Raw genomic sequence first — 144,179 nt, forward strand, 5'->3', positions numbered from 1 at the left:
GGGTGCCTTGGTCAAGATGATGGATCCTCTGAGGAGGCAGAGAAGCGAGCAGTTCATTTCCTCCGATGAGTATAAAACAGGTCTTCAGAGAAAGATCTGGACCATGAATTATCTGCCCCTCCCCCCATAGCTCAGCTCCGTTTCATCGTTAAAACATAATCAGAGTTTTAATGGGCAATTTCTTATAAATAATAGGAAAAGACATTGCTGGGATGCAGGCAGCACTTGCCGAAGGATTGTGTGAGGTGGCCGCCGATGAACATTAAATGCATGTCTTCGGTTCCTTCTCTCTCTCTGCACAGCCTCCTTCATGGCATTAATGACTGCGAACGCTACATAAATGGTGTGGATCCTCCCAAAGCTGGTCGAGTAGAGAAAGGAGGTCGGCGATGGCAAGGAAACGGACACAGGAACCGAGACAAAGAGACCCCCACAGGGTCAAGGGGCATCATCCTCGCAGCTGTGCCGGGCCCCTCTGCCCTGCACCCACTCCGCTGGACCCGCCTTACATCACAGCCTGGAGACGAAGCAGCGCCCCCCACGGGACAGCTGCGCACCTGCTCGCACCTGGCTCGGGAGATGGGGATGGCTTCTGTCGCTAGGAGGCGGCTGGGGGAGGAAGGGGTGACCGGCTGGTGGGAGAAGAAGAAAACAAAGAACACTTTGCCATGAAATAAGGATCCCTGTGGACCAGGGGAGCTGTTTTCTTTGCGTATCTTTATTTTATTTATTTATTTATTTATTTTGTAGCTTGGTTGAGGGATCAGTGAATAAAGTATTTCAAAGGCTTGGCTAAAAACGCTACATGACTCAATTTCTAAATGGCAGCTAGTGTTCAAAGGTACCCACGCTTAGAGATATACACATTTAGACACTCGTACACCCCAGACGAATATTTACACAAGTGACACTTGCATGTCTTGTCCGTTTTCTAAAGCACTTAACCCGCATAACACTAACTTCGCAACACGGCGTGAAACAAAGACCCTGCTAGCAAAACCTGCATGTAATTATGTCAGGAAAATTGCACCGAACAATCAACAAGACAATTTCCCCTCCGAAAATACACAGTATCTGCCAGCCTACTCCTCGTGGGGGGAGTACCACAGCTTTAATTTAGGGTTCAAAAGTGTTTCTGAAAAGTTCTCTTGTGAATTTAAATCATTCTGTGGACTTTTAAAACACATTCCCTGTATTTGTGAGGCGTTTATTGTGACTTAAGAAAATAGGTACAAAAATTACGTGCCAGTGAATAAAAGCCTAACATTAAGACAAAATTAAAGCAGTACAAAAAAAAATAAAGCATCTGTGTAAGTGAGCAGGAAGAGGGGAGAGAGAGAGAGAGAGAGAGAGAGAGAGAGAGAGAGAGAGAGGAATCCTGGCCCTTCACTCCTCACCAACCTTCACAATGTCACAGGGCCATGCTCTCCGCAGCAGGAACGGCCTCCTGTCCTTCCAGGCCCCTGCACGTATCCCCACTCACTCCCACATGTCACGGCACCTCACACACCAAGTAGGAGAGTAGACGAGGGAGATGAACAGGACAAGAAGTAGAGAGAGTGAACAAAATAAAGGCAACAGAGCCCGTCCTCACCTGGGCCTGGCCCCTTGGCTCTTACCGCCAAGGAAGTGCAGGGGTAAGATAAATTTGGTTTAGCAATTAGGTCCAAAGCAGTGAGTGAGCTAACAGGACTTAGAGATTAAAAATGGTCAAGAAAGATGTCAAAGTTGCCCACAGAAACAAGTTTGATAGCATAGGAATTGCTGATTCCAACAGGAGGCCATTGATGTCTACAGATTCAATGTCTGTGTTTTTTTAAAATATATTTTTATTGCCTTCAGAGAGGAAGGGAGAGGGAGAGAGAGAGAAACATCAATGACGCCAGAGAATCATTGATCACTGCCTCCTGTACGCCTCACACTGGGGTTCGAGCCTGCAACCCTGGACATCCTGGCGCCCTGACCTGATATCAAACTGTGGCCTCCTGGTTCATAGGTGGACACTCAACCACTGAGCCATACTGTCCAGGCTAAATGCCTGTTATTATTGTGCTGCTGAAGTTTAAAAATCCATTGAAAATGGCCAATCTCTCAGATACTTGCTGTGCATGCTGTTGAACATTCCAGAATGATAAAGCCAAGTCAGAATCTATCAAATATTCTTCCCTTTAGGTTAGCCAAGGCTTCATCGGCTCTACAAACGCTGAGAGACCCGCCAAGGAAGTGCAGGGGGGAGATAAATTGGGTTTATCAATTTCTCCATCATTTATTGAGGTGATCATGGAGAAGCACAGAGCACGGAGTCTGTTCACCAGGGACAAAGAGGAACGAGGGGTCTCCACGGTCATGTTCTTGTCACCAGGAGAGAGGGGCGAGTCCCACTTTCTCACCAGAGTGACAGGATCTACCAGAAAAGGACCTGAAAGTGGACTTCACATCAAATGGGACTTCCAGCCACCACTGAGTGCCTCACACGTGCTTCTGATTTCCCAGGCATTTGTTCTAATACAAGAAACTGTGGATAAGGGATTCTTGTCCTAGTTTCATGCACAACGCGCTTTGTCTCAGGTATGTGAGGGTGACCATGAGTGACCGCATTGGTCACGAGGAAAATGTGAGATTTCAACCCAAGTCTTGAGATCCCAGTTTTTGCATCATCATTGCTGGTGGACATGGGTTCTTTGTGAGGTTGCAATAAAGAAATGTCCAAGGGCACACGCGTGGGAGACGTTTAAGCGTAGCGTCAAGGTGTACTGGGGTGAAGAGAGATGATACGCCCTCGGGGATGTTGAGGGCAGCTGGCTCTAGCAGAAACTGCTCCGAGATCTGGGATAACCCTCCATATATCTTCTTGGTTTGGGGGAAGGAACCGGTTGTCATTCAAACCATCCAACCTACTTCCTGGGTTTTTCCCAAGCTTGTGCTGGGCGCTCCCCTCAACCAGTCCCTTTCCTGGACATCCTGGGATTCCATGCCCACATCCAATCTGATTCTTTTTTCCAGATTTTCTCAGGCTACACTCCGCCCCTTTATCGCTCCTTTTTGGCTCCTACTGAGCATGAGCCTAGCAAGGGAATTCCCTCACCCCCATCATGCTTGAACCAGGCCCTTGTTCCCCAGGGAGACTGTTCCTGGGACTGTCTGGGAATTAAGTCCTGAGGGTGAGGACAGGGCTGTCTCCTGGGGGCCGTGAATGCTGCAATTTCCCAGTGAGGCAGGCTTTGTGTCCCATTCAGCTCCCTCACAGATTAGGCCTCATATCTGATTCCACTTCCTAGTTTATTAGGCTCAATGTCTGATTCCCTTTGCTTTCTTCCTTTAGTAATACTAACTAGCTACCTGGCTAACCATATTAGTGTTTCTTCACCGTTCCAGAGAGGTAACTCCAGGCAGATGAAACAACCCAAGCATTTTCTATGTGGTCAAAAGTGGCCCACTCTGGTTTTAGTATTTATTTGAATTCTAGAGGCCAGTGCATGAAATTCGTGCACTGGAGGGAGTTTTCCTCAGCCTGGCCTGCACCCTCTCACAGTCCAGGACCCCTCAGGGGATGTCCACCTGCCGGCTTAGGTCCATGACAGTTGGAAATCCTTCTCGCAGTCCAGGACCCCTCACTCCTTACTGCCTGCCTGCTCGCTGCTCCTTACCACTCAGCTCACTGCTCCTTAGCACTGCCATGGAGGCAGGAGAGGCTCCTGCCACCACCACTGTGCTCACCAGCCATGAGCCCTATCTTTCTGTGTAGTTGTCTGTGGGCCCACTGCTCTCTTCCTTCTCAGTTAGGGTGAGTGAGCAGCATGTGAGGGCAGAGTGCACTGTCATGGAACACAGAGGGCTGCCCGGAGCTGAGGGGAGTGGCCGGGCCCTCGGGGTGAGAGGTGGACACAGAGGACGCTATCTCACCCAATTGTGGGGCGGGCTGGCCGGCCTTCATCTGCCTGACCCCACCCAGGGAGAGACCAAGCAGGGTGTCCGCCTCTCCATTCTCCATCCTTCCATCTGTGACACCTGACACCCTGGTCAGGCCTCCCCCAAAGTGCGTTCAGCTCAATTCCTGAATGTAAAAGGGCACGGGGCGGGGGTGGGGGGGGCACTCCAGTGCCCCTGATTTCCAGTGACAGGACCTGGTTGACAGGACTTGATCTCAGGACAGTGGCCACAGCTGCAGAACATAGATCTGTTTTAAGAAAAGTTGGGAATGCAGACTTCCATATGAGCCCCTGTTCCAAAAGGTGGCAGTTTATCCACATTGTGGCAAAGACACCTTCAAGAGTAACATAAGTGGGTAAAGTCAGGGCCAAGCTGGGCCATTTTCTCATCCAAGCTCTCTGAGGTGTGGACAGAACCCAGTCTCAGTTCTTCGCAGGACACTTCCGGGGTTTTTTAAGCCTAAAGGACAGTGGTCCGTCTCCATTCCTGTTCCTTTGGATTTTTTCATCGTCGGATGAAAGGTACGTACATTGGGGCAATCCTCTTGAGATACAATATTCCAGTTGCACCCATGTGACTATGACAGCACCTCTCAGAGGGAGGGAACCGACAGGGAGCAGGGAATTCTGAAAACCAAAGCGATGACAGAGATGCTAAGCCTTTCCTTCATGCATCTGACATCCCTCCTCAGGCGGCCTGCAGGCCAGGCGTCTGCTGGACCTTTACCACTTGATGTCTTGGCAGGCTGTCCTGGCCCTGCTAGGCGGTGTGCAGGGCTGCCGGGGCCCAGGGGGAGTCGCGCCCCCCCCCCCCCCCAGCCACTCCTGGTACAGCTCCTGCACATGGGCGCTGGTCTCCGGGGGCCACACCGGGATGGCGGCTTAGATGCCTTCCATCTGCCACAGCAGTGCCCTGTCTGCACGCCTGTCCTCGCCTGGGCCTGGCCCCTGCCGCTTAGGCATCCCTGGTGCAGGCCAGAACTTTAACGAAGTGGCAGGGAACTTGCCCTCTACAGCTGCAGGACCACGTCTGGATGTTCTGAAAGCCGTGAGCAGCCTCAAAGCGTAGCAGAACCTCTCTGTCCCTTTCAAGGGTGACCTCCTGGAAGTCTTTGTTCCTCAGGGTGCGGCAGGTGAGCACCCCACGTCCTCGATGAACAGCTCCTTGGCCATGTGCCTGAAGATGTGCGCCAGGTACCCGTCGGAGCTGGCACCCCCGTGGAGCCTCACCTCCTCTTCCTTCACGTCTCCAAACAGAGTGTCCACGGCGGTGTCCTTCGAGGCGAGGTCACTTTGCTCCATTATCTGGACAATTTCACCTGAGGGTAACACGCAGTCAGCACCCCGGGAACTAGGCAAAGCTGTGGGAACATCTTCTCAAAGGGCCTCCAGTTTCTTGTCACAACACGGGGCCACGATGACGTGGAAGATCTTGTCTGGGATGAAGGTTCTGCCGTCTGGGGAAGTAATCCTTCAGCAGAAAGCCCATGACCTGCTGGGGAGACGTGGCCGTGCAGAGGTGGGGGTGATGGGGTGACCCAGCACACGCTCTGCATATCGGTCCCAGCCGGGGCAGGCAGAGGTCGGCATGGGTAGCCGGGGCTCTTCCTTTCAGTGCTGGCAGTACTGATGCACAGATTCCTTCTGACTCTCCAGGATGCTGACGTCCGCAGCTATCTTCATGTCAAAGACAGTGCGCCCCAGGGCTTTTGAGGAAGCCGCGGAGCCTTCTGGATGCATCAGTGACACTGAGGCTGAATTTAGCAGAAAAATAAGGCAGAGACTGAGGACACACGGACACTGCCAGCACCTTGTGCTGTGAGGTATCCCATTTCTTATTAAGGTTCACAACACGGAAGAAGTCCTTGGTGTTCTGTTGAGAAACTTGGACTCCTTCCTCTGGGGTCACACAACTGTCACACGCCAGGCAGTCACTCAGAAATACCTAGGCATCGGCCAACTTACGGAATTCTCCCTCCCTCCATTCTCCTGAGCCGGACTCCGGACGTTGACTGCGGCATTCTCTTGTCATCGGTTTTTTTTTTTTTTTTTTACAACATTCCTTCCGTGTGCAGTGCTCACACTTCACCTGGAGCAGGGTGGGCGGGGGCCGGCTCGAGTGACCTGGAGGAAGCATGGGGAGAGCAGTCACTGCTCGTCGCCCCTGGCACTGCTGGCGGTATCCTTCCTTCCTTCTGGAGTGTCAGGGAGGGGAAGTGGCCGCAGTGCCCAAGGCCGAGTTCCAGGAGGCCGGCAGCGCTGTTGGGATCGTGCCGGTGGCACTGGTCCATTGGTGCCTGGCCTGTCCTCTGGAGATTGTACCTGCAGGACGACTAAGGGAGCCAGTCCCCAGTTCCGCCCCACCTCCGCCACTGATTGATTGGAGTCTGAGGGTCGGGAGGAGGGACCAAGCAGTCTGTCTTCCGCCCGCCTGCCCGCTTACCAGTCGCTGCTGCCATGGATTCATCGGAGCCTGAGGGACCAGTCGCTGCTGCCATGGATTCATTGGAGCCCGAGGGACCCCGGTTTCCCCGTTAGCCATCCCCTGATCAATGGAGCCTGTTGTTTAGTCGTCCATCTGGTTGTTTAGGCCGTGACGGCCCCTGGGTTTTTATATATTAGGATAAAAAATACTTATCTTCCAGCCAAACAACTTTTAAATGGGCATTGTACTGCATTACAAAGCTCTTTGACTTTTAATATAGAATGATAATATATCTTTTCCCAATTTTCACAGTAAAATAGATAATCCAAGAAGAAACACAGCATATACTCCTGTTCAAAGACTAAATCAAGTCATTTACTGTGGTGGATGGGGAGGCACACCCCAATGAAGATACTACACATGGTAACCATGTATCTTTGGTTTTAAATTTAAGAACCTAAGGTTTTGGTGAAATGAATCTCATCTAATATTATATATACTAGAGGCCCAGTGCACAAATTCGTGCACCTTGAAAGGAACTGTGGGCTGCGAGGCTGCGGTGGGCACAGGGGTGGGTCTTGGCCCATCCTCCACGCCCCTGCCTGGCCCCTCCCGCTGTGGCCCCCCGGTCCCCTGTCTGCCGGAAGCCCCACTCCCTCCACTGCTGCTGCTCGCACCTGCTGATGGCACGGAGCAATGGGGGCCGGCACCAGCAGCAGGTGCGAGCAGTGACTGCTGCCCCGCTCACCCCTCAGGAGCAGGGGGAGGTGGAGAAGCCCTTAGGGGCAATCGGTGCCGGGCAGGACCCTGGTGTGTGGGAGCAAAGATTTTTCAGTAACCACCAGAGGCTCGCCCCAATGACAGTGGTCTGGCAACCCCGCTCACCTGCTCCACCATCCTGCTGTGGCTGATGCCCACCATGTTCCATGTGCGCCCCCATCAGAGCGACTGGTTGTTCATTTGTTCCACCGTTCAATCTGTTTGCATATTAGGTTTTTATATATATATAGATTTTAATAATTGTATTTTTTACCATGAAGCAAGGTAAAAAGTTAAAAAAACAAAAAACTTTTCATGCATATTTTGAAGCCAATTCAGGAGAAAATAATAAAACTGATCCTTTGCAAGCATCTGTATCTTTCAGATCAGTGTCCGCAATGATATTGATAATTAAAGAAAACAACTTCAAATTCAGACCTCATAAAGCCCTCATGCAATCAAATTGAAGATGTTTGCCTCACCTATACACCATCCATCCATTTATTCAGTAAACATTTCTTTAACACTAATGATGTGCTAGTTATAACATTAAACACATCAACTACAAAGATAAACAAGGGTCTCAACTTTCAAGACGTTCACAGTAGAATAGCTGACACACGTTCAAGCTCCTGATTGGTGGAAAGAGCTATGCTCACTACGAAAACAGCCGCAGAAAGGCACCGCCCAGCAAACTCAATATGCCAGCTCGGACACGTGTGTGCCTGAATTTATCGCTGGTTTTCCTTATCCTGCATGTTATGCCCAAGTCACTTCCCGAGACCCAGCAGCATGAAGATGCTAATATGCAGTAACTCGGTAGCATTATATAATGGTTACAGGCTAATGAACAATATTAAAAATTCAGGCCATTTGTTCTAAGAAAGAGCTAAAAATTAATCTCTGCGTGCAGGTCTCCAGAATCACATTAATTCTCTTCCCGGTGAATGTGTTCATGGGAATGTACTTTGTAAAGGCTGCCTCTTCCACTCCCCTCCTGCCTGCGTGCCTTCTCCACACTATAGCGCGCTGCAGGGAGGGAATGGAAGTGATAAAAATCATCGCCGCCATGCCACGTTTTTTGGGGGGAAAATAGGTCCTCAGCTGGTGAGTAAATAAAATCCCGGGCCACCCCGTAGCTTTTTCAGCTGATACCCACTAGAAGTGACCTTGGGGTGCCATTTAATCTTCTTCCAGTAAATATAATACAGCCCAAATAGTCCCCTGTTGCTAATCCGTCCAGTTGGTAAAAGAGATATCCAAATGTAGGTTCTGTATCTCATTTAACGTTAGGTAAACCCGGGGCCCGTCACGGCGAGGGAAGCTGAGCTCCCGCAGTGAGCGGACCCTGCGGTGCGTCAAGAGCAAAGCGTGCCCGTGCCGCTATCTAGAACTCCGCCAGAGAGGAGTGCTCCCTATCTTCCCAGCTGTGGCTTCCAGAAAAATCCCATGATCTGCTTATGCCACTGAGCAAGGCTGAACTGTGAGATTAGCATCAGATCCGCGCCAGGAAACTGAGCTGCTCCCGAGCTCAGCCAGGAAACCACAGAGCGTCTTTCTCTCACCCCCGTTTCATCAGAAAGTCCCGCCTGTCCTTCATCTGCAGAGGGAGAGAGAGGCTGTGCTGCTTATGCGACTGGGACAAACCACTGAAATAACCTTTGCAAAGGGGATGGCATGTGCCTTTAAAAGCCACCGAGACAGTCCCTGAAAATGGTTTACCAAGCCGCAGTCACACCGTGGGGGAATTGCTCTCTAATGCACCCGGGAGTCTATTCCTGTGGCACTGAAACTAGCCCGAGCCATAAACATAAAATGGTAATTTCCCTCCCGAGCGGCTCTGGCCGCTCCCACAGGCCGTCCTCCCCCAGGAGGGACCCCGCCGCGCCTTCTGCTGCCCGTGACCGTGCTCAGGAGGAGTTACAATTGCCATTAAGCCGGGCACTGCCTCCTTCCAGCCGCTGAGCAGCAATGGGGTGTTTCCAGAGCAGGGACGTCAGGCTGCAGCAATGGGCCGGCTGCACCCCTTTCCACAGCCCCCCTGCCCGCCTCCCCAGCTCAGTCGACGGGGGAGGGGGGTACTGACCACAGGACCTCGGCGTCCCTCCTGCACATTTAAATAACAACAAAATCGCCATTAAAGGGAAACACGCTTTGCAACACGGAGTCATACATCGGAAGAGCTTAGCCAGGGTGACAGATGAATTCCCAGGAAGACACAGTGAAGGAGGTTGAAACATGAAGACGGACGGCAGGAGAGCATGGGCGCCCGGCCTCTGGCTGACGGGCCCTCTCAGAGCCCCGGCGCCCCCCCCCCCCCCCCCCCATCACCGAGCCGCCTGCTCCGGCTGCTTTCCTCTCCGAGAAGCGGGAGGAGAAGGCGTCGGGTTTTGCGTTTTCCCAGCCGCTCTGAGGTGTCTCACAGCCCAGGGCCTGCACGTGGGGTCGGTGGGACGCCGGGACGCTGGGGTTATGTTAAAGGTGAAAACATCCCCCACCGTCTGTCTGTGTGCTGAGGGGTGATTCCCGTGCACAATAAAGCTCTTCTTTTGTTCCCCGGTTTTTGTGCGGGGCGCCTCCAAACCAGTGATTCTGCTCCCAGGAGGGTTAATAAAGCTGAAGAAAGTGCCCACTTCTCCACCAAAAAGCAAACCCAGCTTACCGTTCCTGAACCCCAGGAGAGCTGAGCGAGCAGAGCTGCCAGGGAATCCGGGGGGCAGGTCTCCAAGGAGACGGAGGGAACCTTCGTTGGCCCCCGGCCAGGCACGGGGAACTGAGCAGGTGCCTGCGAGTGGGTAACGAGAATCAGCTGAAAGCTCTGAATGCCGAGAGGGGTGTTAGGCAGGTGGGCTGCTGTACGAAGCCGCATGGACTCCATGACTTCCAAGCTACAGAGCTTAGTTTTTCACATGCCTCCTGGTTGGGGTGCCCAGACGGGGCGTCAGCAGCGTGGAGTTCTGCTGAGAGCCGCCGGGTGGGGTTGCAGGCGGCTGTCCCCTCATTGCAGCCTCGCAGGGGAAGGGGCGGCCCCGGGCTCCCTTTCGAAGGGCACTGATGCCCCTCACCGGGCTCCACCCACTTGGCCTACCTCCCTCCCCACGGCCCCTCCTGATGCCATTACACGGGTGGGGAAGGTCGCGGTGCTGAAGGGGGGTGCAGGGCACACGTGGCCAGTCCATTGGCCGTGGCAGTGAAGGGGGGGGGGCTGCAGACACCTGGGAGTGTCAGACATGGGGGGGGGTGCTCTGGACGTCTCCCTGGATCTCAGCCAGGTGTTCCCAGGAGGTTCCCCAGGAGGTTTGGGAGCTGGAGGAAGACCAGGCAGGAAGTCAGGTCAGGAGGAGAGGAGGCTGGGCCTCGCCTGGCCTCGCTGGTCGCCTCTGGCTCCGAGCTGCCATTTCCGGAGCAAACGCCGCGGGCTTCCTGCGCTCGGGCAGGGTCTGTTCTGTGTCGGAGCCGCCGGGAACCGCCACTTCCCTTCAGTCCCCTCTACGTGAGCACAGGCAAGCGGCTCCCCTATGCGCGGACCGCGGATCTGACATCGAACCCCAGTGGCCTCCCCTGTGTGTGCGTGGATCTGACATCGAACCCCAGCAGCCTCCCCTGTGCTCGAACCGCGGATCTGATATCAAACCCCAGCAGCCTCCCCTGTGCTCGGACCGCGGATCTGACATCAAACCCCAGCAGCCTCCCCTGCGATCCCAGGCCACACGCCGCCTGCGCCGGCCGCTTCCATCAGCGGCACCTGGAAGCGAAGTACCGGCTGCTGAAGAGGATGAGTATGATCACCACCACCTTTCAGCAAGGGCCTCCTGCCCGTCCACACAGCACCGTCCACGCCGGTGACAGGATGTCTGTAACTGGCTGATGAAAGTGAGTGCTCGGAGCCCGCAGGGAGCACGCCCCGGGGAAGAGCCCCTGGCAATGCAGTGATGGGCAAGGCCGCTCACGGATGGGGGGAGAGGGGGGGTAGTTAGCGGCCATTGATGCAAGCCTCCGTGCAGTATTTGCTTACAGATACAATGTACACATGATACAATTTTTACAAAAATGAGCCATGCGTCTTTAGAGAAAACAGAAAAACAGTTGGGGGCCGTGGCGTGAAGAATCAATATTCTATCCGGCGCCCTCCGTGGCTGCCCTCAGCGGAGCCGCTTTCTGCAGCTTCCGTCCGTCCTCACGCATTGCTACTTACAGACTTCATTAATTGGGACCGAGTGTCACCCAAACGAGCCGTACTTTATTCCCTCCACCGTGTTTACTCATTTACGCCGGTCAGCTTTTACTGAGAGCATCTAGCAGTAGAGAGGTAGGATCACAGGGCATTACGTACAGCACACTTCAGCAGGATGACTGTTCCCATCGCTGCCCATGTCCAGCAGGATGAGGATGCTCAGGATGACTGACTGTGATGGGGTCAGTCACGGCCTCTCCCTCCCGCCTCCTGGGCACCGGCTCGCCGTCCTGCCTGGGTGGGTAAGTGGGGGGGGCTGCATTGCTAAGGGAAACGCCCGGTCACTTCGAGGCTCTGGCACGTGATTGCCAGTTTCCTTCCCGCAAGAGTTGCCTTTTTTTTTTTTTTCCTGACATGGAGGCGGCACCATTGCAGGTGAGGGTTTCGGAGAGAGGACCCATGGCACAGTTCCCGTCCCCCCACAATGCTCCTGCAGCGCACGCAAAGCGAAGCGAAGAGACTTGGTCGTTTTTAAGACACCAAAGCGTTTGCTGTCTGTGATGCAGGGCCGTCTGTTGAACTGATCTTTTCCAGCTGCTACAAACATCACCTTTACCTGTGCTCACGGCCCTAACACCTCCTGAGAACAAGTACTCGAGGATGAACACGAAACCAGAGGATGCGTTTATTTAAGTGTCGCTGCATGTCGGCAAGTTAGCGCTTTAAAGGTGTGCACGATGACAGGTCACGTTCAGTTACGGGTATGAGAAGGTCCCATAGAAAAGGTTAAAAACTAAACGCACCGCTCCCACAAGTTCTACTTAAAACGAAGGGAACCTCTGGCCGCGCCGTGTGGCGTGGTGTCACCTAACAAGCCGGCGGCTCTGGCTGTAATTTCGTGGAGCGGACAGGCTCCTGGTCCCAATGGCCGGGCAGGAGCGTCTCCCTCCAGGGCTGGCTCAATTGGGAACATCTCATGAATTACCTTGAACAAGAACCACTTCCTATTGACGGAAGGTGCCCGGGGTATTAGTCTAAACAAAAGGTGAGCAAATGGCATCTGAACAGCCCACAGATGACACCCGATTCTTTTTCCAAAAGCCCCATCACACCCACTTCCTTCTTGGTCTGCAGATGCTGCTAAGGGAGAGCGTGAGGGAGATGATTTCTGCCGGGCCACCACCTGAGGACCACTGAGGAGCTTCTTGTGAATAAAAAATGCCGCAGTTATTATGATCTATAAGTTTTTAAATGATTTTAAGTAAATGCATACATTTTGTTTCTAAGATTGGAAAGAAAATATTAAGGACATGTATTCATTATATTCACATCATTAAACATGTAATATTTACTTTTTTCTCATTGATGGGTGTGTATATATCATATATGTTACTGTTGCAGAAGTTAATCCATTCTTTAAACAATATAATTGTAATTGAAAAATGTTTTCTAAAACATAAATGCTTATAAATGTTCTTATTTCTTTCTTACCTAAAGTTTTATATTATTTTATACCATAGGTGTGACAACATTGTTTTCCATCATTATTTTCCGTGTTTTATATGCCTACCTTCCAGGAACAGCGCCAACCAGGCCCGGATTTTGCCTAGACGCTGCTGAGGCACACGCCGCCCTGTCCCTCGTACTCCCATCCACCCACAGGGGTCGCTGCGTCTGCCTCCGGGGCTCCGGCTCCGGGATACAGGCTGGACATCCCACATCCCTGACTGTGGGCCCTGCGAAGCCAGGACACCACCACGTGGCCCATTTCTGACCATTCAGACCTTCGGAGAGGATCGGGGCCTCTAGCAAACGCTTCCCCTGATGAAACATATTGCTTGCTGCACATTTGTCCGAAGTGCTGCCTGAACTCAAGGCACAAGCATGAATCTAGTACGCTAAGGGCCACGTCGCTGGGATACAGAGAGAGCCTGAGTCCTCGGCCTTGCAATGGGGCCTTTGCAACCGCTCCGAACCTGCTCAGCTGAAGGTTGCACAGGGTCTGAAACAGCAAATACCTTCGTTTATAAGCAGTAACAGCCCAGCACCTGTCAGATGCCCAGAGAAGAGGCAAATGATCAAGTAGCTCCCTCTGGGACACTGCTTGTTTTGTGACGGACAAAATAAGAACTCCAGCATGCACTTTACAGAAACAGGAAGTAGATCCGAATTAAAGAGTTAACTGTAACAGGTGAAAATACAGAACGGTGAAAGTGCATTTTGTAACATAAACACATTGAGAAACTGATAAAAGAAAAGCTTGAAAAACGAAACTACATGAAAATTAAAGTTCTATACAATTTTTAAAAACGCATCTTTATTGTTGGAAGTATCATAGATGTCCCCATTTTCCCCCCACTGACCTCCTCCCCCTGCTCCCGCCCGCCCTGCCCCAGGCCTTCACCACACTAAAACAATAGTCAAAAATGAATATAAATTGTCAAAAATTATAATAACATATGTCTATTTATGTAAATATAATTTTAATAGGAAGAGATCAAGGCACAAACCTATAATACAAAAGAAATATTACAGTTACTGAAAATATTTAACCCTATCAATAATTTTAAAAAGCAGAGAATAAAATTGTGTTATCATTGACCAAAATGTTAATGATAATCTCAAGCATACGGAAGGCATGTAAAAAAGACAGGTTTTTACAGTTTCATGAGCAGATGGTGGATGGTATGACTTGGTATAGTTCCTCTGAGGCGATTAATAATATTTACCAAAGCTTTAACATTACTGATAAAAGATTATCTTAACATTTATCCTGAGAAAACATTAAGGACCTGTGCAAATATTTTGCTGCACATAAATGCATCATAATTTTATTAAGCATTTTTATAAAATGAAAAAATAAAACATTCCAATGATGTGGGATTGTTCAAATAGTTTTAAACAGTGGATATCTATATATATAAAAGGCTAATATGCTAAGTGTCCCTCCCACCATCTGATGAGTCGCTATGATGCACACTGACCACCAGGGGCGGATGCTTAACACTGGAGCTGCCAAGCTGCAGTGACTTGGCAGTGGCAGTTCTTGGGTGATGCACCCCGAAACCAGAGAGGAGGGAGCCTGATTCATCTTGGGGTCACTCATTTCTATCTTCAGCCATGGGTTATGTTGTTGCTGGGGCACTGTTGGCCCCGAATCTGGTTTACTGCACACTTGCATTTTTGTTCCACACCCTGTAGGACAGCAACTTTGCAGAGTGCCCTCTCACACACTCCAGGACCCTCGGGGGATGTTGGAGAGCCAGTTTCAGCCCGATCCCCGCAGGCCAGGCCGAGGGACCCCACCTGCCAGAGGGACCCCGCTTACTCCGTAGACACCCTTTGAGCCACGGCACCACCCCAGGTGCAGCCGGCCAGGGAGGGACTGCGGGAGGTTGGCTCCAGGGCATGTCCAGCCCGTCTTGCCCAGTCCTGCCCCAGCAGCCACCTTCTAATTAATTTCCTTTCAATGTGCACGAATCCGTGCACCGGGCCTCTAGTATAAATATATTTGAGAGATAGATAACAAGATTGGGAAAGTTTTCATAGGTTGTAAGTTTTTTCAGAGAGAGGAGAATCCTGTTTCTTAAAAAATAACGAATGTATTATTTTGTACAAGTAGAGCACCTTTCAAACGCTAAGATGAGATAAATCCCAAACGAACATGGGCAGGAGGAGAGGGAGGGTGTCCACGTGTAACTAAGCCACAGTTTGTAAGTTTCTGCCTAATGCCATGCTACCCGCACTTTCACAATAATGTCATTTTTTGGTTGGCTTTGAACTTGACTGGTGATGGCAACGGGAAGTTTTTCTTTTATTAGATGCCTATTCTGAGAAGTAGATTAAGTTTTCCTAATGCAAAGTGCCAAAAATGTTCGAATTTGCCCAAATGTTTGCAAATCTCCAAACTAATTCCTGTGCTCACCTTCCAGCTCACCTCCTCTACTGCTCTGGGCAAGATTACATGCAGAGCGTTTATTGGACTCTCGACCTCAGATTTTTATGTAGTGACTCTACACTGTAAATAAAATGTAGGATCCCTGTGCTAACAGATCTTCCTAACCGATATACTAGAACATACAGGGTGTCCCACACTTTAACAGCTCAGTTTTGAAAATGAAATGCATTTCAATAGACGTCCTTCATAATTCATCAATGTGTGCATACATTTTGGGGAGACGCCGTATTTGTATTGTTCATGGTGAAACGAGAAGGTCTCAGAGCACTTTTCCCCCAACAGGCCAGTGCGTTTGGGCCAGACCTTCACTCTGGAAGCGCCGAGGAGACGAGGGTTGGCTCGGGTCCTGGGGACGCACCGGCGCTCTGTGTGACAGCGTGGTCCTGCTGGCTTCTGCTCTGCTCTGTGACCTTGGGCACGTTTCTAAGCCAACCCTTTCAGGCCCTGGCCCTGCGCAGTGCGTTATCTGGGTGGATGCCTATTTATTTCACAGACACGAATACATCCTCATTGTGTGGAGGCCTGTTTGGGACGCCCTGCAAATAGTATCTCCAGGAGCGCTCACAACAACGCGGCGATGCAATCGCGTTCGTCATGCCGTCTTACAGAGGACAGGAAGGTGAGTGATGGGCCCTCAGGCACACACCTGGGGAGGGTCCTTGTGGCTGTGACATAGGGGCTGGAGTGACCCAGGCCATGGGAGAGGGGGTTTAGGGAGGGCTCCCTGAGGAGCTATCCTCTACCCCACATGTAGCTCCCCGGGGGAGGGGCCTGGAGGAGCGGCAGGCACACAGCAGGGCATCACTAGGAAAGGAAGTCTCTTTGGAGACACCTGCGTTCTTTGTTCTATATTTTTTATGACTATCTTTTAATCAATTCTCTCTCTCTCTCTCTCTCTCTCTCTCTCTCTCTCTCCTCTCTCCATATCTATCTATTTCTCATCTCTCTCTCTCCATATGTATACATTCAACTTCCTTCCAATCATATCCATTTTCATGTCCGGAGGCACTTTAAACTCAGGATGGTGAACTGCAATCATTCCCAGGACCAGGGACCCGCCTCCGAACCCTCCCCTCCTCTCAGTCTCACTCTCCGTGCGCAGCGCCACCATCTACTGGGCTCCCAGGGCAGAAAGCGAGGGGGACTCCCTTCACTCTCGCCCACCCCTCCCCTCTCCATCCAGTCACCCGCAGGCCCTCCTGATTCCGCTCCTGAATGCCCCTCAGGCCACCGCTTTGACCCAGCTGGAGAGCGGCGGCCTAGCTGCTGCAGCCGGTGATGGGCGAGGGGCAGGCCGGGCTGATTGGCCCGACGCCCCGCCGTGAGCAGCGGTGGCCGCCTCGGGGGCTCGCTCTCCGCACTGCTCCCCAGCACAGATGCGCAATCCAGGCCAGCGGGACTGTCTGTCCACCCAGCAGTGTCCATCACTTCAAGTGTTGGTCTTCACTGAGGGACGTGTGAGGCTCACGCCACAGGTGACCCAGTTGCAATCATTTCTGTGTGACGTGGTCTCGGGCTGTTTCTTCAGCGGGGCCTCTCTGGGTGGATGGAGTGTTTCTTGGAAGGATGTTGTGTTTATAACCAATTATCTCCGGGCGGCTCGGGCCCAGCCCTCTGGCTCTTGCTCACCTTCGTTGCTCCGGGGGTGGAGAGAAACGTGCCTTCCTCTCTGTCTGGGTCTTTGCTCAGCAGGCGCTGGCCTGGAGGTGACTTGGAGGGCACCGTGTTGGGGCTCCCGCCGCTGAGTCCAGGAGGGCAGCGAATCAATTCTCCGAGGCGCCTGCTGGTTCATTTGCTGGATGTATGTGCGATGCTGCTTGCATTTCTGAATCTTACCCTACAGGTCCCGCCGCCGGTGATCCCACAGGGGGGTGTCTGGGGGGATGTGAGCCAGGCTGCCCGGCCTCTGCAGAAGGCACTGCCTTGGTGGCCCCGCTCTGCTTTCCGCAGCCTCCAGGGAGCCCCCCAGGGAGACACGATCAGACTCTTAGCGCTGAGTCCCTGTCCCCTGCCCCGAGCTGACACCTGCCGTGTAGTGATGACAAGAAGCCCGGGCTTAATGGCACGCATTCCCAGAAAACAACACCTCCCTCCTCTCCCCACAGTCAGTCTGCATTGCATCATCCCGTCCTCTGTCAGGGTCCTTCCAGATCCTGGGGTAACACAACGGGGCCTCCTACAGATTCTGCCAGCGCCCTCATCCCAGCGCTCCCTGCCCATGGCCGCACCTGGCCTTCCTTTGCCTCCAAAATGTACCCCCTCCCTTCCTCCAGTCCGTCCTGCTTCTCTTTAGGACGTGGCTGTGGAAAATTGAAATTGACAGACGTGTTGTATCTTAAATTCATATCCGAGCAAGCGCCTAGGAGGGCGCTTCCTGCAAGCCCTGCTACCCCCCCGCCCCCCAGCAGCTTTCCCGGGCGCCTCTGTTCAGGCACTCTCCTCTGCGCCCCGATTTCATGACAAGACGCCTGGTTCCGGGGCGCCCTGAAAGTCCAGCGTCAGTGCCATTGCCCAGGAGAGCGTCTTCCTTAGCTGCGTCAGTCCTGTGGGGAGACCCGGTGGCCAGGGCCGAGGATGCATGACTGATGGCCCTCCAGCCGCCCCCCCCCCCCCCCGCCTCCCCAGCTCAGGTTCCCACAGTGACACCAGGAGGTGAGTGTGGAGTCCGGGCCTCGCCTGGCTGAGGCCTGACCACCTTCCTCCCCAGCGGCTTTGGGAGGGGTGCCAGGTGCTGATGGGTGTGAGGGGCGCTGGGCGAAAGGGGGCACTCAGGCCCTCAACGAAGAGTTCTCTGTCCCCTCCCAGGGTCCTTCCCATGGCATCACTTCATAGTCACTGTTTTATTCACAGACAACGAGAAAGAACACATGAAATCACATTAAAGACGTCCCCTCCCCTCTGCGGGGAGCAGGCAGGGCAAATAGCTGGGCACATGAGCTTCTCCACGCGTTTCCCATCCGGACCTGCCTTGTTTACTCATGTTCTCAGCGACCTCTCTCCCCTCTGCCCACACGCGTCTGCGTTAGTTCCGTGTATGAGTCGCTGCAGGTTTAGGAGGCACATGGCCTGTGGACTATCAATGAAGAGGCTCACGCATGTGTGGGGTCCTGCCTGCAGCCTGCTCTTCCTGGCAGGCGGCGAGCAGGGAGGGTGTCCCGCAGCTCAGAAGCACCGCGCTGTCAATCAGGGACGTTCGTCGGAAGCCCGTTGAATCTCCATGGAAACAGCAGCGTGTGTAGTATTCTGTCAGGGGCGACATGGAGTCATCGGTGTGGCCCCCCGATAACGCGGCAGCTTGATTCTGACAGCAGCTCGTTCTGTAAGGACCACCGGTTTCCCACAGGCTCTGGCCCAGGGGACCAGGCAGCCGCTGGAATTCAAAGTGGAATTTATCCAGATGTGGAGCTGCTGGGCCCCATGGACCAACTCCAACCTAAAGGAGTAGAAGCATGTTTAAACATTGGGTATAATTTTCTTTTCTCTTGTTTTAGGCAAAAGTTTGCTGCTGTTTTCTGTGACTTTACCTTTGGTCTGCTTCCCACTTCTATCCGGTTTGCCTTAAAACCCAAGTCAGACGCTTGGGCTCTTGAAAACGGTGGTATTTGGAGCAACGACACAAGGAATCCTAGGCTCAGGCGTGGAGGGAGGAGTCCCTGTTGTTGAAGTGGTTGCTTGGAATTGACTGAGTGACAGAAGCATCTACTCCACGTCTCCTTCTCTACGTGGGACTGATCGGTGCGGCTCGGTGGCTCCTCAGTCCGTGTGCTCTCCGGTTCTCCCAGGCCAATATTCCAGACCTTCTCTTCAGACTTCAACACCCTCACACTATCCTCATTCTCCGCTAATGACCTTACTAGTGCTTCCTCATTCACTGAGAAGAAAAGGTGGGGAAATGAGAAGATGAATTCCACAATTTTCCAATACATCCACCCGTCTTTGCCTATCTGTCCTGCCTCCCCTTGCTTTGCTGTGATGGAACTGTCTGTGTCCCAGCTACAGCCCAATTCTCCAGTTGCGCTTTAGGTCCCACCCCTCTCACTCAAGGTCAGCACTTTATCGAATACTGTCCTCCTCTTCTGCACGGTCAGTTTTCCTATGTTCACGGGATGTTTCCTATCAGCGTTCAAATTATTTTTCTCAAATTACAAGGGGAAAAAAAAGCAAATTCTTACTTGAGCCCATTACCTCAATAACTATTGAATTTCTTTCTCTTTATAGTTAAAATCCCCGAAAGGGGTGTGTATATGTGCTACTTCTGCTTCTATATCTCCCAAAGTCCTTGAACCCGCTTCAATCCAGCTGTTGCTTGGTAAAACAATCTCTCCTCTACCATATATCTGAATAGCACCCAAATTTCTGTTTACAACCTGAATTTTTCTACAGAACTCCAGGCTTGTAGATCCATCTGCCTTTTCAACATTTCCATTTAAAATATGAATGCTATTTTCAAATTTAGCATATGCCAAAATTTATGATATACCCTTTATCACATTTGCTGTATGAATGATGACGATGGAAGGAGAAGGAAATTGTGGGCGATTAGTTCACCAGGTGGAAAGACAATGCTTTGCCTTCCTCCATGCCGCGCCCTCACTTTGTCACCACCAGGGCCTTTCTGGACTGCGCAATCTCTGTCTGGACCTCTATAATGGCACTTGGCACGTCATTATATGTTTAGTTACTTGTATTCTGTCTTTACATGAATTCTGGAAGAGCAGGGCCAGGCTCATCTTGGAAGTGCACATCCAAGCACATGCCAGGCACATAGTAGCATCTCCAAGTGTGGCCAACGGGTGCAAAAGTCAACATCGTTAGCATTCACACACACACACACACACACACACACACACACACACACACACACAAGGCAAGGTGGCCTCCTGGAAACATGCCTTCAACCAGGCGATCACGTGACGGTTCTTCTACCAAGTCCTTGCCATAACAGCTTAGACAGCTTGCTCAATCCTCCAGGACTGCCTTCCATCAGCAATAACATGAGCCCTACCTACATCACAGGATTCCACTGAGTTAGTATGGATGCCATTTCTCCGTGAATGATAACACAGTTTAAAATTTCATGCTGATAATCTAATATCCCAGAACAAGTGGGAATCAATTTAGTGTCTGGTGATGGATGCCTCCTTTTCTATAGAAGCATCCCTAGCCTCTTAATCAATCACACTCACTACCATCCAACCATAAGTTGATGACAATCAAATCTAGATCTCCCTTCCCGAGTTTTCTCTTAAGTTCAGAAGTAGACATGGACTTCCATCACTACCTCGAGCTGAGAAAGTCAGCATGGCTGAAATGCAGCCCATTACATCTGTCATTTCAATGCCCTACTGATCAAATGCTTACGGTGCGACCACAGTGACCCAGGCAACCTGCTCTGGGCAGCAAAGGTCCTAGCAGGGGAGTGTCACCCATTTGTGCTTCGGAAGGATCACCACATTGATTTGTGGAGGTTGGATTTAAGGGCCAAGTTAAAGGCATGAAGATCAATTCATTGTCTCCTCTCCTAATCAAAGGAAGGGATGACAATCCACGTAGGTAAGGAATTCCCAATATGGACTTAGTGTAGTTAAATGCACCTGGGAAACTGAGGAAATGAAATATACAGATTTACTATTGCCCAGTTATGTAGGTGAGAAAAAGGGGGGAATTGAAAATCACTTCCAAGATTCTAGCTTGGGTTTCTGAGGACCAGTGATCCCAGCGTTGCCAGAAAACGCAGGAGAAGGCACTGGTGTGGAGGGAAGATCCTTAATGTAACATATGACAAAGCACTTCTGGCGGGATGACTCGAGGCACGTCCGGAGCATGTGCAAGAATCCCCTGATGTTAGGACTGTGGATACATGATAGGGCTGTTGCTGGACAGCATGAATCAGCAAGTCCTTCGTGTTGGTGAGTGCGGTGGGTATTTCCCTCTAAGTCGTCACATGGAAACACCCCGGGTGAGAGGATAACATTGGAGAAGTGACCTTAGCCTCTTGAGTGATGTGTCAAAATATGCTCAGTGCCCAGTGGCCGATTTTCCTCTTCCTGGTTAATGAAGAAGCTTTCGCATTAACACTCTCAGAGGGCCTTCTCGACAACTCTGGGGAGCACTAAAATAACTGTCCTCCACGAATCACTGCAAGGAGAACCATCCCAGCACATCAGCATGGGAAGTGTGTCATCTGTTGATTTCTGAGCTACTACCGGCTCTTCATTAACACCCATTGTAGATCCTTAGACTTCCTGCCATTTTCCCAGGAAACGTACTTCAGAGAGGAGGTGTGGCACATGTGATGTGACAAGCACTGTTTTGCAATTACTGTGTTTCTCTGACACTAACATCCCCTAATTCATGCTCACGACATTCTCGTGCATGAAGGACTATTGGGGATTATATTTCAGATGGGAACACTAGACGAATGAGTGAGTGACAATCTAAGTAAGAGTACTGGCTGTGCCGCCAACACGCTTCAGCCCAAAGCTAGGCTCTAGCAAGTTACCTCATATCTTTCAGCCGCAATTTAATAACGAATAAAGTAAGACTATCAATAGAACAGACCTATTTGAAAAATTAAATAACTGTTACTGTTAATTAGTACTTAGTAAATGGTATCTAACAAATTCTGGTCACCTTCCCTTCACACTGCTTCTAGTACATTTCCTTATTTCACTTCAAAATGACTAAAAAGCAAAAATAGATAAAATAGGAAACTTCTTCTGACAATAACAGAGCAAAGTAAATAAATACAACTATCCTGAATAATAAAAGCCCAGTGACCATAACAGCATAATGACTAGAACAACCGCTCGACCAATCGCTATGAGATGCATTGACCACCTCTTGGTCCCTCCCCCTGGCCTGCAGGGTCTGATTGCTGGATGGCGAATGGGGAACCACAGGGAACCAGGGTACGTGGTGGTGGGGGGGGGGGCAGGACTGGGGAGTGGCAAGGGGAACCTGGTGGGTGGGTGGCGACGGGGTGGGACTGGGGACTGGCGAGCGGGTGGAAGATGGCCCTGATTGCAGGCTAGGCCTAGGAACCCTACCCGTGCACAATTTCATGCTCTGGGCCTCTAGTTAATAATAAAAAAGTGTGGAACACACATTTACTGTATATATACATTTTGTTCTCATTATTTATTCTAGTTAGGTTCTAGAAAGTTGCCATGGACACTTAACTAGTTAATACTGAACTGCCCCTCTGAAGGTAAGCACAGCGTTAGTTTCCTTCAAAACTCTGGCAATAATATTTTTGTAAAAGAACAATACATAATCTTGTTTTATGTATATGTCTGTGTAGATACAACTTATTGAATATATATTGTTGATTCGTTAGCACTGAACTCATGTGCCTTCCCTCTCCTTCCCCCTTCCACGTCATTTATCTTTATTAGAGTTGCCCATGCATGCACTCTGTGTAGTCCGGGAGTCTCTTCAATGGCCTGACTCCGTAATTGAGTTCTGGCTGTCAAGACTGTGTGGCATAGGCCAAAGGACAGACAAGCTCATAAGTGAAGCATAATTAAGAGTCCAGAAACAGATCCGCATATTAGGTACTTGACTTATAACAACTATAATGCCATGGGGAAAGGGTGTCCTTTTAAATAAATGATGCAGGGCCAATTGGCTACTCACATGGAAAAAGAAAAATTGATACATTCCTCACACTAGATGCAAACACCAAGTCCTAGATGGATTGTTAACCCATGGTGGAACGTTAACCAACCAAAAGGCTTTGAGTAGTAACTCAGGATCCTATCTTTGTGTTCTTGGGTCATCATATGTCTCAGGGAGAAAATCTATCTCTGAGAAAAGAGTTGCTAAATTAGGCTAAATTTAAATTAAGAATTTCTGTTCATCAGATGGCATCTACTACTGTCACAATGAGCATGCTACGTACAAACTGGAAGGCATCGGTAACACCCAAAAGGAACGCCCTCTTCCAGAACACAGAGGAGTTCCTACAAATCAACAGAAAGGACAGCGAACACAATAGAAAAATGAATTCAGATAATTAAACCCTTTTCAAAACACAATATGCAAATGACCAATGCACAGGAGAAAAAATGCTCAACCTCACCAGTGATCAGAGCAAAACAAATACATAATTGCCACACGTTATTAAAATTTTAAAAAGACTGCCAGCAATACTAATGTTGGGAAGGATGTGGAGCGTGGAGAATAATGTTCTCCTGTTGGTAGGAATCGCCCTGGAAAGCCATTGTTCAGAATCTAAGCTGAATATTTTAGTATCAAATAACTTCAGCGTTTATACGTTTAGGTATATACTAAGGAGAAATAACTATATATGTGCGGCAATGAAAAAACGAGCACAGTGACACTAGTCATAACATGACCAGCTAGGAAGGCCCCAATGCCCATCAACTAGAATAGTGAGCAATAAATGATGGACTGTCCATGCAGTATCACAGCATACCACACAACAGTACCAATGAGCACAGTATCGCGATACACAGCCATAGACAGCACCTGTAATGCTGAACACAGCACCCAGCACCTGCAATGCTCAGGGCTCAGTCCACTCGCAGACCCTCGCCCCCCTTAGGCATGGACAGAACCCCCGGGCGGGTCCCATGGGTACGAGGGCGGGGCCAGGAAATCGGACCTTGGAGTAGGCTTGACTAGGAAGCAAAAGGAAATTGTAGAAAACTGTCTAGAATCTTAACAAATAAGACAGATTCTCGTTGAAAGTATTGCTGCAGACAATCCTGTGGCTGTCTGTAACATGTTTTTATTAACTCACCTCGATTTGAAATAGACATTTGCATGATGGTGAGAAATTCTCTCCTGAATCTGGGCTTGCAGGCGGCTGTCCCGCAGGGCTGGCCACGTCCTTGCATCCGCTGGGGTGTCGGTAAGGACCACACAAGCTCGAAAGCTCGACTTGCCGTCAGCACTCACACTTATTTCTCTCGGATCCGTTTCACGGCATTTCCTTTCAAAAAGTAAAAATGCCTTCAATGCTCTTATTCAGCCGTCTTCCTATTGTACTTGCAATATTCACTGCTTTAGATGGCTATGGAAAGTTTGAATTTAAAAAGAAAATTAAAAGCATTAATTTTTCAAGCATGAAACTGCACAAGAATGGAAATCAACAAAATTCAAGTCACAAATTTCTGCAGGGTTTCCCCCGCCTCCCCCACCCCTGGTAGACACGGGCCCCCTTCTGGGCCGGTGACTCTCGCTTTCCTGGAGAAATAATTCCTGCAGAAGTGGACCCCTCGCCACCAGGTCCTGCTCTGTAATGAATACAATTACAATTAAAAGGGAGTCTAGGTCTTCCTTGTGTGAAGAATCAGGGAGGCCCGGGTGTTGACATTGACACACAGAGCAGGCCAGGGAGGCAGCTCCATGCCCTGCGGGGAGGCCCGGCTGCTGGAGGAGGCTCAGCACCTGCGAGGGGCAGTGACTGCGCCGCCGTCGCTGCGAAGCTTCTCCATGCCCCCTGCTCCCTTCCCTCTGGCGGAGCTGGGAATGCTGAAGGGGAAGCGTCCCTGCAGTTCAAGGGTCAGACCGTATGGAGTGTCAGCACTGAGACAATGTCCTCCTGGGGACAGGAAGTAAGAAGTGACCGTGCACGTCGCCTGCCCTGACGCAGGCCTCGGGGGAGGGGGCCGCCCGCCCTCCCAGCGCCCAGCCCGCTCAGCCCGGGGCCTGTTCTCCACCCCCAGCATGTCAGAGTCCCGTTACGTTTCATTGTTTAGAGAACACATGGCGACACAAGTGTGATCCGTGAGATCAGTCGGGCTCCCAGCCCGCAATGCGGTCATGCCAGGGATTCTGCTAATTTGAATCATTTGGTTAAAATGCTGCTCAAGTTCAATGGCAATACATAGTCCTGCTTATCGCTTTTTAAAAATGTCTCTCTGAGGAGGTGTTTGAAAGTCCTGAGCTTAAAAGTAAAAGACAGAGGACGTTTCCTCGGGTTTGGGGAGCCGATTACACTGTGGTCACCGAGACCACCAGGCGTGGCATCAGGAAGGGGGGGCAGGAGCCCTGGCCGGTGCTGCTCAGTGGGCTGGCGCTCCGTCCTGTGCCCTGAAACGCTGCCGGCCGGATTCCCCATCAGGGCACACGCCAGGGGTTGCAGGCTCCACCCCGGGTAGAGGGCGCACAGGAGGCAGCCGGTGGATGTTTCACTCTCCCATCAATGTTTCTCTCGCTCTCCCTTCCTTTCTCTTAAAAAAAATCAATTTAAAAAATCTTAAAAAATAAAAGGCCAGGTGGGCAGAAAACGTCATGGCTACCTGGAATCCGGGGTGGGGGTTGGCACCCCAGCTTCCCCTGGTCCTGAGACTGGGCGGCCCCCTAGGCAGGGCCTCTGTCCACGGGTCTGCCTCGAAGCCCTCGGGTGGTTCCCAGCAGGAGCTTGGGCCGATGCTAACCTGAAGGCCCCGGGCCAAAGCAAGTGTCACCCGAAGCGGACGTCGAAGAAATGCTCCGTGTTGTCTTTACAGACCCAGCTGCCTAACTGGCAGCCCACTGGTGCCCATGCCTCCTGCGGGAGCCCCTGCTGTGGGCACGGACCGCACGTGCCCGGGCCGCCCCCAGCCGGCTCCTCCCGGGCCTGAGGGGTGGGGAAGGCCCTGGAGACCAGCCTGGGGGGAGTCCAGGGTGAGGGTGCTGAGCGAGGAGAGAAGCGTGCACCCACCAGTGCCAGGGCGCCAGGTCTCGGTTCTCACGGGGCAGAGGGGACAGCAGCTCCCTGGCGCCGGGCAGGGGCGCGGGGCTGTCCTGCCAAGGACAGCAAGTGCGGGGATGTGGGTCTGTCTTTTCTGAAGCGAGAAACGCCCTGTGAGGTTCCCTGGCCTCTTCCCCTTGGCACGGCACCCGGGATGCTGTGGGTGGTGGGGTTCCCATCACGCGGGACCCCCATGAACACCCCAGGAAAGCTCTCATTGACACCACCCACCTCCCTTACCCCCCCTCCCCCCACTGCAGGAGGTCACGGTTCCATTCCTGGTCAGGGCGCATGCCCCGGTTGCGGACTCAGTCCCCAGTAGGAGACATGCAGGAGGCAGCCGACCAATGATTCTCTCTCATCACTGATGTTTCTCTCTCTCTCTCCCTCTCCCTTCCTCTCTGAAATCAATAAAAATATATTTTAAAAAACACAACTGAGCCGTGGGCTGTTACCCCCATTGCATAAGCACAGCCTGTCCCGGGGACTCGGTGATAATAACAAATCTGCCCCCCCCCCCCCCGGCTGCCCCCCTGTGTTGGGATCTGGGTCCAGGGGCGCCCACACTCTCAGGCAGTTATGCGTGTGGATGCTGGGGACCCTGGCTTGGGGCGCTGGCTGACAGTTCCCATCAATCAAGCATAATTACTTACAACCGTCACTCGTTCCTGTGCAACAGCAAACGCGTCCCATGAGAGGGGGTGAAGTTTCCGTGTAACAGGGAGGCTGGAGCGCGTGCGTGCTGCCTGCACCCTGTGCTGGGGCCATGGAGGCAGGCTCCCCGCTTCCTGCTGCGGGCTGGTGGGCTGGGACCCACGCCGCCGAGATCGGGCTCCAGTGCCGGGCAGCGCGTCCGGGGCGGCTGGGGCTGTGCCCGGGGGTGGGGGGGGTGGGGGAAGAGGAGGGCCCAGGACCTGCAGGGACCAACACAATCCAAAGCAGAGGGGGCAGCTGCTCCCGGGCGGAGGTGCCAGGTGGCTGCCGGGAGAACATGGGCGGAGGTCAGGGGGGACAGTGCCTCTGGGGACGAACCCCCACACCCGCACCTTCCCTGACTGCGTGTGACGGGCCTCCTGGCTGAGCCGTTTGCAGAGCATGAGGCTCCTCTGGACACGGGCAGCGCAGTCTGTGGACACGTTAATAAAGAGCGTGCTTTTATGGAGACTTGGCATCCACCGGGATTCCAGCCTGCAGGAGCCGGTGCCTCCATCTGCACAAAGCAGCCCTAACGTCACCCCCCAGCCCAGCTCAGCGCAGTCTCAGACACGGCAGGGTGCATGCCACCGCCCCCCCAGCTTAACCATGGAGCCGCGGAGACCCTGGGTGTGAAGCGGCTTGAAATTCACGCACTGAGCTGGGACTGAGTTGAGCTCTTAAAATGTCAAGGTCTGTCTCGTCATTGAATATTTTATACCAACTTCCTAATTAGAGATATGCTTTAAATTATGTAAAAAAAAAAATCGCTTGCCTAGAAATGATCAAAATAATTAGAAACAAAACCCTGCTAATTTGTATTTACTGCCACATACATATAATATTTAAGGTGAAAATAGGAAATTGTTTCCCTTGGAATCAGTTCATGTTGTCTGGATGCCCGTGAAGAATTTAAAAGCATTTTATGGATGTTAATGGAACTTGGTAAAAACTGTTGATGAAAGTCAAGCATGGGAAATTATTTATGTATTACATATCTCCATAACATATGATGGAACGCATTTTGTATTAATTTATTATGGAAAAGGTAGTCAAAATTAATCAAACATTATAAAGTGAGTTTCCCTAATCTATGCAGTGGTGCGATTTTGTTTTATGTGGCATTTTTCATGCAAATGGAATAAATAGCCTCAGAGCGTTAAACAAAGCCATGGACCAGAATGACAAAGCATCGAGGGCGACAGATGAAGGAGTGGGAGAGAGAGAGGAAAGATCCATTATCAAATGAGCGAGGGACAGGCCAAGAGCGTTATTTAAAGCCTCACAGGAAGGAATCGGCTGTTTCGGGAAGACATTTACATCGGCTCCGAGGACATTTCCCGGGCAGCACAGCCCAGCATACATCACCGGCTAAGAATAACGGAGAGGCCCCACCGTGCAGCGGTCACGGTCACGCTGGAGAGAAGGCCGGCTCCCGGAAGAAAGGAACCACCAGGTGGTTTTCCTGGAAACAAATCCCAGGACCTGAGGTCTCAGCTCAGAGTAACGCGCTCAAGGGCAGCCTTCAGCATGTCAGGAGTCTGGGAATGGATTTCCTAAACCCGGAGGGCAGTTAGTCATTTTCTTGGAAGGCTTTGTTCAAAAAGGCCGAGCCTACGGACGAAATGCCACAACACAGCGCTTCCCCAAAAGGCAGACAACAGAAACCTGGAAAGGCTGGACCTTAAAAAATGAGAGAGATGTTCCTGCAAAGTGACATTGAAAATGGCTTCCCCCAAAGGCGTCAGCATCAGCACAAGTGTGAGCACTTTTATATCCACGAACATTTCTACAAATTAAAGAAAAATTCTACCGAATGAATTTCTGTTTGTCTTTAAACTCAAGCTGGAAGTTGTCTGAATTGACCCTGCACCGTCTCTGAGCCTCTGGGTCCAGGACAGAGCCATCGCCCCTGCTCTTCCCTCCGGCGCAGGCTGTTTCCGTTCTTTCAGCCAAACTGTCTTCCTGAAACTCGGGGGGCGGGGGGGGGAGGCGGTGAGAGGGGGGAGATGGGATACGCGTGCCTCGTTGTGTTCACAGTGTGTTTCCCCAGCTCCCCAATAAAAGTTGCTGTCAACCCCAAAGTCCTTGAATTTTCACGTGAAATAAAATTATCACACAAAACCAAGAATGGAAATTTATTTTGTGCCTTTGAGGACAAAAAACAAATAGGCAGCTATGAGTTTGTATAAATGGCACAAAAATGTGTTTGTGAGGCCGGCTACGCCCGCGCTGTGCCTGCTGTGATTACAGAGGTGAGTCGATGAGAGAGATCTGGTCCCCCGGGTGTGGGGTTCATGGAAGGCCCAGATTCGCGACGTCCCTCCATAGAGGTTGCCCTTTCCCGCTCCCAGCCAAACTGGAGATGCCAACTGGTGGCTCTGTAACCACCAGGGTGCCCACATCAGAGGCCAGGAAACGGGCCGGGCATGTCTTCCCCAGGGAGCACCTCCCGCCTCCGGTGATCTTACCACACAGCGAGTGCTCAGCGTGCTTGTGAGGGAGATGCATACGTCATCGCCCTCCTCATCGGCTAAAGCTACCTCAGACCTGGTCCTGGCCTCCCAGCCCAGCTCCCACTACAAATTAAAGAAAAATTCTACCGAATTAGAATAGATGACAGAACAGATGGATGGGGTCCCGTGGATGGATAGGCAACAGGCAGAGTCCCGAGGATGGATAGGCAACAGGCGGAGTCCCGTGGATGGATAGGCAATAGGCAGAGTCCCATGGATGGATAGGCAACAGGCGGAGTCCGTGGATGGATAGGCAACAGGTGGAGTCCCGTGGATGGATATGAAACAGGCGGAGTCCTGTGGATGGATAGGCAACAGGCGGAGTCCCGTGGATGGATAGTCAATAGGTGGAGTCCCGTGGATGGATAGTCAACAGGCGGAGTCCCGTGGATGGATAGGCAACAGGTGGAGTCCTGTGGATGGATAGGCAACAGGCGGAGTCCCGTGGATGGATAGTCAACAGGTGGAGTCCTGTGGATGGATAGGCAACAGGCGGAGTCCAGTGGATGGATAGTCAACAGGCGGAGTCCAGTGGATGGATAGTCAACAGGTGGAGTCCTGTGGATGGATAGGCAATAGGTGGAGTCCAGTGGATGGATAGGCAATAGGCAGAGTCCCATGGATGAATAGGCAACAGGCGGAGTCCCGTGGATGGATAGGCAATAGGCAGAGTCCCGTGGATGAATAGGCAACAGGCGGAGTCCCGTGGATGGATAGGCAATAGGCGGAGTCCCGTGGATGGATAGGCAATAGGCAGAGTCCCATGGATGGATAGGCAACAGGCGGAGTCCCGTGGATGGATAGGCAACAGGTGGAGTCCTGTGGATGGATAGGCAACAGGCGGAGTCCCATGGATGGATAGGCAACAGGTGGAGTCCCGTGGATGGATATGAAACAGGCGGAGTCCTGTGGATGGATAGGCAACAGGCGGAGTCCCGTGGATGGATATGAAACAGGCAGAGTCCCGTGGATGGATAGGCAACAGGCGGAGTCCCGTGGATGGATAGGCAACAGGCAGAGTCCCGTGGATGGATAGGCAACAGGCGGAGTCCTGTGGATGGATAGGAAACAGGCGGACAGAAGTCAGTCTCATGGGAGGAGCACCAACTTGCGTAAAGACCTAAGCTCCTGTGTTTGGGAACGGCCTCTCTCGAATGACCTGCTGCCCCGTGTCTCTGGCAGAAACACAGCCTCCAGCGTGCCCGCGTGTCTCTCCGTCACTGAGTGTTGGTAAATAATGTAGTTGATTTTTTAAAACAGTGTGTTAACACATGCAATTAAAACCAAGTTTACAGCCGAAACCGGTGTGGCTCAGTGGATAGAGCATCGGTCTGAGGACTGAAGGGTCCCAGGTTTGATTCCGGTCAAGGGCATGTACCTTGGTTGTGGGCACATCCCCGGTGGGGGTGTGTGCAGGAGGCAGCTGGTCGATGTTTCTCTCATCGATGTTTCTAGCTCTCTATCCCTTCTTCCTTCCTCTCTGTTAAAAATCAATAAAATATATTAAAAAAAACACAAGTTTACAGTCACGCTCTCCAAGGGCACACAAAGATTACGACTGGGCTTTCCAAACGGCAGCCAACAGAAATCTAAACTAATTGCCCACCGTCCTCTCCGTGTTCACTCGTGGGGTGTATTGTTTTTCTGGAGAGATTTCACTCTTCTGAGCCTGAGCGGGTGGAGGCCCTCGGTGCCCTGAGGGGGAATGTGTGGCCCGGCTTCCTTTCCCAGGCTGGTCAGTTTCCAACGCGATTCTACCAGCATGAGTCTGTCATTTAACAAGCCCCCTAGTGAGTTAATAACGAGCAAACGTTTGATTCCATGGTAGGATGCTAGTCCCTACAGCAAACAGGCCTGGGCGTCACCGGAGACCCCACTACAAGGACCAGGCGTTCAACCCCAGCACATGCTGGGAGGACATGGTGGTCCCCTCTCTGGTCTCCAGGAAGTTCAAGGTGGCACAGAGGTCAAGGGCATTGACTCCTCTGTGGGTGTGATGAGCACGAAGCGGGGACCGGGTGACGTCAGACACGTTGCGAAGTTCCTCGAAGCTTCCCTGTGTCACCTGCATGATGGGACGCGGGATGGCTCCCGTCCCTGCGCAGGGCACACAGGACACAGCGCACAGCATGGGGGGGCGGCCTCTGAGGAGCAGGATCCCCATCGCTGCCCATGCCGCCAGGAGCAGGTGACTCCATCCACTGCGCTCTGCTTTCCTGTCGATGGAAGGGAGTGATTGTACATATTTCATGGACCTGTTTTGTTTTTTTTAAATATATTTTATTGATTTTTTTACAGAGAGGAAGGGAGAGAGATAGAGAGTTAGAAACGTTGATGAGAGAGAAACATCGATCAGCTGCCTCCTGCACACCCCCTACCGGGGATATGCCCACAACCAAGGTACAGGCCCTTGAGCGAAATCGAACCAGGGACCTTGAGTCCGCAGGCCGACGCTCTATCCACTGAGCCAAACTGATTAGGGCACATGGACCTGGGTTTTGAGGCTACTTTAAGCAATGCTTACAAAATCACCCACACACACTTCATGTTCAGTGAATGAAAGCTGCTATTTTGTGTGCTTTTAGCTCTTTGTGATCTTTTTTGTATATGCACCCTATGTCCATCGCTCCTGCCTGCTTGTCATTATCATATATTACCTTTTCCTACACTAAGTGCTTTGAAACATCGGGACTTTACTAAGTGGAAACCTAATGGATCTACAGTTTCCGTGAAGCAACCTCTGGCTAGATTTCTGGGTGAAGGAAGCAGCGTGGGAACAAGGGCGTTACGTTTTACCAGCCTGGCCGCGCTCCAGGGCCTCGCCTTCTTACAGAAATGGATGTTCTCCCGACCTGTAATCTCTGGCGCTAAGATGAGCTGAGAGCCCCCCTTGGAGGCCTCGCTCCGGCCTGGCCTCCCCCTTCCCGGAACGAGTGGCCGGCCATGCAGCTGGGAGAGAAAGGGCCAGACTCCCACCCACCACGGCACGCGGGCACGAGAGCGGAAGGAGCACACTTGCCTAACAGCATCCTCTCGTCTGCTGCGTGTGCGCACTGTGTAACTGCTGCTTCTCTTACAATCTGTAAATGGAGATTTCTGTCTTTTTAAGAATTGTACACCAGCTACACAGAATTTGTTGATTCCTGATTCATCGTATATTGTTATAATCCACGTGTGTATTAATTACATTTTAAATTTAGTTTTCAAGTATACTCAACACTGAAGAAACCACCGCTTCAAACAGCTATGGCAATAGTTACTCACAGTCGATGGTACCATCAAGTGTGAAGGACACTTTAAAAACAGGCAGTCAGGGTGTTTTCAAGAAAATGTCTTCAGGAAGGATCCTGATCCCACGGAGACTGTCCCGTGGTTCAAAAAGCTTCTGTCTCCCACACTGAAGCACCCATGTATTGAAATGTGCAGACACGTTCCTAAAACATATGTTTGTTTTCTGAGAAAGATTGATGGCAAAGTTGAAAAGAAAAACTTTTAGTAAATGTAAATGAATGTTTCTGAAAACCTGTTGTCCGACCCCATTAGCAAGACCGGCAGAACGTGTGTAAGAGGTGCCCTGGCCCACCTGTTAACTGTAAAATCCGAATCGGTGGGCCCAGAGCCAGTCCAATGGCCTTGGGACTGTCTGCCTCTTTGTCTTCTTCTGTTTGGTTCTCACTACGCCCCAGGTGAGCTGGGGGGATTTTCGTCACGGCCAGTGATGAGATGGGATACTGAGCCGTGGCGAGCACCTGCGTCCACTTCGGGTACGGTGTGACCACGCCACGGCCTGCAGTTCAGTGTAGTTTAAGCAACGTGAAGGTCAGCCAGTGGTGGCCTTTGAAACGCTCTTGAAAAACCCAGAGTAAATGTAACACAAACAGTGGAAGATCACCACCCAATACCTAAGAAACAGGACCAAGGTAGTTTCAAGTGTTGAAATGGATTACGTATTCGCAAAATGGACTAACAAGCAAAATAGAGACACACTCATAGAAAGAGAGCAGGCAGACCGCTCTGGTGACGGTGGTGATTGGGGGTGCGGGGTGCGGGGGTGAGGGATTGAGCACAAAAGAAAAAAGAGAGAGCGAGAACTCATGGACACGGACAGCCGTGTGGCGACTTTAAGGTAGTGAGGAGGTGGGTGGAGGTGGAAGAGGGAAATGGGGGGTAAAAGGTGATTGAAAAAATAATCAAATAACATAAAGGAGGGCGAATAAATGCTCATCCGAGATAGGATAATGTTGTTTTCAAATGACATTTCATCTTAGAGTTTGGAGAAATGTATGACTTCTAAAAGAGCATACAGTAAAGGAACTTCTGAAATTGGTTCATCTAGGAAGTAATCTTTACATAATTTATCCAAATGTTTGCAATTTATCATAAAAGGACACTTTCTTGGACTTTCAGAAGGGGATAAGTAATTTCTGGTACTTTTTGAGATGCATTCATTATAAAAGTAAATTTAATTTAAGGTCTACCAATATGCCTTTCTTGCTTGATTTATTCGTGTTACATAGGAGCTATTTTTAAACCACAAACATACCACAAACACCCAGAGAATTGAGCACGGAGTTATTTCACATTGCGATTCTGTGAGCAGACTCCCCAGGGGACGGCATCGTGCCTTCCTGTTCTTTCAAAATGGTACCTCTGATCATTGACAAGGTACGTGAGGACGTCTCTTCATTGCATGCACTTATGAAAGTCTTTGTTTAGATGTGATAAAATGTATGATTTTTACATTTTTGACTATACTTATGTCTTACTTTTATTTCATGATTATCCAAAAGTTTGCTTTAATTTAAAGAAGTGTACACAGCCTCAAACTCCTGATAGAAGGAGCCGTATTTTAAAACAAGCACATAAAAGGGTCCGTGCCTTTATGCTGACATGATTTTTAAAAGCTTAACTTAGAAATTCTTTACTTAGCACAGTGTCCTCGAGCTTCCTCCATGTTGTCACAAATGGCACGGTTTCTCTCTTTTTCATGTCTGAATAATAGTCCATTGCATGTACATACCACGTCTTCTTTACCCTAACTCAAAGAAACAAAAAGTGAAGGGGTGGTTGCAAAATGAATGAAGAGCGAGAAAGTAGATCGATAGATGGATGGATGGATAAATAGATAGATAGATGATAGATAGATTGACAAACAGACACACAGAGAGATAAAGATAGGTATGTTCTAATTACTTTACATAGTTAAATCATATAATCCTCAAGTAACATTGTGAGGTGGGCAATGTAATGTCCTCTTTTGCAGAAGATGAGAAAGAAGCAACTTCCTTGGTTAATATATACTAGAGGCCCAGCGCGCGGTTGAAATCGCGCAAGGAGGTGCCCCGCCTCCCGCTGTGCGAGGAGGCACCCCTGGGGGGCCGGGACCCGCGCCTGTGGGGGCAGGCGCTCTTGTGTGTCGTGTCACTGCTCTGGCCTGCCCCCCACCCCAGCCTCTCCATATTGTTGTGTGTCCACTGTGTCCTGTCCCCAGCCCCAGCCTCCCCATGGCCCCTGGGGCTGGGGGCGGCACGCAGTCCCCTCCCGCCCATCTGCGCGCGCGAGCGGTTGTGATGCAGCCTCCTCCTGAGCGGTGGTGATGCCTGGCTAATTAGCATATTCCCTGTTTATATATATAGATTATTATCAGTTTGTGTTATGGCTGCCTTTCCCCTGGGATCCAACATTGCCAAATAATACTTTGAACAAATAAAAAAGCATGAGTAGATGCATTCAGAGAGAATTTGCAGAAATGGGCTGCAAGGAGAAGTGGAAATAAGAAATATTTCAGGCAACAAGTGAGATGTGAAGAGAGATTTGAAGGAGAGGATGGGAAAGGATAGAGAGAATTACTTTGAGTGGGAAGAGAAGGTTGATCTGTCTAGCGAATTTGTTTAGCAGAAACAGAGACCAATGGCTGGAACGAGGGAAGAGGAGAGACCCGTGGTATAAAGGAAAGTACGAAATCGTTGTGGATCTGAATGTAAGAGGCTTCAGCTTAATGTAAGTAGCTGTTGTGAGCCTTTGAGGGCTCTCGGAGAGACAGTGAGGATTAATACTGGGCAGAAGTTAACTCCACATATTAGTGTGGAATCAACCAAAGCGGGGAGGCCTGGGGACAGAGGCCAGTCAGCGACACTGGGCAGCGAGGGGGAGCCCTGCCTATGCCGAGGCCAGGAGACGGGAGACATGGAGGCCCTGCAGGAGAGTGACTGGGACTGCAGGAGAGTGAGTGGAGAGATGTTTAATTAAGAAGAAACAAGCTCGCCCTAACCGGCTTGGCTCAGTGGATAGAGCGTCGGCCTGCGGACTAAAGGGTCCCAGATTCGATTCCGGTCAAGGGCATGTACCTTGGTTTCAGGCACATCCTCAGTAGGAGGTGTGCAGGAGGCAGCTGAGCGATGTTTCTCTCATTGATGTTTCTAACTCTCTATCCCTCTCCCTTCCTCTCTCTAAAAATCAACTATATATATATATATATATATATATATATATATATATACACACACACACACATATATATATATATACATACATATATATATATTCTGTCTAATAAAAAGGGAATATGCTAATTGACCATCACGCCCTCACAAAGATGGCAGCGCCCAGAGCCAATAAGGAGGGAATATGCTAATTGACTGCCTTCAAAGATGGCGGTGCCCACAGCCACAAGATGGCGGCGCCCAGACCCCTCAGCCCCGCTGGGGTGTCAGCCATGCGGCATGGCCGGCCCTCCCCCAAGCGGGTCCGGCTGCTCCGTGTGCCTGCCTCCGGAGTTCCCCAGTCCCCTCAGTCCCCCAGCCGCCCAGGGCCAGCCCGAGGCACAGGTAACTAGGGCCGGCCGAGGCTTGCGATGCCGGCAATGGCAGCAGCAGAGGTGTGATGGGAGCATCGCCTTCCCCTGATTGCCAGGTCGCCTCCTACCCCTGAGGGCTCCTGGACTGTGAGAGGGGGCAGGCAGGGCTGAGGGACCCCCCTCCAATGCATGAATTTTCATGCACTGGGCCTCTAGTGTGTGTGTGTGTGTGTGTGTGTATATATATATATATATATATATATATATATATATATATGAAGAAACAAGCTTGAAATGCCCTCCCCAATGAGGACAGTGGTCAGACCCTCAGTTCTACCCGACAGCTCAGACCAGTGATGGCTGAGGGTGCAAAAGGAGAGCATGTAATTATCTCAGGAGATTCAGGACAAAACGCATTACATAATGTGCTATATGGTTTTTTAAAAAATACAGCGTATTAGAAATAAAACAGAACTTTCCTAACCTGATAAGAGTTGCATGTCAAAAATCTACAGTAAATATTGTAATTAATGGAGAAATTGTAGGCTCATTTTCTTTAAGAGGAGAACAAGACAAGCATGTAGAATTTCACTTTTCCTGTTCAAGGGATAATAGAGTTCCTAGCCAATGTTGTAAGGGAAAAAGGCAACGTGATGATTTTCAGAGACGAAAAAAAACAAACATCATTATTTGCAAATGATAGCTCATCTACATATACAGCCCCCATAATCACCACACAAACTGTAATGATTAATGAGGTTCAAACAATGTGTTGAGTAAATGACAAGATTTTTTGTCTATAGTGAAACAAAAAAAATATTCATAATAAATATACAATAAAATCTCTAGTAATGAACAAATGTACACCAAGGCACAAAAGGAGATCTGAGTAAAGATCAGGAGAGGCCTAAATAAATCAATGAGATGACATATTAAAATATTGATATTTTTTCTAAATTAATGTAGGAATTTAATGCGGTCTTAATTAAAATTTCAGCTGGAAGTTTTGAGGAACTCAAGAACCTTATTTTGAGAACTATGTGGAAAAACAAAGATGGAAAGACAGCTAAGAATGGGAAAATGGTTACAATATCAGTAATAACGCTCATCATAAAAATGCCAGCATCATGAGGACAGGAATTTTTGTCCGGCTTGTTCCCTGCTAGACATGTATTTCCTAGACCCCCGCCTGACACACGAGAGACCCTCAGCTCACATTTGCCGAATGAAGGGGCGACGCAAAGGGCGTGTTCCGGGCGCCACAAGAGAAAAGGGGCCGGCGATGGCACGAAGTCCTGGGAGCACAGCGGTGACAAAAAGTGGCCCCCAGCTCCATGGAGATGACAGACCAGAAAGACAGAAAACCCCACAGAAGCAAGTGGCCAAGTGAGACTGATGAGTTCTGTCCACAGGGATGTCCAGGGGGTCCCCCTAGATTACAGTGATGGGCAACCTTTTGAGAGTGGTGTGTCAAACTTCGCCAAAAAACTGAGCATAACTCGGGTAGTGTGTCACTTTGAGGAAAAAACACTATTTCGCAAATGTTTCATCCTCAGGAGCAGCAAATGTTTCATCCTCGGCATGTGGCCACATGTCATCAGAAATGGCTACGCGTGTCAGTGCTGACACGCGTGTCATAGGTTCGCCATCACTGCCCTAGAAGGAGGAATCACACCCCTGTCCGGAGCCTGCTGCTTGTGCCCGGGGCCAGGGCGTGGCAAAGGCGCCTTCCTCGCCGTGCGGCCTGGCACCGCCCTGGGCGGGCACCTGCGCATGGAGCTCAGAGCGTCAGGAGAGGCATGTGCGGCCCCAGGTCAGGCTGCCTCCTCGAGGCCGATGGTTCACACGCTCAACGTGGTTCTAACGGAAACCCACGGACATCGGAGGTGCCCGGGTGCCGCCGCAGAGCAGAAAGGAACGGGATGAGGAGTGGTGACTGAGCAGCTTTCCTGACACCACCGAAGGCGTCTGGAGCTCTGCAGGCAGCTTCCATCAGCCCTGCTACTTGCACCGCAATAATCAGCGACAGACTTTCAAACACCGCTAGGGGACACCTAAGGGGTGTCATTCAAATTAGCATTTCAAAACTGTTGATTCAAATGTAAAAAAGGCTTCAGGAAGAACTCCAGGTAATACAAAGCTGCATTGACATTTAAGGGGGGGAAAGAGCAAAAAGCAAAGACTTTTTAAAATGAAAACGTAGCCTTTATCTTTAGTAAAGGCATCTGGGGTGAGATACAACAGGAACCCATGTGTTTGGCCACAGTTTTCCCTAGACAGGGAAGTGTCGCCCTGATGGATGCTCTGGTCGGAGTGGGGACGGGACTAGTCGCCAGGTTCCCAGGCACCTGGCTAATTATCTCTAGAATCCCAGGGGAGGCGCCGGCCTGGCACCTGCGTTTGGGCAGCTTTGAGTGTGCCAGGGGCAGGAGGACTGTAGCCGTCTTCTTCTCTCTGAGATCTTTTAGGGGGACCTGCCCACTGAGAGCGCCCTCGGCATGAAAAGAGAAAGGACAGTCCAAAATGCCAACTCGGCATTTCACGCGTGTTTCCTGAGCTGCCACGTGTGCCGGGCCCGGCTCTGGAATCGGGCACATTTCAGATGCGGGAAGTGGACAGAGACACAACCCACACACCCCAGAGCTCTTTGGTCCTCAGTGTTACTCACGGGTAGAAGGAACTGAGACTAAGGAGTCTGGAGATGCCGGCACATTCCACTCGCAGTGATGAGGCAGAAAAGGCCGGGTGAAGACAGCAATGGGAAAAGTCAACAGTGCTGCTCAATAGAACTCAACAAACACGTTTTTAACATCGTGCTCCCAACCGACCCAAGCAGCCCACGTTGTTTGCTTGCCATTAAAATTCATCACCCGCCAACAGAAACCCGTCTTCCTCTCCGAAGCACAATTGTCGGGGCCGAATACATGGCGGGTTCCCGGCAAAACAGAGCCAGCTCTGCTTCCTGCAAGCGCGGCACAGGCTGGGTTCCAGGCACAAAACGAGGAGCGAGACAAAACCCCGCCCCTGGAGCGCGTGGTCTGGCCCTTCCGATGCCGATGCTGGGAGCAGCACCTCGGAGGCCTGTGACTGTGAGCCGCGGTGACAGGCCCAGGGTGCACCTGGGCCACAGCGATCTGAGCGCTGACCCGCAGGAAGCAGGTCAGATGGAGTTCGGAGAGCACGCTTTCCTGCAGGCTGGGTCTGGGGAGAGGGGCTGGGGCAGCGGACGAGAGAAGGCAGCAGCAGGATCCGTGTGCCAAAGACCTGTGAACCCAGGGACGCGCTTGGACTTCGCCCCCAGGTGTGGGAAGGCTGGGGCGTCTCAAGTACACTGTCCTGTGCCGTGTCAGGTGACTGCGAGGACAGGGATATGCCATCAGGGGAAGAGGCAGCCTCAGGGGCGTCGGAAGGACGAGGAGCGGATCTCATCCGTGGTTGTGTGTGCATCAGCTGTACCACAGTGTGGAGGGGGCTTGACTTGGGGCGGTGAACACACAGCACAATAGACGCCTGATGAACTGTAGAACTGTACACCTGAAACCTGCATGGTTTTATTCACCAACATCACCCCGATGAATGAAATTAAAAAGATGAAACAATAACACAGAATCTGCTCATCGTGTTGGTGCTCGTGTTTGTCTAAAGGGAGAGCAGATGTTTGCAGATTTCTGCTATATCTTGGAAGCCCGTTTTATTTTCTAGGTAAACATGTCCTTTTCAACAGAGAACAATAAAATTAATTCTGACCCTGCCCAGCTTGGACCTCACCATGCAGAGGGTCCTGTTGAGCTGCCGCTGCGGTCTTTCCATGAGCATCACAGTCCGGTCTTCCGCTCTACCAGACGTATCAGTGAGTCTGTAGAAACTTGTAATAAATGGATGCTTTTATCAGGCGTCTGGGTTTCATTATAGTTTAGAGACCAGTTATGCATTAGGGTAGCATCCCTGTGCAGGAGGGCGCGTGCTGGGCCAGGACTCCCTTGTGGAGCCTGTCTGGCAGCGAGGGCCAGCCTGTGTGCTGGCGCCGGAGGTCTCATTACCAAAGCTATGGGAAAGGGGCTCCTGGAGGCGCTGGGAAGGCCATCCTAGCTCTCTCTCCCTGCAAGGTCAGCCGCAGCCCGTCGGCTGCTCTGTCCTAAGGAATCACTGGGCTCTCGTGCGCCTGGGATTCCAAGTCCAGAGGCCCTGGAGGCGGCCCCGGCAGGCGTGCTTCCAGTCCGAGCAAGGCCGGCCCGCCGTCTGTGCGGGTCCGTGTGAAGATGGCCTTTGGTGGAAATACCAGTTACCACAGGGCTTTGCGTAGGGAGGTGATGTTCCGGATTTAAGTGTCTTTGGTCGTTCTGAAGGACAAATACCATCCGCTAAATTTAGCGGTGAATTAATTCACACATGCCATGCGTACACTCTTTCACCAAATACTTATCCAGATTTGTGGGGTGAGAGGAAGGATTGTAGGGCAGGGAGTTGGGTGATCAGGAAAAAAAGGTAAGACTGCTGCTCTTATGCATTAAGGCAGTGGTCGGCAAACTGCGGCTCGTGAGCCACATGCGGCTCTTTGGCCCCTTGAGTGTGGCTCTTCCACAAAATACCACGGCCTGGGCGAGTCTATGTTGAAGAAGTGGCGTTGGAAGAAGTTTAAGTTTAAAAAATGTGGCTCTCAAAAGAAATTTCAATCGTTGTCCTGTTGGTATTTGGCTCTGTTGCCTAATGAGTTTGCCGACCACTGGCCTAAGAGACTGACTTAAGTGAACTGTTTAATCACGCGCGTGACTGCGCCCCACAGCCTGTGAAGGGTGCCCCGGGAAGGGCAACGGAGGAGCGGGTCCTGCAGCTCCAGGAGGGGTGTGAGCTGCAGCATCTGGAATGGGGAGGTCCTGCAGACTCAGTGGGTCAGCGCGCCCCCCACCAGGCCGGTTCCAGAGAGCCCCTGCCTCCGGCCCCCCTCACTGTGCTGGGTTCATGTCTCCTTGCTTTCCCAGACGCGGTGCTGTTTGAAGATATTTATGAATATGTACCCTTCGGGCTGTCAGGGGAGGGTTGTCCAGATATGAAGCGGGGCGCGTCAGCAGAACAGGGGGTGATGTTCACAAACAGCTGGTCAGCGGGGCCAGACAGCCCACCAGCGGAGCGGGGCCTGAGGCTAAGGGGTGCCTCGCCCCCGGGCCTGGGGGGCAGTGCAGGAGACGCGCTCATGAATGGCAGGGTCAGAGCTGATGTGGGAAGGAGCGTCAGAGTGGGGTGTGGGGAACACACGGGGGGAGGGGGGATAATGCCCACAGGTGAGAGTGACGCTGCTTTGACTGAAACGGTGCAAGTGGGAGGGAGGGAGGAAGAAGATTCCGGAATGGTTCGGAGATGGAGCCGTGGTAGGCGTCCTGGGCTCTCTCGCTGCTCATGTTCACACAATACCCTAAAGCTCAGCAACAGCATGGCCACTGCAGGACCTGGTGTGGTTATTTTTTTGGAGGTGAGACTTTTCTCTTCTTTAAAAACCCCTTTTCCAGAGTGACTGGCCTTTGTAAATGTTAACTTCAGGGGTGCGATTCTGTCAGAGTCCAGTGAGAGTCAGACTCCTGAAGGCAGAAATAACAGCCAAAATGCGGCATGAAATTTCTTTCCAACTTAAAGAAACTGACGCCCGAGCCTCGCTGCGGGAGCCGTCCCCGCCGCAGCCAAGCACCCCAAGGGGGGCGGCGTTGTGCACATGAAAGGGATTGTCTGCTTTCTCCCACTCGCTGTGTCTGTGCGTGTTATTTTAATAATTTAAACTGCCCCCGACTCTCATCAAACATGCAGACCATTACACCCGACTAGCGTCTCAGAGAGCAAGGAAAACAGAATGAAACGATTAAATACTTTAAATGACCTTTTGTGGACAGTTTGCTTTATCAAGATAGTGTGTTTCAATATCCGTCTACACCTACCTTTCTATCCCAAATCCCTTGAAGTAACTGGGAAAATATGGAAAAGCTGGAGGGGAAAAAGAGAGTAGAAATAGCTAACTAGAAATTCTGAATAATGTCTCAAAGATGGGGAGCAGCAGGCCCAGGCTGGAGGAGAAATAGAAATGAGCAGCTACAGCTCGGAGAATTCCCAGGGAAACAGGGCAGTGAAGGCCAGAGGACCTACGTGAAGGAAGCATCAATGAGGGAGCCGGGGTGGGGTGGTGGGGGAAGGCGGCAGCGGGCCGGGGGGGCGAGGGGGGGCGGCGGATTGGAGACTCCTCACGGGAGCTCACTTACTTTAACACCGAGGCTACTGCAGCAGACAGCGAGCTGTGCCCCCAACTTGTAATGCGCAGCAGTTAGCAGAGCCACTTCCCAGGATCAGACCCCCACATGGCTATACCAACCGAACTGGGGGCTCGGGTTGGAGAGAGATTGTAGCTTAGAAAAGCAAGTAACAGAACGAGGCCCTAAATAGTTCTAGGCTGCAAAAGGAGAGGGCTGAGAGAGAAGAAAGAGATGGGAGTAGATAGCTGTATTTAAATAATCAATTATTCATCCTTACAGGCAATAGCAAACTCCTCCTTAACTTAATAATAAATGGGGCAAAAATTAGTAAGAATGTGGGTTATTGATATAGTATAGTAAATACCCTTGAATTGATACACATACACCCCCCACATAATACATATATGCAATAGAAAGAGAATAAAATATTTTATAAAATCATGGAAATTATAGAAAATTAATTCTATATTCGGGTGCAAAGAGTCTTAGTAAGTTAAAAAAATCAGAGGAGCATATTTTCTAGTCACAATGTCATAGTGTAATAAACATTAGAAAATTAAAAATATGTAGCTTGAAATGCACTTATAACAAAACAAATAGGTTGAAATAACTGAACTATATTTTCAAATCATGAAGATAAAAATCTAACAAATATAATAAATCTAACGGTAGAAGGAAAAAATTAATAAAACTCAAAGAAGAATTACTTAAACCAAAACATAATAGACCTGATTGATAAATCTAAAAATTTATTCTTTGAAAATAATAAATAAAAGAGCATAAAACTTAGATAAATGTGATAATACACATTGCATGAAAAATGAGAGAAAAACAGACATGCAGATGATTGAAAATCATGAGAGTAGATCTTCAAAGTCATCATCACAGAAAAAAGTGTAACTATGTATGGTGATGGATCTTAGCTAGACTTATTGTAGTGATCATATCTCAACATATACAGATATTGAATCATGTCCTATACCTGGAATGAATACAATGTTATAAGTCAATTATACCTCAATAAAAATAATTATCTAATACATGTAGTATATTCTGCTTAAATAAATACCTTTAAATTATTCTTTGATAATATTTCTTTAACATTTTTACCACCTCTGTGCTGCATGTCTTGAAATTGCATTATATTTAGTGTTTATTATTTTTAAAAAGTTTTCTTAGGTAATTCTAAACCTTACCCTTGTAGTAGAGTTTGGCTTAGTTCTGGAATGGTTCAGATGGTGGCTGCTTGAACTGTGCATCTTCTAATTGGCTTCTCGAGTTTGGATACAGGCATGACAGTTACATGCAGAATTGGGAACCAGGGCCCATTCATGATTGGGCCCATTCTGCACACGAAAGCTACCATTGCGCTTTGAACTCCGTACAAAAGGATGACTAATAATCGCAACTTATTACACATAAGCATTAGGCACTTACAAATCTCTCTCTCGGCTACGTGGCCTCTAATATGCCCCACAACCTTTTCAGGTGGATGACCCAATTTTTTTGTCTCTGCAGTGGTTTTGAATACTTTAGAGAAAGTAATCCAACGTTATTAACAGCAATTGCATCGCAACCCAAGAGGGAGATGTCTATTAATTGAAAAAGTATCTCCATTGCATTGTACTCAGGTGGACAGCCCTAGTGGGCTGACACATATTTCAAGACTGCACACAGACGTGGAGACAGTGTAAGTGTCGCTCTCTCAGGCCATCTCCTGAGGAGTGCTGTGACCTGAGACCACGCCCGTCCAGGTGAAATGTAGGGGTGTCCTCCTCATGACACCCCTCTTCAGGGTCAATGGGACTCGCCTTCAAAGTCCCACTTGCCACAATATATTGTGTTAATTAATACAACTGAATAGCTCTACCCGGTTTGGCTCAGTGGATAGAGCGTCGGCCTGCGGACTGAAGGGTGCCAGGTTTGATTCTGGGCAAGAGCACATGCTCGGGTAGCGAGCTTGATCCCCAGTGAGGGACGTGCAGGAGGCAACCGATCAATGATTCTGTCTCATCACTGATGCTTCTATCTCTCTCTCCCTTCCTCTTTGAAATCAATAAAACTATTTTTTAAAAGGTATTTCATTAAAAAATATAACTGAACAGATTAATACAAATGAATAGGTTGACCACATCATGAGCTACTTTGCCTACATATCTCAAGGCTAGCACAAGATGAGGAGAGAGAGTCATGAGTAAGCCTCTTACCCGTCAGCCATTACTGTTACAGCAGTTGGTCATGGATGCACATTGGGTCTGTACTGAAGCAGTTACTGGCGGCAAGGACTGGGAGCTGTGGGGTGTTTTAACACTGTGGGGACTTGCCCGGCTCACACCCTTAGCACTCATCCCTAATAATTATGATGCACACACTGAAATGGTGGGGAGCTAACTGTCTGATACAGTTAATGAAGACACGTAACCAGTACCCACGCCTGCTCACACCGGAGGCGGGGCCAGGGGAACTCCCAGGCCCGCGCCCGCAGTGCGCCCCAGACAGGCCCGTTTCCACCTCACTAGAGCACTCGCTCCTGTTGCCTTCCTCAGTGTGTCACATTCAATTTTCCCTCCTGTCACTCCACTTCCCAGGCAGAAAATAGATGGTCAGAATTCATTTTTTATTTGACACAAGACATTATATTTCTTGAAGTCGGGTCCCCGTAATTGAAAAATGAGAACGCCAACATGTCAGGCTGCATATTACATTTCTCTCTTTCAGGAAAAAAAAAATTCTAAAAATTTTTTCATAAAAATCGCAGATGCTGTCTCACTGTGAAACTTGTGATGAAGTGTTCTCTGCTCACAGCCGGCAGCCTGTGCTGGAGCCCCCCGCCCCCGCCTGAACCAGCCCGGCACCCCCGCCCCCCGCCCCGGGTGCCTCATGGCATAAAGGGGGGTTGCTATGGCTCTGTGGACCCCCTGGGGACTGGAGGATGACTGACAGGTCTTTAATTAGGTTCTCAGCCTCACAGGAGAGAATATCTTGATGAAAATTAGTAAATCAAATATGTACAAAGATTTTTTGGACATGTATGGGGAACAACCAACAAAACATATGGGCATTGGCTCCTACCTACCAGGGATTGGAAATTCCACAAGAAGGTGAGTGCAGTGACTACATCTGTAGCAAATGAGTACAATTCACTTGGTCGAACAGATCATAACACATGAATAACAGTCAAGCTGCTAATGGCATAGCTATTCCTGTCCCCACCTCCCACCGCAGAGGCTCAAAGACATTTGCTTACCAACCTTTATAAAGGGAAACACAGCCCTTGCCAATTTGACTCAGTGGCTAGAGAATCAGCCTGCGGACCACAGGGTCCGGGGTTCAATTCCGGTCAAGGGCACGTACCTCGGTTGCCCGGGGCCCTGGTCAGGGTGCATGCAGGAGGCAACCCATTGATGTGTTTCGGTCATCGATATTTCTCTGTCTTTCCCTCTCTCTTCCACTCTCCCTGAAAATAAGTGGAAAAATATCCTCAGGTGAGGATTAAAAAAAAATAAAGGGAAACACATTCTGGGAATTCAGAAAACACTCAGTTTTCTAGTAAAAGTGTGTGAATTTGTCTCCTCTTCTTGATTTGAAGCCAGGAGCAATGTTTGGAGCTGAGACAGCCATTCTGTGCCCATGACCTGGGGGAGGGGGCGTGCGGCGAAAATGACAAAACGTGGACCCAGACTCCTGACCAGGAACGACACCAGAAAGCGAGATGACAGAAACTGTAGTCCCTGTTTGTAGATGTCCATCACATGTAGGTGCATGAACCCTCCCTGTGCATACACCCATCACATGACAAGCGCCTGCTTTTTGCAGACTCTGCAAATGGTCACTGTGTTAATAATAATACATGTGGAGTGCCCTGGATGCACACCATCAAACCAAAGCCCAGCGCGTACAAGACATTCTCCCGCTACTTCTCTTGCCTTGTTTTATTTACTGGGGTATAATCTACCTGAGATGAAATGAGGGGGTCCTGTGTTCCGCTCAATGACATTTGAGATATGTGTGCCTCCATATATTTCAGGCCACATCACGACTCAAAACCCTATGGCTGCAGAAAGTCCCTCATGGCGCCTCGTAATAGATACCCCTCACCCTCAGAAGCCATCACTTACCCGACTCCCATCACTGTCTTATTATTTTACTAGAGGCCCAGTGCACAAAATTCGTGCATGAGTAGGGTCCCTAGACCTGGCTGGCAATCAGGGCCGATCTGCGGGGCGACCGGCGGGGCGATTGGGGGTCCTCCTCTGGCACCCGCCTTGGCTGGCCTGGGGCCTGGGGCCTGGGGGCAGCTCCTGCGTTGAGCGTCTGCCCCCTGGTGGTCAGTGCGCATCATAGCGACCAGTCAGGTCGTTCTGCCGTTTGGTTGCTTTGCATATTAGGCTTTTATTATGTAGGATTCGTTTTAGAATCGCTATACCAGCCTTGGTATCGCACACACAGGAGAGATCACACAACAGAAGTGCATCGGAAGCAGAAAACTTCTCCCCAGCGCGTTCCTTCTTTCTACGGGTTCTTTTTGGATTTTTCTGGTTGTTTCTTTTATCATTATCATAAACAGCTTGCCTTACATCCTTTATTAAATTCATAGTTATTTTTTATCATATAAAAGGTAGGAGATTAGCTAACGACAATACTTCCTTACTCTTTATTTTACCAGTGTGATTTATATTAGTATAGTTCTTCTATTCTTTCCTTCAATATTTTAAATACTCTTTAAAAACTTCATTTTCCTAATATTGGTGTGGAGGAGATATAGAAACCCTTAACATTCTGTTGACCTTTCCTCCTCCCTTCATTATGGAGAGTCTACTGCCTCCTCGGACAAGAAAGACGCAGACGGCGACATGGGAATGCAATGCTGTCAGTTTCATCAGATCCAAACAAGCTGTTTGGTCCTAGACTAAGATTAGGGTTCTTGTTCTTCCTCAGAGGACGCTCCGTCTTTCACGGGAGAATGTTGGCAAGACTGAATTCCGCCACCATTGCATTCCAGCCAGCGCATTCCTCATTTCGTTTTTATTTTAGCGACATCAGCCTTTGCATAGAAGAACAGATCCGCACAGGGATGTGACGGAAGCCCCTGTCTCTCTGACCGTGACTCAAGCTGATACTTAAAAATATGAGTTTGTCATTGGCTCTCTGTGGTTGTCCAGTGCACTCAGAAATAATCCATTCCAGGGGGAGGGCTGGACAGAGGTGAAGAGGGTCTGGGGGGGGATGCATGTTGCCGGGAAAAGTGAAACAAAAGGAAAGTAAGAATAACCCATGCCACACGTTCTAGAGTCATCACTAGCGCAGTCAACAGTCAGGTGCACCAGCCGGCTGGGGTCCCATGGGATGGGCTGCAGCTGTCACTTTGTCACCATCAACCTAGGTGACACCTTGGTTAATTACGATGCCAATGTATGGCAGGGACGATGAGCATTGATTAGCGGGTGGCTGGCTAAGGCAGGCCTGAGCGCTGGCATAGACACAGCCCTTCTTCTACAGGAATCTCAACGCAGGTTCTAGCCACTAACTTAAAATGAACCTCGCTCCGTTGCCCTCCTTTCGTGGATCCAGGGGCAGACTTCCCGTACAGCGTTTACGTGGGACGCAGACGCCGTCTAACCTGGGACAGCACCTGGGAGATTAGACACAGTCCAGTTTCATTGCTATTAAGTAGTCTGAGTTTATGGCCCAATTTAAATAAGGAAATTGCTTTGGAAGGAATTCTCCCCTAAATCATTCATCTATTCTAACACAAAGAACACAAGGATGCAGGATGGAGGTTTTTTCCTGATCAATTTGTAGTTAAATTACAGATAAACTGAGCATCACATGGCGATGAAGTAGTGAATAGCTGTAATTGCCAATATGTAATCAGTGGGCTTCTTTCTAAATGGAAAGGCTTTTTCCTGCATGCATCACGGAATATAAACTCAGGAAACAGAGTGGTCGCGTGGCTGTCTGTAGGATTGAGGGGGGGGTGGGGGGGCGGCGGGTGTTGCACACAGATTCCTGGGAAGGACTTAGCATTCCGAGGTGCTTGCTTCAATCCCAGGACAACCAGGTCTCCAGTCGAGCAGGTGAGAAAGGACACCCCACCCCAGTCCAGCTGGTACCTGGGAGAGGCGCCTGCTACCTTCCCGCCGCCAGTGCTTCTTTCCCAGCATCGAGTGAGATCAGCTGACCCAGTCCAAGCATCACTCACTCCAGAAAGTGTTAGAAATTCCCAGCCTCAGAGTCCATGGATGGAAGCATCTGACAAGCATGCATTCTTTTTAAATGTCCTATCTAATAAAGAGGGAATATGCTAATTGACCCTCATGCATCGCAAAGATGGTGGCACCCACAGCCAATAAGGAGGAAATATGCTAATTGACTGCCACACCCTCAAAGATGGCGGCACCCACAGCCACAAGATGGCGGTGCCCAGTCCTCTCAGCCCCCCCTCCAGTGCATGAATTTTCATGCACCGGGCCTCTAGTATATATATATATTTTTATTGATTTCAGAGGAAGGGAGAGGGAGAGAGAGATAGAAACAATAGATACAAATACTAGTGATGAGAGAGAATCATTGATTGGCTATCTCCTGCACGCCCCCTACTGGGGATCGAGCCTGCAACCCAGGCATGTGCCCTGACCGGAATTGAACCTGGGACCCTTTCGATTGCAGGCCGACACTCTATCCACTGAGCCACACTGGCTAGGGTCATGCGTTCTTTAGAAGCCCAATTAAGAAAAGTGGTCGGAGGCTTCTGAAGTGTCATAGTTTTGAGGTAAAAGACAAAAAGGTTTGGGGGTAAAACTTTGGTTCCTGTTGGCTTCCCATGAGCACACACCGAGACGCTGGGGTGCCTCAGTGCCCAGCTCTGCTCCACTGGGTCCGCTCAGCTCGCAACTCCTCCCAAGGGGGAGTCCTGGGGCCCAAGGTCGCAATGTGACCAGCATAGTTGACCATCACACGTTGTATTTATAGCAACATTGTATTGAAGTCATGATTGAATATTGTCAAACACATCATTAAAAAGCACATCGACATAATAATCCCTTGAAGCACTGACGGTGACGTATAGATTTTCGTGTCTATTCTGTGGAAAGCCTATATTAAATGACCCTAAGCTCTGCGGCAACGGCAGCCTCGCCTTTTCTGAGTTTTATCAGGCTGCTACGCAACAGGAAACTCATTTGTTACTTGTGTTATCGTCATATCGTGTGTCTACTTCAAATTGACCTCCTGTTAATCTACTAACCTACACTTCTTATCATAGATGCTCAAATTGGCCATACATTTTTTTTGAAACTGTAAAATCATTTTTCACGATGTGATAAAAGAAGCACCTACAGCATCCTGGAAAGATATTTTGAAGTTGTTTCTGCCTTAAAATGTGTGGCTTTCTATACAGCACTGCCTCCCACTGGGAGGAGGGGAGGAGCCACACGAGGGCACGAGCTGTCGGGTGCATCCGACAATTTAGGAACATATGCATTGAAATAGAACACAACTCCAATGAAATCATGGGTAAATCTCCTTATAATAGATACAAGTACCTCACAAAGAATCATGCTTATTCAGTGCTTCTATGAGCCAGGATGTGTGCAAAACCTCTTATGTACACTATGTAGCTCATTTGCCCTTGAGAGTAGATGTAACGTCCATGTTACAGATGGTGATCTGAGATACGGGGTAAGGTTGATATATTCACCCAAAGTCACACCAGCAATAATAAGTCATAAGGTTGAGATTCAAATTCTTGCTCTTAATCACTACTTTCTATTGCTTTTTATATAGAAACTAATACCTCGAGTCTTATAAATGGATAATAAATACTATCATTTGCACCCCGAATTTCAGTTATTTATCACCCCTGAACCTAGGATGGGGGTGACTAGGGCATGCAGCAGTGTCAGAGGTTTGTCAGTGAGACACCAATAAGAGAATGAGCTGATGAAGGAGGATGGCACGCATGAAGGCCCTTCAAATTACATTTGTCTTGGTCACTTTTAGTTAAGAAAATAGCCCTAGCTGGTTTGGCTCAGTAGATAGAGCCTCGGCCTTTGGACTGAAGGGTCCTGGGTTCAATTCTGGTCAAGGGCATATGCTTGGGTTGTGGGCTCAATCCCCAGTAGAGGGTGTGCAGGAGGCAGCCCATCAATGATTTTCTCTCATCATTGATCTTTCTATCTCTCCCTCTCTCTTCCTCTCTGAAATCAATAAAAAATACTAAAAAAGAAAATAAATAAAAAAGAAAATGCCAGCCTGTCTTGTAAAACCGTGATAGTTATATCTCTACATGAATTATGCAATTATGCTTCCTATTAATATTTTGAAAATGTGGTCTTCGTTTTATAATCCCATTCTTCATCTCAGATTCTGATGATATATGTTATATGATTTAAATTTTATATGTACACACACGTTTACATCTCTAGCTTCACTGTTTATTAGACTGTGGGTAATCTTTGTGCTGTAGTGTGAGTGAATTCTATTCTATGTATGTTCGTGGTTTCCACTACCGCATGATTGAGAAGATCCATGTGAAGTGAATGAGCCCAATGCAGAGTTGGTGTAAGACCCGTGACAGGCTTGTGAACTAAGCCCAGGGTACAAACTCCCTGCACTAGGCGACCTCATCCTCTGACAGGCGGCATTCTCCCTCTGAACTGGAACCCCCCTATGACTAATATGCATGCACAGGTCAGGGGGATGTTCCTGTGTGCGCAAGGCTTGCTGGGAAGATGTGCAGGGGATCACGGTCATGTCTCAGTCTCAGGTGGGCAAGGTGAGGGTCTAAGCAAAGGCTATGCCCCAGAAGGCACTGTGACAGTGATGGGGGAGGGGATATGGAAGGAGGTGAGTGCTGGAAAGTCATAGCCTTACCATGTATTTATCACCATGTTTCATGCAGAGAATTTTTAAACATGAAAATGTTTTCAATAAATTTTGTAAGTGTTGTGGATCCTGGAGCGCTTCAAGTTGGTGTGTAACCTTTTAGTAACTGGAAAGTCCCTTTGGCTGTGGAAAGGTGGCTACAATCAGTGCGGATGTCACTGTGACCACATTGACACAGCAGAAAGCATCGTCATCCTCAAATATCTAATGCAGAAGTGGACAGAGAAGGGAGACGGTTTGGCAGAAGATTGTATTTCAAGCACACCTAGGGTATGCAAAGGAATTTTAAAACTGCAAAACGGGTAATCTGAAGGTCACATACGAATAAGTGGCAGTATTCTTCCTGGTTGCAGTGATCTATTGATAAAATGGTTTCACTGTAAAACCAAATTGTGATCTAATGAAATGGGGCCTTTTGCTAAACAAGTGCTAGTGAGTGCATTCAGTTCAAAAGACAGAAGCAAACAAAGAAGAGCAGAACCGCGGGCCTTGAAAAGCTGGCTGATGTTCCACTCGGTGGAGATTGGAGGGAGGATGCCGAGTTGAAACCGGTCTCAAAGCCCAACCCGGAGTCCATGAGCGGTCTTTGTGTGTCCAGCCTGCTCGTGACCTCTGCCCTGGAACCGGAGTCACCAGCGCCTCTGGCCGCTGTCCACGCAGCTTCCCAGCACCCGCTGAGATGGCTAACGCAGAATGCACTGCTTTGGTGACACAGTGATGGAAAACATTCGGCACCAAGGAAATGAACCCACGCATTAGTTTTGGAGGGAAAGAGTAGTAGAACAGTACATAGGATGTGGGATAAACTGGACCTCCCTTTTTATCCTGACTTCCAAATTTCTGAAGAAGTAAAGTATTAATATACAGCAACCATCTTGTAGAGTTGGCTTTCTTTTTTTTAAAAAAAAAAAAGATCATTTATTGATTTCAGAGAGGAAGAGAGAAGGAGAGAGACAGAAACATCAATGATGAGAGAGAATCATTGATCAGCTGCCTCCTGCACACTCCCCACTGGGGATCGAGCCACAACCCAGGCATGTGCCCTTGGCCAGAATCGAACCTGGGACCCCTCAGTCCGCAAGCTGATGCTCTATCCACTGATCCAAGCTGGCTAGGGCAAGGGTTGCCTTTCTTAAAGTCCCACTAAAACTGTTGAACAATTTTAAGCATTATATACCAAATAATTTGCTCTCAAGTAGCTCTTGAAACATTGTTCAGCAAATAGGAAAAAAGGAGGATCACACTCATTTGGTAATTATTATTTTAAATTCTTTATATTTTTTAACAAGAAAAAAGTATTTTGATTAATAATTTTATGTGTTACAAAATTTTAGTCATATTAGAAAAAATATTTGGGCTTCTTTTGTGTGAGTTAGGACTGAATTATTGTTTTTCTCATTTAAATGACCTATTATAGCCTTACTAGAGGCCCAGTGCATGAAAATTTGTGCACTTGGGGGCATCCCTCAGCCCAGCCTGCGCCCTCTCACAGTCCGGGACCCCTCGGGGAATGTCCACCTGCCGGCTTAGGCCTGCTCCCTGGGGGATTGGGCCTGAGCTGGAAGTCAGGCATCCCTCTGGAAGCCCGGGAGCCCTCAGGGGATGTCCAACTGACGGCTTAGGCCCGCTCCTTACAGACATCCTTAGCGCTGCAGAGGAGGTGGAAGAGGCTCCCACCACCAAGGCTGTGCTCGCAGTCATCAGCCCGGCTTGTGGCTGAGCAGAGCTCCCCCTGTGTGAGCGCATTGACAACCAGGGGGCAGCTCATGTGTTGAGCGTCTGCCCCTGGTGGTCAGTGCGCATCATAGCGACCAGTCATTCCCAGTCGTTCTCAGTCATTCCACTGTTAGGGTCAATTTGTATATTACCCTTCTATTATATAGGATGCTATCTCCAAATTCACTGTACAAGAGATATTTGGGAAAAGGTTAGATTCAGATAAGTGACTTTGTTAGATTCTATTTCCATTCAGCCCAATTTCTCAAAAATGATACTTGCATGTATAGAATTCACTCATGGTTGTGTGGGAATTAGAAGTTGAAAGCTAAAGGTATTTAATTTCATGGGCTCTCCAGGAGCAATTACTAAGGCAAAAAAAAAGTGTCTGATCCAAGTCCATACATTTAACAAGGACCAGAATAGTGATGGAATTTAGATTAGTTGGGTCCTAATTCAGGGCTCTTAATAATCTGTGCCTGGGGACTTCTTACCTAATTAAAGAGCAAGTGCTAGTATATTAGGACTAATAACAGTTACTGCTGCTCTGAATAGCCATAGAGTGGTACTGTCGGAGTCAGGGCCACTGAGCGTCATCGAGATCCTTGGTATAGCTGTTATAGTTCAAGGACACCGAGATGAGAAGACGGAGTGGCCGCCTGAGACATAGGGAGCCATGAGGCGATGAGTTTGCCATCAGCAGATAAGAGAAGGGCGCTCGCATCTCAATGCTTTCATGGTCTACATGCGAGTGAGACGATGCCTCCTCAGCTGTTTTGCTACAGGTATGTGGCTGAATTTGCTGTCGCCAGGACAAATGTTTAATGAACATTTCACAGACACGTGAAAACTTGTAGCTCTTGGTTTCATATTACATATTTTAAAGATATTTGTTAGTAACTCAGGATAACCATTTTAATCATCTTTCATCACTTTAATAGCCATTCAGCCCAATTTCTCAAAAACTGTTCTTGCCTGTATACAGTTTACGAATGGTTGTGTGGGAACAGAAGTAGAGAGATAGTTATTTAATCTCATGGGCTCCCAAAGAGCAATTACTAAGGCAAAAAAAAGTGTCTGATCCAAGTCCATGCATTTAACAAGGACCGGACAGAAATGGAATTGACTTCTTTAGATTATGTATTTCACTTGCAGCATTTTGGAATAGAACATGATTTAAAAAGTGATGTGTGGGCATTATTAGTATTAAAAACACAGAAATGTGAAGTAAAAGAAAAACACAGACAAGAAAGTGCCTCCTCCACCTCACCAGCCTGCTGCGCAGTGGCAATTACAGATGACACATGTGTGTGTGTGTGTGTGTGTGTGTGTGTGTGTGTGTGTGTCAGGACTTGATGACATGCCATCCACCCAGCTTTGGTGCATGGATGAGCCCCGGGCTGTACTGCAGCCTGTGTGGCTTTGTGGTTTGGAGCGGGAGGTTGGTATGTGTGTGGTTTTGGTTTTTATTTCACTTCACAGACCTGTTTGGGGCACGTCTTCATGTATGTTCACAAAGATCTATTTACATGTTTTTAGAGATTATTGCAACTCCTCCTGCCTTGCATGTCCTTTGTGTGCACGTCCTTCATGACCCGCGTTTGGCCATTGGTTACTTTTCTATTGTCCTTTGGTCGTATCAGCATAGAAAGTCTTTAAATTCAATCCGAGTAGCTTTCAACCTACAGTCACATCAGCACGTGAAGTCGCACAGCCACAGACACGGTGGCTCCTGGTTTCAGCGCCATCACCACTGGAGGGGCCCATGAACAGCGGTCTACAATGGCTTTCCAAGATGAATCGAAAGAAAAGACCTCAGATCTGAAATCTGGAGGACCAAGTTCGTGGTCCTGCTATTACGTTCTCCCTGGGAGCTTAGGTCTGGATTATCTCGTGTAAATTAAGGATGCTGGACCAGATGATCCTTCAAATTATATTATTCTACTAGAGGCCCGGTGCACGAAATTCATGCACGGAGGGGGGTTGTCCCTCAGCCCAGCCTGTACCCTCTCCAATCTGGGACCCCTCAAGGGATGTCCGACTGCCCGTTTAGGCCCGATCCCTGGGATCGGGCCTAAACGGGCAGTCGGACATCCCTCTCACAATCCAGGACTGCTGGCTCCCAACTGCTTGCCTGCCTGCCTTCCTGATTGCCCCTAACCGCTTCTGCCTGCCAGCCTGATCACCCCCTAACCACTCTGCTGCCAGCCTGTTTGCCCCCAACTTCCCTCCTCTGCCGGCCTGGTTACCCCTAACTGTCCTCTCCTGCAGGGTTGATCACCTCCAACTGCCCTCCCTTGCAGGCCTGGTCCTTCTCAACTGCCCTCCCTTGCAGGCCGGGTGCCTCCCAACTGCCCTCTCCTGCTGGCCATCTTGTGGTGGCCATCTTGTGTCCACATGGGGGCAGGATCTTTGACCACATGGGGGCAGCTATATTGTGTGTTGCAGTGATGATCAATCTGTATATTACTCTTTTATTAGATAGGATGTCCACATGGGGGCAGGATCTTTGACCACATGGGGGCAGCTATATTGTGTGTTGCAGTGATGATCAATCTGTATATTACTCTTTTATTAGATAGGATAGAGGCCTGGTACAGGGGTAGGGGCCAGCTGGTTTGCCCTGAAGGGTGTCCCTGATCAGGGTGGGGTTCCCTTGGGGCGTGGGGCGGCCTGAGCGAGGGGCCTGTGGTGGTTTGCAGGCCGGCCACGCCCCCTGGCTACCCTAAGCGGAGGCCCTGGTATCTGGAATTTATTTTCCTTTTACAATTGAAACTTTGTAGCCTGGAGCAGAGCCAAGCCTGGGGCTCCCTCCGAGGCCCGCAGCCATTTGTGTTGGGGTTATAATTGAAACTTTGTTGCCTTAAGCGGGTGGACCCAGCCAGGGTGTGTGGAAAGCTTTGCTTCCCCTGTTGCCGGCGGCAACCCTGGCCTGCTCTCTCAAGCTCCATTCTGCCGCCATTTGTTTGAATTTGTTTACCTTCTATAATTGAAACTTTGTAGCTTGAGTGGAGGCTTAGGCCTGGCAATAGCAGGCGGAAAGCTTGGCTTCCTCTGTTACCTAGGAAACCTTGCTCTCTGTGGTTGTAGCCATCTTGGTTTGGGTTAATTTGCATACTCGCTCTGATTGGATGGTGGGTGTGGCTTGTGGGCGTGGCTTGTGGGTGTGTCATAGGTATGGTCAATTTGCATATTTGTCTATTATTAGATAGGATGATCAAAAGAGCTTTTGTTATGGTGCCTTTGAAACCCAGAACCGATTAACTTTCACATGAGATTACTGTCATACTTGGTCGAGGTATTTTACTTCACATTCTAACATCTGTAATAGCGATCCTGCCAATAATCTGTTGATTCTGTATTGTGTTCCAAGTTTGACAAAAATGTAAAGCAAAGATTAAGACAGAGCCCCTTACTTCTCCTGGATATTTCCTTCTAAGAACAAATGATCCATCGGTCTACTCTCATTGGATATCGCTGTTCAATCAGTTGTGTTAGTAAAGTGTGTATGTTCACTCTGGTGCAGTGGTTCTCAACCTTTCTAATGCCGCGACCCTTTAATACAGTTCCTCATGTTGTGGTGACTCCCAACCATAAAATTATTTTTGTTGCTACTTCATAACTGTTATTTTGCTACTGTTATGAATCGTAATGTAAATATCTGTGTTTTCTGATGGTCTTAGGCTCTACAGCAATGGTTCTCAACCTGTGGGTCGTGACAGTGTAGAGCCTAAGACCATTGGAAAACACAGATATTTACATTACGATTCATAACAGTAGCAAAATTACAGTTATGAAGTAGCAACAAAAATAATTTTATGGTTGGGGGTCATCTGGTGTATGTGGACACCACGAGGCCTGGTGCTGCGTGGCTGAGTAAAATTAGCCACAAGCGAGACCCGTGTCCGTCACAGAACGATTCCTGCCCCAAATCCTGCATCCTGTGATGGTCACGGTGAGATCTCCACGGCGAGTTCCATGCTGCAGGGAATGAAAGTGCTCCCCTTTGCTGCTGCTGAGGACCTGGTCAGTTTCCCTTCTTATCACGGAACACTCCAAAGATACTAGAGTGGTTTAATCACACAGCGTGGAATGACCTAAAACGCATCCGTGTTCAGTTGTGTGCATATTGGGCAATTACAGGAAGAAGATTTCCCTTCCGTTTTAATTTGTTATGAGATTGAAATGGCTGCCTGGAGCGCCTCCCAGGGAGATGCTAAGGCTGCAGACGAACCTTGTCACTGGTTCCACCCTTGCTTTGCTGTTGCTCCGAATTCTGGTTCTGTTCCTTCAGGTAGAGTCTGGTCTCAGTCATCATTCCTGGAGAGGGTCAGTTAGGTGGCTTTCTGTGAACATCAATGTCTCGGTGACAGCTGATGCGAGAGAAACAGTGGGGAGAAGAGGGCAGCGTGGGCTGCATGTGGAAGCCACTGGAAGGAGGCAACGCTGACACGCTCTCCTGCAGGACAGAGCCCTCCATTCCCTACAGACTGTCCACCGTGTCATCAGATAACGCCCACAGGACGAGCAGTTGCCCCGCCTTCACCTAGTCCTGGGAAGCGGCCTGCCACAGAGTAAGGAGTGTCCAGTAATGTGTAGTATTTGCACTTGGCATGTGACCTTTCCGCCTGTCATTTTATGGGTCCGATTTAGTCATCCCCTGGAACTGTGTGAGTAACCAGCAGTGATAGAGCTTCCAGCCTGCAGGGTTGCCATCGTGTCATATCAATACTGGTTCCAACCACCACAGGAGCAACCGTTAGCATCCCCGGAGAGTTTTGTGTGTGCACACAATTTTACATGTTGGGGCCATGTTTATTTTTAAGTGTTAATTCAATGTATTTCACTTCAAATAAATTGTGTCATATAGTCTTGGATACTAAGACTCATTTTTTTTGTCATTCATCAGCTAATTTTTTAATCTTAATCTTAAGACTATAGAATTGCATTGTTCAATATGGTAGCTACTGCTCCCCTGTGACATTTAAATTTGAATTAGTTAAAATTAAATTTAAATTTTCACTCCCTCAGTTGGACTAGCCACATGTGAACAGTGTCTCCTCCACTGAATAAAATATTTACATCACCACAGGAAGTTCTGTTGTACTGATCTAGTTGTAGGCCCTGGTGTGTAGGAATTAATGCGTTCTATTCCCATCGTATTGTCTGTTTTAATTATAACTTAATTGAATTGAATTCTAACCATTGGGATATAATTGCCTTTATCATAGTCTTATCTTACACAATGCTGTTTAAAAGATCTGGAAGCAAAAGGACTGATTTCAAGTCAATACTTTCTACCCGACAAAGTCCCTTACCCGGTCTGAGCGTCACTTCCATCTGAGGGGTTGGCATGACTGCCCTGGCTACTGCACAGGACTCCCCGGCGGCCGCCAGTATGCTGAGAGGTAAGTAATGGGGGGCAGTGACGAGGCAGAGCCGACCCGGGCACACCTGTCTGGCACCTGCAGCGCTCATTGGAGTCTGACTCCCAGGCCGCTGGTCAGCAGGGTCCTCTCACGTTCCAGTGGGGACCCAACACCCTGCTTGACTTGGTACAGATCCGTTCCTCGGCGGGCCGCATCCTTTTCCCTGAACAGGCATCTCCCGGCAGAAGAAATGTGGCATCGTGGTCTTCCATGATCCATGGATGTGAGATAGACCCCCGCCCACACCTAAATACGCGCAGACCGGGGGGCCCTGGCCAAGTGCACCGCGGCAAAGCCGGCTCCTGGTTTGCGGTTAATCAGCAGCGATCGGTCCGAAATCCAGGTACTCAAGTACAAACCAGAAATAAAGGAGGAGAGCGAGACGCATTTCTGGAGACATGTCGTTCCAAAGACTCCTCGGCACATCAGATGCTTGTTTGTAAAATGCAAAATGAGTCATACCCTTCCCAGTGCGGGTTTGGGCACAACATGTCTTGCCGGATTTATCAGGTTGCTCACTATTAAGGCCGGGCTGGCGATAGGACAGGACCGGGAAAGTGAATTTCTGTCCACAGACTGGGAAAGTGTGGGCTTACCAAGACAATGTGTAAACACCCCAGAGAGGCAAGCTGTTACCTGTAGTTGGGTCCCATGTGCTCCATATTATCCCATAAAACTCGGGATTATCTATTCATTCATTAACGTGCTGAGCATTCCACGTGCAGACATGGTCCTTCATCACTTGGCTAACGCGGGCAGAGCACACCCACTGTGCGGCTCTCACCCCGGGGGGAAATAAAGGGCGACTGCAGATTGAGGAGCATGTGGGCTCTTCAGGGCAAGAACCATTATATTTGACTTGATAAATTTTACCGCAGAAACAAATAAAAAACACTAACAAGAATATTTTTCCCAAACAGAGAGATACATGGAGTCATGTTGAATTAAATTTTTTCTTTGATTGCTTTTCTACAAGATTTTCCACGTTAGACACTTGAGAATTTTCAGTTCAGAAAACAATTTGAGAGGCGGAAAACCTCAGCAGCAGCATGTACAAATAACATAAATGTTGACCTATAAATCATTTTTCTTCATGACACTAAAGCACAAATACATAAAAATCTCATTTTAAGCTTTTTATTTTTGTGTGCCAATATTAAGGGAGTTATTAATGCATTCCTCTGTGCTTTCACAGCTCATATTAACTTACTGAATCTTATCTGTTTTTTATTAAATGTATTGAGGCAACATTGGTTAATAAGATGATATAGGTTTCAAGTGTACAATTCTATGATACATGATCTGTATATTGCATTGTATGCTCACTGCCTAAAGTTACACCATCTTCCCTCACCATATATTTGGCCCCTTTACTACCCCCAACCCCCTTCTCTCTGGTCACCACCATACTGTTGTCTGTGTTTATGAGTTTCAGTTTTATATCCCACATATGAGTGAAATCATATGGTTCTCAGCTCTTTCTCACTGACTTGCTTTTTTCATCAAGAAGAGAATATACTTGCAGTTATAGCTAATAGTAGTTTAGCAAATAGTCATTACATTTCTATTTTCTAATAGGAAAATTTAGTGAGGAGCTGTGGACCCCGATAAGGTGATGCAGATTAATACCTGTGCTCACACTCCAGGGAAAGCGACAAATAACTATCCTGAGAGAAGAGGGAGCAACGCTGAGAAAGGATGGTGAAACGATGACCACTTCATCACATTGGAAGAAATATCGGCGTGTAGATATGAATTCAACAGGAAAATGGGGAGGGGTCCAAGCAGAGGGAAGAGCCAGGAGTGAGACGGGGTGTGAGAGCTCATGCAAATTCTGGGATGCTACAGCTGCCATCAACGTTGGTGTCCAGGAGGCTGAGCGGTTCTTTAAATGCTGCCCTGGGTCCAGGTACCAAGTAAGGCGATCTGGAAATTTTCATTTTTATCAGACAACTCCTCAGATTCTTACAGATAATTAAGAAACCTGGTTCTGAAAAGACTAGGTCCTGTGACCACCACAGTGGATAAAAGAAGTAGGAAGGTAAGTTGGAATTGGCTTTTGAATGACCCTTAGTACCTCTCTGGACTTCTTTCAAATAGCAATAGGGCGCCATCCATGTCTTTTAAGAAGGACATGTTCACAAAGAAATTATCGTTATTAAAAAAGTACTCACATGAATGCAGAGAATGAACTGGAACATGCGACCTCCATCAGGATGGGCTCAGAGCAGCTCAGATGAAAGTGGTTTAGCGCTGGTATTAGCGCTGACATGATGGGAGTGGGCAGGAGGCCATAACCCTCAGGCAGAGACAGAAACAGGTGTGGCTGGCTTCAACTGAAAGGAAACACATTAAAGATGGAGCAGTGAATAGCTGAGGGGACACCACATTGTATTAGTTAGTGTGAAATTGTCCAGGGGCTGACACAAGAAAACATTCCGACATGTCTACATTGGTCATCCAGAAATTCCTTGCTTTCTGTTCAATCCAAGAAAAGCCCTCGGTGATTATTCCCTGAAATGATGGCCAAGAAAGTCATTGTATGTATCAAGTTTGACATTCACACACAACCCTCTCCACCTTAGTCAACCATCCTTTAACATTCTAATTAAAGACGGGTTTACTGCAGGACACTTTAGGGTCTGTAACAGGCTAACATGCTTCATGTCCCAAAAAAAGAAGAATAGTTATCTGCTTTACCAATACTCTTGGAAATAATGGCCCAGGAAATTTTCTGGGATTAAACCGAATGCCTTGAGTGCCCGGGAACTGTCTACTATTGGGGGAGTACCATTTGGAGGATTTCCAGAATTAGGAAAACTGTCTGTGCTCTGGACCAAGCACCCTGCCACAGGCCCGTTCTCCCTTCCCCCCGTTTTATACTAGAGCCACCCACCCGTCTTTTAATTCGAATTTTAGGAGATGTTCGACTAAGGTGAACAGAGTTGTGTGTGAATGTAAAGAGGGCACTGGCCACCACCCAGGATTGCCTTTCCCAGCCTTCCTTGGATGCTGTGATCATAAAACGACAACAGACCAACTGGAACGGACCGGAAATGGCATATGACAATTGCATGACACATTCTTAGAAGAGGCAGACCCGTGTCCTTCATTCCCTCTTTCTGAGAGGTGTGAGACACGTGGAGCAGCCCGTGCGGGGACAGAGCAGGAAGCCTGTGCTGATGGATGGAGGATGTGCCCCGTGTCCCAGAACCACCGAGCTTTGCACTTTTCCGTGAGAGAGAAACTAACTCCCTCAGGTCAACCGCTGTCTTTCGGGGAGTCTTTTTCACATGAACTCAAGACCCTAATGCAACTTCCCAGAAAAATACATTGTAAGAAATAATAGAATGTGAATAAGAAATATTTACGACAGCATTAGCATAATAGCAAAAACTGGGGGGGGGGGGGGGGGGGTGGGGGGACTAAGTCAAATAATAAGAAAATATTTTATAAGTCCATGGTTGAGATCTTGAATTTTGAAAAAAATAATAATAACATAAATGCTCAACATAAGATCAAGTAAAAAATCCAAATAAAGCTAAATATTCATTAGGATCCTTACCTTCTAAAAGAATTACACACACATATTACACATGATTTATCTGATTGGAAGATAAACAATGAAATATGAAGAGGACGAGGGCGGTGATAGGATGTGAGATCTGTTAATCTTCCCATTCATTATTCTTTCTATTTTCTACATTTCCTCTGATGAACTTGTATTTGTGTTCAACCAGCGCTGTAGGATCCACCTTCAAAAAACAAGTCTCATGTCATTCCTGACACAGGCACCGCTTCTAGGCGCTGCTTTAAACGTAACTCCTTCCCGTGTACTTCCTGCTGCTTCTGCTTTTCTGTTGTGTGTTTGTTTTTGGATGATCTCCCTTTCCTTTTAGGTTAGATGTCTTCCGGCCTTGCTTGGTCATGTGATCCCTTAGCCAAGGAGTTGAAATTATTCCTAGAAACGTGGGAGTCTGTTGGGTGCATGTTCAATAGGACGAGCTGCACATGGGGGCACTTTTGCCCACCCCGTCAGTGGCAGGCACAGGTGGTGAGCTCCTCTCCACCTACATCCTGTGACCTCCTCCTCAGTGCTGGCTGGCACAGGGGTACCAGATGGAAGGCACACCCTCCCCCCCCCCCAGGCTCCCCTGGGTGCCCAGACCGGGGACACATCCTGGGGCCTCCGTAGAGAGGACCTTTGAACTTTCAAGGGCAGACACCCTTGGCTGACTTGTTGTAGCCGCCAGCCTGGCGGCCGGGTTCAGGTGCAGGTGGACTGGGCGTGAGGGTAAGGAGGCCTCCTGCGGTTGGGAAGTCTCTCCTCATGTGAAGCAGCGCCCTGGGAGGTATCGGGCAGCCACCTCTCCCCCCCCCCCCGCCCCCCCCCCCCCCCCCCCGACTCAAGGCCTCTCCATCACTCGGGCTGGGCTCACTTGCCACCGGCTACATCAGAACTTTGTGAACACCTCCGTCCATAGGGCCTCTTCTGCCTCTGATTTCTTGTAACTATGATGTTTCTTTAATGTAATATCCCCTCAGCCAATGCTTCTGTTAATTTTCACTGCATGCACAACATATTCTAAACCAGATTTTAAGCTTCCTAATATTCGCGGCTGCATGTTTTAAGTCACACAGAATTTAGGACACAATAGGAATTTCAAATACGTGCTCCTATTTTGATGAGCGAAGGAACTCACCTGTTGTAACATATAATTGAGACTGGAGTTTAAGTCTCAACAAAAATGTGATCCTTTGCATCAAGAGACTTTAGAAACCTTGAGACCTTGAGTGAGGAGCCAACAAGTCAAGGCATTTCTTGGTGGTGGCGCTCCTACTCGCTCCAGCTTTTGAAATCGCCCTTTCCGCGCACATAACAGGAGATGGTGAGGTCATCGTGTTCTCCCTGGTGGATCTGAAGAAGAAAAAACACCTCGTATAAAATCTGACTGGAGCTTTATGACTTCTCGTAAAGGCTGCAAGTTCATCTGAACTCCCCGAGCCAATGCTATGAGCTCCACTCAGTGCTGGCTATAAAAGAAAACCGAGAAAACTTTTGCAAAAAGTTTAACAGCTGCTACAGGAAAAAAAATAAAAAGTTAGAGAATGGAGAGGATGACTCATTCTGGACCTTCTGTTCCGTATTAGCAATCAGAACGGGTAGCATATCTCCGTGTTCATAAGTGAGCCGAGTGTCTCACTGTGATTGTGATGAAAATTGCTATCTCCGTGAGTCTTAATTGCACTGCATAGGACTGAATAAATAGCCCGCATGATGTTATACTTGAAATGTTATGCACATAGGCTTAATTTGCGGAATGTTGAAATCTCACTGAACTAAATCGTATGCATAGGAGTGTAAAACAAACACGGAATCTTCAGGCAGTGTGTTAATAATCGTGGGCAATATTCTATCCACCACTGAGTAGCGAGTTGGCTATAATTAATATTTATGATCCTCTATAACTAAAATTTTATTTCCCTTTATTTTTGTCTGTGCACTGTAATTTTGAAATGATATCATTCTAATAACTCTTCCTCTGCTAGTTGACATTCTACGTGTATGTGTTAATGCTCTTCAAATCTGCATCTCACACAGGTGTTTTGACTGTCAGTTTGGGTGTGAAATGCCACACTTTTTTCACATAGAAGATATGATAAAGAGAGTTAAAATAGAACTTACTGAATAACTGCAAACATGAGATATACAAAAGTATACTTCCAAAGTAGAGTATTTAAAAAAGAAAAATCTAGAAGAGAAGAGATATAAAATAACCTAACACGCATAATGAATTCAAACCAAATTAAATATTTGAAAAGTAAAATTCAAATAACAATATCCTCACGGCTTACCCACCCACTGAAAGAGGCCTGGCCACAAAGGGTGGTTTGAGTAACACATTTAGGAAGCATGGAACTTGTTATGGACAGTTTTAAAGGGATGTAGTATGATGGCCCTGGAAGCGAATCTTCTACAGAAGTAATTTATGGGAAAAGGCTGTCAGGGAGCAGGACTGAAAACTGAAACTTACTATGTTCTTCATCTGACAGCTGTCAGAGGAGAGAGGGCTTGGAGGGCTGGGTGAAAAGGGAGAATGAATTAAGGAAAAAAACAAGCCACTCATAGACACAGACAACAGTATGGTGAATACCGGAGGGAAGAGGGCTGGGGGAGGAAGGAGAGGGTAAAGAGAGGGTAAAAGGTGATGGAAGGACAGTTAACTTTGGGTGATGAACACACAATACAATATACAGCTGATGTATTGTAGAATTGTGCACCTGAAACCTATATAATTTTATTAACCAAGGTCACCCCCAATAATTTCAATAGAAATAAAAAATGTCTAAAAATCAATTTATTGTGTTCTTCAAGTTGGTGCTTCTGCTTCACATCTAATGAATGAAAACAACACAACATTGCTTTGTACTATTGAGGTGTTTTATATGTAAATAGCAGAATAGTCAGAACAATACTTAAAAAAGCAGGTTATTGTTTTATTGATTCCTCAAAAAATGTACTGATATTCATTGACTTTAAATCTCTGAAGATGGACACAAATTGGTCTGTTTCAGCTGCTTCAGAATCAATCAGGGGCAAGTGAAAGCAGCCACGAAGGAAAGACTGCATGCCATATAACCCCAGCTCCCTGACATTGGTGGAGAGGGCAACTATGGGGGCAGTGAAACCATCAGCGGTTGCCAGAGGTGATGAGCGAAGGAAAGATGAACAGGCAAAGCACAGAGGGCCTCTAAGCCAGTGGAACTCTTCCGCACGTATGATAATGGTGGGTGCCTCAACCTTTCACAGCAAGGATTCAGAGTCTGGAGACGGGGCCACGTGCAAATGAATATACTAGATAAGAAATATAAATTTGGAAGCATCGGGGGAACCAGGCGGAGGCCCTTCTCTAGTGGAATGGCTCTCTGAATGTCCGGACCCATAGCTTTTTATTTACTAGAATACACATTTGCCCTTTAGCAAAGCAGACAGACATCAATGGTAAGGTTTGGTAAACAATAAAGGATTATCAGGTTAGGGGATTGCCTTCAGCCATTCAGCCAGCAGCAGGGAATATAATGCTGACTCTCAGCCCTTGCTGAATATCAAAGTCCATCAGCCTTCTGACGGACCTCTCGCATTTATATGTTAACTACTTTTTGGTATTTGCCTCCAGCAGGTGGGTACATGCCATTATGCATTTATTCAAACCCTAGAATGAACCACACCGAGAGAGAACTCTCATGCAGACTGAGGACTCTGGATGATGATGGTGTGTCTGTGTGGGTTCATCAGTTATAACATATGTACTCTTGGGTGGGGGATGATGGTAAGGGCCGGGGTTATGTGGGAAATCTCTGTACTTTTCCTTCAATTTTGTCGTGAAATCCATTTAAAAATTAATTGGGGGCATGGTTCTGTCGCTGCTGTCCACGGCCTCTGTAGACTTCCCTCAGGCCAGTCCCTCTGTGATATCTTCACATCATGGCCCAAAGATTGCACCCCTCTCAGCAGACTTTCTCTTCCTGTTGACAATGAAAATGTTCCTTATTTCCCAAAAACCACGTATCAGAATTTTAAGTCTTTATTTTATTATCTGGATTGCAGACCTCTTATATGCTCTCAGTAGTGCCTAGCTTGCCTTTACCCTCTTAGAAGTGACTTTTTTATATACCTTGGCTTTTCAAAATGTCTCTACATCCTCTCCTCACTAATTCTTTGACTTAAACTCATTTGAAAAAAATTTTTTTTAAAGAACTCATCATTTTTAAACCAGCCAATCTGTCATTCATCTGTAAGCATTTTTGTTCCCTTTTTCTTGTAGTAATGGGAAGTCTTTCTTCAGTCTTCACAGCTTATTCCTTTACATCCTCTTCCTGCTGTCCTTATCTTATAGCGTGGCCCTGTCTTTGACCCTTTTACCCACTCTATAAAGGTAATAGTCATCACCAATCATTTCATCTTCTTTCTCAGCTGTCATATCTGAAGAGTCATCATTTCTCATAAAAATATTTCAGAATTATCTCTTTTCTAACAAATCAGCAGCCCCAATTAGGAACTGCCTTCTCATCATATCTTACCTGAGTGACTTCAATGACTTTTTACAACAACTCTCTTTGCTTTTAGTTTTTGCTTTTTTTCTGACAATCTTCTACTCTATTCACAGCTTTATTTTATAAAACCGAGCCTGGCCACGAAAGTGCTCGACTTAAAATACCACCGATGGCTCTCAGCATGAGGTTCGCCCTTGTCTTGCTGTCATGTTCTTCCATGAAGTTATTTCTCACCACTCTGTCCCTGGACAACCTCCACAGTCATGCTGTGGATCATGCCCTGAACTTGGCATATAAATCGATAATATATAGAGAGAGGAAGGGAAAGGGAGAGAAACAGCAACAATGAGAGAGAATCATTGATCGGCTACCTCCTGGATGCCCCCCACTGGGGGCTGAGCCCACAATCGGGCATGTGCCCTGACCAGGAATTGAACCAGTGACTTCTTGGTTCCTGGGTCAACACTCAACTGCGAAGCCACACCAGCTGGGCAATGCCTTTATATGTTGCTCCCTCTCTTCTTTCCTTCTTAAATACCTGCTGGCTCCTCAGCCGTTAGACAAACTCCTACTCATTGTCACCAGCTCAATCAGTGCGTGTCCTCTGGGAAGTTGTCCACAGCTCAGCGGGCTCTTCCTTTCTCGGTGCCGCAGAGAACGCCTTCCTCTATGCAGCACCACCTCCTTGCACTGCAAGTATTTACTTGCATCTCTCCATTCTCTCATAACTGTGAGTCCCGAGGTTCACTCCTTGCTTTTGTCATTTTCTCACAGGATCATCGCTGCCCAATCGAGGCAGGGTCATTGAAAGGCGACTAAAAGGATGTGGATGATGCCTAACAAGTGCACGTGCAGAGATGCGCGGAGCAGAGCACCTCCGAGCCAGGCTGCGCAGGCTCACATTATTATAAGCAGCGGTGGGCACTGCATGTCTCTGAGCAGAAAAATAACCGTTCCTGTGCCTGGTATTATAGCAAATGGTTGACCGAGTGGAAGAGAGAGATTTGGAGAACAGAAAACCACCTTGACAGATATATATCAGCAAAATTTTTCATTAAAATTTTTCACGTTGACATAATTGCATGTGTCCCTATCCCCCCCACCCCTTGCACATCTCCACCCACCCTGGCCATCCCCTCCCTTGGCCTTCACTAAGCTGTTGTCCGTGTCCATGGGGTATGCATATGCAAGAGAAAAAAATAGATTTTGAAGAAAATGCTTTTGTAGAACGCATGTATGTCAATGGCGGAATGACTAGTGGGCTCACCCAGGTAACTTCTATGGTCTGGAACATGCTGTTACTGCGCTACGCACAGCGGGGTAAATAGGTGGTTAAAATCCTGGCTCCACCCTGTGCAGTTAGAGTCTAGAGTTTGCCTCTTCCCGTGCTAAGCACAATCAATGAGGAACCGGGAGCCATGCATGCGGCGGATACTTTTACCCATGAACCTCACCGGCTACGGGATGCCCAGCGGCTGTGAAATACCAGCTGGGTGTGTTCTGTGAGGGTGTTTCAGGAAGAGGTCCACCTTCACCCAGTGGGTGGGCACCCTCTAACCTGCTGAGGGCCTGGAGGGGAAAAGGCAGGAAGGACGAGCTTGCTCTCTCTGCTGGAGCGGGACGCCCACCTGCTCCTGCCCTTGGCCATCAGTGCTCTGGCCCTCAGGCCTTCAGACTCCTGCTGCCCTTATCCCACCGGCCCTGGGTCTCGGTCCTTCAGGACCGGCCTGGAACTGGACCAGCGGTGCCCGCAGGCCTCCAGCCGGCAGTCAGCAGAGCCGGGACTTCTCAGCCCCCATAGGTGTCAGCCAGTCCCGCAGAGCCACCGTCTGCCTGTCGGTCCCCATATGTCACACGGGCTCTGCTCCCTGGAGACCCGGGGCCACGCAGGCCCAGCGGCAGAAGTGCCGTCAGCGCCCGCACAACAAGACCGCGGGTCTGACTCCTCCTGGAGGAGCCGAGCCTCTGGCTTTCTTCAGTGACGGCTCCCTCACGTTCCAAAGCAAACCTCCCCGTGCAAACCCAACAAAACGAAGTCTGAAGTTCAGGTATGCACCTGGCGACATCCCCAGAGAGCCGGTGCTGTCCACGGTGTCTGCGAGGCGGGGCGGCGGGGACTGCCGGGGAGCAGCTCACTGCTGGGCGGCCGGCCCTCTCTGAGGGACCCTCCCCAAACCAGGTGCTTTCTAAGGAGATGCTGGTCGTGTCCTCTGCCTTTAAAGTGTGCGCGTTGCTCTTATTGGAGCTCCGTTGAAGTTCTCTGGATTCCCATTAGCTTTACATGTGAAGGTCTGAGCATGGCGTTCGCAGAAGCAGGTACGTCTAGTCTATACTTTCCTAGAATCGCCGTCTTTGTCCTCTCGCTGTGCTGAAATGGAAGCATTAGATACTAAGGACTTCGATTGCCGGCGCAGATTGCTAAGTCCCTTGCGTTCTCAGCTGTTCTGAGGAATGAAGTCATCGGTGTAAAATAACCGAGAATCACGCAAGGAGATACTGATGTCATTAAGATTAAGTGGGGTGCCCCGGCCCGTGTGGCTCAGTTGGTTGAGCCTTGTCCCCTGCACCGAGTGGTCGCTGGTTCAAATCCTGGCCCAGGCACATGCCTGGGTTGGGGCTTGATCCCTGGTAGGGGGTGTGCAGGAGGCAGCCGATCGATGTTTCTCTCCCACTCTCTTCCTCCCCCGCTCTGAAATCAATAAAAACGTATTTTAAAAGTTAAATGGAAGCAATATCTATAGAAGAACTCTGGTGGACTTTCCTGAAGGCACGCAGGTGGAAGTTTTCAAGCTGGAGGTAGATATGGCGTTAGAAGAAAGGAACGAGAATAACAAACATTGAAAAAGCCCTTGGTGCGGGGAGGAAAGAGCATTTTAACGCCTTGCGATTGCGCAGGTTTCGGCCCTCTGTCTACGCTCTGCCTGGCAGGCTTGTGTGTTAAATGTTCTCTCTGCCGCCCTCCCCACGAGCATCAGCGCTCTGCATCCGGGTGGTTCCCCAAGAGCTCCCCACACGCCTGCCACTCAGCGGGGGTGCTCTGGCCTGCTCCCCGTCAGGGCGAAGAAGGCACACACAGCGGGAGGCTGGGGGTGAATTAACCAGCCAGGCAACGGGGGGGCCTTCAGACGTGAAAGAAACCACTTGAAGGAGCTGGAAACCAAACGGGAAACGGGCCGGGAACGATACTGGATGCGATGGGACTTCCTGGGCCTCCCCGGCGCATCGACGTGCTTTGTCACCCCGTTTATTTGGGGGATGATCACAGGGGAGAGAGCGGGGAGTGCTATTTATGTTCATAATGAAAAAGAAATGTGGGACATTTATGACTCTATCCTACGGAGTGGGGCTTATTCCAGTACTGGGGCTTATTAACTACTGGGCAGACTTGTCTCACTGAACTTTATTTGAACCTCAAAGAAAGGGGAATTAATTTACATTTCATTACAGGCCGGTAATTCCCTCCGCGCAGTCTAAGCTGGTTCTAGAAGGAACAAATCCTGTGGGCACCAATCCTGAAATCCCAGCCGGAAACGTCAGGCCCAAACAGTTGAATCAATCAAAACCTTAGTCACCTTAGTCTGCGTCGCTGGAAAGAGTGATCATTCTGCAGATTGGAATATTTCAAAGTCAATTACTGGGCACACGCCATCACAATGACAGAGGTTACTGTGACGCAAAGCAAGAGTGTAGACTATGTATTAATTCACCATCTAGCAATTCTTTCATTGAAAAGTAACAGTAAAATAAATTGGGCTTGGTAGAAAACTAATTAAATTATTATTATAAACTATTCAGGTATCACCTAGGTTCCCCACAATATTAGATGTTACAGGAGAGCTGATATGCCCCTAATCTTAAGGTGAGCTTCCTTTGAAGAACTGGCTATGCTTACAGATTTCCTGTAGCTTTTTACATTTCCTCCAGATTTGTGTTCATTTACCTCCAAGAATTCTGCAAACAAGGTTTAAAACTCTCAATGACAGATGGCAACAACTGATAAGATAGAGTCTTGCATTCCTAGCATTTCATGGAGAGGAATGGATATTACATTGTAGTTTAGGCAAGTGACCCAACAGGATATGTTTTCATGTATCTCTGTCTCTAAAGGCCCTGGAATTCATTCTTAACCTTGCTTTTAAGGATTCTAACACGTCTCTTCATGCAATTTAACTCGGCCCATTTATGTAGATATCTTTGTCTTTTCACAAATGGCTTCAATTTAGAGAGTTTGTACTCTCACATATGGAGCTAGAAATTGTATTAAATACTGAGAGATGGCCACATCAACATACCATTAAAAGTGACAGTTGGTGAATTCAATTTAACTGTGACCATCAGCTTCAGGCACCAAAAGGACAACTCGTTAGCCACCACAATGGTGCTTATGAGACCATGTATGAAAAACGAATGAATATCATGGTATCATTTGTGTGACATGTTACCTTTTCCAAAGATAATCCAACAACAAATCTTATCCCATGAGTCATTCAATGATATTACCATGACCCTCTCCCTTTGAGAGGTAGGATCTGTATCCTTTCTCTTTGGATCTGAGCTTATGACTTACTGGAACTAATAGAAGATGGCAGAAATGGTGATGTGTAATTCCTGAGGCTGTGTCAGCAGAGGTAATGCAACATCTACCTTGATGTGTGGGAAAAACGATCAGCAGCAACTGTTCACCATCCCAGCTGCCTGAGGCTGCAACGCTGGCTGGGCAAGCAAGGGCTTGGCCACAGACATAAAAGGAAGATTTACAGATTTAGAAGTCCACAGAGGGCTTTGGAAAGCTGTTAATAACTAGTCTCAGCAGTGTTACCGGATACAAGATACCTTTACAGAAATCAATTGTCTTTCTGTACATTATGAATGAACAACATGAAAGTAAAATTAATAAAACAATTCTATTTATAATGACATTAAAAATAAATTGAAAAAACATTCATACTTGTGTACTGAAGATTACAAAACATGGATAAATGAAATTGAAGATGTAAATGAATTAAGACATCCTTTGTTTATACATCAAAAGATCTAATAATGTGAAATAGCATTCTCTCTCAAATTTACCTACAAAATAGTAGATCATAAGCCATATTTCTTGGTGCATCAAAGTATGTCTTATTTAAAAAGAGTTTTGCTTAAGCCACCTGTAGTAGAGTATGTTTTCAGCAGCTGGGATTCCTAACTATTCACAAATGGCTACCTCTAAGTAGTAGGATTAATTAATTCCACCATTCTGGAAGTTCCACTCCTCTTTCTGTTTTAAAGCAAGTTTAATGATCAGTAATTGGAACATAGTATGCATGTGATATTGAACCCTAATTTTTTCACTTATCAAGATATCATAGAAGATTATTAAAAATAGTTTTCCATGTCCATAAATAATATATCAAAATAACAATTTTACGTGTTTCATCTTTTGAGGGGATGCTCTATTGATGTCTAATTATGGTCCTGTCTACTAATAATCACCAATCGTCTTTTTTAGACTTTATAGGCAATCAAGCCAACATTTATAATAAAATACAGTAAATATGAAGGGAATCATAGCAAGGGCCACTATATTAGTTTGGGGTGAGAATTGGGAGATGCTAAGATTTTCTTAGAAAAAAAAAGGTATCATTTACCCAGAATTCTGAAGAATGAGAAGGGTAAACGTGGCACTTTATAGGAAGACTATTTTTTAGGCAGAATCCAAAGGCCTAAATGTAAGAGAATTCTCACGTTATGGCTGGAAAGAAGAGAGCAAAGGGAAGTGGCCAGAGACTTGGCTGGAGTGGTCGGAGAGACGAGAGGAAGCTGAACGTGGCACAAACGAATGAGCATTTAGAGGAGGATCTGGCTGCGGAGGGTAGCAGTTGGGCAAGCTGCACACTGGGAAATGAAACAGAAGCCATCGCAGTAAGCTAAGGGGAAATAGCACTGCCTTGGCCAAAGTAATTAGCTTAAGTGAGGATGTAAAGGAAGAGACAGATTCAGAGACGGACAATGACAGCCCGTGGGCAATTGACCGAGAGGAGCCCTAACTGAATCTGAGGCTTTGGTTTGCAAAAACTGGGTTGCAGTTTAATCACTGGGAGTACAGGGGGTGGACATAGTTCTTCTTTTAGGGAAAGATTATAGGTTTATTCTCTGACATGTATTTCATATGGTACATGTGAGCTATCCAATTTCAGATGACCAGAGAGGATTTTCACCAACAAACTGGCTCTCGAAAAAATAGATTTCTAGTAATAAAGGTTTAGGAATCATCGGTAGAAAATTCATAATTAACACTGGGGACAGGTTTGAGATGATGCAAGGAGTGAAAAAGAGGAGAGAACATTCAGATCTTAATATTGACATTTAGAGGCAGACCCTAAATGAAGCCTGCACGGGAGGCTGAAGAGGAGGCCAAAGGCGAATGAAGCCAACTGGAAGAGTGAAGCATCATGGGAGCCAAGCAGGTTTGGAAGAGGAGACTGACAGTCGTGGATGCTTCTGAGGATCAGTACGATCAGATTAAAAGATGGCCTCGACATTTAACTACAGGGTCATTGGGGGATTTGGTGGGAATATTTCTGGTGGAGTTGTGGGCATAGGAGACAAATTCCAGTGTAAGTAGGTTGTAAAGATGTGGCGAGAACAGCTGCAGAGAAATCTCTTAAGAAACGTGGCTGTGCAGAGGAGGAGAGGGCTGCATACAAACGAAAACACGAGCAGAGGACAGCTCGGAGGCTTTTCTTTTTCCCTTCCTCCTCCTCGTCTCCTTTTGGACACGTATTGTGGTGGTGGTTTTTTAAGCTTGAGGCGATCCGAGCACATTTAAAAGCTGGTAGAGAAGAAGAACTTGAAGCTAAAAATACAGGAAAGGCATTAGGTTGATGTGAGGAGGGCAGAGACCCTGGGTATCCCTCTGTTCTTAGTCTAACCTAACAGAGTTGGTTATCAAAACCAGATAAAATAATGTGATAAAAATCTTCGATAGCCCTTCCCATGGTCAACTAAAACTAATTTAATCAAAGTAGGTTCCTCATTTCACCAAAAAATGTGGGTTTTCTTTCATTCAGAGTCTCGGGAAGTTAAAGAAAATGCCCCATTAGACCCAGGAATCCCACTTCTAGGAATATATCCTAAGAAACCAGAAACACCAATCAGAAAGGACATGTGCACCCCTATGTTCATAGCAGCACAATTCACCATCGCTAAAGTTTGGAAACAACCTAAGTGCCCATCAGCAGAAGAGTGGATTAAAAAAACTGTGGTACATCTACACAATGGAATACTATGCTGCTATAAAAAAGAAGGGACTTTTACCATTTGCAACAGCATGGATGGACCTGGAGAGCATTATGTTAAGCGAAATAAGCCAGTCCAAGAAAGATAAATATCACATGATCTCACTCATATGTGGGATATAATGAACAACATAAACTGATGAACAACAATAGATCCAGAGACAGAGAAGCATTGATCAGACCATCAAATGTCAGAGGGAAGGCCGGGGAGGGGGGAGGGGGCGGGTATAAGAGATCAGCCAATGGACTTGTATGCATGCATATTAACATAACCAATGGTCATGGACACTGGGGCGGTGGGGGCTTGTCCTGGGGAGGGGGGAATGGCTGGGGAGCGGTCAATAGGAGAAAAAGGAGACTCATGTAATACTTTAAACAATAATAAATAAAGGGAAAATGCCTGATTCTGGAGCCCCCAGTAGCAGTGGGACATTCTTCTTAAAAGACGTCAATGCTGGAGGACCAAGATCTTTGCTTAGCTTCTCCAGGATCTTCCTGGTCAGAATACATTCAGGACCAAACAAGGCCAGCAGATTCCTGATGTCAGTTTGAAGCTTCCATAGGTTCTAATTCCTTATCTTGGAACTTAACCCCCAGGAGTTAGGAGAAGGAGGTGTCTGTCATTTTCTTGTATTCACTATTAGTCTGGCACAAGACTCTAACATGCAATCCATCCTTACCTCTCTAATAAGTTTTACCTGCTCTCCAAGACTTACTTTGTCATACCAGTGGCTCTTAATTACATACTAGAGGCCCGATGCATGAATGTGTGCACAGGTGGGGTCCCTTGGCTTAACAGGCGATCAAGGGGGGGATGTGGAGGGGGCAGCCGGCCAGGGGGAGGGTCTGCGGGAGGTTGGCTGTGGGAGCACACTGACCACCAGGGGGCAGCTCCTACATTGAGCGTCTTCCCCCTGGTGGTCAGTGCACGTCATAGCAACTGGTCGACTGGTCATTCTGGTCGTTCTGGTTGGTCATAGTGGTTGCTTAGGCTTTTATTTATATAGATCTTTATCAAAGGCAATGTACTCCACATCAACTGGTGCTGCAGAAGGGTCTTTTATGGTCTGACTATAACCTAGCCCAAGAAGTCAGATGCTACTTGCCTCTTCCTACCTCCTGTGTCTATCTGTGACCCCTCCACTCTGTCAGACTTTGCTCTCCTAGGCTCCAAAGTAAAGGGAGGAAAGAGTTATCCCCGTGACCACCTGTAATTAGCAGTTTCTCACATGGTTTTCCAGAATATCACAGGATGAAAACAACACTCAGCATAGGGCGCACCGTTTCAGGCGTCTGCATAGGAAAACCCCCGGGGAAACCACGGATTCCCTGCAGACCACAGCCCCGTGGACGCCTGGCTTTCTTGGGAGACCTCCGCTGGCTGTGCAGAGGACAGAGGAGACAGGCGAGAAGGAAAGGAGGCAGCGGTCAGAAAGGGGAAACATACGCTGGAGCTACCAGCCCAGGGGGAGGACAGCATGTTTTTCATGTTCTAGGAAGAAGGCTGAGTCTGATAAAGTATCTCGTGTTGCTTAAATGGGTGTCAGAAAAGGCTTGAAATGTTTGCAACGGCGTCAAAATAACTCATAAATGAATGTGAGCACGCCCAAAACAGCACCGAATTTCTCACAATGATGTCGCGCCTCCGCCTGGGTTATAGTCCCCGGACCTTGCTGGAGAGCCCGGAGCAAACACGCGTGACATCCTTAACGTCCTGCTTTGGGATCACTCATCAGAGGAGATCATTACGATAACGTACACAGCGGCTGTCTCCGCTGCCAACGTCCCTTTTCATCCATCTTCCTATTGTCTTCTCCAACAACATGATGAGTAGTAATATGAGGCCCATCCCCCCCCCTCTTTTTAATACCATTAATGCTCGCTGAACCACATTTAATTAAGGGAATGTATATTGGTTCGCATAGCATCCTCAGGTCAGGAACTGGAGCTGAAATTGATTGAGGACAGCGCGTCACACTTATTTCCATTTATGAATGCTCAGACGCAGACAGAGAGTGAAAAGGATTTAATTTCCCTTTGTGTTGTTTGCACGTCCTTCATAATGTAAGCATTAATTGAACATGCTCAGTATCAGCGTGGAGCAATCAAGCATATCCATTTTTCAGAATTGAAGGTCACGGGTCAATCTTGAGCAAGCTCCCAGCAATCTAGCTGTAGAAATGTGTTTCTGTTTGATCGGCTGTAATAGGAAAGCCTAGAGATCCGGAAAATTAACGCCGGGAAAGCGCTGCACCTTCAGCTGGGAAGGGACGCCTTCCGGAAAGCAAACCCCGAAGCTGTGCCTCTCACTGCCTTGGCATCTTGTTTGGGGGCCACCCCGCATCTCTCAGACGCCTCTCATTATGCTTGTGGCTGCCAGTCCTCTCGCACCATGAACTCGGATGGCTGGGCTTGGGAGATGGTTAGTTAAGATGTAATTCGGTGAGGACAGGTGCGGAAATGAATCCACAAAGCATTCTCTCCATTCAACCCACAGCTATTACACCGAGCCCTGCGTGAGGCACACGTTATACGAAATGGATAATGTAATTTCCCAGTGAGCATCTGGGGATGTGCTCAAATGTATGAAGATGTCAACTCTTCATTTAAAATGATGGATTCCTAACAGCCTTTTGTCATTGTGTATTTTCCCAATTGATAACACCCTTATTTATTTTTTTACAACATTGATTGTGGATTTGATTATTTTGCTCATTTTGGAATGTTGGCCTAAGACAGTGATCAGCAAAAAAAAAACACCAAAAAACAAAAAAAAACAATTGGATGCTAGGTTATATCACACCAAAAGATAAAGGAATACAAATTTCTCTTTCAAAAGTTTGACTCATATTCATATCTTGAAATCTACTATATCAGGGCTTTGCAAAAACTATAGCTATGGGCCAAATCTGGCCCCTGGCCTGCGTTTAAAATAAAGATTTATTAGAATACAGCCATGTCCACTCATAATCACATGGGAAGCTTTTGCCCTATAATGGCGGGATGGAACAATGTGACACTGGCCACATGCCTTCAAAGCCAAAAATATTTCTGTCCCTTTATAGAAAAAGTTTGCTGCCGAATACAAAAATTGTGTCAGGTGAGGGTTAAAGGTATGAAATTTCTGATTTTTCTTTTCGGTCTGTTCATCATTAAATTGCACTGCAGACTAATTCTGAGTGCAGTTCTCTGCCAGTACCTGGTACGTATATTCTCATGTGATCCGCAGAGCCTCACTGTGGGGAGATATTTTTAACCTCCACTTTAGTTAAGTAGACTCAGGTAGTTTAGGAAGGTTTTCCTGTCACACAGAGAATAGCAGAGAAATAACATTTTCCAAACATTTGCTGGTATTTTCAGTGACTTAATCCTCAGTTCACAGAAGGAGAATTGGCTACAGGAAGTCATGGTCTCCGGTCCGGCTTTGTTTCCTGTTTGTCTGGGTTCGGTTTGTTCAGGACCTTGTAGAGCGTCCCTGCGAATCCTGAGACTTTGAAAACAGCATCTGTTTTCAGTCGAACCATGATCTCGTTTTAACCTTTATTCTGGGCACAGGGCTCATTAAGGTGCAATTTTAAATCAATCGGACGTGGCGTTGTTGCCCAGTGTGGGTGTGAACCAAGTTTATATAGTTATATAGAGGCCCGGTGCATGAATTTGTGCATGGTTGGGGTCCCTCTGAGTGGCCTGCAGGGATCGGGCTGCCTGCAGCTCCTACCTGCCCCTCCTGCTCACCCTGACCCCATTGTGCCTGCCGTGAATTCGTGCCCAATCAGTCCTGATCAGGAGAGGCTTGAGCTGCCTCAGCAGAGCTTGCCAGCCATGAGCCCTGCATCTGGCACCCTCCCAAGGGTAGTGGCCTGTGGGATCAGGCTGAAAGCGGCTCTCCGACATCCCCCAAGAGGTCCCGGATTGCGAGAGGGTGCAGGCCAGGCTGAGGGACCCCACTGGTGCATGATCATGCTGAGGAGGGACTGCAGGAGGGCTCTAGGGCGTGTCGGGCCCATCTCACTGATCGGCCGGACCCCAGCAGCTAGCTAACCTACTGGTTGGAGCGTCTGCCCCCTGGTGGTCAGTGCACATCATAGCGACTGGTCGATCAGTTGACTTTCTGCCCCCTGGTGGTCAGTACACGTCATAGCGAGCGGTTGAGCAGCTTTAGCATATCATTAGCATACTATGCTTTCATTGGTTGTTTGGTTGTTCTGCCGTTTGGTCTATTTGCATATTACCCTTTTATTATATAGGACTAGCTTTCCCATGTTTGCCCCAGCAACTCCTCTGTCCACACATGTCTCTCCTTGTAGGTTGATATTCCTATTTCTCTGTCTTCCTCATCGTGTGACAATGCCTCGCTGCTGTCAAATGATACAATCCCATGAAGGAACAGCTATAAAGGAGAGTTCATTCAGTGCCCACTCTGCATAAGGCCCGTGGCTGGGGACTCGGGACACACGGGGACCTTCCCTGAGGGGCGCACAGCCTGGAGAAGGAGCAGGCATGTAAGCAGTTTGTCACAACACTGCGTGGACACGCTGGGGTTAAACTAGCCCGAGGTCCGATGGAACCACAGAGATGGGAGCCGCCGGCCTGGGCTGCGGGGTGGGTTGGGGAGGGCCCCTTGAATGAGTAATACTCAAGTTCATGCTTCAAGAATTACAAAGGTTAGCAGGCAGACGAGGGAGATAGTGGTGGTGAGAGTGATGGCATAGAGACTCAGGGCAGCTGGCCCGATGCATGCAGGGTCCTGTCATCAGTGCGGGGTGCAGAGCAGAGCAAGGGAGCCTGGGATGCGCGGCAGGTGAAGAAACCAGAGTAAGTCATTCCCTCACCACGTGCGTGGTCCTCACCATCTTGGGGAACAACCTGTCATCTTATCAATGTGTTTTTTCTACTTGAATTCATTTATTATATTGAAACATCTCCAAAGGAAACATTATAACCCAAGCTGAAAGGTAAAAGCATATTTCCCATTGCTATAAATAGAAGCACAAAATACACCAAATAAAAACGAAATAGAAACTATTACATTGCACCTGAATTCTATCCCCCATGAGACCCTGAGTCGGTGCAAATACCGTGTGAGAAAGAGCCCTGGCTGTCTACCCGGTGACTGCGTGAGCGCGGGCACACCAGCAGGACACTGCTTTTCTGTGAGGCGATCAGGCCTGGAAGAGACTGTTTCTCAGTGCGGTCGGATGCTGTTTAACGCACTGAGTCTGATCCCTCCTAAAGCATCTAGCATCACACGAGATCCTTGTCTCACCATTTGTAACGTCTGAGAGAAGGAATTCTGCATTCAGTCCCTTGGGAAAGAGAAGGCAAAGTGGAAATGCGAAGAGAATAATGGAGGTGACCATTCACCTTTGAGTGTCAGGTTTGGGGCCTGTAGGTACAAGTTTCAGGAGTTATGTCTGTAGCTCAGGGCAAGAATACCCACAGTGTGCCCTCCCTCCTCCCTCCTGCCTGACTCTCTCTCTCTCTCACACACACACACACACACACACACACACACATGAAGGGCACAGGGTTGGGGAGGCGGTCAGAAGGGGAGCTAGAAATATGTAGACACTGGACCCCTGAGAATGGCCCAGCCCCCTGGTGCCCCCTGCCCAGTCCAAGACCAAGGGAAGCAGTGATAACGGGGACCCCCGATTGGTTCAGGAATTCTGAGAGTGACAAAACCTGTACCCCTTCCTGAGGGAGGGTCCCGAACACAAGACCCCAGACCAGAAATGCCTTTGTTGCCATGAGGGCCGGCCCCTCCGGCTCCAGACCCGGCTCTCGAGATCCATGTTGGGGAAGCACGAGGCCTTAGAAACCTACACTCGGAGGGACCCCTCAGGGCTGCAGTCTCCAGGGCGCACGGTCCCCTCCACTCCCACTGCCCCCTCCGTGGATAAGGCGGCCTCCTGCACCAGCCAGAAGGGGCCGCTCAATTCCCTCTTCCGCAGAGCACCGTGCCATGCCCTGGCCGGGAAGTCAGAAACCGCCTAAACGTTTTTAATTGGCCATTTTCTAGCTTCAGAAACTGAAGGTCCCGTCTCTAGGGAACCCTCTTACATTTTTCAAATACACTCCCCTCCTGGGCCCACCGACGATGAGCCATGCCAACGAGCCCTAGCCTTTTGGGGATCAGAGAAGACCTGCGTGTTGGAGGAGACAAAGCCAGGTCATGGTGAGGCGCCTGTTGACAGACGTGGGGACTGACTTCAGAGAATGGCTGCACGGCGGGCCTGGTCTCCTCTGTCATCAAACAAAGGAAGGCGATCTGAACTATCCCTGAGGCCCCACCTCTCCCCGTTCTATGTCCCCTGTTCACGCCGGGACACAGAGGCAGACCTGGAGAGACACAGTGTAAATGCTGCCGTTCTTCAGCCACTTGGGGACCTTGGCAAACTGGCCTTCGCAGGGGGCATGGAAGTGAAGATGCACCTTCCCTACAGGAGGTGCTCACCGCACAGAAGACAGCACCTTAGTAATGTTTATTACTAAGAATGTTGATTATAATAACACTCGTGAGGACATCGGCGGGCGGGAAGCGCCTTTTCTGTGTCCTGCAAGGAGAGGTTCCAAGGTAGCTTCCGAGGAAGGAAGAGGAGGGTTAGAGGGAACCGCACCTGACATGCTCACATCCCAGCAGGTGGCTCATCTCTCCGCCCGTTTTCCAATGAGATGCGGGCATCAGTGGCGGCATCAGTTGTATTCCAATGAAGAAAACTAAGTTAATGAACTAAAGCCTTTGGAACGGTCTGGAAACCGTTAGTTTCGCGCATTTGTCCCTTGCCCGAAAAAACAACAACAACAGGCAAATTAGACACTGAAGCTGTGATGGAGCGCAGCGCAGGCCCCTGGAATTTTCTCATTAGGGCCCGGATTTCGGAGCGCGTGGGAGGGCGAGCCATCATCTCAGTTTCGCAGCGAGCGAGCGGCTTCGTGCGTTTTGAAGGTTTAGCTCTGTGTGTTTGATTGAATTACTGTCAGATATTTTGAAGATTCTTTACTTTCATTTAATTTCCCAAGACAGAATCACTTCTGTACAGCTGCCGAGGCTCGGGGTGGATCTGTTTCTCATAACTGCTTAAGGACGGCACGGGGAGCACAGCGAGCTGCCCAGAGTCTACCCAGCAAAGCGCCTTGTTCGGATGATACGATAATGAACATCGGAGGATCCACAACACAGTTGAATAGCCTTAGTTTGTTCCAATAAAAAAGTAACAAACAAAAATTATCTTTAAGTAGTTTTCAAATTTAAATTGCATTATGCTAAGTGAAATAAGCCAGGCAGAGAAAGATAAATATCACATGATCTCACTTATTTATGGAATATAATGAACAACATAAATTGATGAACAAAAATAGATCCAGAGACAGAGAAACGTCGATCAGACCATTAAACCTCAGAGGGAAGGCAGGGGAGGGTGGGGGCAAGGGGGAGAGATCAACCAAAGGACTTGTATGCATGCATATAAGCCTAACCAATGGACACAGACAACAGGGGGGTGAGGGAATGGGGGGGGGGTTAGAGGGAGTAATGGGGGGATAAGGACACATATTTAACACCTTAATCAATAAAGAAATTTAAAAAAAATTTAGATTGCTCTCAACATTTAAAAAAAAATCTCTGAACTTTAATTTGCTTATGATGCTTAATTAAACAGAAAGTGTTTAATTGATATAAGCAAAGTTTCAATGTCTATTAAGAAAATAATAAAGTTTAAAGGAAAAAATATTCTAAAACATAAAGCTACGATATATGTATATAAATATATATATATATAATATATGTATAATGTTTATTACTAAGAATGTTGATTATAATAACAAATGACTGGAAACCACACAGATTTTGATCAAGAAGTCAATGAAAGACTAAATTTTGTTTGTTCTCAACTGAGGATGGTATATTGCATTGAAAATTAATGAACTAATGTGAAATGCTTTTAACATAGATGAAGCACACACTTCTAATAGTGACAGAAAATTCAAGATAAAAAAATACACATAGCTGATTTGCATACAACTGAAACATTAAAAACTCTCATATTCCTCAAGGTTACCTACATATATAGTGAGAGTAGAAATACATGTCAGTAGGTAATAAGGCCTAAATTTAGGGCATGTTTCACCCACCACAAGAAGAAAGATCCCATCCTGGATAAGCACATGGGTGTTTTCAACTGTATTGGGAATGTTTTAGTGCTTAATTTGAAGAGTGACTGTGTCAATTTCATGTTGTTTTTTTAATATAATTGAATACTTTAATTATTTTATAAGTTATTTGATAAATTATTTATTTATTTTAATAAATTAAGAACACAAACCCCAATTAATCATAGTTTCCTCATATTTGAGAGAAATGTTGACAAAGGAAAAGCAAACAACTAGCGTCCAGACGGCTGGGCCTTCCTGGTAAGATGGGAACGTTGGCTCTCAGCTCATCAGAAAGATTATTTAATCAGTGAGATACTTAAACATTTGTATTTGCCATTTTAACTTCATCATAAAATCACCATATAAAGGTTCAGATAGTTGTATTTTTATTATGCAAAATTGAGTGAAATAATTTAAATGAACTACAAAGCAATTAAAGTTTCATTTACAATAAAAAGAAAGTTCAAAAGTCATTTCTCAACCCAATTTCCTGGACATTTCGAAATCCTTCCACATTGATTGTAACTGGTGTTTAAATATGTTTTAGAGAGCCAAAAAGAGGGTGCAAATTTATTAGCATTAAGATTTCATAGACTAATTAAATCTTTTTATTCTTTGTATTGTCTAGTACTATATCAACTCAGTGAGAGTGAGTCATTATGTTCATGCTAATCAGAAACTTTAATTGGAAATTATAAATGTCTCTATGAAATAATGAATAATTATTTCATAAATGTAGTCAGTTTAGTACTCAACATATTTTATACTATAAAGTCCAGTAGATAATATTCATTAAAAGTTTGCTTGGTGATATCAGTTTTGAGAACCAGTGAACCATCAATCATCATATACAACTTTTACTTCAAAAAACTACTGAAACAATTAGGAAAGTGTTAGTAGCTGCCAGCAAAAATAAAAACTTGAGATAAGTTATTTCAGAATCGTTCTACCTTTTCACAGGAAAACATGTAAGACACGAAGGACAAGCAGCAAGAACAATCCAGAAAAGACATTTCAGCCTATTAGGAAACAGAGAAAACAGATTACAAACAATATGAAACCGCCATCAAAAGCAACAAAGGCCATCAGAACTGGGTCAGAATACACGAGCCAAAAGCCAGAGTACTGGGACAGAGACGAACTGGGAGAGGAGAGGGAGCCTAGTAGTGGCAGATGGCAGAAGTTTCCAGAAAAGGTACACTTTCAAAACAAGAGAACGCTGCCTTCATTTAGCACTGCTATGAGTCGGGCTGAGATGGAACAAAAATCAAGTGCTTGGCTAGCACCAGAGGAGACGTAACAAAAGTGTTCAGAGCCCAACAGGTGACAGCTCAAAGGTGAACAAAAACACAACTTCTGGCCCTGACCGGTTTGGCTCAGTGGATAGAGCGTCGGCCTGCGGACTGAAGGGTCCCAGGTTCGATTCCAGTCAAGGGCATGTACCTTGGTTGTGGGCACATCCCCGGTGGGGAGTGTGCAGGAGGCAGCTGGTCGATGTTTCTCTCTCATCCATGTTTCTAACTCTCTATCCCTCTCCCTTCCTCTCTGTAAAAAAATCAATAAAATATATTAAAAAAAAAACAAACAAAACACAACTTCTGAAGCAGATGAGTCACCGTGGAAGGCAGGGATAGTTGTCAGAGGAGAACCAAGCACACAGGGCTTCTGGGAGACGCAGAAACTGTAGGCTCTCAGAGAGCACTTGGGCAAAGACGCACAGACACCCCCAGGTTCAGAACAGCAGCTCATCTCTGTACAGTGAAGGAGACAACAGCTGAAATCTGCCAGGCCAACTGCCTCTTCTCCTGTGGAACTGCGTCCCGATATCTACGTATTAATTCCTCTAAAATAAACAACAAAAACGGGGTAAGTCCAGCATCCCTACATAGACACAACAGAACAGGATCGAAAGAGGAGCATCTTTCCTAGAGCTGCGGGGTCCACAGGCTTTCCTGTCAAGGGTCAGACAGTAAAAACTGAAATGGAAATAATAAAAGAGATCGAAGGGATTGGTGAGGAAGCCACGGGAGACATGCAGATCACAGAGGAAAGCGAAAACAACGAAACAAAATAATCTCAAAGGGCACATGATGTACCAGGAAAAGTGACCACAGACTCTATAGCACGTTATGTTGTACACTATTTATGTGTGTATATTAAATATGTCTATGTGTATTATATAACACACTAATTTGCATATTATATTGCTTTATGCATTAATATATTATGTTGTATCATATTATATAATAATCAAGTGCAATAGTATATTTTAGAATAATAGTATATTGGCATATACTAGTGAAGTTACTTGGACTTTTAAAATAGAGGAAAATATTTTCTTCCTGTATTTAAAAGGAAAGAAAATTTTCTTCCTGTGACTTTAAAAGGAAAGAAAATCATGGTGGCATCATACTATGCCAAAACTGCCCTCAATGCCAGATGGTAGCACACCATTTTCTTTACCATATGCAGTCAAAATTTACTTGTAGAACACAGATTATGGTAAGCTACTTTTGAATATGATAGATTGAATAGTTTGGATTCGGTCTAAGATGTAAAAAGGTGGAAAGAACATTGCTCCTCCAGCAACAAAAAGAAGAAGCTGAATAATATACAGAATCACAACATTTCTTCAACCTATCATGAAGCTGAGGTCAGGGAGGAGTTAAGAAAAGAGGTACCTCCAGGGAGAAGTGAGACTTGAGCCCTCACCTTTGGAGAAAGATGAGGTGCAAGGCCTCCGTACAAGCATATGAGGCTCCGTGCCCCTATGAGACGAGAGATTTCCTTTCCCTCCACATGTGAGGATGAGGTGAGAAGACAGCTATCTGCAGGCCAGGAGCAGCGCCCTCACCAGCACTGGATCTGCCAGTGCCTTGGTCGTGAACACCTCATATTTCAATCACTAAGTTTGCCAAAGTTGAAAACATCTTATAGACGACTAAAGGTAAGAAATAAAGCAGACTTTTCACCAGAAATTGTACAAGCCAGAAGAAAATGTCATGACATCTTTAAAGAGCTGAAAGAAAAAACATAATTATCAATGCAGAATTATATACCCAGCCAATAGCATTTCAGAAATAAATATAAGTAAAGACTATTTCAGACAAACAAAACCAGAGAGAATCCACAAGTTACACCTTCATTAGAAGACACCTTAAAGAAATACCTTGAGGCCAAAGGAGTGCAAAACCTACAGAGAGAAATAGAGAGAGAGAGAGAGAGAGAGAGAGAGAGAGAGAGAGAGAGAGAGGATTCCTCGGAATGGTTAAATGAAGGAGTGTTTTTTAAAAATAAATTTCTATTGTTTTATTTTATTTGTTTATTTTATTTTTAGTTAATCCTTATCCAAGGATATTTTTCCATTGACTTTTTAGAGAGTGGAAGGGAGGGGGAGAGACAGAGAGAGAGAGAAACTTCGATGTGAGAGAGACACATTGATTGGTTGCCTCCTGCATGCACCCTGACCAGAGCCAGGGATTGAACCTGCAACCTAGGTAGGTGCCTTGACTGGAATCAAACCCAGGACCCTTCAATCTGCAGGCCAATGCTCTATCCACTGAGCCAAACCGGTTAGGGCAAATGAAGGTATTTTTAAGAGACTCTCTGTCTTTCATAGCTATGGGAAATTATTGACTGTCAGAACCAACATTGGCAGCAATAAATTATGGTCAGTAACATAAATAATAGTAAAATTGTTATAACAATAATGAAAAAGATGGAAGGGAAAAACAACTCTTCCATTGTAAGATAAAAAAACATGTGCCCCTACATTTGAATATAAAATGTGGTTAAACTTTTATACTCTAACCCTAACACAAATATTAAAATTAAAAAGCACAGATTTCCAGACAACTAAAATAGTGAGCAGCCAGAGGAGGGACAAAATGAATTCTTAAAGAATAGTCATCCTATTTGGTGAAGTGATGATGACAACATGAAAAAATGAATGTGGGAACCGAGAAAGAATAGACTTTATCTCGCTGGGTGATCACAGAAGCAACAAAGGGTAAACCTTGGAAGTTTATAAGATAAGTTCCCCCTACATTTTTGAGTTTTCCATTTAGGCTGTGAGCTCTTGCTCTGTTTATATTTGTATTCTCAGCACCAAGAATAGTTTCTGGCTTTTAGAAAATACCTGAGAAATTAATGAGCTGTTACACCTCAGAATTTAACATCTTCAGGCTTTTCTCCTCATTCCACATATGACATGTTCCTTTCAGAGTTCCTCATATTTGAGTAAATGCTCGCCTGTTTCCTCCAGTTGGAGAGTCATCAGTTACAGTGTGGTTCGTTGACCCATACGGGGTCATTACTCATTATTAAATATTTCCGAGAGAGGGGTTACTGATGCAGATAAAATTTGATTTATTTGTCCAGAAATAGAAGAGGATAAGCCATAGTGGAACAATACACAAAATATCCTTCCAGAAGATTCATAACACTAAAAAACCATAAAACTAATGTGTTTAAATTTTGCATTAAAAACCATAATCCTAGCATTGAAAATATCTATCATGAAAGGTGATTTATTGAATAGCAGTTTACATGCAAATTCTATATCATTATTTACACTAAAGGAGTAGTTAGATTTGTATAAAAATCACTTTGAGATTCTCATTATAAAAAATATACGTATATACTGGCAGTACCGCATCTCGGAAATATAACTCTTGCCAGAAATGTACATTAATCAGAATTCCCATAAGTTTCAAAGCACGAGAAAAATATTCCTCAGACTCTGTTTGGCTGTCTCAAAAATTCCTGAGGAGACACGGAAGCTGAGGAAGGATCCTTGAAGAGAATGGGCAAGCACGCTGACCAAGGGACTGTCCGCAGATTTGGGGTCAATGTCAAGGGCTTTGTGGAGGTTCGAGTCCACCTATTATTTTTTTGGTTGGGACAGTCTGTAAATTGGTTCGCATATTAGAACTCTTTCGTTGAAACAGATAGAAAATTAACTTAAGCCCATATGGCGGTTTGACTGTGACAGGGTTCCACCCCCATCAGCTTCAGAAAAGGGGGCGCTCTCACAGACTCAGGACCTCTGCCCGCAGGTGCCTGGCACGGGGTCAAGGGGTCCCGGCCCCTTATTCTAATGAGCACGGGCCTTTGTTTCTCTGTGTATCACTGTGCCCTCCTAGTTATGGTTTGGAAAACGGCTCTGATGTACATGACCCCTAAGTATATTAATAGCAGACCCTGGACAATTATGCCAGTAACGGAATGGCCCACTGGGAATGACCTGTTGGGTAAATTAGTGGATTGTGTGAACAAGCATAAAAGAATCAGGCCTTTGTTCATCGATGCTAAAACAGAGCGTTTCAACAGCCAGGAAGCGCAGGTGTGTCCTCAAGCTCAATGTATTCTACCCTCGGGGGCAGGCGCCTTTCTCTTTCCGGGGCATCATAGCCTGTGGACAAAAGGAGCCACACCACACACGACACGCTGGGGGGCGGCCTGCCTGGAGGCCTGACAAACTCGGAGACCCCACGTGACCCCCGGGAGGGCCTGACAGGAAAACGTCCCGCGAAAGCCAGGCACCGCGTGGCCACGCCGAGGCTGGTCTCTTTCCTGACAGAGGTCCTCATCTGTGCCTTGGCCGAGCCCACTGTTTGTGGTTTTGTTTGGCATTAGGGGGGCACACCTCTGGACTCCAGGCCCCTCGGGGCAGGAGCTTACAGGGGCAGGAGGCAGAAACCCCATGGCCGTGGTGTCCCCCGAAGACCACCTCTGGGTGCTGTGAATGCGAATTGTTTCCCCCCTGTGCCACCGACGTAAACAGGTGTGTCTCCATTGTAGCTTTTGCCCAGTGACAGGAGGTCCCTGCTTCGCTCTCCCGCCTCCCAGTCCAGCACCAGCTCACGGCCTGAGCCTCCTCGGTCTGTCCTTGGACCGTCGCCTACAAAACGAAGCGCAAACTGCCCTTCTCAGGCACCCTCAGCCGGCTGGGAGTGTGCTGCCCGGCAATTGTCGCCACTCGGGCTCACCTTAAACCGTAGAAATCCTTGCGGGGCTGGAAGCTGCTCAGGGGGACACTTCAGCCGCAGTTCCTGCCTGTTAGTGCCCCCAGGGGCGCAGGGGGCTGCGGGCGGCCTGGGCCCGGGGCCAGCGAGGCGCCGCGGGAGCTCCACCTGGACGCCCTTTGATGCGCGAAAATGCTGGATTTTAAAATTTGATTAAAATAGGGGTCTTCTCCAAACACAGGAGGCACCGCCGGGTCCTGGAATGGGAAGCAGTTTCCAATTCAGAGAACACCATTCAGAAGAGATCTCTACCCGCAGCTACCGCCGCCCCCTCAAAGCCAGGCCCTCTCCCCAGAAACCCCACTGCGCTGGTAAGAAGAAAGTGATCCCCAGGTTTTCTGTGAAAACCGAGGCTTAGCCCGGGGCGCCAGGCCACCAGGACCGGGCCATTTCCATATCAATGGTGTGCAAATGGTTCCCGGAGCGGAAGGTGTCTTCGCATCTGAATAAGGCGCTTTTCTTCTTCAAGGTGGAGGCTGGAGGGCACTGGAGGGGGCGTTCTGCGGCGATTTCCTCCCGCTCCAGCTCCCGGCTCCCGGCTCCCAGGCAGCCCCGCAGGGTGTGAACTGTCAGTGTGGCCAGCACGGCCCTGCCCCTCAGCTCTGCTTCCCATCCCCCACCCAGCCAGCTCATCACAGTGCCATGCTTGCCCTTTTCTACTGACACGAGCCCTGACAGTGGAAAGCAGACACGTCACGTGAGCGCCTCTCCCTTGTTGCTTGGGGGAGTCATGAGCTAAAGAAGGCTGACCAGGACCTGTTAAAAGCGGTCCCAATCAGCACTTGCTAGTAACTATCCATGAACTCCTGTTCCTTTGTTTCGCTTTCCGGATGCATCCGCTTAGGAGAGACGAACATCAAGTCAGACCCCAATACACCGGTGATTGTACGTTATGTTCCCAACAGGAATCCACCCTTTTGCTGGGTTTGTGCTCCGAGGCTGTCGGCGACGCTCACACACAGCGTCGGGATAAAGAGCGACACTGCTGCGCGCTGGGGACATGTTTCCCGGAAGCCAGTAGTTTATGACGGTCTCTCCTCCGGGGGCTGAGTCCTGAGGACACCCTCTGTGCACACCAGGCCCCGAGGCAGGCCCTCCTTTAAGTGAAGCTTCACTGGGACCTGCCATTCATTCATCTAAATCTCTCCCACAACCGACAACACGTTAATGGGGCACGCCTCGTCCCCCCCTGGCCGGGGGAGTGGGCTTCTCGGGGTGCCGCTGGAGTCAGCCTTTCCGGAGGCCCCACAGGAGGGTGGGATAGGGCAGAGCGTCATCTCCCGGGAGTCACACCCCTGGGTGTCCCAGGCCCCACGTCCCTTAGTCCGGTCATGGGAGAAGTGCAGCTGGGCCCCAGGAGAGAGAGAAGCAGAGCCAGCGGCCGAGTTTCCTCTGCCTGTGGGAGCCGGGTCCAGCTCAGCATTAGGCCAGCTGCAGCCCATTAATCCATTGCATGTGGCGGTCCACATGGCCATGGGCCATACGGGCAAATGCAAGAGAGCATGCCCTGAGCAACAAGAAGGCCAAGGATGGAGAAAGCACAGGAAAGCTAGCTTTTGCAGTGGCCACACCCATTCTGGCCAATCCTCTGTCCCCAGGTGTGGCTGACAGGCAAGCACCTTCCCTAGGTCACTCCAATTGACTAGGTATGAGTCTGTCTTCCCTTTGTGGGACCCTCCCCCAGTGTTTTGCAGGGAATATACCTGTAATGTTTGGCCTTCCCTTTGTTTCCTTCCTATCCTATCTAATAAAGATGTAATATGAAGCATAACGACCGACCAAGTAACAACCAGATCGTGGATCAGCAGGAGGATGGGGCAGCGAGCTACAAGCGGGCGGTGGAGAGCAACAGGAGGGGGCAGGGCAGCAAGCTATGGGGGGGGGGGGCAAGGGGCAGAGGGAGCTACAGGAGAACAGGGCAGTGGGCGGAGAGCTACTGGAGGGTGGCAGTGAGCTACTGGCGAGCTACGGGTGCACGAATTCGTGCACAGGGCTACTAGTTATTAATAACTAGTTAATCACATGGTATCAAACAGCCAACTGAAGAGTTGCAACAGAGGCTTTATGCCCCTTTAATAAAAAGTTTGCCAATCCCTGCATAGCAGAGATAATTTTTTTTATATTTCACATTTTCATAAAATTGCTAGAATCTTCAATTTGCATTTGAGCACTCATTGCATACCAAACGTTACCCTTGGAGCCATAAGGCTGACGAGGATCTGTTGAGCTAAATGACATGAAATCATCCCTTTAATTGCCTTTCAGTCAACAGAGTGCCAGCACTCTAGGACGCTGCTCAACGAGTGGCCACAGAACTGCATCTCCTCACTCTTTAATTACACTCAATCCATGGCAATGATGTCTAATCTCGTCCTTAAAAAGCACAAGATGCAATCAAATGAGTGAAAAATACAGTCTCTCTTAATTCTTTTTTTATTGGCACCTTCTGTGAATAAGTGTGTTATTAGTTTAATTGGTTTAATTACGCTGACCAAAATCTATAAGGAATATGGTAAATGCAATTAAACTTTAATCAGTTTATATGGAACAGATAGACCCCAGGTTTCTTCAAGCCAAATAAGCTCAAAATAACACTGTTGACCCGCTCAGGACATAAAAGGGTTTCCATATAATGTGGGTGATTATATTCTCAGTTTAATGTGCACAAATGAGAAAATAGGAAATAGTGTGCTGATTAAATCATTCAACTCAATGAGTCTGTGTAGCTTAGGGAAATCATCAAAAATGAAACTGGCTGTTGAATAATGACATATATTTGGCAATCTTAGGGGACTTACATTTTTTCACCTAATTGTATGCTTTGGTGAAAGCCATTACCTTATCGGTGGAGCAAGCAATTTTAAATATGTGACTTTCTAAAAGATTAAATTAAGACTTAAAAAAATTTACCTGTGTATTTGCTGATGATCCTAAAAAAATCAAATTATATTTTCGATTTTGCCAACAAGATGAATTTAATCATTTGTTGAATTTCATATTTCATAAATCAATGAAGCATTTAGCCAACATGCAAAATTCCTAGTTGGAAAGCATAATCATGAATTATTAGCAGGTTCTAAGCATCCGCTGAGTGACAAGGGGAGCAGAACACATGACCTCACAATGTGCCACTTTGGCATGTTGGTTATATTAACACTAGGAGCCCAGCGTGCAATTCAAAATCGCCATTCCGGCCCTGCCTCACTCCCCAGGCCCCGCCGTGGCCACAGCTGCTGCCGGTCTGGCCCTGCCTCCCACTCCGGCCCTTGAAGCAGCCACGGCTGCTGCTGATCATGCCCTCCCCCAGTGCAGGCACGCGGAGGCCCCTGCCACCCCGCCTCCGACACTGCGCGTACAACCTCCTCCTGTCCAGGTCGACCCGTTACGGCGTCCTGGTTAATTAGCATATTTCTCTATTATATATATAGATGAGGGCAGCTGAGACCTGCAGCTTCAAGAAAATGTTGACCTCTCCTTTAACTACCTAAAGTGTTAAAGAGGGGAGGGGCTGGCTCAGGGAGAGAGCTGTTGCCATCAATAACTTGAATCTGAAGGACTTATCTGTATAGTAGGGCGAACATGGAATCATCACGCATCTCTTCTTCTATCATCCTGTAATCACCCTCCCCTCTGAAGCCCCAGGCCCCACCCCGTTTCTTAGCTGAAGATGGCATAGAAGCCACAATTGCCCGACTTGCCTTGGGTTCCATATCTTTGGGGACCCAGTACATATGAAATTAAATTTGATTTTCTCCTATAACATCTCATGTCAATTGAATTCCTAGACCATCCAGAAGAACCTAGATGAGTAAAGAAGAAACTTTCCTCCCCAACAGTAACTATTTAAATAATCCTATATAATAAAAGGGTAATATGCAAATAAACCAAACAGCAGAACAACTGAACAACCAACCAAAGCGTAATATGCTAATGATATGCTTAGGCTACTCAACTGCTCACTATGATGTGCACAGACCATCAGGGGGCAGACAGTCTACCAGTTGATCAGTCGCTATGACGTACACTGACCACCAGGTGGCAGATGCTCCAAATGGTAGGTTAGTTTGCTGCTGTGGTCCAGCCGATCAGGACTGAGCGAGATGGGTCAGACACACCCTGGAGCCCTCCCATGGTCCCTCCCCAGCCCCATTGTGCACCGGTGGGGTCCCTCAGCCTGGCCTGCGCCCTCTTGCAATCCGGGACCCCTCGGGGGATGTTGGAGAGCCGGTTTCAGCCTCCATCCCACAGGCCACTCCCCTTGGGAGGGCACCAGATGCAGGGCTCATGGCTGGCGAGCACTGCTGTGGCAGCACGAGCCTCTCCCGATCAGGACTAATTGGGCGCGAGCCCATGGCAGCACAGTGGGGCCGGGATGAGCAGGAGGGGCAGGTAGGAGATACAGGTGGCATTGGAATGCAGGTTTCAGCCCAATCCCTGCAGGCCACCCAGAGGGACCCCACCTGTGCATGATTTCATGCACCGGGCCTCTAGTCTTATATAATAAAAGGGTAATATACAAATCGACCGAACGGCAGAATGACCAGTCGCTATGATACACACTGACTACCAGGGGACAGACGCTCAATGCAGGAGCTGCCCCCTGGTGGTCAGTGTGTTCCCACAGGGGGAGCGCTGCTCAGCCAGAGCCAGGCTCAGGGCTGGCGAGTGCAGCGGCAGTGGTGGGAGCCTCTCCCGCCTCCATGGCAGTGCTAAGGATGTCCAACTGATGGCTTAGGCCCGCTCCCCAAAGGGACATCCCCCAAGGGCCCCTAGACTGCGAGAAGGCACAGGCCGGGCTGAGGGACCCTCCCACCTAGTGCACGATTTTCGTGCACCAGGCCTCTAGATAATTTTAAAAATAGAGGTTGCCTTAGAGCAGGTATCACAGGAGTTGGGATAGAATTAGTTTTTGGCCTGGGCCAAATTGCCGACGACTCTTTTTCTTTTTTTCTTAATTAAATGTTTTTTATTGATTTCAAAGAGAGGAAGGGAAAGGGAGAGAGGGATAGACATCAATGATGAGAGAGAATCATTGATCGGCTGCCTTCTGCACACCCCACACTGGGGATCGAGCCTGCAACCCAGGCATGTGCCCTGACCCAGAATCGAATCATGACCTCCTGGTTCATAGGTCAATGCTCAACCACTGAGCCACACTGGCCGGGCTGCTGCTGACATCTTTTTTACTACTCTTGCCACCACTATGAGGCAACCATCGATTGCAGTTTGATTTATTTCTCCCACAACATTACCTGTGCCAGTAGTTGTCACGGAGGTTCCCAGGACCCTGGGGTTCCCTGAAGCCTGCTCCCTGGTACACAAGTTCAGTCTGTTTTTGTAACGATAGTGACATGTTAGTTGCCCTGTTGCTGTGTTGACCTTTGCGATAATGAGGTGAGACAAGGGTGCTTTGGCCTGAGCCAAGACAGTGGCAGCAAACTGAGCCAGGAACCACTGTGTGCTCACAGCAGTTGTAGTGGGGAAGAAGCCAGTTGTGGAAACAGTAAAAGTTAATTTTATTAATTTTCAATCCTTAAATACGTCTATTTTTAAATATCCTGTTCGATGAAATGGAAAGAATGCTTAGAGCATTTCTGGTACAACTAAGAAGGACGCTTATCTCCAAGAAAAGCACTTGTGTTATTGTTGCATCTGCAAATGAAACTATTTGCTTTTTCATTTAACATCATTTTTGTCTGGAAGGCTGGCTAATATGATTATTCAGACATGAGTGACTGGCAGATATTTTGTCAACTAATGAGCCTGTTACAATACGAGAACAACTGACAGCATTTGTGTGTGACGATAAAATTCAAGCTTCCATGTGAAATTCCAAATTTTTGGAAAATTATATCCAACACTGTCGGCTCAACCATTTTTTCAATATTTAAAACTTTTCTGATAAGAATGGTGGCATTATTAATGCTTTGAGTTCTTTGATATTAGATAATAAAATCTGGCAACTTTCACAAGATCTACATAATTTGGTGAATCAACCATTCCCAAATGACATCTACCTGAGGGTGCAGAATTACACACAAGCAAAGCATCTTTTGAAAATGTAAGGGAGACCCCTGGATTTTAGTGTAACAAAGTATGAACAAAAGTATTGACGCGATAAGGTGACTTTGCAAACAGACAAAGAAGAATATGTTTTACACAAACAAGGGAACAGGAAGAGGTTAGCAAATACATTTATTCATTCTTAAATCGTTATAAAAATGTCATGTTTATTATTTTTAAAAAGACTTCAAGAAAGCAAGATAAATTTGGGGAATTAAAAGTAAACCCGCAGAAATGAAGAAATAAAGGAACAGAGAGACATAAACTCATTATAAAAGTAAAAATAAAAGTATCATAAACACCAGCAATATGATAAAGTTAGAAAAAGTGATATGAAATGTCAATGAACATAAATATAAAATGATTTCCAATAAAACTATTGATGTTAAGAGAGGTTCGGAAGTGGTGCACAGAAGCATTGTAAGACAAAAGAGTAGAAAACTTTCCTGGTATAAAACTTTCCTGGTATAAATTGTAGTAGAAGATGCACAGTCAGTCCTATTGTAGAGACTGATGCAGAAAGATTAGCACTAAGACAGGCTAGGGAAATTCTAAAGTCCATTAAGAATTTCATAAATAAACCTACAAAAATTATCATGAAAAATAGTGATTTGATACATTGATACCAGTCAAGTTATCCTATATAATGAAGAGGTAATATGCAAATTAACCCTCACACCCTCAAAAGATGGCTGCCTACGACCAGGCCAGCAGGGGGGTTAGTGAGGGACGACCAAATGACTGAACAAGCAGGCTGAGTGGGGTGACGAGGCTGGCAGGGGGGGCAGTTGGGGGTGACCAGGCTGGTGGGGGGGGGGCAGTTAAGGGCGACCAGACCATTAGGTGAGGGTGCAATTGGGGGCAACCAGGCTGGCAGGGGGGGCAGTAAGGGTGACCAGGCCAGCAGGGGAGGCACATAGTGAGGGGTGACTAGGCCAGTTGGGGGGGGGCAGTTAGGAGTGACCAGGCAGGCAGGGAGGGGGCAGTTCGAGTCAACCTGGCCAGCAGTGGGGGGCAATTAGGGGTGACCAGGCCGGCAGGGGGGAAGTTAGGGGCGATCAGGCCAGCATGCAGAGGCAGTGAGGGGTGATTAGGCTGGTGTGGGGGGAGCAGTTAGGGGCGACCAGGCAGGCAGGCAGGTGAGCGATTAGGAGCCAGTGGTCCAGGATTGTGAGAGGGATGTCTGACTGCCGGTTTAGGGCCTAAACTGACAGTCAGACATCCCCGAGGGGTCCCGGATTGGAGAGGGTGCAGGCTGGGCTGAGGGGACCCCCCCATGTGTGAATTTCGTGCACTGGGTCTCTAGTCCTTTAAATAAAAGTCATTGTCTAAGAACTCTATGAATACAATATCCACAAGCAATTTTAGAGGAAAAAATTCTCGAGTCTAACATTCGGCCAAAGAGAAAGTGAAATACAAATTAAGAACAACAACAACAAATGTGGTAAAATGACTGATACTGACAAATTCATTTAAAAATAAAACTAAAAAAGAAATTCAGTTTATTTTCCACTTTAAATTCAAGTGGAATTACAGTTAGTCATTTTATTGGCAGAATCACGAATTATTATGTCATTTTCATAAACCATTTCCTCCTCCAGCTGCCCTGAGGGTTGGCCACTAACAACTCCTTTCTGAGACTTCCCTCAGCTGGAGAATGGCCTCTCTGGGAAGCTGTGTTTCCCCCTTCCCCCTCATCGCCCCTGGCCCCCCTGCCCCCCCAGAGGGCTGAGGAATAAGGGGGGCGGGGGTGCTCCAGGGTAGCTGGGACACAGAACTTTCAGTCCGAACCCCTTTGGCTCAAGGGGGCTCTGCAGTGAGGGGTACCCCAGGAGCCCACCCTAATGAGGCTGAGGCTACCCCACCTGGGAGCACATTCCTACTGGGCGTGTTCCCCCCCACCCAGGCCTGGTTCCCCCCAGTCTCAGGCTGAGCCCACAGAGGCCCGGAAACATTGCATTTCCTTTCCCGGAATGAGCCAGCACGTCAGGAAGCACACGCTTCACTCCTGAGAGACAAGAGACGAGAGACCTGGAGAGAGACAAAGGCAGCAAGGAAGACGGCCACGGTGCCCAGAGGAACGTCCTGGCACAGACCAGACCCCGGGGGCTGTCTGTCATGTTCCAGCCCCGACCGTGCCCTCTGCCTCCCCAGTGACCGCGTTCCTTCCTGCGTCTGACGGTAACAGCCAGCAGCGTCTAGTGACCCACAAAACCGTAAATATGACAAAATGCTATCATTTAAACCACTACGTTTTGAGAAAGTTTGTTTCATACCAACACACACCTTTAAAACATGCTCCCAGAAATGGGTGTTAAACAGACTTCTCCACCTTGTGGGACTGGCCCTGGGACAGGGTGAGAGCACAGGGTAAGGAGCGAGAACACAGCCACCTGAGACGCACTGAGGACGAATGACAAATATGGACCCGCTTGTCAATCATCATGCAGCCAGCATACCCGAAGCCTGTAGATTTATAACGATTCCCAAAATTCGATAGTGCATGTCCTCCAACCTCATCCTTGCTTGTTGGTTGTTTTCTTCAGTGTTGCTTTGCTATTCTAGTTTCTTTGCTTTTCTATGTAAACTTTAAAATTTGCTTGTAAATTTGTATCCCCCAAAAGCCAGCTAGCGTTTGATTGGCATTGCATGGAATTGATAGCTCAAATTAGAAAAAAAAAAAAATGGCATCTTAATATTAAGTCTCTTGAGATAGATTAGATGATAGATAGATAAATAGATAGATAGATAGATAGATAGATAGATAGATAGATAGATAGATAGATGATAGATAGATAGCTATCGAGAGTTCTTTAATTTATCCCAACAATGTTTTTTACTTCTTGGTGTATAAGAAATTTAAAGCTTTTGTCATATCTATCTGTAATTCATATTTTATGCTCTTTTAAGAGACTTTTTAAATTAAACGTTCTCCATCTTTATTACTATTAGATAGAAATATAATTGTATTTTGTTTATGGAGGAGCTCTGTCTATGACTAAGGAAGCATTTCTTAGGGATTTGATAGAGATGTTCTTCGAAGATTCCCAGAAAATAAAAAAAGAACAGCACCGAACCGCTGTCTGACCAGCAAAGCCCTTCTGTTCCAATGGTTAGCAGAGAGAAGGTGTCTGCCTTCTTACATCTATAATAATAAAAGCGTAATATGCTAATTAGACCAGATGTCCTTCCGGATGAAGCCAGGGCTGTGAGGGAAGCCCGGGTCCCGGGTGCCAGAGGGAAGTGGGTGCCGGCAACTGGGGAAGGAAGGCCTATTCTTGCACGAATTTCGTGCATCGGGCCTCTAGTTTCCTTATAAAGGCGAGCAAGCATACGCATTCCTCCAGGAGCGCTGACAGGAACGCATAGAGCCAGTCAGCACCCAGCCCACGTTTGATATCCAGCCGAGTGAAGCGTTTCCACTTGGGGCGGTTCAAGGCTCCGATAAACACCGCGATGTGGTCCGGTCTCCTCGATGCCCTGGGATGGAGTCAACAGGAACACCTGCTGCTCTTCACGAACCAGCAGGAAAGGTGAGCCCATGGAGGAGGCGATGCAGCTGAGATGCAGTTGCTTTTCTTAGGGGACCTTGCCACATAGACAGTCACCCACGTGCTCAGAACAGCTAGGGGGAGACGCAGACGCACCTGGGAGAGGAGTGAGCAGGGCCCAGAGAGCCCCTCAGGCCGCGGCCCCTCCGGTGCTGGAGCGCGCCTTCCCGCCCCTGTCGAGTTCCATAACACCAAGAAGTCCACTTGAAAAATTTAAGACAAGGGGTAAGTCTACAGCTAATCAGCAAAAGAGACGGGGAATGGCTAAGCCGACTTTCCATTGCAAGCGAGGTTTTAAAAATCTGGGAAAGTGTCATTTGCAGAAGCGCCACCAGGTGCGGAGCCAAACGGCCCTGCTCCCTGAGCACGCAGATCTCCGCTTCCAACAGGGTCCCTTCACCCGGCAGAGGGGCCACCCGACGACCCTCTCTGCCAGGAGGTCTAAGCCGTCCCCCCAAGGGCAGCAGCTGCTTCCCATTTACGCGCCCCACAGGTCGCCTGGAAGAGGCCCAGCTGCAGCGGGAATTTCCCCTCCGGATACAGCATTCACAGCGCCGGGAAAACGGCTCCTGGGACCCCAGGGGGCTGCAATGTTCCCGTCATGAGGGCCATTAACCAAAGAGAAAGAACAATCTAATTTCGCTTCAGGTTTTAACTGATTGAGAAAGTAGGATACAAACTTCAGCTTCCCAGAATTAGGGAGCAGACTGTGTGTGGGGGCGGAATCCAGGGCCTCACTCCCTACAGCAGGAGCCACGTGGAGAAAGGTGCACAGCGCATGCCCAGCGCTGGCCGAAGCTTCGGGGGGAGAGCAGGCGTCAAGTGGAACTGAGCCGGGTGGTTAGGGATGGGAGAGGCATTTTATCGTTTTTCTTTTCCAAATTCATCTTATTTACGTTTTAATATTTGATGTGACTTTGTATTAGTTTTAGTAGTGCAGCATCATGGTTAGACAATTACATATTTTTAAAAATGTTCTCCCTGATATTTCCAGTTACCCACCTGACACCAGACATTGTTATTACAATATTGTTGATATGCTAGAGGCCCGGTGCACGAAATCCATGCACTCAGAGGGGCGGGGGTTTCCTCAGCCCAGCCTGCACCCTCTAGCAGTCCAGGAGCCCTCGGGGATGTCCAATTGATGGTTTAGGCCCAATCCCCACGAGTCCCAGGTGCCTGCCGGCAGCAGGAGAGGCTCCTGCCATCACCACTGCGCTCACAGGCAGTGAGCCCGGTTTCTGGCTGAGTGGCGCTCCCCCTGTGGGAGGGCACTGACCACCAGGGGGCAGCTCATGCTTTGAGCGTCTGCCCCATGTTAGTCAGTGCGTGTCATAGTGACTGGTCCTTCCGCCATGGGTTTTACATTCTTAAATGGTTGGGGGGAAAAACAAAGTAGAATAACTCATTACACATCAAAATGACACAAAATTCAGTATTGCATGCTCATGAGTTGAAACCAGCTTTCCAACATCTTCTGAGGGGTCCCAGATTGTGAGAGGGCACAGGCCAGGTGGTGGGACCCCACCGGTGCATGATCAGGACTGGGGAGGGATGCAGGAGGTTGGCCAGCTGGGAAGGGACCGCGGGAGGGCTCCAGGGCATGTCTGGCCCGTCTTGCTCAGTCCTGATCGGCCGAATCCCAGCAGCAAGCTAACCTACCAGTCAGAGTGTCTGTCCCCTGGTGGTCAGTGCACATCATAGCGAGCAGTTGAGCGGCTTTAGCATATCATTAGCTATTACGCTTTGATTAGTTGAACGGATGACTGGACAACCGGACACTTAGCATAGTAGATTTTTATTATATAGAATTCCCTATGCAGTAGTTTCCATTAAGAGTGGCAGAGGTATTTTAGAGATAAAACAAAATTCTCACAGCATAAGATGCTTAACTGACACAAAATGATCCTTTCCCAGTGTTTCCAACTAGAATTCAACAACTAATTTGAATCCTGACATTTGATATTCATCGATGCTCATAAAATTGGAATTTTTGAAAAAGAAAAAACCTCCAAAACATTATCTAGTTCTTTGGAACAAGAAAAAAAAAGCACTATTTATTTCCAAGATTCTGTCTTATGGTGGAGAAACCAAATGTTCAATAACCTATCAGGTCCGACTTTCATGGTAGGGGCCGAATCAGTATTTTGGCTTCTGGACCCTAAGCACCCACATGTTAAGGTGAAAGGGAGAAAAGCAGGCATCAGCAAGTACTTTGTAGGTGAGGCACTTCTACTGGGAGATGTGGAACCCCAGTTTTTGGTGCAGGCTCATTATTTCATTCATTTTCATCGCAGTCGGTCCATAAGGAACATTCCAGTCTCCCTACCAAACCTCCGCTGTCTGGGGGGACTTGCCTGAAGTTGCAGGCTCTGCAACCCCCATTCCCGTGTTCTCATGATGTTCTCGGGCAGTGGGGCAAGTTCGGGAAAGGCCCTGGAGGAGAGATTTCGGGGACCCGTGGCCACGGGCCTCGGTGCAGCCACTCGGTTCTGACATCACCACTCGAAAGGGGCCGCAAACAGTGTCAACAGATGAGCATGGCTGTGCTCCAAAGCCACGTCCCTCAGGAGCATGCAATGCTGAATTGTGTGTCTTTTTGATGTGTAGTGAGTTATTCTACTTTGCCCCCCCCCCCCCCCAACCATTTAAGAATGTAAAACCCTCTAAGCTGTTGGGCTGTCTGGACGGAGATGGTGCCAGGACGCGGGCCATGGCTGCAGTGTGCCGACTCCTCTTCCAGGAGCTGGTCATGGCCACGCTGACAGAACACACGAGAGATTACGATTCAGAACCAGAGTGGGATGGGCCCGCCAGGAACACTGGAGGGTCCAGAGGTGGGTGGGGGTCCCTGGCAGGGTGCTGGGCGCCAGGGGGGACGGGCAGAGGGAACAGGAGCCCAGGCTCCTCTGGGAGGACCCGCACGTCCTGCAAAGACGTGGCAAATGCCGCCCAGAAACCCGCCGCGCTCTCTGCAGGGAGGCCGCCTCCAGGACAGCCGCCTGGGACAGCATCAGCCATGGCCACGGCCCGGTGGCCTTCATGAGCCCGCGGAGCCAGGAAGAAGCCCACTGGGCTGGCTCGGCCTTTCCCAGGTGGGAGCGGAGCATCTAGGGAGCATCAAAGTGGGATTGAGGCAAACTGTAGTCACGCCTCCAGCGACGGAATGCATTTCCATGCGATTAAGAGGACGCGGTAAGTGAGTGCCAACGCTTCCTGGGGCAGAGTCCCAGCTCTGGTCTGCTTAGGAGTTCCATGATGCACCATCTTAGACGGGGAGGGCAGGCGGTGCAAGTGCTGATTAAATCTCCTCAATTCCATTTCCTTCCGAACTCGAAAACTCCTCAAGTGCTGCACAACCTAATAGGACTTTTAACCACCTTTGGTTTTTGTCAGAAAATGCTCTTCTGCGCTCCTTTTTAACTAGATGGCAGGGACCAATTAAATTAATGAGCCTCACAAAGCATTTCCCCTGGCAAACGGCAGGCTGCGGGGTGTCTGCCCGGCGCGCATGGGAGCGGGGAGCCTCTGTGCCGAAGGCCCGTGTGGCCCAAGACACCCCCGTGTGCCGGGGACTGCCACCGGGTGCGTGCGCGTGTGCCTGCGTGCTGCAGAGCAGGCTGCGTTTGCTGTTGCCGCGTGTCACGTGCACATCTAAAGGGGTGATGAGTGATGAGCATGTAACGCGTGTGGATACTATGAAGAGTGTCTGCGTGTGAGCCACATCATTTAGTCAAATCTCCTTTTTACTTAACAGAGTCTCCAAATGATCATTTTCTCTGCAATTAGTTATTTAATAGTGATGAGTAAAATTTCCCAAATGATCATAGGAATCTAAAATGTGCTAAAAACATGTCTGCTCACATTGCTGAATCCTTTCATACTCTGATAGTGGTCTAATTAAGTGCTCATTATAATTCCTTCCATGTTGGACCTAGACCTACTGCTGATTGGCGAATAAAGTCAGAGGAAAACAGCAAAGGCTGTTCCAAAGGACCTGAAAGAAGCCTCATTTTTATTCTGGATTTTTAAAAAAAGAAAATTAATATATGCCCATTTTGTGGTCACTTCACCATAGCACAGCATTCCTGTCACACAATATCTATTTAGGGGACTGGTTGAAGAACTGTAATCATGGACATGAAAAAGGCTAAGTTGTTGAAGTAATCATGAACCCATATCTCAAAGATTACTTGACTTTTTAATTTGCTATAAATGCAAACATTAACTGAGTGCATACAAGGAAAACACAGAGCCAATTTCAATATTCCAGTGCCATTCTCATTTATACGAACCAGCTCTTTAGATGGAATATACACACTGTGGATTGTGTCCTGTTAGATACCTGCTTCTTATTTCTGATATGAATGATTCTGAGGTTTCACAGTTACAGCTTCATCTACCTGATTTGCTCGGATGCACTGAAAGGTAAATTTGGTGACATTGTTTAGAATAGGGAAAACTCTCTGTTACCTACAGAGCAACTAAGACCTGGCGCATGTACTGCTGTCAGGTGACTAACCAACAAGAGGGATTTCCTTCATCTCAGTGCTTGGAGCATGGAGACATTGCCCTTCTGCCGTCTATACGCTCGGTGCATGGGGCCCTGGAAGAAATCGACTAAAGCCACAAAGTGAGTGATTCTCTGTTGACTGCATGGGCGCTTCTAAGAACATGAAGAAGTAGCTTCAAAATAAATCCGGTCAGACAACTGATAATGAACCTATGTAGGCAGTACATGCTCTAACTAGGGGCTTTTAGAGTTCCGCTTTTGGCCCAGAGTTAGTAAGACGATCCAGAATTAACCTGCCATCCTTAGGATCTAGAATTTGAACAAAATAGAGAAACAACTCTTTTCAGGCATTAACAAGCAGGCGGCTCTGACTGTGCTCCCCGAGAGAAAGGAGACAGATGAGACGAGCCCTTTCATCACTCACGTTTTCTGCCAAGAAGTAATTTCCTGATGCAGTAGAGGAGGAGGAACCCCAAACAGGGTCTGTCAATCTCCCAGGTGTAAGGAGACAGAGTTTAGTGTTGGAAGAGAGTGAGGAGTCTAGAATTTATGACCAAATCTTAGAAAGAAAGAAGATATCTATAAATCTGTAGAATGCCCAATTGAGTCTTTGGCTGAATATCAATCTGTGAATGTGTAAGGTACAGCTCCACAGAACTGAGCAAGAGCAACTTCCAACGTAAAGAAATAAAATAAAAATAAATCTATAAAAAAGAATAATAAAATAAATATATGTAAATTGTTAGAAAGCTATTAGAAGACAACTTTTCAGATCATACACAGGGTTAGCAGTCACGAGCGTTCTCTTCACTGATTCATGCATTTATATAAAATGCAAAGCACTAATAATATATCTGATAAATTTGAAGAAAAACAAAGCTGGCATCTGATATCAAGACAATAAGATAGAAAGATAAATATCACATGCTCTCACTCATTTGTGGAATATAATCAACAACATAAACTAATGAACTAAAATAGATCCAGAGATAGAGAAACATTGAACAGACCGTCAAACCTCAGAGGGAAGGCAGAGGAGGGTGTGTGTGGAGGGGCAGCGGCGGGGCGGGGGGCGGGGGAGAGTGGTGGTAAGGGAGAGAGATCAACCAAAGGACTTGTATGCATGCATATAATCATAACCAATGGACACAGACACTAGGGGGGTGAGGGCATGTGCTGGGGGGTGGGAGTGGCCGGGGAGAGGTCAATGGGGGATAAAGGAGACATATGTAATACTTTAAACAATAAAGAATTTTTTAAAAAGGACAATAAGATAGTATTTTATTGATGTAATAATAATAAATAGAATAATACAATATGAGAGAAAATCTAGGAATAGCTCATACGCTTGACACAGGTAAGACGGGAGTAAAGTATCAAAGGCATGGCTTTTTGATAAGCTTTTCAGGGAGACTCAAACAGCATATGAGGGAAAGGAATCCTAATCCCTACCTCACACCATGCACCAACATGAATTCCAAAATTAATATACATCTAAATGTGAAAAGAAAAACATTAAAGCTCCTAAAATGTTCTTCTAGAATGGTAATATATTTATATGAATATTGCGTAGGCACATTTTTCTTTAACATTAGACAACAAATATCCCTGGCACAAAAGAAAAAAAAATGCAAAGTTAGACTACGTTATGAAAAAGGCAAAGGGATTAAACCATAATGAATGAATGAATGAATAAATAAATAAATAATAAATTGGACACCGTCAACAGTATGGTGATTGCCAGAGGGGACGGGGGTGGGGGGGTGGAGAGAGGTAGAAGGGAGTAAAAGGGGGATATAAATGGTGATAGAAAGAGACTTCACTTTGGGTGGTGAACGCACAGTGCAATACACAGATGATGTATTAGAGCAGTGGTTCTCAACCTTCCTAATGCCGCGGCCCTTCAATACAACTCCTCATGTTGTGGTGACCCCCAACTATAAAATTATTTTCGTTGCTACTTCATAACTGTAATGTTGCTACTATTATGAATCATAATGTAAATATCTGTGTTTTCGGATGGTCTTAGGCTCTACAGCAGTGGTTCTTAACCTGTGTGTCATGACCCACAGTTGAGAACCGCTAGCAGGGTCGCATAAGACCATCAGAAAACACAGATATTTACATTACGATTCATAACAGTAGCAACATTACAGTTATGAAGTAGCAACGAAAATAATTTTATGGTTGGGGGTCACCACAACATGAGGAACTGTATTAAAGGGTCGTGGCATTAGAAAGGTTGAGAACCACTGTATTATAGAGTTGTACACTTGAAACCTGTATATTTTATTAATCGATGTCACTCTAGTAAATTCAATAAAAAGGAATCTATATATATAAAGGCCTAACTGACCCTTATGGCGGAATGACCAGAATGACTGGTTGCTATGATGCACACTGACCACCAGGGGGCAGACGCTCAATGCAGGGGGAGCACCGCTCAGCCAGAAGCCAGGCTCACAGCTGACAAGTGCAGCGGTGGTGGCAGGAGCCTCTCCCCCCTCTGCGGCAGCACTGGAGAGCAGTGAGCCTAGTGGTAAGGAGCAGTGAGCAGGAGGGCGGTAAGGAGCGAGGGGTCCCAGACTGCGAGAGGGTGCAGGCCGGGCTGAGGGACACCCCTCCCCCCCAGTGCATGAATTTCATGCACCAGGCCTCTAGTAGATAAATAACATCCTTAGCAGCATAAAGATGGTAAGACACAAACTCTGCGAAGATGTCTGAAATATACAGGGGTAGGCAAATGTAGGTTTACAGTTTTGAATACTCCAAACACAGAGTTTATATTATTATTTATTAATTATTATATTATAATTCCATATAAACAACTGTAAGCCTACTTTTGCTAACCCCTCTATGTATAGCAACAAAGGATGTGTACCCAGACTATATACTTTCATCACTCAATAAAGAAAAGGTAGCCAAACCAAAAGGAAAAAAGTGTGTAAAATATTTAGACATTTCATAAAAGGAATATCAAATGAATAATAAACATTGGTCCCCATTAGTCACTAAAGTAATGAAAATTTTTAAAAATGAGATACTTTTAAAAGAACAGAATTGTTGAGTAGAAAAAGAGGGGAAATACCAAGCATTGCCTAGGAGGTGGAGCAGCTGAGCCCCTCATTCGCTGATCGTGGGGACGTGAATCTATGTTAGTGAGAAACGCATGCTGTGCAATGAAGTCTTATAGGAGAAAGGGCATAGTTGATGTAATTTGCTTTTATTACTCAAACAAAAACGAAGTAGGGGGGCAGACAGAATAAAATCAGCAAAAAGTGAAATGTTACTTTTGCCAGAATTGGGTAGATGGGAGTTTAATATATCATTTTCTCTGCTGTCGTATGTTTAAAATTTCCCATAGCTAAAGTAAGACTATAACTACAGTGTAAGAAAGCACTGTTACAGAAGAGAACCTAGACTGGAAGGGTACGCAGCAGGGAGATCTCGAGCTGAGCTCCGAATGATGAGAAAGTACTGGGCCGGGTTTCAGTTAGAGCAAGATGGCTGCAATGTCCCAGAAAAGGGAACGAAGAAACGTGAACATCTTATGAGAGGCAGGAGCGTGGCCCTATTAACCCTTTGCACTCGCTTGCTTTTTTCTCGATTCCTTTATTCTAATGCTAACCGTGTCGAGTCACACTCGCCATCCGAGTGCAAAAGGTTAAAGAAGGGAGAAGAAAGAACTCTACCATTTGCAACAGCATGGACGGACCTGGAGAGTATTATGCTGAGCGAAATAAGCCAGTCAGAGAAAGACAAGTATCACATGATCTCACTCATATGTGGGATCTAATGAACCAAATAAACTGATGATCAAAAGTAGACCTAGAGTCATCTATATATATAAAACCCTAATAGGCAAATAGACCAAATGGTGGAACAACAGAACAACCGGTCGCTATGACGTGCGTTGACCACTAGGGGGCTCACGAGGAACATGGTGGGTGTCGGCAGCAGGCGGCAGAGCGCAGAACATGGTGGGCATTGGCTGTGGCGGGATGGTGGAGCAGGTGAGCGGGGGCGCCAGACCAAGGCGGGGCGCCGGTCCCAATCGCTCGGCGCCAGCAGGGGGTGTGAGGGTGGCTGCCAGCCCCAATTGCCCCTGAGGACTTCTCCACCTCCCCCTGCTCCTGAGGGGCGATTGGGGCAGCAGCCTCCGCTCGCACCCGCTGCAGGCGCCTGCCCCACTCGCTCAGCGCTGTCAGCAGGTGTGAGTGGGGTGGCACCATCAGCATGTGGGATGGTAGTGGCAGGAGTGGGGCTGCAGGCAGACAGGGGGCCAGGGGCCATGGCAGGAGGGGCTAGGCGGGGGCGTGAAGGATGGGCCAAGACCCGCCCCTGTGCCCACCACAGCCTTGCGGCCCACATTTCCCTTCAAGGAGCACGAGTTTGCGCACTGGGCCCCGAGTAGAAGCATAAACAGACCGTTGCATCTCAGAGGGAAGGAAGGAGAGGGTGAGTGGGAAGAGATCAACCAAAGAATTTGTATGCATCTATGCATCACCCTGGACACAGTGGGGTGGTGAGGGCCTGGGTGGGTGGAATGGGAGTGGGCTGGAAGAGGTTAATGGGGGAAAAGGAGGACTGTGTAATACTTTCAACAATAAAGATTTTTCTAAAAAAAGGAATTAAAGCCAAAAAAAAAACCCAGAATGGAGAGAAGTCTGAACGGGCAGGTAGGCCCCAGCTCCCCATGAGGCCAGTCCCGGGGTCCAGGCCCGGGGGCAGCTGTGTGCCCCTTGCAGAGGCTGGAGGAGGCCTGTCACTCTGCATGGCAAGTGGGCTTTCCCCACACTCAGGACCCCAGGCCAGGCTTTGTTAGAACCCGGGACAGGGTGTCCTCATTCCCAAACGACAACACTCTCCCCGCCCATCCGTTTCCTGAGCCGTGAGCTTCAGAACGCAGGGGGGGCCCTGTGCTCCCCTCCCACCGAGGCAGAGCTTCCGAGACGTGGCTGAGCTGGGCTGAGGGGAAGGTGGCTCGACAAACCAGGACAGCAGCGCATATGTGTATTGTGTCTCTGTTCTTAGGCACCTTTCATCGCACTTCACACACACACACACACACACACATACACGCACACATGCACACTCACACACACACATGCACACTCACACACACACATACATGCACACATGCACACACACACACACACACACACCTTCTTGCTGCAAGATGAGGAGTCAGTTGCCCTACGTTCCAGGTGCTAACACATCCTGGTGCTGAGTCTGTGCAGCCTTGAGCTATACACCCCCTTCCCTCCTCCCCCCGCCCCGGCCTCATCTAGGCTGAGTGGAAGGTTTGAACTAGGCCCCCTCTGAGGAGGGCGTGGCTCCCTGGACATGGACTCCTAGGCTCTTGGCAAAAATGCCAAAGGCGAAGTTCACTCCGGGCTGTGATATTTACCAGCCGGCGCGCTCTTACAGGGCAGTGCAGGCCGTCACTGGTGCAGAGCGCTGGAAACAAGCTGGGGCGGGATCGCGGGCCGCAGTGAGGGCCAGGGAAGTCCAGGGCTGAGGAGGCCCGGGGGCTTCCCGAGAGCCGATGGGAAACCGGTTTCTGAGGCCACGGCCCGCAGAAACAGCCAGCGAGTGGCTGCTCGCGGTGAGGGGCCCCGGGAGGGCAGCGGGGCGCTGGCCGCACCTGCAGGTGGGGTCCCAGGTGGAAACCCGGTCCCGGTCTCATTGCACGGCGCTGGGTGACCAGACAGCAGCGACCCGGCCGCGGGGAGCAGTCTCTGCAGATGGCAGAGGAGGTTAGGAACCAGACCCGGGAGAGGAAGCCGCCTCTCAGAGGTGAGCACAGTGCCCGCCTCCTGCAATGGCAGTGACCATCCCAGGAGGGCTCTGTGGTCAGACCTGCCGGGCCCAGGCGCCCAGCAGCCTGAGTGTCTTCCCGGACGGACGGACAGAGTCCTCAGTGCACGAGGCCTGCGAGTCCCCCAGAGCCCGTTCCCACTCACTGCACCGGGGAACGCCTTCTCTTTGCATGACACCTGTGAGCACCTCCTGGGACGACTCTGGTCCCTGCCACTCCCCTTGGGGATGTGGTGTGGTGTCATTCACATCCCAATGGATGCCCAGAAGGAGGCCCAGGAGAAGGCCCCGTTCTGCATGGGCGGAGCTGAGGGAGGGGGCGGCCCGGTGGGGGCCCTGACAGAGCTCTAGCTGTACCAACTCCAAACCCACGCAGACGGCTCCCCAACGTTGTAACTGAGAAAACAGGCACTGACGCTGGGCGCCAGACAGCGCCTGCTCTGCAAGGACCAGGAGGCCCCGTGGGAGACAAGCTGCTCCCTGTTTGACTGACGGGGACGGACGGGGATGGACTGGGATGGACTGGGATGGACTGGGATGGACGGGGACGGACGGGGACGGATGGGGACTGAGATGGACTGGGATGGACTGGGATGGATGGGGACCGATGGGGACGGACTGAGATAGACTGGGATGGACTGGGATGGATGGGGACCAATGGGGATGGACGGGGACAGACGGGGACGGACTGGAATGGACTGGGATGGACTGGGATGGACGGGGATGGATGGGGACAGACTGGGACGGACTGGGATGGACTCGGATGGACGGGGATGGATGGGGACAGACTGCGATGGACTGGGATGGACTGGGATGTATGGGGACCAATGGGGATGGACGGGGACAGACGGGGACGGACTTGGATGGACTGGGATGGACTGGGATGGACTGGGATGGACGGGGACGGATGGGGACAGACTGAGATGGACTGGGATGGATGGGGACTGATGGGGACAGACTGAAATAGACTGGGATGGACTGGGATGTATGGGGACCAATGGGGATGGACGGGGACAGACGGGGACGGACTGGGATGGACTGGGATGGACTGGGATGGACGGGGATGGATGGGGACCGATGGGGACAGACTGAGATGGACTGGGATGGACTGGGATGGACTGGGAGCACAGACAGCCAGACAGGCCAGGCCAGGCCAGGGGACATGGGCACTGGGATGTGTGAAAACCCACCTGAAGTGGGGGTGGGGGGGTCCCGGGGAACAAAACAGATCTGGTGTCTCAAGGGACCCCAAGCCGTTTTCGTGGTCCAGAGAGGGAAGCAGGCAGCGCGGATGCTGGCAGGGGAGGAGCTGCGCAGGGGCGGGGGGCGGGGGGTGATGTCACAGGTCTGCTGGTCAGAAGCTCAGGGAAAATGTTCGGAGGTTCAGAGCCCTCGCCAGTACACAGGCAGGATCATGGCAGAGAACAGCAGGCGCGGAGATGGCCCATGGGCGGGAGGCAACCCCCCCTGCCCCCCACATTGCCACAGAGACACTCACTGAAGAGAGGGTTCCTGGGCTGGGACCCGCGAATGCTGAGCGGGGAGACCCGGGAGAGCCCCCGAGGACACTTGGGAAGGCCTGGGCTTCAGGCGAGCGCCCAGGGACTTAGATGCTCAGCGGTCAGTGACCTCCCCGACGTGTGATTCCCGGGAGGGACCTGAGCAGACGCTCGTCCCTGTGCGGGGGAATTAGTCACCAGAAGGCGCGGTTCGCAGTAGCTGTGAAATGCGGAAGGCAACCTGGAATACTTTTTAAACGCAAGCATTTTTAAAGGAAATGTTAACTCTCCATTGACATTCACTTCTAAACACCTAATTAAATAGAGAGCCACACCATAACATTGCATATAAAGGCTAGCATATAAAACTCACTTCTCCCCAACACGATTCATCATCCAATAAAACAGTTCAACAGCGGAGTTTGTGTCATTTAAGAAGCCTAAGAAATGGTCAAGGTCAGGAGGCATTCCTGAGGAAGAAAGAGCAAAACGTGAAATCGGCAGGCCTGGCGCTGAGGGTGAGCTTGAAGAGCTGTTTTCTTGTGGTTTTAATTTGCATTTCTCTCCATACTAAAAAGGTTGAGCAAATATCTCTGTTTTTAGTCTATATTTGTTTTTTCTCCTGTGAGATGCCTCCAAGTTATTTGCCCTTTTCTCAACTGGGCGATTTGCTTTTTCTCTCTGATCCATAAAAATCCCTTTCATTATTCTCGATATTATTTTTTCCCGTTATAGTTAGGTAAATATTTTCTGCTAGCTGGTGGCTTATTCTCTAACTCTTTTCATGGTATCTTTTAGAGTAGGATCTACCTTTTCTTTAAGATTGGTGATTTCTGTGTCTTGTTTCAAATATATTTTCTTAGCACAGGAGCATAAAGACATTCTCTGGTATTTTTCACATTTTGTATATACTTGTCTTCTACATTTTAAGTTGCTGCTGCACATGGAACTGGCTTTTGCTGGTGGGGTAAGGGAAGGATAGACTTGCACTTTGCCTACAGAGATCAGTACCGTTTCCGGCATTATTTATTGCCTGCCCCCTCGTCTGTGCTGGAGTTCGGCAGCACCTCGAACAGGAACAGGCAGCCACGCCCACTTGTGTATGCATCAGTTTCTGAACTGTTTCTGATCGATTTCTGCTTTAGATCCCTGTCGCTGGATGCCTATCATAATGTCTTCATTCACAAATATTTTTGAAAATGTGGATGCTAGAAAACTTAAAATTACACCTGTGGCCTGAATTATATTTCCACTTCCGATGATAGTCATAGTGACCCCTCACCTTTCCAAACCTCACACCGTTGATTCTTTTTCCTTCTTTATTGTGCTGACTGGGAGCGCAAGGATCATGTAGTAATAGCAGATAATCAGGTGTGTTCCATTAAATAAGAGGTAGCTGCAAAATGGCTTTATGTATGTACCCTTTACCAGCGATAAATTTCTTTTATTTCTAAATTACTAGGAGTTTCTGCGTTGTTTTTTTGTTTTAAATTATTGATAGATGTTGTACTATAGCTAATGCTTTTTCTGCATTAATATGATAGTTATATTTTACTAGCGGCCTGGTGCACGAATTTGTGCACGGGTGGGGTCCCTCGGCCTGGCCGGCAATCAGGGCTGATCGGGGTGGTCAGCTGGCCGGGGGGATGGACCATGGGAGGTTGGTCAGATGTGAGAAGTTGGCTGTAAGAGCACACTGACCACCAGGGGCAGCTCCTGCCTTGAGCATCTGTCTCCTGGTGGTCAGTGTGCATCATAGCAACCGGTTGACTGGTCGTTCGGTTGCTTAGGCTTTTATATATATAGATTAATTTGTTTTCTAATGTTGAGTCAACCTATTCTTTCTGAAAAACTTGATCAAAATGCATTATCATATTAACACATTACTGGAATTTATTCGTTAAGATATTTTAAAGATTTCGGTATTTATGCTCATATGTGAGTTAGTGCAGCCTGAAGGTTTAAATGATGTTCCATGATAGTACACACACACACTCACACACACACATGTGCACACACACAGCATTCTTTTTTCCATATAGTCACTTTTTTATGCTCCCTCCCATGTTTACTCTTTGTTTTGCTTGTGATTTTTTATTATATCTCAGACCTTCCTTCTGGGATCAGTTTCCTCTTCTTAATGCATAGCCTTTCGTTTCTATTATTGAGAGATAGGCATATATATTTACACATACATAAACATATGTGTGTAATATGTATATTTGTGTAATATGTATAGGTAATATATAATGGGTAATATGTGCATGGGTGTGCAATATGTATATGTGATGTGTTATATGTGTGTGCAATGTTATATATATAATCTGTGGTTTGTGTGTAATATGCATATTTGTGTAATGTGTGTGATAAATATATGTGTGTGCAATATTATGCATGTGTGTGTATATATCTATTAGACTTTGCTTGAGAATATCTTCGTTTTGTTTTCCCTCCTGAAAGATGGGTTCACTACATTCAGAATTCTAAGCTGAGACTATTTCCTGTCACATGGGAGATATGCAGCCCACGCTTTGTGGCTCCCACTGCTACTGACGCCGTGGCAGGTCTCTGACTACTTTGCAATTCTCTTTTTGTCTTTGGTGTTTAGCTGTTTTATTTCAACATATTTAGGTGCACATGTCATTACATTTCTTACTTTTATCATATTAAAAAATTATCATCCTATTTCTCATTCTTTTGCTCAGTCGCTCACCTATTACCTGTATTTTTTCTTTGTAGATCTGCAGTGAGACATATACAGACGTATGCACACTTTAACAGCCGACAGCTCAATTTTGAAAATGAAATGTATTTTAATAAACACTGCCTTTTGAATTACTCAGTGTATGTGTACATATTTGGGGGACACCCTATATTTGATCCTGTTCTTCTATCACCTATGTCACTAATATATATGTGTGTTGTTTTTTTAATTTTGTCTTTCTTTCTCACACTGTGCTTATTCTGGTTCATGTCTGCAGTTTAAGACACTAAGTTTTCCTTCTGTTTGCCCAGTACACTATGTAATTCGTCTGTTGAATTTCTCATCCAAAGTAGTATGTGTGTATGTCTAATACTTTGAAACATCCTATTTAGCTCTTTATCAAACATACCTGTTTGTTTAAGATAATTTAATATTGCTTACCCTGCTTTTACTTCTTTTTCGTTCCTGTTAAACATGTAAACACTCATTGTACACTTCCTCCCGGATGATCCAGGGGCTGCTGCCGGTGCTGCCCTGGACCGCATTTCACTTTAATAAAACACTGACACGATGATGGCGACTTCGTAGAGTAGTTAAGAGCGTACTGTAACCATAGGGGCATGTTTTCCATACTCGCTTAGTGAGTTTCCTTGAGATATTTACATATCTGATCTCACGGTAAGGACAGGCGTGGAGAAACGCGAACGATACGACGATGAACGGCGCTGCGTCTCCTGCTCCCCAAGCAACAAGCACCACACGCGCGTGCAAGTTTTAGAAAAGAGCCCCTTTGGGTTTCGCTCTCCTACTGATGCCAACCTTCTCTTAGCGGATCCAGCCAGGACGCCAGCCGGGCCTGTTGCCAGAGACAGAGGAAGTCTGGGGAACGCGTGGAGCTCTGTCCGTAAAGAGAACAGTTCTCAGGGTTACGATGGGAAGCGAGATCTGGAAACCCCCAGAGACACAGATAAAACTTCTCACACAGAGACCCGGTGATTACAAACAGGGGTATAGTCGCTGAGTAAAGTCCGAAACACACGTGTGAACCTAGGAAAGCACATCTTAACCCACACTTAGCAGCACTGAAGCACTAGAACATTTTTAATTTAGCTCAAGTTACGCGCGAAGTAGTCAAATCTGCATCCTGCCTTCGGTCCGGCTGTCTGTAGAGGATAATTGGGGTAGAGCTGCATTTTATAAAATAAAAACGGAGATGAGCAATCACAGAAGACCTCTTAAGAAGGAGGATAGTATTCCCTCCCAACAGCCAGGTCAGGGGGCGCCCCGCACCACACTGGCAAGTCACCCATCCTTCACTTAGAAAGGGTGAAGGCTGGGAAATAAAAGTTTCCCAGAAAGTGAAATTAACTTTCCTCTTTAAATGAATATTTCTTGGCCAGAAGCCCTGAACATTCTTGGAACGTCCATTACAATATTTAAATATTGCACCAGTAATTTTTAAACACCACAAGTTCCTTTAATGACATTTTTGCTAGTCCTGTGGAACGAAAGAGTGTGTGTCTGCTTCAGACACAGTGTGCCCTGTGGCCCGGCCAGTGTGGCTCAGGTGGTGGAATGTCGTCCCACGCACCAAGAGGTCACAGTTAGATCCCCCGTCAGGACACCTGCCTGGGTTGTGGGCTCTGTCCCTAGTAGGGGGCGTGGAGGGGGCAACCAACGGGTGATTCTCTCTCAGCAATGTTTCTCTCTCCCTCCCACTCTCTAGAAAATCAATAAAAATAAATTTTAAAAAAATGTACCCTGTGTGATGCCTTTGCTGAGCCAACCACATAGAATGTAAGCAAAATGTAAATTAGGTGTGAGTTGCCTTATGCGTTTTTATCACTGGATCTTTCTGAAGCCACAAGAACCAAATTGCAGAGGATAGGAAAATTGTAGAGTTCAGTTTGTTCATCTGAATTTTTTCTTCTGGGTCAATTTCCCATGCTGGCACAACACACGATTTCTAAGAGCTAATGGATAGTTGTGTGGCCTTATTCACAAAGGACTTCTAAAAGTTATAGAAATTTCAGAGTGAGAACACAAGCTCCATTGAATTTCTGAGGCAGTAGCCATTTGACTTGTCATAGTCTCCACAAATCCAATGAAATAGAAAAAGATGCGCTGGTTGTCTTTTCCCCAAAAAAACACTTAAGTAAATACAAGTCCCTTAGAAACTTGTTCTTCAAATAGCATCAGCCGTGGAGATGCATGTCACAGATCTAGGAAAGAAAATGTTTTGTTCTTCTGTTTATTTATGTAACTTCTGGACAAAGAAGGGGGTAAAGATATTGAGGGAAAAGGTAGACAAAAGTTTTATTTCCCATGGATCACCTCCCTTTGCGTTGTGAAATATTAATGGAAACCTTTCAATATTAAAAGATGGTGTTAGCAAAAATAGAGGGAGGCTTTTCAACAGTTTAGTTTTTAACTCCAAAACTTTTCTTTATAAAATATTGAAAAGTAAGCATTTGAGAAAACACATAAATCGCACATATCTATACATCAAAATAAATAAACTCAGTGGTAATGTAATCGACTTATAAGCGAGCATGGCGTTTTGTTTTGTTTTGTCCCCAGGAAGTCAGCAGTGGATGGATTGAGCTACAGCGGCTGCTGGCGGGCATCGCTGATGACATCACACAGGAAACTAGAATAAGCGTCTTCTGAGGAGAGGCAGGAGGGCAGCACTTTCCAGGCAGGAATATCGAGAGTTCTTTTCCAGCTTCGGAGAGGGTCTGTCCCCACCCCGCCGCCTCAGGACGCGGCTGCAGGCGCTGAGAGAGGCTCTCCGAGGGGCCGGGAAGCCAGGCTCTCCCAGGCTTTGGCCTGGTGCACACACAGCTGGGCCAAAGTGCAAGCAAACGAAGGGCCTCAAGCAATTGAAGGAAGGTTTGGGTTGTATAAATCCATTAACTTTTTAAAAATATATTTTTATTGACTTCAGAGAGGAAGGAAAAAGAAGAGACAGATAGAAACATCAATGATGAGAGAGAATCATTGATCGGCTGCCTCCTGCACGCCCCTACTGGGGATCAAGCCCACAACCTGGGCATGTGCCCTTGACCAGAATCAAATCCGGGATCCTTCAGTCCACAGGCCGACGCTCTATCCATTGAGCCAAACCAGCTAGGGCCATGAACTTATTTTTAACATAATGGATACTGGGTGGAAGAGAAATTAGAATATACAGGTAAGTTAAATATGAAAAAATATCCAAATAATTTGCCATACTATCACTTATTCTAACCACTGTTGCGATGTTGATGTGTCCTCTCCCAGACTTTTATATTCATCTACCAAGATAGCTGAATATTTAGATATATACCTGCCTCAGTCTATATACTGATTTATCAAAAAAAAATCAAGAATGCATTAGCTGTCTTGTTTTATAGGCTGTGTTTTTTTTTAATTTAAAAATATTCATCACACAGCCACTGCTTTCTTGGAAATAAACGCATAACTTCCTCGTCATTTTAAATCGCTGTCTAGTGACCCGGCGCTCAGGAGCATGACCTTACGGGCTGGTGACAACGTGAAAACGGGCATGCGCCAACCTGTGCAAGGACTGCTGATCGCCCGGGTGTTTCCCAACGGCAGGGGCAGGTTACAAGGGATCATCTCAAGTCCTTTTGGGAAGGTAACACGTTTCTGTGATGATTATCAGAGTCATTTACAAGAAATAACCCAAGTTAAGTTTTGCTTACGTGTGTGAAATCAACTAGATATAACTTTATGTGGCTCAGATGGTTTTGTCTGGGATTTTCAAGCCTGGTCCCCATTTTATTTTATTTTAACACTAGGCATCTGTCTGCCTGCGTATGTATCTATCTATCATCCACCGTCTGTCTGTCCATCTCTGCACATGCTCTACGTGCAGAGGTTGAGAACATGTAACTGGTTTCTGCGGTGACCTCTGAGTCTCCGCACGGATTGCGCAGGCTTCCTGGCAGCCGGGCTGGATGGCAGGGCCGAGCCTCCTAGGAGAGAAAGGGGCGAGCAGCTTGTCTGACCGGCCCAGGGGTCAGCCGTGTCAGCTGTGAGGCCCACTGTCCAAGGCGGCCACCAAGCCCAGCCCAGTGACAAGGGAAGGGAATAGGTCTCCCCTCTGGTCGGGAAGGGAACGCTCGCACAAAGGCACGCAGCTCTGGTTTTGCTCCTGGTCCTTGGCTCACTGTCTGCCTCTCCCGTCTCCGCGCTGAGCAGAGGCTGAATGGGGGTGTCTCTCCGCACGGGGAGGCAGAGCAGGGGCGCAGGGGGGGCAGCGCTTTCCTATTGCACCACTGAGGCCAGAAGGGAGACGTTAGTCCCTAAGTGTATTTTTAATGTCTTCTTTTGGCTTAGAAATTTATTTTCATCATGAAGAAATTAAATCATTACTTGAAATTTGGAAACAAAATGTAAAGGTAGCCTGGATTTTATTTTGGTGCCTTTTAGCTTCGTTTAGACGCGCAGAGATCTGAAGGTGTGGGGTGTGGTTTTAAATCCGCTCAGCGCCTGGTTGAGCATCACACAGAGGTGGGGACCAGGATGTCTTTAAGGGTCTGAATCATTTCTATTATGGACCAAGTGCTCCGCTGTAACATACACGCAACAATGATACGAGCTGTGAGTGAATTCCTGCAAATCATAGTAATTACCCACGTGGAAAAATCACACGGGGATCTTAATGAATGAAAAATGTGTAGGTCAGCTTTTGAGTCTTGGGCGAAAGGACTGGGACGTGAGGATAAGAATTTCAGGCCAGCCCTAACCGGTTTGGCTCAGTGGATGGAGCGTCGGCCTTCGGACTCAAGGGTCCCAGGTTCAATTCCAGTCAAGGGCATGTACCTTGGTTTCGGGCACATCCCCAGTGGGGAGTGTGCAGGAGGCAACTGGTCGATGTTTCTAACTCTCTATCCCTCTCCCTTCCTCTCTATAAAAAATCAATAAAATATATTAAAAAAAAAAAAAGAATTTCAGGCCAAGGACGAGGCCTGGCTTTGACACAGAGGAAGAGCCTCCGTACTTGCTGGTGCCCCAGCTTCCAGGAGCTCTGAGCCTCTGGGAAGACCCCGCCTCCCAACCCCGCTGACAGCTGCTGTTGGGTGAAGCACCTGCCACTCTCCTGACAGATACTGAATAGCCAGGTTTTTCACAAGCGCCCACAGAGCCACTTGGTCGTAACTATTAGTCCCTACATAGGCTGTCCTTGAAGAGAGACACATTTTCAACAGCTCTTGCCTCACGCCCCTCCTAAGGGAGTGGCTAAAGAAATACCACTTGTCTGAAGTGCGTTTCTTTCTTGTCGATCATAAAATTATATTCCCTCTTCTGAAACACCTGGCATCCTGACCCTGTACTATTGCTCCAAACGGCGCCTTTGTCAAGAGAGAAGGGGGTCTTTTTTCTTAAGCCGCTGCTACTGCTGACAAAGACGGCCATGCCTTTCCTTCTGTGAGAGAGAGAGGTGATGGTGGAGCGCTGCTTTACGCCTGTCTCCTAGAATTCTTCCCTTGTCATAACTTCACCGGCCTAATGAGCACGGCTGTTCTATGAAGATTGTCTGCTTCTTATTGAAATCTGGTAGCTGTCAATTTCCCTTCCTGCCTCATTACATTTCCCTTCATTTGCAGGGTCTGGTCATGCCATGCGCTGAACCGAATCAAAGAGACTGATTATTTCCCAAATGCAATGCCTATGGTCAGTGTGGCTTTTGACCTCGGATTTATTTCATGTGTCCCCTTTATTTGTTCTTTAGCATTCTGATGTTTGTCTCCTTCGGGTGGTGATGAAACGTTACCCAGTCTATAGAATAGGCTGCTGCAGAATACTCCCGAGGAACATTCTAATATCTGATGGGCATTTTTTGCTTTTCTGAAAATAATGACTCCGTTTTAATTTTGGAAACCCTATTGATGCAACCCTGGTGCTGGAGGCAACATAATGAGATACGGGGGAAACATGGGAGATTCCATTATAACGGAGAGGTAACTCAAAAACATTAGCGAGGATGCGGTTACTAAAGAGGTGGCAATAAAGGTAATGAATGTGAAAGCCGTGTGAGCGATGGGGGCTGTACAGATATCAGTTTGCACGATGACAATAAAAATTAATAGTTTCCGTTAAGAAGCTCCCTCCCCAAGGAGACATTTACCAGGAGGGGGCATTTGCATAGAAAATGAAAGCGCTCTAAAGGAGCGCATCCCAGGTTCTCATTATTTTTCCATGAGAATGAGGCAACTCTTTGCCCATAATCAGTGCTTTGAAGAAGTGGGGTGTGATGAGGTGCAATCACAGGACGATTTTTGAATTCCTCTGGCTGGTCTTTGATGCCTTCTGGACATAGTGATGCCAGGGAGCCCATGTGCATGTCTGGTCAGTGCTGGGTAACAAATAGCCCTCCACATTGAAGTCACGAAAGCTGCGTGCCTTCCCTAGTGGAACTGTAATAATGATAACGCCACCGGGCACCACTCACCATGCACCTTTCCTGCCCTCCCAGGCTGGTCCCGCTGGAGACCTGCCACCCCAGGAGAATGGGGACTGCCCGCTCCCTCCTCTTCCACACCTGCCTCTTCCCTTTCCACCCACTGGGCTGCCCTCCGCTCTTCCAGGGTCAGGGTGGAAAAGAGCAGTAAAGTGCAAACAAAACACTGCCTGACTGCAATGTCGTAAGGCATTGGAAGCGAATGCTCAAAGCTGGCTCCTCCTCAGAAAGTCCCTCCTGGGAATGTGCAACTGTCTTCCTGGTGTGAACTTCCTGGGTGTGAACTTCCTGGGTGGGAACTTCCTGGGTGTGAACTTCCTCGGTGTTGTGAGAATAAACAAGTCATCTTTTCTGTCAAAGAACAGTTTAGACAGCCACCATTTTGGACTGTGTGATTTGGCAGCCACCATGTTGGCCGCATGGCTTGCAGCTCCCCTGGGGGCCGCCATCTTGAAACCTCAAAGGCCAACCCCTCCCTTTGAATTAGCCAATCGTGAAAGACTGTGCGCCTGAGCTCCAATCAAGAGCAAAGGACAGGTCACGTGCGTCAGGGATTATAAAGCCGAGCAGCCTGCCTGTTCGGTGTGCACGCGCTTCCAGACCATGTGTGTGCACCCTTCTACGTAGAAGTAAATATGTTTGCCTTGCTGCCTGGCTCCCGAGTGTTTTATATTCTACCAGAACCCCTGACTTGGGAGGCTCACCTTATTTCTAACTGTGTGAATGTTGCCTCCCCTCTGCCTGACTCTCCCTGGGTCCTTGCTACCTGTTGACTCTCTGCTTAGGGTCTGCAGTTACTACGGACACAAGTTGGACCCTTAGAACCACCGCTGGTAGAGGTGCGGGTCATTCCCAATGTTGCTTCCTTTACTCTGCAAGTTCAAGGCAGCTAGCTGGTCAGCATTTTGCTCTGAGAATTTCCAGGCGTAATTTAGATACCATCTCACTGTGTCTGCAAACTTCAGGAAGTATATACTAACCCCCCAACTGGCCCTCTCCAAGCCCCTCTCACCAGAACCAGGGTGAGGGAGTAAGGGAGAAGTCCCTGCCTCCCCCTCCATCACAAGGAAGGGAGGGATTGTGCCCAGCACCCCAATAACTATCCAACAAGTTTTCCCAGGTTAGACAGGAGGCGCAGCCTTCTCAACAAGCCAGTATCATAAACAGGGAGTGGAGCTCCTGACCCGGAATTCACGTCCAGTGAGATGTGGGCTCCAGTTTGACAGCCTTTGGACAAACCAGAGGAAGGGGGCATTCTTGAGATTACTGAACATGGCATGGCTGTGAGACGGAAACTTATTTTGCATAGATTTTGCCTATTTTGCTTGTCCTTATTTTCTGATTTTCAGCAATGTATATGAATAGCTCCTGTAATGCGACAGTTTAGGAAAGAAGGAAAGAAGTTCTGTGTAAGGAGGATCTTCCTTCCTGATTTCCCCAACTTGGTAAATATGCATTTATGGTGAGTCAGTGTCAACGTTTGACATAAGAAAAGGCAGCCGGGCCTCCTCTTTGCTACATCTTCCATAAATGACCTCGCTCCTCGTGTGGGATCATGTTGGGTAGAGTCCTCCCTAGGACCCTTCTCTTAGGTTCCTTTGTTTGTCAAAAACAAGGCAAATATATTTCCACTTTAACCTCCTACTACATCCATCATCCACTCACTCCCAAACAAAGATAGCTCACGCTTTAGGCTTGCAACACGCAGAGCACTCTCCTGGCCCACACAGATACGCCCGGATGGGTCTGATCTCTCATCTATTTTGTCCATTGCTAAAGCACCATCGCTGAGGTTTAGCTGGAGAATAAAGCCATCCCGTGATTTGCAGTGGACAACGATGACGGTGCCAACTGATAACAAATACTCTGAGAGAGAGAGAGAGAGAGAGAGAGAGAGAGAGAGAGAAGAAAAAGCACATGATGTCTTCCCATTACAACAAGAATGAAATCTGCATTGTTTGCTATGGCCTAGAAGGTTCCACCTTCCCCCTGCCTGGTGTGGTTTTCAATGACTGAATCTGTCATATGACTCATGCTTAGGCTCAAATGTCATATCCTCAAAGAGGGTTCCATGACAACTCTCTGTCGATTGCATACACCCCAGTCTCTCTCTGTTACACTATGCTCTATACTCTTCATATCCATCCGTTCTGAGAATTACATTATCAATAATTTGCTAACAATTTGTTTCTGCTTTTACTGCTTTTGTTTCCGTTCATGCTACCTGAGGCCAGGGCCTGGGCCCTCTCCTGCTTTATGATAAATTCCTCCCACATACATAGTATTTGTCACATGGCAGTTGCTTGATGTCAGATGAATGGATCCATGCTATAGATACATGGGTTGAAGTAAATACGCTGCTAGCAACACCCATAGTAGGGATGGAGTTCAGCCAAGAGCTGACGATAACAATAGCTTGTTAAGACAGAAAACTGACAATAGCATTTGAAAATAAAAAACAATTAAAGGACATAATTTTGTTCTCTAGTGTGTTGAAAAATATTAAAAATTTGTAAACTAGTATTGTCAAGATTTTAATGGAAACCCGTTTGCTCATGTTACAGTGATGGGAATGTAATCTGGTATAATGTCTGAAAATTTAGAAAATGTAACAAGATGTAAAAGGTTCAGCAATTGCAATTCGGGGGCAGCTTGTGGAGGAAATATCACAAGTGAAAATGGATATCGACAGAGGATACCGCTGACTCCGTTCACAACAGTGAAAACTTTACAATAGCTATTCCACCAACAGGGAACTGGTGGAAGGAAAGCCCAGCACAGACAGAAAATGGAATATTATGCAGCCGTTGAAATACCGAGACACAAGAATTAACGATGGTTATTTCTGGTGGTGGGATTTGAAGCGATTTTAAAAATCTTTCTTTGCTGTACATTCGCCAATGATGCAATCATCTATATTTAACGGTTCTGTTATTTAAACTCATACAAGCTTTAACAAAAATCGCACTCTGTACCTCTCAGGGCTGTAGTGTGTCCCCCTGCGTGAATTAGTGTTTGCGCAGCGGCACACGGTGCTCAGCCATGTGCGGAGTGGTGACGAGATGCGCTCCGTGATTTTTCCAATGTGGACACAGCTTCCACCTTGCAGTAACTGAGGTGTAGGGGTTAGTCTGTGCGCAAGCCTTAAGGCTAATATGCATTTTACGTCTGCCATTCAGACGGTGGCTCCTTTGACTGTGTTTTTGGCAGGCTCAGCGATAATTACAGAGATGGCTTGTAGAAACCTCCGAGCTCGCGCCTGGATTTGTGCTACCCTTCACGTTGATCTGGGTTCTTGTGAATGGCTTTGTACCATAATTAACTGGAATGAAAGACAAGTCGCTGCCTAACACCCAGCAGAAACGAGGCGATCTCTTCTCCGGAGCAAGCAGTCCATGTTGCATTGCGATTTGGGGATAGCTCTTTAGCCTCTAGCCTCATATTTGGTTTCAAAACAAGAATGTTTAACGTATGTGAAAGAGCCACGCTTCCGTCCTTATGGATGACCCGAGTACTAACGTCAATGAATGGACATCAGCCCACAAGTGTTGACCCTGAGATACCGCAAGTCCACATGCAATAGGCGGTGGGGGTCTCGCCAGCGTGACTTGGAATTTAAACAATGTAAACATAGAAGGTGATGTGCGTTCCTCAGAAAATGTCTCTTTTTGTTTCCTCTGCTCGGAGGAACATGAGCATTGTTTTGGTACAATTCCCAGAGGCACTTGTGGATATGCGGTCTTATTGTGCTACGCTGTGTGTTTACCCGCATACAGTCCTCTCTAAGCATTGGGGGTTTTTACTGATACAGCCAGAGCCTCGCTTCTCCCTCCTGGTCTGTGTGTGTGTTGTAACTGTTTTATTTAACACCATTGGGCACAAACCTCCTGGGAAAAAGCACCAGTCCTTCCGTCTGTGCACTGGGCCGAGGGGAAGGAGACATGCGCCAATCACTCCAGTTGGAATAATCTTTCCTGCAGGAAGGTCGGCCAGGGACGAAGCCAGCCCACGGGGAAGAGCACCCATTTCCCGTGTGAGAGTAACGCGTAGATCCACTGGAAACAGGAGGAGGAGTGGGGAGCAGTGGAAAGAGGAATCCTGAATCTGTTTCCCCGAAAGAGCTTAATTTTAACCATGGAAGTGGCTGCGTTACCCTGACTTCTCATTTCTCAGCTACTATCGGAAGAAGAGCTCACGAACTGAAATGAATTCCTTTATAAACAAAAGAAAATCAAGTTTATCCCTTCATTATCCTATATAATAAAAGGCTAATATGCAAATCGACCGAATGGTGGAAGGACTGGTCGCCATGATGCACACTGACCACCAGGGTGCATATGCTCAATGCAGGAGTTGCCCCCTGCTGGTCAGTGCACTCCCACAGGGGGAGCGCTGCTCAGCCAGAAGCCAGGCTCACAGCTGGTGAGCGCAGCAGCGGTGGCGGGAGCACTAAGGATGTCCCACTGACAGCTTACGCCCGGGGAGTGGGCCTAAGCCATCAGTTGGACATCCCCCAAGGGCTCCTGGACTGCAAGATGGTGCAGGCTGGGCTGAGGGACACCCCCGCCCCCCCCCCCCCCAGTGCACAAATGTCATGCACCGGGCCTCTAGTGTATAATGATAACTTTTAAACCACGCATGCCTCAGACTCCATCTTCTTGTGGAAAGATGCAGCTCTGGAGAAGACAGGAGTTAGAGGACCCGGTTCCAATTTCACCTTCTCTATCCACTAGCTGTGCAGCTTTCATGGAGAATAAATTCTGTGCAGGTCTGCCACACATCCGCTTGTCGTATGAGCAGAGGCCCTGCCTTCTGTGTTCTGGACTTTTCTTAAAAGGATGTTTGTGCGTGAAGAGCCTTGGAAAACAGAGGTTATGTCTTCCCTGGAGCAAAGGACTGGCATGCTCACTCCCATCGTAAAGATGGAGGTGCCCTAAGTTCAGGGTCCTGCTCTCTGACGCTATTCACTGCGTGTGAAATAGTCACCGTCTCTCTTCACTTCACCCTGTTAGAATTGGGGCCCTGGGGAATGGCACACAAATAAAAAAACATACTGATACTCTGGCCACTGGTTTTCTGTGAGTAGTAGAGTCCTCTCTCTCTGACCTAGGAGTCTCATGTCATCTGTCAGTATCTGTGAGACACAGCAGGATAACTTTTTTAAAATATTTTTTTATTGATTTCAGAGAAAAAGGGAGAGGGAGAAAGAGATAGAAACATCAATGTTGATAGAGAATCATTGACAATCAGCTGCCTCCTGCACACACCCACCCCCCGACCCGCCCTCCAGGCATGTGCCCTGATTGGGAATTAAACTGTGACCTCCTGGTTTATAGGTTGACTCTCAACACTGAGCTACCCTGGCCGGGCCACAAGCAGGATAATTTGTCAGCATGCATGACCTTGAGCCTCATTTTTCTCACCTGTTAAATAAGATTATACTTTCTTGACAGGATTGTTGTAGGAAAGAAAGAAGATAATGTGAAACATACAGCATGCTAATTAAGAGTGTGAACCCTAGATTCTAATAGCCTGAATTTAAGTTCTAACTCAATCATTTACAAAAAAATAAAAAAATACTTTAGGCAAGTTACTTTATGTCTCTGTACTTCAAGTTTCTGATAAGTAATATGTGAATCAGTAAAGCTATTACCAACCTTACAGTGTTCTGAGTATTAAATGTCCTGAGAATATTTCCTGGCACATACTATGCACTGCATCAGTGTTTGCTGTAACCATTGAGCAAAGAAGCTTATACCTAGCTGGTTTACACTGCATGGTGTATTGAAGACAGAGACAGACAGATAAAATACATAGATGAGGGAGGGAGGGAGAAAGAGGGAAAGAGAGACAGACATTTACATACATAGAAAGGTAATGCTGGCTCAGAAAAATAAAGAGATCAGTTCTGAGGACTGCATGTTTCATTTGCCCAATTTATGACAAAATTCATATATATATATATATATATATATATATATATATATATACATACATACACACACACACACACACACACACTCTAATAAAAGAGAAACATGCAAATTGACCATCACTCCACTATGCCCACCAGCCAATCAGGAGGTAATATGCAAATTAGAAGCCCAAAGATGGCGGCCGCCCTGCTGCCCCAGGCGTGGAGTGGCCGGGCGGGGCAGGATGCCTGCTATGAGAGGGAGGGCGGAGGTCGGAGGGATCTACAGGAGCGGCACTCCGGCTGCAGTGAAGACAAAGATGATGGCAGACTCCTGCTGGAGTCTGCAGCAAAGACAGCAGACTCCAGCAGGAGGGAAGGCCTGGGTCCTGGGTGCCAGAGGAAAACCAGTGCTGGAAGCCAAGGGAAGGAAGGCCTATTGAACGAATATCTTCATGCAATGGGCCTCTAGTGTGTGTGTGTGTGTGTGTGTGGGTGTGTGTGTGTGTGTGTATATATATATATATATATATATATATATATATATATATATATATGTAAGAGGAAGCCTGAACAGTCCAGAAAAATGCTCCAGCACAGACACAGAAAAATTTGGAGCAAGTAGGGACGATAGCAGTGTGCAGTTACTATGTCTTTCTTGCCCTCCTTTCGTTTCAGGTTCAATGTGAAGCACACAGTAGGTGCTCACTAATGTTGTTGACTGACTGGAAAATTAGGGCCTTTAAGTAATTACCACCATGTCTGGTGAATGTTTAAGTTATTATTTAATGCAATTGACTTGGCTGCCCATTGATTTTTTTCGAAGATCTCCCAACTGCCCTGGCTGGGAAACAGCACTCAGTACTTGTTAAGGCCAAAAGCAGAGATCCAAACAGCTCTGTTAGACATGCAAATCGCAACTGCTCTCTCGCCAGGCCACTGGACGCCGAGTTGGTTGGGCACTTTCTCTGTTGCATTGATTTGCACTAAAGATGTGCTTCAACCTTAGGGCTAGAATATTCCACTTCCCTCTCTGAGGACAGAGTGATAATCTTGGTTTTTCTGTAACCCTTTTCATTTTTTTAATTCTTTGCATCTCTATTTTTTGTTCCAGTTTTATGGCATGAAATCAGGTGGTGGCCACAATGGAGAATCCATTTTCTGGCAGCTGGGAACATTATCACGGATAAATGCACTTCCCTAAAGAAATTACACCATCTGGGTGCTTTTCCAAGTGCGTTGGATTTATTGAAAAAGAAACATGCGTGTGTCCTCGCGGAGAGGAGAGGACGAAGTCTTTACAATATTGCAAATTGATGGGATGTTTAACAGTCTAGAGCAATTTTGTACTCTGGGAGCAAAAACTTATTTTTCATGTTTGCCTTTGAATGTGTTTTCTTTGTTCATCTGTTTGAAGATTGGGACAATCATATGATTCTACAGAAAATGTTTACAACAGGAAATGTCATCATCGTAGATGTCCATGCCACCCGGTAGCATTAGATTCTGGTGCCTTATCAGCTAATCCTGGCTTCATAGACAACCATGTATGTGCATGCCAGCCTTGTCGATGGGAAGAGCAATAGCAGAAGAATACATACCTTCAAGAAGAAGTAGGAAGAGCTGACCGCAGGAAATGTTAGTGTGCCGGCAAAGCAAAAGTTTATAAAGCACGTGTTCTGGCGTAGCTTTGCTGCCTCAGGCCACAGGTTAATGGATCACAGTTTCTGATTATGCTCTAGACATACAGTCAATTGTGTAGAATGACATTAAAAGGCTTCTCTCTGTCCCCGGAGACATAACACAAGCTTCAGAAACAACGAAGACCTTGTTGGCTACCAGGAAACTACAATTTTCTTAACCCATTCACCCTGAAACCCCCCTGAGCTACCATTTGTCCTGCCACGTTTGGCTCAGTCTATTCCTCGGACTTGTTGAGTGAAGCAAGTCAGCGCAATGCGTCTTCCGATGAGGTCTGGCCCAGGTGAGGCCTGCGAGGCAGAGGGAGAGAGTGATGGGTAGGGGGAAAGAGCGATGCTTAGCTGGCCTATATTGGCACTTTGGGCGAGATACACTTTCTTGTGAAGCACGGAGCACTGTCTAGAAGTGTCAGCCTCCTGGCCATCACTACCGCCTGCCTGCAGGGCCCTCAGGCCCCTGACGACCAGTGGACACACTGTTGTCTTCCCAACCCTTCCAACTCCTGCCAGGTAGGGGTGCGGTCCCTGGGCGAGGGTGAGGGCCCCGGGGCCTCGGCCCATCTGCCTGCTCAGCACCAAGAGCCACTCCTTACAGACAAGAGCACGGCAAGAAGAGGGCTCTTCTCCGGAGACTAGAAATCTGAAATCAAGGCTTGGGTAGGGCTGTAATGCCCCGACAACTCCGGGGAAGCCCCTCCCCGCCTCTCCTGGCTTCTGGTGGTTGGCTGGTCATCATTCCCTCTTCGGCTGGCAGATGTATCCCTCCCTTGTCACATGGCATCGCCTCTGTGTCTGTCTCTTCGCAGGACTGTCTGTCTATGAGAACAACGGTCGTATTGTCCTAAGGTCTCACCCTAGCGTTTGACCTCAACGTAGCGAATTCCATCTGCAATGACCTTATTTCCAAATTAGGCTGTATTCCAACATCCTGGGGGCTGGGACATGGACATCTTTCGGGGGAAGGGACACAGTTCAACTCATCACAGGGCCAGTGAGGAAGAGAAAGCCTTCCTGTCCCAAGCTTCGGTTAGATCAGGATCTAAAAATGAAAGAAACAACAATAGCAGCATTCTCTAAAGATTCCGTTCAGTAGAAGTAGAAATAGGAAAACAAGGATATTGGCCACACAGCTGTCTGTGATGACAAGACTGCACTTGCAGTTGTTTGTAGCGTGCGCCTGGAAGTGAGGCCTGGAAACCATAGGTGGGGAGGGGTCATCAGACCGCATCTACTTCCTCCGGCCATATTTGCGGGGAAGGCTGGTGAATGATCCAAGTTGGGAGGTAAAATCCTGTGAGGCGTGCCTTTGCTTTTATACGTGCTGGCGATGTCCGTGTAGAAGAGACAGCGAGCTGAGGACACATTCTAAAGGCGGGATTGCTGCCTATCAGGCTCCGCCCACGTCACTGTGTTCCAGTTCCAGAACAGAGTCGCTTGGAAACGGTACCGAACGTGCCATTCAGCTTCGAGATTGTGCTCCTTGTTTGATTCATTTTCATGGAAATCTGTGTCTCTGCGGCCAAAACGATGCGTTGCTGGCTTGGTTGGGTTGTTACAGCTGTTTGAAGAGGCAATTTGGATCGATGCAGAGTCAGGGTCATTATCTGTAAGAACCTTACAAGCATTCCAGAATACACGGACAATCCTGTGGCAGAATGTCTGGGGGTGGCGGGGACCGCTGCCTCCGTGGGACCCGGCGTAGCCGTGAAGACAGGTGTTCTCATAGCACTCAGCTCAGGAGAGGCGGGGGGGGGGGGGGGGGGGGGGGGAGGGGCAGTGCTGCATGGGGGAGGGGCCGAGCTCTGAACCTGAACAAAGCCAGTTTATTTTGATTGCTCACACGGCCTCTGTGAATCAAACATTATCTGAATGCCATTTGCAAAGCTGAGTCCATCGCTTTCAAATTCCCCTTATTTTTCTAGAAAAGAAGAGAGCTCAGTGACACCTCTGGGGTCTGCTTTGCGTCTATGAGCCCTGCAGCGTGTCCTTTCAGGGGAGCCTTTCGCGCTACAGGCCACAGTCATGTTCAGTGCAGTTCCCAGCCCAGGGGACAGAGCGTGCAAACAACGAGGGGGAGACAGAGCAGGAGGTTTTCCACGCGTGGAACCACCAGGTTCTCCTTGGGAAGTGGAGGCTCTTGGTTTCTGCAGGTTAAACCCTCATCTACCTGAGGTGGCAGATACAGCAAAATTGTGAGGTGTGGTCTGTGACCCCTGAACCCCGCATCTAGGAGGAGACAGACAGGTAAATAATTTTGGATTTCGTAAGATGACTACTAGCCCTGCACACGAATCCGTGCACCAGTAGCTCTCTGCAGGGCCTGGCCGCTCTGTGCCCGCTGACCAGAGGCTCTCCATGGCCCAGAGGCCCATCCGCGGCCGGGCACGGAATGCTTCCCACTCTCAGTGGCTGCTCACCCCCCCCCCCCGCCCCCCCGCCCAGGACTGGGGGACTCAGGTGGGGCCGAGAGGACTGGACGCCACCATCTTGTGGCTATGGGTGCCGCCATCTTTGTGATGTAGTGACAGTTAATTTGCATATTATCCTTTTATTAGTTAGGTTGGGAAGGAGAAAGAGATGGCAAAGTAGGGTTGGATTGGAACAAAGAGAAAGATGGCAACTCAGGATTGGGAAACCCAGGATGGCTTAATAATGAAGACACCTTTTGAAATGGGCCCTATAAGGAGAATATGACTTCACCATGCAGAGGGGCAAGTGGGTTTCTGGAGTGACGGGGTTTCATGAGCAGAGACAAGGCATTGTGGGCATCACTCAGCCTGCCTGCACCCAGAGATCAGGGTCAGTGAGCGATCCTAAAGAGCCTTATTGCAAATCTTATAGACTCTGCAGAGCAGGTGGTCTCTATTGCAACTACTCAGCCCTGCGGTTGTAATGGGAAGCAGCCCAAAACAATACAAAACAGGCAGCAGGTAGACATCCTTCGCTGCCTAGAAACTCCATAAGGAAAGGAATTTTTGCTTGTCTTATTTGCTAATTTACCCCAAAAACCTAGACAGTGCCTGACATGTAGTGCATGGTCAATAAATAGTTTTAATTGAGATAGAATGGACATATAGCATATTAGTTTCGGCCTTACGACATAATGCCGTGATATTTGTGTGCAGTGTGAAATAGTAAGTCTAGTTGATATCTCTTATATGACGAATCAAGGGAAGAAACAGAACGTGAAGCAGAGCAGATGGAACAGGGCCATGTCTGGGAACACTCAGCTGCCGTCCGGAGACGTGGTTTTATATCACAGGGAACAGAAACCATGGAAGGTTTCCTGTAGTGATTATTGTCTACATTTCAGGGTGGCATCTCTGGCCGACAAGCCTGATAGGTTGGACAGCAAAGACGTTTGAAGCAGAGAGAGAGGTTGGCCCACCACCATCCATGCAAGAGAGAAGAGATTCTGAGCCAGGGCCTGGAGTGTTGGGCGTAAATCCAATATTGATTTTAGAGACTCAGCCATGAATCTGTAGAGCTCAGCCACGTGCTGAGGGGGAGAGGGAAGAATTTAGGGAGACTCTTGGTGACGAGGGATCTGGCTGGCCCATTCTAGGGTTCACAGAAGCCAGAATACTCTTGGAGATGGGTCATTAATGATTAATTCTGAAAAAGTCAAGTGTAGGTGAAAGTGCCATGGCCACATGAATGGCTGTCCAGGGGGTCATCAGAACGTTGGGCTACTAGAAAGTTCTTCTCTTGAGTCAGAATGAGGTGTGACAGTCTGTCTCCTGATTATCAGCAAGTGAGGCCCTCTGCCCACAGGAGGGGCACCCGCAGGGCATTTAGAGGAAGTGTCTGCGGGTCACACAGGTGCAGAAGGTAACAGAGCCAGGGCCTCTATCGAAGTCATTCCTGTCTCCCACACATCGCCATCTTACCGACCAGACACCTGATCTCTTTAAAAGCCTCGTCTCGTTTTGTGTTTTTAAAGCAGGGATAAAATTAGCAATTGGCTGGAGTTTTTAAGAAGTTTATATTTATGAATCAGGAACATGCTTTGGCATTTGAGAGCCTGATCTGGACCAAAAATAGTGTTAAGTTCTTTAGCATATGGCTGAGCAGGTCAGAGGCTAATGACGATGTCACTGGCAACTGCCTGGTGCCCGGGAAAGAACCCTCAGGGGACCAAGAGCACATGTAGCTGCAAGTTTCAGGATGATTCTATTTCTAAAACATTGTTTTCTGTCATTGCAATTGCCAGAAGGAACACTGATGAGAGCCACAGGGAAAGTAGGTCAGACATTAAGGAACAAATCTGTTCTGAGAGAAGTCGAGCAGAGGACATCTTCGAAGTCTACGGAGGAATCAGGGCAAGGCCCATGGTCGGAGCTTCACCATCCTTTGCTCCTTTCACTAGGTTTCCACATTAAAATGGCGTTCCTGCATATCCCACTTTCTAGAGAATAAGTCCTACATTTAAATTGTCTCAGGGGGCCGAGCAGATGACATCAATACGGGAGAACTAGGCCAGAAGACACAGCATGGGGGGGTAGGTCAGAGTGGACAACACATGTCCTTGCAAACGTTTGGGGGATGGGACGCTGCAGTTCAGTTCATGTAAAATGTAGCTTCGTGTGGCTAACTCCTCAGAGTTTTCAGCAAAGCAAGACAGCTGCATGCTTGCCCTAGCCGGTTTGGCTCCGTGGATAGAGCATCGGCCTGTGGACTGAAGGGTTCCAGGTTCAATTCCAGTCAAGGACACATGCCCAGGTTGCGGGTTCCATCCACAGTAGGGGGTGTGCAAGAAGCAGCCAATCAATGATTCTCTCTCATCATTGATATTTCTATCTCTCTCTCCCTCTCCCTTCCTCGCTGAAATCAAGAATATAAAATAAAATTTAAAAAGAGAAAGACCTATGCATATATAATTTAAAAAAAAAAGATAGCTGAATGCTTTATGTGAAATCTCTGAATGTTTAAATGCTGGCAATTAATTAATTTTTAATATACATGGTCAGACAAAAGCTATCCCCCTGTCCTGTTTGCTGTCTCCTGTTTTGATCCATTTTCTTGTGAGAGATCATTGCTGAATTGTTCAATAATCGAACACCATTAGCTTTTTTTTTTTAAACAATGTGTTTATAAGAATTTCACGGGACCTGATTCAGGAGAGAACAGAGAATTGGCATGATAGCTACCACTTTTATGGAATAAACTATGTGTACTGTGTTTTAAGTGTTTTAGATTCAATAACATACTTACTGCTCAGAACAGCCTTGTAAGAAAGGACCTGTTAGAAACTGAAGCCTAAGGAGATACATAACTCACGCAGCTTATAAGTGGCAAACCCCCAAGTTGAATGCCAGTAGGATGCGTCCAGTTTCTGTGTCCTTGCCTCTGTGCACCCTGCATATTCCCATCCTGAGATGGCAGCAAGTCACCCAGCCTATCTGGTCTTAGTTTCTTTTCGCTAAAATAGAAGCTTAAAACTAGCTTCTCCCAGCCCTGGCCAGGTAGCTCCGTTGGTTAGGACATTGTCCTGATTCAGCAAGGTTGTGGGTTCAATCCTCAGTCAGGGCACATACAAGAATCAACCCGTGAAAGCATAGTTAAATGGAACAGCAAACTGATCTCTCTCTTTCATCAATAAAATAAAAACTATCTTATGCCACGTGGTTGTTGTAAGGATAGAGGAAGACAATATGTATGAGGCTGCTGAATACTGCCAAGTGTTATTCAAACATAAATTGTCATGAAAATTTTGGTATAAGGTTCTCATAATTGCTGAGACCAAAGGCTATGGCCCCAAGCTTTATTTGTTTTTATATGAAAACTAGAGGCCCAGTGCACGAATTCGTGCACAGGTGGGGTCCAGCTGGCCACCCCAATGGGGGCCAATCAGGCTGGGCTGGCAGAGGAGAGGGACACGGGGGGGGGGGGGAGGGAGGGGGCTGATCAGGGGTGGGGCTGGCTGGGGGGAGGGGCTGCAGGGGGTTGGAGGGGGCTGATTGGGGCCCTGATTGGGCTGGTTGGCCACTGCAGTGTGCGTCATAGTGACCAGTCATTCCAGTCGCTTGGCTTTTATAGATATAGATGCCCCACAACACTTTATTACTTTTTTCTTTCATTCTTTTATTTATTTTTATTTTTTGAGCCCCAAGCTTTATCAGGACAGCTAGTGTCAGCATCACCTTGGCCAGCGGTCGGCAAACTCATTAGTCAACAGAGCCAAATGTCAACAGTACAACGATTGAAATTTCTTTTGAGAGCCAAATTTTTTAAATTTCAACTATATAGGTAGGTACATTGTTATTAACTTAATTAGGGTACTCCTGAGCTGGCCTTTGCTAAAAACTCAGGGGCCAAAGAGCCGCAGTTTGCCGACCACTGACCTTGGCGATTCTGCAGCAGAAGCATAATGGGGGGTGAGCGGTCATTCGATGCTTCACTCACCCCCTCACTGGGCTGCCACACCGAGGCTCCTGACTATTTAAACCAGCACTAAGTGTGGATGGGAATGGAGGGCAGCCAGCGGTGCAGGTCAGACACATGAAAAATGCAGCCATTGTCATGGCTGTTTAACTCTGCTTTGCTTAGTGGGTCCCCCCGCCTTTCTGTTCTTCAGTTACTAATTGCCCCCACTGGCCCTTTCTGCTGTCTCAGCTGCTAATGATGGCAGCCCTGCCAGGCTGCCGTCCACAGCTCTGTGGCCCGCTCTGGAGCCGGAATGTGACATCCTGGCGTATAAATCAGCATCGCCGTGTGGGCCCGGCACGCGGTGGGCCTGCTGGCGATCATTCCTGCGCAGTACCTGCCTCACCATGGCAATTTTCCCCAGGTAGAAAGCTGAGGGACTGATCAATAGGAAGTGGCTAAGGAGTCGTTACTCTCCCTGCTTTCTGAGCATAATATTTTGGCACGAGCTAAGGAGGAAGAGGGGAAAATAAGCAACTGAATTCTGGCTCTAACCAACGTGCCGAAAGTCAACTGCATCCACCAGAGAGAGCAAACGCCAGGGCGCGATGGAGATGTTTTTAATGAGCTTCCGCTGCCTCGTCCAGGGGAAATCTGCAATTTAAATAGAGTCTGTTCTGTGAGGCAGCGAGGCTGACAAAGTGCCTCAGTGGTTGTCAGCTCACCCAGAAGGCTGGACGGCGCAGGCGTCCCTCTGCAGGGAGTGGGGCACACTGAGGGCCTGCGAGAGCCTGCCCAGCAGCGCCTGGCCAGGCCGCTTTGCCTGAGCTCCCCCGAAACCCTCAGCCCCGGGGCCGCACCCATCACCCCGCCCTGAGGGACCGACGCCCTCAAGAGGCTGGAAACATGGACGGGTCATCTGAGCAACAGGAGCGGCGGGGCGGCTCTGAGCTGAGGGGCTGCCAGAAGGCGCACGGCCACCATGAGGAATGTGAGCAGCCACTTTATTTCCAAAACAACATTCCCTCCACTTTTCTAAATAAAAACAATAGTGACGAACTGTTCTCGCAGCTCGCGGACACATCTCTGTTCTTAGTAGGCTGCAACCGCACCGGGCCCGGGCCTCCTGGGAACGTGACTGTGGGTGTGCGCCCCCCAGGAAGCCGGGAGTTTGCCACCCCCACACCTGGTCTGCCTGCCCTGCTCCTGGGACGCCTGCCCGAGGGGCTTGCACACTTCACCCCCTCTCTTGGCAACCCACCCCCACCACATGAACCCGCTCACTGACCAGTTGAGGGTTGGAGGTCAGTTGTCCCAGGTGAGGGTGACCTCTCCCAGCCAGCACACTCGGACCTTGCACTTGACCTTAGATGCCTGAGCGAGTTCGGCCCAGGCTAGCAGAACCTGCCACTCTACGGAGTCCAACCCAGGCCCACAAGCTAAATCAAGGCTTGTTGGTCAGCAAACCGCGGCTCGCGAGCCACATGCGGCTCTTTGGCCCCTTGAGTGTGGCTCTTCCACAAAATACCATGTGCGGGCGCGCACGAACAGTGCGATTGAAACTTCGTGGCCCATGTGCAGAAGTCGGTTTTGGGCTCTCAAAAGAAATTTCAATCGTTGTACTGTTGATATTTGGCTCTGTTGATTAATGCCGGCCACTGGCTTAGGCCACCAAGCTTGGGGATGGTTTGCTTTCCGACAAAAGCTCCTTGGTAAGTTCCCAGCCCGGGAACGGCGGTGAAACGACGCTGGCTTCCGCGGTGTGGCTGAATCTGTGACAAAGCGTTGGTCACTGCCCACGGTCAGGGACACTACCGGAGACTGGCCAAGCACGTCTCTTGAGTGTTAAAGGGCCACGAAAGACTGCTTGTTACTGATTCAGGTGTAATCAGTACTAGACTAGACTGGACACCAAGAAGCTCTGAAAATGTTGACCAGAGCTGACAGAATTCTTCATTCGAAAGGCTGGGATGTTCCGGGGACACACTTCGAGTCACCGTCATATCTACATGAACAGTGACACTAAAGACCGTTCCTCAGCCCGAGGCCCGGTTCGTCTGTGGAACTGAGAGCATCTGTGCTCCTGGGGGTGCGTCCTCTCCCTGCGGGGCCATTTGGGGATGCGTTGAGCAATCACAGTAACAGGAAAGCGCAATATAGTTACGCTTATTTAAAGAAGTTTTTTTTTTTTTACATTCAATAATATTTTGTATTGGTTTCAGGGGTACAGCCTTGTTAGACATTCATGTACTTTACAAAGTGTTCCCCCATATTTCCAGTCCCCACGTGCCACCATACGTAGCTATCGCAGTATTGTTGACTATTCCCTGTGCTGTACCGTGCATCCCCGTGACGATTCTGTAACTACCAACCTGTACTTCTTAATCCCTTCACCTTTTCACTCAGCCCCCTTCTCCCTGGCTACCACTTCCATTTGTGTTGAGTTTAAGTGATGCTAGGGTGCATTCATTTGTAAAAGCTGCCATCACAAAGTGCCACGGGCTGGTGGCTTAAACACAGACATTTATTTTCTCACAGGCTGGAGACCAGTACTCCGAGACCGTGGTGGAGGCAGAGTGGGTTCCTTCTGAGGCCCCCCTCTCCTCTCTGTGTCTTCACGTTCTTTCCTCTGTAAGCATCTGTGTTCAATCGCCTCTTCTGGGGAGGACACCAGTGGTAACCCGGGGACCTCATTTGAACTTAAATGCCTCCTTCAAGACTCTGTCTCCAAACACCCTCACATTCTGAGAGACTGAGGGTAGAACGATGACTTCTTAAGGGTAGAATTCAGGCCAGGACCCAGGCCAAACAGAAAAATAAAAACAAAAACCTGACAAAGTGAACTAAACACAGAGCCAACAACACGGGGCAGATTGAGCTGGTCTGAACCTCCACCTGAGCACCTGCCAGGGGGTTGACGCTGAGGGCATGGCGATCCCCTGGAGCCTTGTCTGGTTTGTTCTGTTCGGCAGACGCCCTTCTTCACGGGGAGGAGGCCCTTCCAGTCCCAGGGTGCTGAAAGGTTCGTTTTCTTCATCTTCCGTGGGTGCTGCATTTATCAAATAGCCTCTGTGCGTCTGCTGAGGATTTTCTGTGAGGCTCCTACTAACGTGAATTGCATGAACTGATTTTTTAAAAAATAAGACTTGACTTTTTTAGAGCAGTTTTGGTTCACAGCGAAATAGAGAGGAAGGTGCAGTTATTGCCCATGCATTCCCTCTACCCATGTGCCCAGCCCCTGCCCCCATTATTAGCATCGCTCACCGGGTGGTGCATTTGTTACATCAGGTGAACCTACATTGACATGTCATCATCACCCTAACATATGGTGTGCATACGGTTCACTTTGGGTGTGTACATGCCATGGATTTGGATAAAATGTGATTCAATATTTCCATTATTATGGCATCATGCATATTTCCACTGCTTTAAAAAACCATCTGTGGTTTGCCTATTCATCCATCCTCACCCCACCACAACCCATGGAAGCCACTGATCTTTTTTTTTTTAATAAATATATTTTTATTGTTTTTTTTTACAGAGAGGAAGGGAGAGGGATAGAAAGCTAGAAACATCAATGAGAGAGAAACATCGATCAGCTGCCTCCTGCATGCCCCCTACTGGGGATGTGCCCACAACCAAGGTACATGCCCTTGACCGGAATCGAACCTGGGACCCTTCAGTCTGCAGGCTGACGCTCTATCCACTGAGCCAAACCAGCTAGGGCGCCACTGATCTTTTTATTGTCTCCATAGTTTTGCCTTTTTCAGAATGTGGCCTGCGTATGTGTGTGAGTGTGTGTACCTACTCTATTAAAGATTAAGACTCATAGATTACAAGGGTATGATTACATCATTGAATAGATATTTGGGGGGAAAACATTTATTTTCTGATATATCACGAGTGTTCATACATGTGTACATGATATAAATTGCTACACAAAATTGACATAAAATTGGCATGAATTTTATATTAACTGTTACTGGTGTTTTTATACAGATTCTATAGCTCAAAGAGTGCTTTCATCAATACTGTCTCTTCTCATTCCTATTATAGTTATTTTATTCTCATTTTACACTTGATATATTTATGATTTCAAGAGGTTTGTTGACTGGTTAAAGTCACACAAACCAGTAATTGTGAGGTATAAAAATCAAATGTTGGTCTTGTTTTCAGAAAATTATGAAACACTTTGTTTTCATTCTACCATATCCATGTCAGGAGCAAGTGTTGGGAGAGAGGGACAATCAGTTCCTGATCTTATCGCTCATGTATGGACGACCCTCTGCCCTACCACTGGGGTCGTTAGCCACCCCCGTCCTTCACTCCAGCCTCAACCAACCGAGGGGGGACTTTATCTGTTCCACGAGTTTGGAAAGGAAGGAGGTGGCTCGGCCAGTCACTTCTCTCCCCCTCTGAGCGTATGCTGCCCACGCAGGATGGCTTCCTTCTTGACGCCCCCCTAGTGCTGTGTGTAAGAGTTCAAGCTCCAGCCAGGTGGGCGTGTGCCTGCCCACGCCCAGCACTTCCTGTGACCAGGTAAGTCAGTCTGTCTGCATCAGGCATTCCAATACCAACTGTCTACAGGTATCAATCACTGTCTCCATTTATTAGATTTAATAGTAAAAAAAGGTACTATTCTGTTATCCCAAATGCCTGATTTATTGGTTCAGAATTTGGGCCAAAAAAAAAGAGGTGTATTATTTTAGGCAACCCTCTTAAACCTCAAGAGATTATGTGTGACATAATCAGAATCCTCATTAATTTAGATTTTTTGTGAAGAAAATGTCCTAAAGTGACTTAACCATGATAGCACTATCATCTAGTCTGTGATCACAAAGGGCTTTGGGAAGGATTCCTCCACTGGTTCAAAAGTAGGTCAGCCAAAGCTCGCTGTGATTGAAATAATTTAAGGGGAGGAAGATTATATTTAAATGATCCTTAAAATGAAGCAAATCCATTAAGCCAGCTAAGTCATTAAGCAGCAGTTTTAGGGGTGAGCTATGATAACCCCAGTGTATGAATATTCTATAGTGTCATCATCTCAACTTCTGCTTCAGGTCAGAATGTAAGATTACACACAGAGGGCTTCTTGAACGTGAAATAGGCACTTTCAAGCCCTTGGCTATTCTCGAATCAGATCATGGAAAGTGAGAAGGGAATGCTTACAGTCAACACGTCTTTAACGGGTGTGAAGTACATGTAACGAACTGAAAGAGGGACACAACATAAATCAGAGCAGAGCATGCCACAAAGAGCTCATTCACCGAGGGAAGGAAGATGGCCAGCACATGCGATTGATTGTAAAACACAAGGCAACGGTGCGCTCTTCTTTCCGGTGCACAAAGTGCTATGGGGACTTGGAGGAAGGGGTGCTGCTTCCATTCTGGGCAGAGGAGGGGGCAGTGGTTAGGGAGGGGGCAGGAGGAGGACGGAGCCCGGCCTCGAAGGATGGGTTGGATGATGTTAGGTGGAGAGCGGGAGGAACCGAAGGAACAGCAGTGTGGAGAGACCTTTTCCTTAGACTCCAAGAAGGCAACACCAGCCCTGGGAGATGCCGTCAGTACATGAGAGGACACAGGTGTGTAAGACAATGAACCAAGACAAGAACGGCTCCACTTCCATGAACTGGGGGCCATGCAGGGGGTGAGAAATGAGGTTTAGATGGAGCATTAGGGCCAGTTCCCTGGTGGCATTAAGTATCTAGTGAAAGAGTTGGGGCTGCGTATTCTTTCTCTAAGTGGAGAGCTATGGAGGGTTCTTAGCAGCTTTAAAAAAATCAGTGGTCTCCTTGCCCCCCAATATATTGCTCTATCATGAGAATAAATCAGCCTGGCGGCGGGGCTCAGTGGTTGAGCATCGACCTATGAACCAGGAGGTCATGGTTTGGTTCCTGGTCAGGTCACATGCCCGGGTTGTGGGCTCCATCCCCAGTGTGGGGCTTGCAGGAGGCAGCCGATCCATGGTTCTCTCTCACCACTGATGTTTCTCTCTCACTCTCTTCCTCTCTGACATCCATAAAAATACATAAAAAAAAGAATAAATCAGAGGTGAGCGAGGTAGAGCAAGGTTACTGTAATCCCCTGAGGCCATGAACTGGCGGGTGTGGCAGTCCAGTGGCCGTGGGACAGATGAGGGGGGCGGTGAGGGGTGCGGAGAGGGGTTAGGGAAGGAGCTGAAGAGGAATCAACAATGAGGAGGGTGTGAGGCCAAGGGGTCAGTGAGGGCGATGAAGGGACGCTCCTCTCTCTAAAGATACCAGGTGACTTATCCTCCCTCCTCCTCAGCACTGACCCAGAGCTGGGCAACACCTCCACATGCCCCCCTTCACTGAGTCCATGTCACTTTGGTCCCTGACGTTCAGAGGCCCCAGGGGTCGGGGCATCATAAGAATTCCCGGAGTCAGGATGGCCGCTCGCCCTCCTGGGTGGCCTCACCCTCCTGCTCAGTCTGAGTTTAAACAGTGTCCACGGGAATCAGGAGACACCTCCCACCTTCCAGGCCCTGCCCCCGAGTCACTGGAGAACCTCCGTAGCTCTCCACGTACAGGACAAGGAAGCACGGGCGTGCCTGAGGGAGGCCATGGAAAGTTAGTGTTTTTGTTAGCTATGGGGGCATTTATTAAAAACCTTGTTCTTTCCCGGGTTTTTAATACTAATCCATATTATTTGAATTACATGAGGACCTCATCCCCATAGCAAGCTGCTCTTGTTGCACTAGCTCAGTGGTCGGCAAACTGCGGCTCGCGAGCCACATGTGGCTCTTTGGCCCCTTGAGTGTGGCTCTTCCACAAAATACCACGGCCTGGGCGAGTCTATTTTGAAGAAGTGGCATTAGAAGAAGCTTAAGTTTAAAAAATTTGGCTCTCCAAAGAAATTTCAATCGTTGTGCTGTTGATGTTTGGCTCTATTGACTAATGAGTTTGCCGACCACTGGCCTAGCTGAACATTTAGTAAACCTTAGGCTTTTAAAACGAGGACTTTTAATTTTGCAAGCGCGATAGGGATGAAGACATAACAGGACCACAGAAGCTCTGTTTCACCCCCAAGCTCAGGAGTCACACAACAGGATGGCTTTCTGTGGCCCAGCTGCCGCAGCAGCAAAAAACGTACGGTGCGTCCCCCGCGGCTGACCGTCTCGCCGCCTCTCGCCCTCAGCGGTCACCGGTCACTGCGGCCCACCCGCGTCTGGACTCCGCCTGCGAGTGCGTGTGGTGAGCGGCACCAACGCCTCATGGTGAGGAAGAGCTGGGCGATGCCCTCACCAGGCTGGCATTTTAAGAGCAGCCAGATGCGTTCCTCGGATCAGAAACATCACTACGCTCCCCCCAGGGCACGCCCCACCGGAATGCAGACGAGGCGTGCTTTGTGCTAACGCCCGTTAGCCTTCCTTCGACTTGCGACCAAGGCAGGTTTTAACATCCGCGGCCTCTCACTTGGATGGAGTCTCTCGTCGGTGCTTATCTTGTCACAGGGACATATTTGGGGTTCACATATGGTGACAGTCCTCATCGATCAGGGCCCTGGCCTCCTGGTTCCCTGATTGTGTGACAATCCATTCACAGAAGCCCCGGGCAGCGGGCGGCGGTGGCGTTCAGAAAGTCTCAGGAAATAAAAAGTCTTCACTGGGGAATACGGATTCCTGACAAAGCGATCCGGCTCTTGTTATGCAGGAGGAGACCTGAAGATTTGGCCCCTTCGGCAAAAGTGGGTGACCCAGGATCTGGGGGGAGTACAAGCCCCAAATCAGTCATGAGGGCTAGACCCAGGACAAAGCACTTTGAAAAGTCTGATGTTGGTTTCTGGGCACTCATTTCAGAGAAGGAAGAAGGGGTGTGATGTAAGTCTATATTTCTTCCCCCTTGGACTAAAACACATGTAATTCAGAGTGGAAACCATATAGCAATTAAATTATTGTCTCCTTCTTGGATAAAAACATGTAAGTGGAGTGAGCCGGATATAAATAAAGCTTTAAAATCACAAAAAGTAATGAATAAAAAAGTGCAAATACCTAAACTCTTATAATCAACAGGAATTTGCGAAACACCCAGTAGGTGTAAGGCGCTGGCCTGGGCCTTGACCGAACACCTCGTGTGAGGACGGGCCGTGGCTCCCAGACCACAGTCGCGCTCCCGCCGCACTCGCACTGGAGGGAGCGAGTGTTGACATAATCTCGTAACTTCGATTGCCCCCAAATCACTGAGAATCATAGTTATCCATTACGGTTGGGTGAGTCAAGATACGTCATTAGTCATTTAATGTATCAGTTAAACTAATATGTACTCAGCATTGTCTATGAATTATGCTCTGTTCTAGGAATTAAAAATAACATGATTAATGAAACAGATAAAACTCCCTGCCTTTCCCTGGTTTCAATTTTGGTGGGAGAGTTGGAAAACAAACATAGTCGCACAATAAATGTATGATGGGCACAGAATGATGTTACCAGTTAAAACACGGTGGGGATCAGAGACATGAAGTGTTCAGTAGTATGAAATCTCCCATTTGGGGGGGGGCGTGGGAAGCCCACCGGAAAGGAGGAGCATACAGAGGTGAGCGTGCGTTGGGCAGATAAAGGGGTACGTAGTGTGGCAGGGACCAGGGGCGGGCGGTGCGGCTCCCTGAAGTGGAGCAGGTGTGGTGGTCCAGCCAGAAGAGTGAGGAGGTGAAGAGTCTGCAGGTAACAGGGGCTGGTCCTCCATCCCTCGTGCATCAGAGAGTAGACGTCAGGGTCTCTCTCTGAGTGAGAAGCCACTGTGGGGTTTGCTCAGAGGACAGACGGGGCCTGACGTTTTCTTGCCAGGATCCCTCTGGTTATTATGTATTTGGACTCCAAACAGGAGAAGGCTACTGCCTTAACCGGGGCGACAGGTGGCAGACTAGAGTGGGTGCAAGCGGGGCTGGCACCATCAGCCCCGCTTGCACCCACTGCTGGTAGCAATATAAAAGGTACGAGGTGCTCCAATCCTGGATATATTGGAGGCAGAGCTAACGGGATTTGATGGCAAATAGACATGGAGTGCGTGAGTGAGAGTGCGGGATAAAGAAGCACGTGTGGCTCTTTGAGCAGAAGAACTGGAGCGATGTACTTGCCAGTAACTGACGCGGGGAAGACACAGGGAAGAACGGGCTCGGGGCAAAATGTCCTGAGCTCAGTTTTGGGCAAGTGACGTTTGCAGTGCCTGTTAGATGTACAACTGAGATGCAGAATGCACAGCTGTTTGAGGAAGAGGTGTACACTAGAGACTAAAATCTGAGTATCTTCTCGTCTTACATTGATGCCATTTAGAGGTGAAGGTTTGAATGGTATTATGAAAGAAGTGGCAAGAACTGGGTCTGCGAGTATCTCACCTATTAGATATCAGAATAAAAAGGGCCTCAGGAGGTGGAAGGAACAATCAGTCAGATTAGAGGAAAGAAGCAGACCTTGGTGCTCTGCATGCAAGTAAAAACAAACAAACAACAACAACAACAAAACAACACAAAAAAAGACAGTCCAGAAGGAGGGAGTGTAAAATGTCAGATATTACTATTGTGAATAGGTCAAATAAGATGAAATTAGAAAATGAACATTGCATTTAATTAATTACATGGTTTTATAAGAGACTAGAGTCTGGTGCACGAAATTCATGCACAGGTAGGGTCCCTAGGCCTGGCCAGCGATCAGGGCCGGTCTGTGGGGTGACCGGAGGGGCGATCAGGGGCCCCCGCTGGCACCCGCCTTGGCTGGCCTGGGGCCTGTGGGCGGGGGCAGCTCCTGCGTTGAGCGTCTGCCCCCTGGTGGCCAGTGCACATCATAGTGACCAGTCGTTCCACCGGTCGCTCTGCCATTCGGTCGATTTGCACATTAGGCTTCTATTATATAGGATTGTGTTGGAATTTGTTTCCTTTATACAGCAGCTAGAAACAACTCTACATTTTTCTTTAATGTATTTCCTTCTCAGGAAGTTTGCTCCTATGACCTTTCTGAGAGTACCGTGGTTCTTGTCATTCCAAATGTCCAGTCAAGTTGGTTGGACCAAGGGTAGAGATCTAGTCCAGGTGGGCTAACTTCTGGGAATTTGGAAAACCTCCTGTTTGGAGGACTTGAAATAGGAGGGGATAAATGTGAGCTTGAGAAGATGTGGAGAAGGAAGGAAACAGGCTTCAGGAGTGAGAGGAGAAATTAGATTAATTATGTTACATTTGAGATGAGCTATGCATAAAAAATCTACATGAAGATATCACACAGGCATTAGATAGGGTGCTATCAGCCATAAGAGTTGATATAATTCCAGTGAGATGTTTAAAAGAAGTAAATGGGGGGCAGGGTGTGTGTGAAAGATCCAAGTTGTAAGGAAATCTAAAAATAAAATTTTAAAGTTGAAATTCTATTTGAAGGCAGTCCTAGGTGTTTAATGCTCACAGACAATGGGCAGGACAAATGTAAATATCCCTACAGTGATCCACCTTCAACTCAGGCCTTCCAGAAAAAGTTACAAAAAATATTAAATTGTTAAACATTAAAAAAAGAAGAAGAAGAAGTGGGAGCCATAGGTGGCAATCATCAGCAAAGGCAGACTGGATTCTAAGACTGACAAAACCTTAGAATGTCACCAGATTCGAAATGCAGAAATATAAAAGAAGTGTGTTTATAATACTTAAAGAATTAAGAGGGAGTTGAATATTTGAAAGGGCAAAGGAGACTTAAGAGCATATGTGAACCAAACGGAAGGTCTAACAATACAAACATAATACATAAAACTGAAAATTCAATAGTCAAGGTAAATAATAACTTAGGTTGTTGAGAGAGAATTCATGAGATGAAAGGAGCTGGAAACATTAATAAGAATAAAACTCGACAGAGTCCAGTGGTACCAATAGTCTTTCATATAAAATGGAAGCTGAGGAAATGAAAATGATGGGAACAAAATAAATTTGTCAGCAGGTATTTGGATACGGGGGTAGGAGAAATACTTTAAACAACAATAACCACCAGATTCTGCAGCGCAGTCAGCATGCCCCCTGACTGTCAGGAGAAGTCACATGTTGGCCTGCCACCTCATGCTCTGTTGGAAGCCCCTGTGCCCCCAACTGTAACCTTTCTCAAAAGTGGTCCATGGCCAAGCGGTGACACCAGGGCGCCATCCTGGGTGCTGATCCAGGGTCGATCGATCTTATCCCTTAGTTCTCAGAGGTTCCTCCTGTACAGTATTTCATGTTGCTGTTACAACCATCAATCTGAACCACTTAGTGCCAAATGCATCTCAGGAGGCGGTAAATTCCCTTCGGGATGTTAATGGCATCTGAAAGCGTCATCATCGCTCTTTGGGTTATTTTTCGCCACCGGCATTATAAATCGAATCTGCCCCTGGCATTGTTAAACCAAAGAAAAAGGGGATTTAACTGCATTTGGTAATTTTAAAAATAAGAGTTTAAGGAATAAGCTAGTGGTACAAAAATAACAGAAACTTGCCACTGTTTATTCAGTGAAACAGGAAAAATAGTCTTTGGCTTTATCTTCCAAGTTTTACATCCACAGTGTGAGTTTCTTGTTAAGTGTTTAAGTTATTCTATTATTAGACCTCCAGTCTCACTGGAGGGGAGGTGGGTGACATGGGAAATGGACTCGAAGAAGTGCACACCTCTAAAAGACCTACAGAGTGAGGGAAGTCTCCTTACATTGTCTCGGTTTTTTACCAATGCGACAAGCTATGCAGATAGGGAAGACATGCTAAAGTTTCTAAAGAATGCATCTTTATTCTATTAATAGTTATTAATATTAACTTTCTGAAACCTAAGATAGCTGGTGTTTTGCTTTCAATTGAGATATATAAAGTCACAAGAAAAATGTTATTCCTATCCTAA

The sequence above is a fragment of the Cnephaeus nilssonii genome (genome assembly GCF_951640355.1).
Source record: "Cnephaeus nilssonii genome assembly, chromosome: 9".
Taxonomy (NCBI): Eukaryota; Metazoa; Chordata; class Mammalia; order Chiroptera; family Vespertilionidae; genus Cnephaeus; species Cnephaeus nilssonii.